The sequence below is a fragment of the Rhea pennata genome, chromosome 1 (assembly GCF_028389875.1).
Source record: "Rhea pennata isolate bPtePen1 chromosome 1, bPtePen1.pri, whole genome shotgun sequence".
Classification (NCBI taxonomy): domain Eukaryota; kingdom Metazoa; phylum Chordata; class Aves; order Rheiformes; family Rheidae; genus Rhea; species Rhea pennata.
The window spans coordinates 178,788,443-178,932,621 of NC_084663.1; the positions used below are offsets into that span (position 1 = coordinate 178,788,443).

The following is a 144,179-nucleotide window of genomic DNA, read 5'->3' on the forward strand; positions in this document are numbered from 1 at the left end:
AATGATAACAAAAGGAAGCTAACTGCTGTCTTTCTCCCCACAGGGAAAACTAACCAAGAATACATTAATTAGATAATGCAGCTATTTGGAAGGCATACCCTACATTAATGCCTAAAACCGTAGGTGCTTTTTTTTAAAGAGAACTCTGGCATTTATTAGAACTCATGGGTCAAAAAAATGCAAATACCAACAAACAAGTAAAGCAATACTTATTATATTTTTTTTTTTACCAAAGACCAAGGTACATTGATTGAAATAAATCAAACACGGCTGTATTTAGTACCTAAAAACATTCTAAATACCCTCTTTAAAACATCACTGAACGCTTGAGAGGTGCTACAACTTTTTGATCTTCGGTGTAAAGTGCCTTTTTTAAACTCTCAGAAGACTTACTTCATGTAAGTGAACAGAACATTTACTTTCCTGTGGGAGAAATTAAAGTGTTTATACATAATTTACACAATGCATTTTGGAATCTACATCTTTTTGTCTTTTCTCAGAAGAATCTTCATTGCTGGATAGAATATGTTTAATTAAAATAACAATAATAATAGCCTAACCTGAAACATAATAATAAACACAGTAATATGTAGCAACTTGAAACATAATAATACTAAGACATATAAGGGATGAACTTTTAAAAAGAGTAAGCCTTAATTTGATAAATAAGTACAGTTAATCAACTAAAAGAAGCAAGATATTTTTAGTTTCATTTATACTCAAAAAATATGACTAGATTGCCTTTTATTATAGCACTTGTTCCCATTGGGCCTGCCCTTATATAACTATATCTGTGTCTATGTAGCTTACAGCTGGAGTCTCTTCTCCAAATAACAAAAGAGATGACACCTTTAGATTTTCAGAATGGGAAATATGCTGTACAAAGGAACAACCAAAATAGCTAGGCATATTTGCTATAGGCTCTGGCAACTGCTATACAGAAGAAAAATGCAAAGGAAACCTAGATACAAAGCTTATTTTGATTTCAGAAGTGCAAATTCAAAAGAGAACCAGCTAAGGGGAGTAGCATGTGAGTTTCCTCTCTGATAATTTATCAACATATTGTCCAGATTATATATCCAATGCTACCTTATCTAGACTCCCCAGGCTTCCTTCCAGACTGACTACCACCTGCTTCTTTAGTGATATTTCTTTTTTTTTGGCCTTTTGTCTTTGCTCTATCTAGTTTTGTGTTCTTTCCACTCCTTCCTGAATGTCTCCATAGTCCGCTGTGACCATCTACAACCTCAAACTTGATTTTGATTGCCACTTTCATGCTCTTAGGACAATCCTATACATTGAAGCCTTGGATCATGCATTGTTCTCTCTTTGGTGGCAGTCATCCAATAGTTGAGAATTCAAGCACAGGAAAAGTAGAGCTATGCATCCTGTCAACAGTAGAATTACTTAACAGAGAGAACTGCATATTCTAGTTATTACCTACTATATGCTAAAGTGATGGACCTGGTAATTGTTGCGCTAACTAGTGTGAATGTTTCTTGTAGGCAAGATGTGAAGACAATTAGTCTTCTCAGTATGGCCATGAAAATCTGTCATGCTGAAGTCATTCCCATCTCTTTGCTAAAGTACCTTGCAGCAGTAATCAACTGTTAATAAAATCAAACTCAGAATACCTTCCCAGTCATATTATGATTTTCTTTCTTATGACTGAAAACCATTCTGAATATTTTTATGAAGCTATGTATGACTGGAGAAGAAATAAAGCAAATGAACCAGTAGGACGAGTTCTGCTGGCCCTAAACCAGCAATATCAAACATATGAGCCCCTGAAGATTTCTTAAAATCTATACACCAGACTCGTTTATTCTTACAGAGGTCTATCTCTAGCTACCACGGTGATCAGCATTCAATCTGTGGCTTGTGTATCAGGAAATTACTCCTGTCTGAATAGAAGCAACAGAGAGCATCGATGTCAGTAATGAGCTCTTGTGTTCTGGACTTCACAGCGATTATCTTTGTTCTTTTGCTTTCCTCTGCTTCAGAGAAGACAATAGCTCTTACAGTCCCTGGGACAAAAGAGGAAGAGATCTAGGAAAAGAAAGGTGCATAATGTGGACAAAAAAAATAGCAAAATGAGCAGCTTTCCTCCTTTCATTTCTTCACCCTCAGAACATTCTCCTATTTTTTATCTCTGGTTAAGCCTCATTTTGTAGCTGTCATGTAGGATCCTGTACTATGTAGCTGTTTTCAGTATCTCTGTGTGTGTCGCCTCTAAGAGAAGTATCTGTCTCAGCTGAAGAATACATGGTATTTCACATAATAATTTCAGAATATTACTCAGATTTATAAAAAATTAACTTAGGTTCCATTTTTGATTCAGCCACAGAATAAAAGGGAAGTCAATGTCTTAAACATTCCTTTCCAAACCCCCCTCCCCACCTCCCAAACAAACAAAACAAAACAAAACAAAATAAACAAACGAGAAAACCTCTACGTGATTTTGCCATTAAAATTACTGCCAAGTGCTGGCTTATCAAAGATCAGACTGGCATATTCCTGTCTTCAGTAATGTAGACCGATATCCACGCATTAAAATACCAAAAGAAAAACAGATAGATGAGACAAGCAGATCTGAATCCAAATCATAACTCTAAATTTTATGTCTAAGATTTTGTTGAGTTAGCATTGAGTCTTGGTCCCACCTCTTGTTAAAGATTCTCCACAAAAAGCTGTTTGAAAGGGGAAGAAGAAAAAAAGGACAAAAAAAAAGATTAAGCAATGTTATAGAACAAATAGAAAAAAAGGTATGAGTGAATGGAAAGAGATGAACAGACAGAATACAGAATGGAATTAATTATAGTCAAAACTGATAAATTTGAGAGGTGATATTGCTTATCATGTGATACATCTCGTATTTCTAGTGTGAAATCTGGAAAAAAAAAAACTTTCTTGTATGTGATTACATCTAGAAAGCTTTCTCTTACCTTACTGTGCAAGTTAAAAAACTAAGATGCACCTAATTCCTGTGGTGCCTGCTGGCTACGCTGAGACTATATTTCATATAGTGAGGCTCCAAAGATCACCCTCTGACAGATAAATGTGAGGAGCTGCCAAAAGGTCCAAGCTCTCATTTGTTATCTTTTGTTCAGCGAAGATGATGTGCATTACAATATCAGGCACATATTTGAAGTGGAAAAGCTCAACACTGCCTCTCAGATGGCCAAAAATAATAATAAAAAAAAAAAAGGATATTTTTATCACTATGGGTACCTAGAAGGAAAGAGGGAAACCATGATTAATTTTAGGGTAGATGACCCTACAAAAGGTTAGTAAGTCAGGAAATAAAAAGTTCCCATTCTTTGTGCTCCACTTGCTGCTGTAAGATGTACTTGACTCAGCACCACAACCCATTACTGCTAACATAACTAAAGAGGAGCAGAAACGTATTATAAAGGGAGGATATTGAAATTGAAATTACACAGATAACTTAATCTAAAAGTCAACTATTTAGCTTTAGGCCAGACACATCTCCTTCAAAGAATTGCATATGCCCTTTAGTACTTGATATGACTGAAAGCCCTTGAGAAATACCTATTTTTTCCCCCCTTAGCTGAGGTCCCAATGAATTCTCTGTCTTCTCCTACTTGATATTCTAGGCCTAACACTACAAATAGCATCAGATTCTTGTTCTGCTGTGCCACACCGTAACTGGAGATTATTTTACCTAAAAGAAGATGTCTTAAGCATCTCTTCAGATAAACAGAAACACTAATGCAGGTATAACTGATTATAGTTTTTCCTTGCCTTAAAATAGAAATGAAGCATGTAGGGAAGTCTTTTGTTTGTGGAGAAAACTCTGTTAGCACTAGAACCTAAAGGATAGAGGTTAGATTTCATAGCCATGCATTCAGATCTGACCCGGTTGAATCTGAAATAGTCTCCACAAAATCTGGTGATGTTTCCATAGTTTAGGCAGGATCTATAGCATATGAGCAGAATGAATTCTCATTTGTGCCATCTGTTACTTTTCATAGATTAATATATGAATCCAATACAAATGCAGAATTCACTTATATAAATTCAATCCAGTAAATAATTTCTAAGCAATTCCTTTCTTTAGCAGTTCATCACAGGTCTCTCCATTTGAAATATTATCATTTTGAATTTTGCATTTATTCAGAAATGGAAAATACTAGTTTCTGAGCTTCATCATTCCTTAAGGCAGATAAGATCAAATCCAGCACTACAGATGGTACAACAGTAAAACTTCCCTCTAAGTTTAAGTATGAAATTTCATTCTAATTTTTATTTCTAAGTAAGTGACTCTTTCATAATTTTTAGGAAAACACAGTGGACACAAGGGGGAGCCAAAGACCCTTGTAACAAACTATTTATTAATTATAGTATTTTTTTCCCTGAAAATTCATTTTCAAAGAAACAAGTGAGAATAAACTACAAACCTAGGGTCTGAAGCAAGTGGTTAACATAATTAGAAGTTGAACTTAGCTATTACTGGGAATGATTTAATTGTAAGGGAGTTCATGCATATTAATCACAGAGGTTAAATGTATTTTTATATCGTTTTTTAAATGGCACACTCAACTTTACTATGTCTGCTTTTCTTTAAAATACATAGACAAATCAAAATATAAATTCCCAGCGCTTTCTAGAAAAAAAAGAAGTATTGATACATACTGTTCTTAAACAGTTTGCGAGATAAATTATTCTTTATTCCTACTTTACTGGATTTTTGACTGAATATTTTGTTGCTTGGATTTTTGTTTCATTTTATGTTAACTGTAACAATGATGTGTGGAAGAAAAGTGAAATAGTCTAGATTACACACAGTATTAGTCTTTATGGATACTAATACGTTTTTTAAACTAGGAGTATTGTGAGAAGGAAATTAAAACTCCTTCTAAAGTGAAATGATTAATCTTTAAGTGGATTGATAAGGGCTACCATTGCAGAACAGGGAAAGCATATTTTATATCATCTTGACCTATAATTTCAGTGTCCTGGGTCATATTAAACTGTTCTTCATGTTCCCTGAATCTTGAGAATACTTCTTCTCTCTTATTTTCCTGACTGTGCACTTGAAAGATCAGACAACTGATAACATTTCAAAGTTGTCATCATCAGCTAGCTTCACCCACATACACGTTCCTTCATAAAACAAATGAAAGAGACTTGGGAAATTAGGGTCACACTCCCATTCATGCTAATGGCTCCAGAATTTAGTTGCAAAAGAGTCTGAGCCTTCAAAATTAACCACACTGGAACAAGCACGGATGAATTACATATCTGAATTATTCATATTTTCCTTTTATTTTTGTAACAGAAATGTTCAGATCATATACAAACTTATACAAAAAGATTTTTCCAAGAGGTGAGGTCTTCCTTGGGCTACAGTGCCAAATAACACTTTTGCTATTGGAGGCTCACCATACTGTTGTTGGAAAGAGAGGTAAGAAGATCTTAAAACACACAGAAGCAGACTCACTTCATTAGTGGACATTATTCTCACTTATATGAGTAACAATGATTAATTGATAGAATATTAATATGTAGCCCATTTTAAAAATATCTACTTGAAATTATGTGTGTATTTAACTATACAGAAATATTGACACTTGCATAGACTCAGTGTAAAACTACCTGTGAATGAAATATTTACTGCTCTAGTTCTAAAAAAAAAAAAAAAAAAAAAAAAGTAAAACAGTAAGAAATCAACAGAAAAAAAAAAAGACAGTATCCCTAGGGCAGGCAGTATGACAGAACAGAATAGGGAATATTTCCTTCCCCATAACTGCCATTACACGCTTGCACAGTGATGAATGAAGTTGTCTATCTTAGCCGCATAAGAAAAAATCAAGTATAAGCAAAAAAAAAAAAACAAAAACAAAAACAAAAACAAAACTTCAAAACCATTACAAAAATTCTTGTTGTTTGCCACTGCTTCTCTGCTTTTCTGTTAACATTCCAATTTCCCTATCATCAGCTTTCTGATCTTAAAAAATCCTGCAGAGCAATCTTTAAGAGATTTTTTTTCTTAATCTTAAAGGTTATTCTATTCAAATAATAGTCCTACCTCAGGACAGTAATGTAAAACCAACAGTAAGAGTGATAGAGGAAACTGGAAATTTATATTTCTCCCCTTATGTTCCTGATCTGTTTGTTTTTAATTTTTATCTCTTGAAAATGGAACTCACTGACTGATACAGCTTATGTTAAGATCTGGCAATAGTTCTAAGCACAAAAGAGAATATGCTGAAATGCAAGTTTAAACAGCCTGAGCTGGAGCATTTCAATTTCAGGGTTGCACACTGCCAGTTGTTTTCAAATCCCTTCTTTTTAGGGGGAGCAAAACACAAAAGCTGAGTTTTTGGAGGAACAGAAACATACATAAAATATTATGGCAGATTGCTGGAGTGAAAATAGGTATGACTTCCCAGCCAGATTCAAAGTCAAACTGCCACAGAATTTTGAAATGAATCATACAAGCCAAGAGCTGCATTAAATACAGGAGCATAAAATAGTTCAAATGCTATAGTTCAATGATGTTACCTCCAGTTCCCACTTCAGCCCTGTAAGTGATGAAGATGACAACATATTACTATAAATTTGCTTAATCTGGCTGTGCTTTACAAAATAAAAAGAAAATCAACAAAAATAATAAATGACTTTCAGTCAACTTAATTGACAAAACAAATAATTATCAAAGAATCATGTTAAAAATAGTTTTGACCAGGGCTGCATCAAAGGAAAAGAAAGCTGGAAATACGTGGATGAAATCTAGATTGCTTTTGTCCACATATTTCATCCATCTCTTTTCATATAACATAGAGTAAATCTCATGATGTCTTTACTTTTGATCATGAATGATCTTCAGTATACTTCTAGAGTTGAGATGTCTATCAAAAATAGTTTTGGAATTGCTAAGGCTGAATGTGCAACGATCCTGGTAGAACTCCCCTTTTTGGGTGCTTACAAAGCTGTTGTTCTCACTGAACCTATTGCTCACTCTATTCTTATTTATGCACCATCTATAGCCGGCAGTAGGAAAGCCCTCCTTTTTTAAAGTTACTATTAATCAAACATTCTCACCAAACTGGTGGTCTCCAGGACTGCTGTGTGCCTAAGTATTCCTACTGAAAATAACTAATTTTATATTATGCTGTCCTTGGGATTTAAAAATGGACTTTCATTTCAATCATTATTTTTTTAATGAATTTATAAGTAGCTTTTGAAAGATATAATAATAAAAATAAAATTAAATAAAAATATCTCATTGTAAAAATCAAAATAACATTTTTTAAAAAAAACCACTGAAATTTAATGGAAAGTAAGTATTTCAAAATGAAAATAAAAAAAATAGTGATATGCTTCAACTAAAAATGAAAATATTTATCTGGGAAATGTTAAAAAGATACTTTCTCATTTGAAACAGGTTACTGCTCCAGATGCAGTATGCTACAGAATTTACAAAATATTTCAATTAATCCAAAGATATAATATTTCTATGAGATATTGCAGAGATATTTTGTCATCAATTTTATTCAATTCTAGTTTGAATTTTAGAATATTTATTTGTTTATTTTCATCTTCGATAAAAAATATTTTTTTTCTGAAAAAAAAATATACATTTGAATTTGCTTGCTGGATAATTTTGCTTGAATTAAAACCAAATAAAATTGGGTAATAACTCAGAATTCTATTCACTGGCTGCAATGAAGTAACAGCTGTTTATAAGCCTTTGAGACACTACTAGCACAACCCTCTTAAACTCTTCATCGACAAAATAGTTACAAAACTGTTAGATTTTTAGATCCATGTCCAAAATTACAGAGGAATATGCATATAAAGTCTAAGTCAACAGATATTAGAAATGCTTGAAGCACTACATACAATAAAGGGCTGTAGCTTAAGAATAGCTGTCTTCATGTGATACAGGTGCTATTGGCAGCTGTGGAACTATGAGAATGCCAGCTCTGAAGGTAAATCTGTTCCAGTTTCTCAGCGTAATGATTTAATATTCAGGTTTTATAATTCTAATGCTTTCAAATATTCTCCCTAAAAGTCCTCATCAGCACTGCTGCTCCTTCTTGCCCCCTGCAGGTATTCAGCTGTGTTATGCTTTGCTGAATTGTCCGGTTGTTTTCTCTAACACTGTGGAGGAGAAAATAAATTAAAAAGAAAAAGAAGTGGGCAAAAGGGAGAAAAAAGCTTGAGGAAAGTACAAACAAAGGAAATGGACTTCATTCCTAGAAGCCTTAAAATTCAACATGTCTTGCAAAGCCTTTCCTACAGAACAAGATAAATTAGTGAATAATCTTTAGTTCCTGTTACACACAGTGTTTCCTCTCCTCAGAAAAGGACAGAATATGAAGACCCTCGGATCTGAATACACAGATGCGTCTGTATTCACAGGTGCAAAATTAGATGTAGAAACCTCAACTCAAACATTGACCAACTAGCCTTATCATTTAAACCTATAAACACATTCATTTGAAACAATGTGCATGTCAGTAGTCCTTGTAGCCTTGGAGGACCCTAACTTTTAAATTATTCATCATAAGTGTGCTGGGGAAAATATATTAAAATAGTCTTTCTCAACTGAAACATAGTCAGCAGGAATGATTTGACATGTTTCCTGCCTGCCCGGTCCCATTTTAGTTGGGTAAAAGAGCTTTCTATTTATATTCTAAGTTCTTCATCTCTTTATGTCTTATGGTTGTTAATATATTCTAAAAATCATCTTTCCTTTTTATGTCTTTTAAAAATTGTTACTTTTATTTTCAATTAAAATTCTCATTATTTATACTGCAAGATAACAAATAAAAGTAAATTATAGAATTATAGAATCACAGAATGATTGAGCTTGGAAGAGACCTCTGGAGATCATATAACCAACCCCCCCACTCAAGCAACATCACCCAGAGCAGGTTGCCATATACAGCTATGTACATGGCTTGCGAATATCTTCAAGGATGGAGACATCACAACTTCTTTGGGTAACTGGACTCTCCAGGACAAGAGAGACATGGAGCTACTGGAGAGAGTCCAGCGTAGGGCTACAAAGATGATCAGAGGGCTGGAGCACCTGCCCTGTGAGGAACGGCTGCGAGAGCTGGGCCTCTTCAGCCTGGGGAAGAGAAGCCTGAGGGGGGATCTGATCAATGTGTACAAGTACCTGAAGGGAGGGTGTCAAGGGGACGGGGACAAACTCTTTTCAGTGGTGCCATGCGACAGGACAAGAGGCAATGGGCAGAAACTGAAGCACAGGAAGTTCTGCCTGAGCGTGAGGGGGAATTTCTTGCCTGTGAGAGTGATGGAGCACTGGCACAGGTTGCCCAGAGAGGTTGTGGAGTCTCCTTCTCTGGAGATTTTCAAAGCCTGCCTGGATGCAACTCTATCTAACATGCTGTAGGTGACCCTGCTGAGCAGTGGGGTTGGATTAGATGATCTCCAGAGGTCCCTTCCAACCTTACCGATTCTGTGATTCTGTGTAACTTGTTCTAATTCTTTGTTCCCCTCACATTAAAAAAAACCTTTTTGTTATGTTCAGATGGAATTGCCTGTGTTTCAGTGTGTGCCCATTGCTTCTCAGCCTTTCACTGGGGAGGAAAGAAAAGAGTCTGGCCTCATCCTTCCTTCAGATATTTAAACACATTAATAAGATTCCCCCATCAGTCTTCTCCAGGTTAAATAGTCCCAGCTCTCTCAGCCTTTCCTCATATATGACATTCTCTAGTCCTTTAATCATCGTTGTGGCCCTTCGCTGGACTCACTCCAGTAGCTCCATCCATATATCTCTCTTCTACTGGGTAGCCGAGAACTGGACACAGCACTCCAGGTGTGGCCTCACCAGGTATGAGTAGGTGGGAAGGATCACTTCCCTCAGCCTGCTAGCAACACTCTGCCTACAGCCCAGGATATCTCTGGCCTTCTTGGCAACAAGGGCACATTGCTGTCTCATGGTCATCTTGTTGTTCACTATGACCTCCAGGACCCTCTCTGCAGAGCTGCTTTCTAACAGGTGTGCCCAGCCTGTACTGACGCATGAAGTTATTCCTCCTCAGGTGCAGGACTTTGAATTTTGTTGAACTTCATGAGGTTCTTCTCTGTCCTTTTCTCCATCCTGTCAAAATCCCTTGGAATGGCAGCAGAACCATCTGGTATATCAGCCACTCTTTCCACTTTCATATTATCTGTGAACTTGCTCTCCCATCATCCCATCATCACACTGATGAATAAGTTGAACAGGACTGGACCCATTATTGACTTCGATGTACACCTCTGCTTATTGGACTTCAGCTGGACTTTGTGCTTTGTGTGCACTTGTGCTTTGCTGAAGTCAAAGTGAACAACATTCACTGTTCTTCCCTCATCCACATCTCATCATAGAAGGCTCTCAGATTGATCAAGCAAAATCCTCTCATCATCCATGAGTCATCAGACTCATGCTGACTACTCCCTATCACCCTCATGTGCTTGGAATTTATATCTAGGATGAGCTATTTTATCATCTTTCCAGGGATGGGTGTGAGGCTGACCTCAGGTAGTTCCCTGTGTCCTCCTTCTTGCCCTTTCTTCCAGTCCTAAGGCACCTCTCCTGATCACGATGACATTTCAGACAGCTTGAGAGAGGCCTTTGCTTAAGGGGATCCCTACATTGATCCTCCTCCACCAAGGGAAAGTCTTCCTTTCTACAGACTTTCCCATTGGTCCCTAGGGCCTGTGATACCTGAAGGCCAGTCTTATCAGGAAAGACTGAGGCAAAGAAGGCATTCAGTATCTCTGCCCTTTCTGTATCCTTTGTCACCAGAGCTATGCTCCATTCATCAGTAAGCCCACATTTGCCACAGTCCTTCTATTTATAGAATCCCTTCTTGTTGTCCTTGACATCCCTTGCCAGAATGAACTCCAAATGGGCTTTGGCCTTCCTAGTCCTATCCCTGCACTTCCTAGTTTAAAGCCTTTCTTAACAGGTTGGCCAGCCTGTTGGCAGAGATCCTTGTACTCCCATCTCTTCCAAGCAGATGCTAATCTTCAAACAGGGTCCAATGGTCATAGAAATGTAAAATCCTGTTGCTGACACCAGCTGTGCTGCCTACTGTTGACTCACAATATCTGTCCACTTCTCACATCCTTTTCCCTCACTGGCAGAAGAAAAACAACCGGACCTCCAAACCCCTGACCATCACTCCCAGAGCTCTGTAGTCACATTACCCAAGTTGCTCTTGGCAGAATTACTGGCATCCACCTGGCTGAAGTGGGTAACAGTCAAAGGGAAAGGAAAATTTCAACAGTCTCTCCACAACATCCCTGATCTAGGGCCCCAGATACTCCCTGCAGCCTGAGGACTGCACAGCTAGATCCTCCATTGGAAGCTCTGCCTGGGTCGAAGCTGCTGACATGGCAGGGACAGCAACTCCAACAGTTACTGGGAAATGTGACCTGTAGCATGTCACAATCATAACTGAGAATATATATGCTGCTCTGAATAGAGATGAGGACCCCTTCTTTACATTCTTCTGCACAAGCTGCTGTAAACTGCCGCATCTGTTTGCTGCCTCTGTTAGCGCTGTTCTAATGCTAACTTACTATCTCTGTCCCATCTGTCAATATTAATTTCTTTTCTAAATAAATCTATTTTAAACATTCAAAAACTTCTCTTACTTAAGTTTTTCCATTTGACCAGAAGCACGAGAGTTCCAAAGCAAATTATTACTACTGCAGAATCACACAGAATACTGGTAAGAATTGGTCTTTTAAAATAATGTTTGAAAAATAATTTGCCGGATTCGTCTACCCTTACTGCAGACATTGAAAGTTAGAGCTTTCCATTCTCCTTTCACTTTCTGATAATGAACAGAAACCTCCTCTAGAACATGGTTTATGTCTTCAGAAGTAGAGCTAATATGTCAAGATCATCTGAAACTCTGTTTGGAAAAGTCTTGCCATTTGATTAGAGAGGGATCCTTACAAGACCATCTCAGTTAAGGTGTCTAAATTTATGTGGGTGCATATATGACCAATGAACCTCACGTAGTATGGCACATCCAGTATTAAGTATATATTCAGTACATTCAAGAAAGTACAGAAAGATCTTCAGTCTTCAGTAATAAAATTTAAGCATATTCCAGAATAAATAGTTGATATCGTATGAAATATGGTTATTATATTGACATGAAAGGACATTCTTTTTTTCTTATGAAATAGTGTTTCAAATATTTTGTTTGGATAATTAAATAGTAACAAATTGATCATATGTTCAATCAGTGCTGAGCACTTAGTCATATGATACATTTCCTCCACACATTTGCTGTTCTCATTTGTAACTACCCACTCTGTGAGGTAGGAGTTCACAATGCAGTCTAATAAAAGAGTCTTTACAACATTTAGTTGTAAAAGTTACTTTCATGTAATACAGCATTCACAACCTGACTTCGAGGATTCTGTCTTACAGCAACTGCATGGCAGCCTTGGAAGAGAAAATTAGCCATAAATTGTATGACTCTGAATCTTTTGTCAAATAGACTGATATTCGATCCAGTTGAAAAAGAATACTTGACTAGATGCATGTGTGATTTATGTGTGATGTTTGTGCGAGCTGCATGCAAAAGCTATTTTCTTGCGGTGGGATTGGTCATAGACAGTAAAAGGGTACATCCTCATCTCAATTAAATGAGTGAAAAATCTAGAGAAATTTCATGCATTCTGTATTCATGTAATAGTAACTTCCAACTCTCTACATTTTAAATTGACTCACATTCATAATGTCTTGCCTTTTAGAAATAATAGACAAGTCTTCATATAAAGTAATGACATTTACCAGAATACAGGAAAAATGTACTCATTATTGCTTCTAGAAAATAAATTTCATTTTATGCATTTCTTGTAGAAAAGCATTGGGAGTTAAGTGGACTAGTGAATCACTAGCATCTCTTTTTTATTGCTTAAATATATTCATATTATCATTTATTTGGAAGAAAAAATAATTACAAAACAATAATAAAGAGCTTTATATTGAGAGATATCATAGTTCTGTTTTTTTTTTTTTTTTTTTTTAATTTTGCCAATATGATAATGCTAGATGGGATTTTATTCAAAGGTGCATAAGGAAGTTAAGCATTTAATTGCCATTAAAATTCAGTAATAAATTCTCATTTGCTGTTGGCAGATTAGCTGCTATTGTGTGTATGTGCGTGTGTGTGTATAAATATGTATATACATATGTGTCTGTGTCCTTCAATTTCTATGTTTTTGTAATAAAATTGGAGATGGGATGAATAATAGAGAATATTTTATCAAATATTTCATTATCATCCTCAGCTGAAAAGAAATAATAATATACCTCTGCTGTGGTGAGGGATATCTTCAATAGAATATTCTAACATTGTTTTACAACTTCCATTTTTGGTAGTATTTCTCTTTATGATTGATTAGAGATTAGGATACTCTGTTGCATTCACTCTGTCTTATGTGTCTGTGTTAATTGATCTGATTTTTCAATCTAACCTTTTTTACTCATGTTCTGTTTTTCCCCTAGTGATTATTTATTTTCTTGTTGCTCTGTTTTAGGGCTTTTTTATTAAATTATGTCCTGGTATCTCTATAGTGTCATAGAATCTTATTTCAGTGAACTTTGTGATATTCATCCATTTCTAAAAAATACATCCTTTTTAACAGTACATCAGAAGAGATGACTATCAGAATAGTGCTACGCATGCATTAAAAGAACACAGAATTCCAGAACAGCTAGATCTCAAGAATGCACAAACATTTGGCTAATACAGTAAATGTCCTAGGACGCATTTATGCTCAAGAATCATCTAGTGTGATAGTTAGCCTAATGTAATTCACCTTTGTTTTCTATTGTTATGTTAATTCATTAATATCTATTAACAGATAGAATACTTTTATTAGTATGCTAACAACTTATTCATGATTCATAAGCAAAATATAACAAAAGTCAGTGATATTAAGTAATAATATGAAGCTAAAAGAATATTTAGCTATTTTACAGTCTACCTAGAATTAAGATAGGTTCCACACCAGATGGTTCTATGAACAGATGGAAAAATGAGACAGGCTACAAAAAACAGTTTTCTTTCATTTCTTAACATGGAGGAATTTGGAGTCATGGTAAGGATTGTCCTTACTCATCATTATTAATATCTTCCCAATTATATTTAGCAGTGGGAGGGATTGTGAGATTCACTTCCCTAAATGATTTGCAGATATTGGAATGGAACTTAAGTTCCTGTCTCTTGATTAATTTCCAATGAACTGTAGACATACACTTGACTATAAACTAGAGCAATCTTGGCCTTTTCCAATGTCCAGAGTCGCTGCTTGTCTGGGTCTAAAGAAGAGTAATAGAGAATGAGAAGATCTCAGTTTTTTTGTCCAACTTACCAACTGAAAGGCTATAACAGTACTTCTAAAGCACTGTTATAAAGAAAAACAAAACACTGGAATTTATTAGCTTACTGAAGTTCCTTTTCTTCCTAATGGCTTTTTTAATATATTTTTCAGAATAGAAGTTTCTAACGTCACAAAATTAAAACTCAGTTCATATCAGGGATAGAAAATGCTGATTAGGAGAAGCTGGAGGTTATTGAGATGATACTACCTCATATGGATTTGTTCCTTCATTGTTTAAAAATCTAAAAAGCATGACAAAGATTAGAATATGCCTTTTCTCATCTGAAGCTGAGTAAGTAATTGATCTTCTGTGATATGGCCCTTATCCAAGTCACTGTGTCAGAGCACAAGCACCTCCATCCCCTTTCTCTCGGCCCCAGCTGACCACAAATAATTAACACCACCCAGTGCTGGCCAGGAGGAATTAAATAATACTGATTTCAACTGGTGAGGCCAGAAACAGGCAAGAGATTAGCAAAAGGGGTATATTTCACCTTATATTTACCTCAAAAGGTTTATCTCCACACCAAATATCATATAACCATGAGTCAGACTCCATGCCCATGAATATCACTGCAGCCTAGAACCTATTGTACTCTCCTGCATGGCAGCAGGCTGCATGGCGGTGAATCTTCCCTTGAGTTGGGAACCCTTCAAGGTTAGTCTCTGGGACTAAGTGGTGTGAGCATGCAGATAACTCCAAGATTTTAGTAACTTTTTTTCTTCAGTACTTCCTAACGGACTTCAGAGAACCTATAATTCTCGGCACATGATACACACTGTTTTTCCCCATTAGTACTTGCTAAAGAATGAACACCAACAAACTCCACAGTGCTTTGGTGAAAGATCTCAGAGTTCAAAATTCTGGAGTTCAGGCTTTCTCAGAGGACCACTAGAAAAAGAACTCATGTGTTGAATGTACATTTTTTATAATAATACAAAGTATTGTTGATTTTCCTAGAGTGAGTCCAATTCTTCCTCAATCTTTCTTTAAAAAAAAAAAAGGTAATACAGCTGGTATGTGATGTAACACATAGTCATGAGTGAAAGTGAGTAAGTCTTCAAATGCTAAATTAGGCAAATATTTTGTATACTGTTGTAGGGTTTTGATTTGTTTTGTTTTCTTTTAATTTTCCAGTGCCTAGAAGTTAAGTTAAACTGAAAAAGTAAATTGCATTGCTTATTTGTCCAGGACGAAATGGGAACACAGGTGGTAGAGGAGCCGACGAGGAAGGGTATCCTGCTGGATCTTATCCTAACCAACAAAGAAGGACTGGCTGGAGATGTGAAGACTGGAGGCAGCCTTGGCTGCAGTGACCACAAGATGGTAGAGTTCAGGATCATGCAGGAAAGAAGTAAGGCAACAAGCAGGATTGCAACGCTGCGCTTTAGGAGAACGGACTTTGGCCTCTTCAGAGACCTAATTGGTGGAGTGTCATGGGTTAAGGTCCTTAGAGATAAGGGAGGTCCAGGAGACCTGGCTAGTATTCAAACATCACTTCTTCCAAGCTCAAGAGCAGTGCATCACAAGGAGAAAGAAGTCCAGCAAAAGGAGCAAGAGACCTGCATGAGTGAGCGAGGAGATGCTGGCAAAACTCCAACAGAAGAAAGTACACAGAATGTGGAAGAGGGGACAGGCTACTTGGGAGAATTATAAGAATGCAGCCAGAGTATGTAGAGATGCAATGAGAAAGGCTAAGGCCCAGCTGGAGTTGGGTCTTGCAAGGGACATTAAGGACGTTAAGGAAGGACTTCTTCAAATACATCAGCAGCAAGAGGAGGACTAGGGAAAATGTGGGCCCACTTCTGAATGGGGCGGGGGCCCTGATGACAATGGATACTGAATTCAGAATTACTGAATGCCTTCTTTGCTTCAGTCTTCACTGCTAAGGGCAGCCCTCATGAATCCTGCAGCCTGGATGTGAGGAAGAAAGTCCAGAGAAGGGAAGCCTTTCCTTTGGTTGAGGAGGATAGGATTAGAGACCTTCTGGGCAGGCTAGACATCCACAAATCCATGGGCCCAGATGGGATGCACCCACAGGTACGGAGGGAGCTGGCGCATGTTGTTGCCAGGCTGCTCTCCATCATCTTTGAAAGGTCCTGGAGAGCTGGAGAGGTGCCTGAGGACTGGAAGAAAGCCAATGTCACTCCAGTCTTCAAGAAGGGCAAGAAGGAGGACTCAGGCAACTACAGACCCATCAGCCTCACCTCCATCCCTGGAAAGGTGATGGAACAGCTCATTCTGGATGTCATCTCCAGGCATATGGAGGAGAAGAAGGTGATGAGGAGTAGCCAGCATGGATTCACCAAGGGGAAATCCTGCTTGACCAACCTGATAGCCTTCTGTGATGGAATGAGTGGCTGGGTAGATGAGGGGAGAGCAGTGGACGTTGTGTACCTTGACTTCAGCCAAGCTTTTGACACTGTCTCCCATAACATATAATTTTATCTTGAAACAGTATAATTTAAGGTAAGGAATAGGGAAGAAAAGATTGGATTTAGATTTTCTATGAATGTCACGTGACTTAGATTGAATAATAATGTTTACAAAGCCAGTAGGTATCCTTAAACCATTCCTGATCCTCTCCCATTCTGGCATATTAAAACAGGCTTTCATCTTCCCAAAAGCTAATTATTAAGAGAAGTAAAAATATTCCGTATCATAATGAAGAAATCAAAAGATGCTTGTATGACTAATTTATTTACTTTTAACATCTTCCATCTGAACTTCCAATGTCCAGAACAAACTTACATGTTGCTGCATATGATTTTTTTTTGAGATCTTTGTGTCTTATGTTCCCAAGAATAGCGCCTTGTTTTGAAAGGCACAAGCATCACTGTTTTTAATGCTGTGGGAAAAAGAGTTAAAAGGCCAAGGAACCTTTTACAAGCTATCCTTACAATAAATAAATAAATAAATAAAATCTCTAATATATCGTACACAGAACTCTGTATGGAGATTTTATGAATCTGTGGTTACAGAGTTTAGTTACAGAATTTGCTTTTAAATTTACCTCTTGCCACAGAGCTGTGATCCAGCATGCTCACATGCAAAAGATAGTTTGAAACACTCACATAAAATTTTAAAATCTGATGTAAATATGAAAGTATGATAGTAGAGAAAATGTAGAGATATCTCTCTGATCATGGAGTTATTTGGACAAAAAGAAGTCACAGAAACATGAGCAGTCTAATACAGGCTAATGTATTACTCAATTTGAAAACTGACTTGAAAAGTGAAGTTATGGGAAGTTCATAAAACTAAATTAATCTTATATTTTAAAAATGGATTAGCCAAGATTAGAGTACTGACTCTCTTTCACTTTCTCATCTATGTCAATAAAATCCTGTAATTCCAAAACGTATCTGGAGATACTGCAGAATTTAAATAGTGGGGTTTTTTTTTTTGTTTGTTTTTGTTTGAACAAGGCAATTGAAAAAAAAATCACCCCAGCAGGTAAGCATAGGACACTACAGCTTCACAAGCCAGCACTAACAAAGTGCTCTTTATTCCAGTGGACAGGATAAGTCTGACTGCCCTGGTTGAAATGTGCCAGAACTGCTCAGCTCTTAGTGACTCTGTGTTAGATATATTAGCATCCTGTGATGCAACCACCAAACTGGCTCAGCATGAGCCACGAGAGCTGACAAATCTTGATTGCTTTGATATGCAGCCATGTAAATGCTGCTAAATTGGCTGTGGACACCAGTTGGTCCAGTGGTCCACGGCTCTGTACCTTTCCACATTGACTTCTCAGGTCAGTGAAGGCTCAAGGACTTTAATGCTCTATAGGCAAGTCCACGTCAACAACTTTCCTCCGTTATACCTTCACTGTATTTCATTAGCGAAAATTGTCATCTGTTCTGTACTTTATTCAAGTCCTCAATCACACTTACTGTTACTCAAGGTAATTGGCACTTGATTCTCCATGGTCACTTTGAGCATTGTTGCAATCTCTTACTGTTTAAATACTGCCAAAACATTCCTAATGATAACAAGAGTGTTACTCATATTATGGCTAATTCAAAATGAATCACCTAAAATAATGAAGGATCACTAAATAAGTTATAAACCTGAAAAATGTTTTATAGAGAACTCTACATTTTGGAGGAGCTTGAAGTTATTATGAGCATCTCTAATTTATATAGGTAAGTCCATAAATCTTTAGAGAAAATAAATGTTGTGTAACAAGTTGTCAAATGCTATCTATACGTTGTGCTAATGGATAACACTTAGAAAAACAAGTATGTAAAAAAATCCCAAGAGCAATGATAGAATTTTTAGTTCATTGTACTATTAACAGGTTAATATTTTTTTTCACCTGACTAATTAAATCTCCTACTGTGCAGATTTGTTTAAACTTACTGTTTATGTTTATATTGATATCTTTAGCCTCTAGTATGTGTAACTGCAACCATAAAACAGAATTGCCAAAGTGATGATATAAGATTTGTTGATTGTGCTATAGAACAAGCAGGCTCTGGCTGATAGGAGCAATCACTGCAGTCTGATTATTGGGTGGTGTCCCAGCCCTAGTATTGCTTGCTGTGAGATAATATTTTACTATAAGGATGAATTATATTCACACAGTGCAGTGATAATATGCAGAGGACCATGTCTGCTGATACTCATTTAACAACATGCATTTGCTGATGCTTATATTGTTGCCAGTTTACCCATTACAGGAAGAAATATTCAACCAGAACGTTATAAAAATCTTGGAGCTTTTTCAAAGACTGTCAGAAAATACTGATCTAAACAATAAATATGAGCTGAAAATGACTCATTTGCAGAATAAGCATAGTATTTTATTCAGTGTAGCATGCTGCAGTACTATATTGAAAATGTAGCACTGGCTTTGTGCTGAATTCTAATTGGTTGCTTGAATTCTTTATTAATCTAGAATTATGGGAAAATGTAGTGAGCTAAGCTAAACTGACACTTTTTGCAATTGCAAGCATCTCTGAGTTTGTTCTGAAAGTACTGTAGATTGTCTCTACATCACTGCCTTGATCACTTCCAGTGTCCATGCCAATTTCCAAGGGAAATAAATAGCCATGTCATCCACAGGTCATTAGGCAGGTAATTAGAAAAATGAAGAAGATTGTATTCAATCCAATTCTAAACACTGTAATTTAGAAGTATCAGGTCTGGTTATACTATGCTTTTCTGCAGTTCAGTAAATGCTTCAAAATTTCATATTATTTCTGCTTCTATATCTCTTTCTGCTTCTGATTCAAAGTTTTCTTAGTGTTTGATTGTTAATATTCCTCAAGTGTCAAAAACGAGTCAGAGAAAGAAGGTGGAAATTAGAGAAAAGAGAGAAAAGGTAGGAGATGTAACAATTCTGAACCAAAATAAAGCCTACTTAGGTCTTCAAAACGTAAACTCACTTATTGTAATCAGAGTTTTATCTTTGGTCTAAATGAAGGTGAATGAGAATTTTCTTCGACTCTTATTACTCTAGAAATAATCGAGCATGTTTGTGCTTGATTGTTAAGTCCAGAGTTTTTTTTTAACTTCCATATGCAGCAGTAAGAACACTAAGCGAAAATTCTTAGACAGCACATAAAGTAAGAGCTGCTGTCTTCAGTTACCTAATGGATGATTACTGAGAAGTCACACACTGCTCAGAGTTGCACAGAGAAAAGAGAAGAGACACTTGAGGGAAGTGGAAGAAATAAGCACAATGTAAAGTAAAAATTTTCACAACGATGGTCAGACAAGGAAATATGTTGCCAAGAGAGTTTGAAAAACTCTGTCCTTGGAGATATTCAAAATTCAGTTAGACATGATTCTGGTAACTTAGTATAATCTAAAAGTTGGCCCTGTTTTGAGAGTCCGATGACCACCAGAGATTGTTTCTGATCTAAATTATTCTAGGATTCCAACTTCATTTAATTGATCTAACTATTTCACACCACCTGAAGAAATGGCTGAACTTATATAACAACATAAACACTACAACACATTAAAAAAGGTAGTTGAGTCATCATTAAAGTGAAAATTACTACAAGATATACTAGGTGAATGACAACAATTATTTGTTCTCTTAAATATGGGTAGCACTGGGCAACTATCTTGAACTTCAGTATTAGGCACACAGGGAAGAGGCACTAAAGTACCTATATATGTATAGTATACCCTATATAGCAAATGGCTGGGAGGGGACACTATACCTCTGAAGGTGACCAGATTCCATCCACTAAAGTATAAGCACTTGTCATGCACACAAAATCTCCCTTCTGAAATTAGGTACTCTGGCCAATGAATTACCCAGAAAATTCAAGTTCTTAAGGAAAACTTCTTCAGTTAGTGCAAACTGAGTGTCTAAGTTACCCTGGTTATGTTCCCTTCTATGAATAACACTGATTTCATAATACCATCTATTTGATTTCAGTGATTTTAACTCTTGAGAAACTGAAAGACAAGAAAACATCTAGCAGACAGCTTTTGCTCTCTCCACATCAATTAATAAGGTAGTAAAGAGTTTGTTATAATATTGTTAAACAGCATTTTGTCCCAAATCTGTTAGAATAGATATTTCAAGTTGGCTGTTTAATTCTCAGAGATCTTTGCTAAATTCTTTATTTTTTCACATTTGAACTGAGCTAGCAGACTTTGTGGCCTTTATCTGTTCTGTGTTCCAAATGTGTTCTGTGTTCTGTTCTATGTTTCAGAAGATAGTAATCTAACAATGCAAGAAAAAGGTTTTCAGATGTATATCTAAGAAATATCACTTCACTTATTTGGAGAATAATGGAGGAATGTTTGCTCTCTGTACACAAGAGCAAGTTCATATGCATGGAGCTTCACCCTGGAACAGATAGCAAGCTAGTAAAGAGCTTATGGATAACTGTCAGAGGACAGAGCATCTTGGGTGATGTCAAACTGGCATCACAGTGCACCTGCTGATAAAGAAACAGATGAAAACTTCTTTGGAAAAGTAAAAAAAGCTTTACTATTGCAAGTCCTGGTACTGTCAGAAAGGACACAAAACACCCCATAATCTACAATAAAAGAAATATGGCAGAGAGCAAGCAATTCTGATTTCTGGAGCATGTTTATAACAATTTCTTGATAGAGATAACTGACCAGCTGACCAGAGGAGATATTATTCTGGACTTTTCACCTGCAGATAAGGAAGAACTGGTCAAAAATGTAAAGGCATATGGCAACTCTGACAGCAGCAGTGGCCATAGAATTGTGGACTTAAGATCCTGAGAGAAATTAAGAAGATGAAGAGCAGGATTACAACTGTGGACTTCAAAAGAGCAGATTTTTTCTTGTTCGGGAATCTAGTTGGTGGGAACATATGGAAGACTGCTCTGTAAGGCAAAGGGACCCAGGAGAGCTAGTTGTTCTTCAAAGTCAACTACCTCAAAGCACAAAAGTCCATTTCCAATGTGCAGAAAATGCAGTTGTCATGGCAGAAGGCCAGCATGGCTGAACAGTGAACACCTGACAGAGATCAAATGCAAAAATGAGGTGCATAGAGGTGGAAGTGGGGACAGGCTGTGTGGGAGGAATATAGACATGTTGTCCAAGCTTTCAGGGTTGGAATTAGTAAAGTCAGAAGCTGAAACTAGGAAAGGGTGAGCAAGTAGAATTTCTGTACATGTACAGGAAGCAAACAGAAGGCAGAGGAAAATGTGGTCCCATTGCTCAGTAGACCAAGGGATCTACAAATAACATGGAAAAGACCACATTAGTTAGTTAGACCTACATTTGTCTTGGTTTTACTGATAAGGTCTGCTCTCAAGCTTACCAGGCCCCTGAGCCTGATAGTAGAGTCTGTGGGAATTAATTAAACTACTACCCACAGTAGAGGGAGCCTAAGTTAGAAGCCACTTAAATAGGGCGTATACAAATCAATGAGATGACATGGGGTGCATCTAAGGGTACTAAAGTACTAGTGGTATCTTTGACAATAGGACTAATACTGTTTAATATCCTTATTAATGGCCTAGATTATGAAACAGAATGCACCAGCACCAAGTCTGTGGACAGTATCAAGTTGTGGGTGAGTGGTTAATATCCTACAGGGAAAAGCTGTTTTTCAGTGAAACCTTAACAGAAGATAATAAATGAGGTGACTAGGCCTTTGTGAAGGTCAGCAAAAGCAAAAACAAAAGCAAAATCTAGAATAGAATCCCATGCAACAGTACAGCCCATAGGCTCGGTGGTTATAAAGCAGCTTTGCAGAAAATAACCTGGCGTCCTGGTGGACAAAAAATTGAATATGAATCAGCATATGTCCTTACAGCAAAGAAAGACAACTACATACTAGCCAGTATGTTGAAGGATGCAATTTTCCCCCTCTATTGTGATGCATCCGATTTGGGTTCTCCAATAGCAGAATCATTCCAGCAGAAGGCTACCAAGATGACACATGAGGCTTGAGGAGAAGCTGACAGAACTCAGTTTGTTCAGTCTTTAGGAGAGAAGACTAAGGGGAGATCTTATTGCTGTATACTACTTCATCCAATCAAAGAATTGAATGAATTGAAACAATGAACAAGTTGCAACAAGAGAAGAGAGTTTGAAAATCCAATTTCCAGATAAGCTCCTCTTCCCCCTGCAATGCCCTTGCATTTCATTGCATAGTCAAACACTGGAACAGTTTGACAATAGACGTTATAGAGTCTATGAACCACTGTGTTATCAAATTAAGCTCTCTACAATCCGCAGGTAAGTCCATGAACTTTAGTAGATCACAGCGTAAAAAAGTTGAACTTAGTTGATACTAACACACAAAAAGGAAACCACTAGAATAGACAGCTCTCTCTCAGCTGAGTTGGCTCAGCAGGACTATTAAAAAAGTTGTAATATCTTCTGTCACAAAGGGTTTTTGACAAGACATATAGAAGTCAAAGCATAAGATCTGTAACACTAGCAGGAAATCCTACTTAGAGGAGAATTACTCATTATGGGGAAATTACATTTTAAGAACTACTGCGTGCTGCCACATAGAATATTATGCATTTCTATGTTAGCAGGGATGCTAGATTGCCAGCTTAGTCCTAAATATGCCCCTGTAGAAAGAGTAGGAAGCATATAAAAATTGATTACTGCTACACAGCTACACTACCACTACACAAGCTTTGATGCTGTTGAAACCCACAGCTTAGACATTTGGTCTGGTTTGTTAGAGCACAACTGTGAGATAACTTTACTGGAGAAACTGTTTTTTCAGCCATTAGAGTGTATATAAGTTAAAGGTACGCAAAATAAGAAAAGATTCTTTACCTAAAAAAAAAAGGGGGGGGGAAATCTTTGCGTTCATAACACCTATCAGCTTGAGGACTCAAGTGAAAAATAGCAGGAGGAAATGGTTTAAAATCATAACACAGAAACAGTAATCTGGAAAAAGACAACTCTGCACAACTGAGGATAAGGCATTCCAAGAAGCAATAGAGGCTGACACCTTCCTACCTGGCTGATGACAGGTTGACAGGAGCCCGCAATAGGAAGAGTGAGTATATTAATATTTAGCCTAGCAGCAACATTTGTCCTACTTAAATAACTTGGTTTATTAGCCAATCAGTAATTGCCATGTACTCTTAAATTCCGTACATGTACAGAAAGACTTGCAGAGTCTTTCTGCATATGGAAAACATTGTGTAAACAAAAGCGACTCTGCAAAGGGAGATTCACAGTATCATGTGTCAGGTGAAATAAGCTTGAGTACTTTATTCTGGATCTTATTAAGTTCAATAAAGCTTATTAAGCTAAGTAAATCTAACAGCCTGGAAAACTACTCCCCAGATCTGAAAATGAGACCTGCAGTCACAACCATTCTGTTTAAAAGAATAGAACAAAAGAAAAACAGCTTCTCCTCTTGCTTCAGATCTGCATTTCCCTTCCTGTGAATCAGATAGTTTGTTCACCCTTAGACCAAAGTGCAAATCAACATGTTAATTCTATGAAGAAAAAACAGGTTTCAACTCAAATGTGGATTCCAATCCAAGCTAACATCACAGCATAGACATAACCACAACTTAAGAGATCTCCATGCTCTTTACTGGTAGTCTCCGTAGTCTCCAGCTCTCTTGCTATGCCACTGCTGTGCTGTCTTAGACAAATTCCATGGCTACTTTACTTTGTGCGACCTTAAGAAATGTGATAAAATGCCAATCATCAGCATTATTCCCACTGCAGACAGATTTTGAACTGTCTCTTCAGGACCATGTGGAGCCATTTTCACAACATAGAGAAAATCCCTCTTTCAGTCTACTTGGTAATTTGTTTCCTTTACACTCAGAAAGAGACTTTGCATTGCTGCTTGGCTACCTGACTCCTGCACTGATTTTAGCCCCATAGGTCACTGTAATGTGACTTAACGAAATCCTCTGTAAAATTAAACAGGATGCAAAACCCAGTGTTTTTGTCCTATCAGTAATACAGAAAGAAAGAATACACATAGCAACTAAAATGCAGAAGTTATTTGAGAAAAAAAAAAAAAAAAAGGAAATGATATTTATATTTAAAAAATATTTTTAAATGCTTGATCTCACTTTATAAAGAAAGAAATGCTCTCTCAAGTTAGCTATTCAAATCTTATATTGCAATTATTTATGCTAGTATGTTCTTGTATTAATTTTACTTAAGTTAAGGTTACCTTCTGCTACAGTTTTTGTAACAAATAGGATAAAGATAGCCTTATATTCCTATAAAAATCTTTGTCATTTTAGGCACTGTCTCCTAAAGCAGTAGAAGAATCTGTTTCCCTGAGATCACCTGGAATGGTTTTCTGAGAAAGCATTCAGACTCCTCCTGAGGCCTGAACACGCTTATGTAGTGCTGTGCTAAAACAACACTCTTCACAATTAGTTTCTAAAATACTGTGGGGACTAGCCTTTTAAAATCAAGAATCTTGTATCAAAACCCTCATGTGTCTGGCTCTGTAATCTGAAGGGAGAAATACTATACCTCCTCTCAACTTTAGAACCAGGAATAACATCATTACAACGGGTTTCTTTGTTTTTCTCATCTACTAATGTGACAATGTCATGAAATTGATAGCATGCAGGTAATGTATTAGTGTAATACAAGAAACAGAACAACAAAATTTCACTGCCCTCTGAGTTCAGTGATGGCTTTGTCAAGAAATAATGGATCCAGGAACCTATCTTAATTAAAAGTCTTATGAAATTTCCTAGTGCCAGTCTACTGCAAAAACAGTAAATCAGCTTTCTGGCATTATTTCTAGTATAATGGGCTGGATTTATTATTCAGTACTTCGACCAGGCTGTGGGCTTGCCAACTCAAAGCTACATTTCACAGTCAAGCTCAGATTAGTCCGTATAAGGAGAAGGAAATTTAATAAAATGTGACAAAAATTCAGTATGATTTGACTTTAAAATATTACTCTTTTTTTATTTTATTTTCCTCTCTCCTCTTAAGGAAGAGAAAGTGATACTCTAAGATTTAGGGGACAAAATCTATTACCTGTGTAATACAATGATTGCTAACAAGAGATTTTTGATTGAACAATCTTTTTTTTCAAATATATAGAAGAAATTGCCCCATAAATGTTGGCTTTACACAAAGTGTTTCTTCAAGCTTAGTCAGAAGAGGCCTAGCTTCCACTAAATGTGAGAGTCTGACCCTGGGAGCAGTGTATGCAATCTCTGTCCCTGCTTCCTATCCCTGTCTTCAGCACTGCTGTATAGGCTATCTGGTCTTCATATGAAGGCATGAAGACCAAACTTTTATTCCTCATCTCCTAGCACAGGCGTCTAAAGAAAGATGAGGCATGATTAGATTGTGAAATATGCTCCTAATTCTACAAATCTCCAGAGACAAGCTGGCACAGGAGGATGGCATCACTCAGTGTAGGTTTAGGATTGCAGCAATTTTTTTTTCTCTATTGTATTTAGGAAAGAATTACGGTACACAACTCTTTCCCTACAGAGCTGCCGTCGAGAGAAAGTAGTGCAGCACAAAATTTTCATTGCAAGGAGAGCAAGGGGTAAGGAGGTTGCGTTTCTTTTCAAACCTAGCTGCTCTCCTATATTTCAGACAGTCTCAGGGGATGGAGGATTTCTGTCAGACTTACAGTTGTTCCTTTGTACTGCCCTATAGGCCACCATGCCAATCAGCATCTTCACCAAACTGCATGCTAAATCTTCACCCCTATATCAAAGTCTGGAAGTAGGAAACTTAGCAGGAACTAGATCTCCAGCTGTTCCCCGGAATGACTGCCCCAGGGACTATTCTTCTTTGCCTGTTACAAGGCTTCACTGTGGGCTCTATTAAGGAGCATAAAGATGTGGGAGTGAAGATTTAACCTTTAACATATAATCACAAGTTTAAAGTACAGTTTCACCTCAGGCATATAATAACAAGCCTTTTGCTTGTGACAGACATGCTACTACTCAATTCAGAAACCTCAAATTCAGTTCATTAATCATGACCTTGTTTTTACATTTTATTCTGATTGCTTAGTGAAAGCACAATTTTTTCGTTAGACATGAAATTTGTTCAGATAGGAATGTTTATGTGTTCTGACAGGAAGTTCTGCAAGGAGCCTAACATAACACTTGTGTTTTAGCATGAAAAATAAGTTAGAGTTCTAGCTGTTGGATATATGTTCAGATCTGGAACTAGGAAAAAAAGAAAATATCTGATATTTTTCAATCAAGTAGAATATTTTGTTACCTATAACAAATGCATACAGCTCTTTATTTCATACTTATCTTCTGAAGAAATCTGTATACCAGTATCATTATGTATGGCTCATACATCTCACGTCAGTTCGTGTTTTACATCAGCTCTTGCTTACCTCTGAATATAGCCATGTTTCAGTAACTACACTATCTATGACAATATCATATGAGAAGTAATAAAAGAATTCTGCATATTAAAAAGCTAAAATTCTACTTATGTTGTCATTATATTCATAGAGAAAGAAGCTAGATTTTGACAGTAATGTTTCTTTTTAATAAAATCTACTTTTAATATTTATGAAAATTTAAGGAAGGCAGAATCAGAAGAGATTTGATATTAAATCACATTGACAGTGAAAAGAAAATATAAAATCCCATAAATTGGGATTTCTTTGGACTGTAAATTGCAAAATCTCAAATTGAAATCTAAATATTGGCTCTGCATCTAATTAGCAGAAGCTTCCTAGTTCAGCATAAAAGTTTCCAAAGCATCCATGGCTATTCTCTGCAGAATCAGTCCAGTCAAAGCTGCTCAGTTCTTGGACAACACTGAACAGTGTTCGGCATGTTCAGATCTCTAATCTTTCTCTCTTTCTGTTGACTATCCAGGAAGCTTTATGTGTTTTTGCTATAGTTAAATGATGTGAATTGTTATGTGTTGTAAATAGATTTCAGATTTTGGGTGTAAGATTCTGGCACATTCAAAATCAATTAAAAACATGCACTAATTCCACTACAGCATAATTGTCAATCCTTGTCCTTCTTACAAAGAAAATACTTGCTAAGATACATATTTACCAATGATATTTAAAAAATAAGTACCCCCCCAACAAAATCAACAGCCAAGCAGACAAAAATCAAAGAATATAATTTTATGTTTATTTATCTGTTATGTTATTTTCATTGCTTGCACAAATTTTGGTGATTGCTCTTTAAGAGTTGCTGAATTTTTATAGCTTATACTAAAACAAAAAATCAGCAGCTCTGATTCCATTAAAACTTTTGCACAGTATGAAGATGAAGCATCAAGATAGAAAATATGCAAAAAATGTTTAAATCATCTACCGAATTTCTGTCCTTTATTGCTTTTCAATGTTATCAATATACACAAGACAACTCCAGTTTATAAAATTAAAGTAACTTGCAGTTCAGATCCTATATCAGTCAAGGTTGACTGTTTCAGATCATTTAATATAGGAACATTATATTTGTTCTAATAAAACTGGCTTTGGAACTGGCTACGGTATCTGTTCCAGACTGGGATTCTTTCATTGCAGCTCCTGAGTAGACCTAAAACTGTACAACCAGTATTATAATACCGTGATGAATCATTGACTAGGATGACAGAACTCTGGATCAGTTATAGTCATGAATTTGATTAAAGCTAGTTGGAAAATATCAATGCAAGCCCAATGCAAACCCATACACGTCTTGAATTTTGGATCTCCCAGCCTATACAGCTGTGAGATTTGGAATTTGCACAAGCACTGGTTTCATAATGGTCTGCATTTGTCACAATATGACTGGTCTTTTACCAATACTCTGATTTTCTTTGGCTATCTACTGCTGTTATTTAACAGATTACAACTTCTCACTCTCAGGAGTGTTGCTTAGCAGTGATCATTCAGATCAAGTTAATATCACTAAGGCACTACTGCCTGTATCATAGTGATAGGAGGCTACAGAACTTTTTAATCTCTACATTGCTCCCATTTCTCTGCTTGTAAAACAAGAATGCCAGTTATTATTTTCATTTATTGCGGTGGCAGAAAAACTGACCAGTTCTGGAAGAACAACAACATGGTACAACAATGCTTCATTGAAAGACAAAATAAAGAATGCAAAATATGCATTTTTATATAAAATCAAGAGACGAGAAAAAGTAAACTTGAAAATAGAGAATGGTGAAGATAATCAGTTACATCAATATGAGTATGTGGTGGATATTAGAAACAACACTCATGAGAGATAAGATATGACAACTATAAGCATCTCCTAGCTTAACTTTTAGGCACCTATTTCAGGGAGTGGAATTTACAGACTATAGATATGCCATATGAGAAGATAAATGAACGTCCGAGAAAGACATTTTAAAAATCCAGCACTCTGCTCATAAGCAATGTCCAAATCATGGAGGAGTACACAATAAACCAATACATGTGTTGGAAATTCCACCTAAATTCCAAAGCTTAAGGAGAACTTACTGCAGCCCTGAATAAGATATAATTTGAGATATAAATGTATGGTCACATTTTAACAAAATAATATACATAGAAGAGGGTGAAAAGCTGTTTAAGAAAATATAATCAGTGGAGGCTGTAATGGTGTCAACCTATTATGCAGAAACCTAATAATTTGAGAAGTAATTACAGAATGGTTGACATTGGGAGGGACTTCTGCGGATGATCTAGTCCAGCTCCTCCGCTCAGGCAGGGTCAGCTAGAGCAGGTTGCCCAGGACTATACCCAGTCAGTCTGTCAGTATATGCAAGGATGGAGACTTCACAGTATCTCTTTATATGGGTATCTCTGTACTGGTGCACAAGGTTGTTCCTCTCCAAGTGCAAGACTGCATTTCCCTTAGTTGAACTTCATGCCGCTTCTCTTTGCCCATCTCTGGATCCAGTATTGACCGCTGAGCTACACTGCTACCAGCTGGCCTACAGCTGGACTTGGTGCCACTTGTCACAGCCCTCTGAGCTGCACAGTTTAGCCAGTTTTCAGTCCACCTCACTGGCTACTCATCTAGCCCATATATCATCAGATTGCTTGTGAGGATGTTATTGGAGACAGTGTTGAAAGCCTTCCTGAAGCAAAGCTGAATAAAATTCACTGTTCTCCCCTCATCCACTGAGCCAGTCATCTCAACATAGGAGGCTCTCAGTTGGTCAAGTATGATTTTCTCATCATAAATCCATGATCATCTTCCTGTCCTGGAAATGATATCCAGGATTTGTTGCTCCTTCGTTGTAATCAAGGTGATGCTGACCTCAGGTAGTTCCCTGGGTCCTCCTTATTGACCTCTTGGAAGACTGGAGTGACATTTGCTTTCTTCCAGTGTTCAGGAACCTCTCCTGATTGTCATGACCTTTCAAAGATGCTTAAGAGTAGCCTTGCAATGACCTCAGTCATTTAAGTCCCTCAGCACTGTTGTGATGTAGCCCATTAAAACCCATCGACCTGTGTCTGTCCGTTCACTTAAGTAACCCCTAACCTGATCCTCCTCCATCAAAGGAAAGCCTCCCTTTCTACAGATTTTCCGCTGGTCTCTGGGGCCTGGGATTCCTGAAGGCCAGTCTTACCAGGAAAGAGTGAGGTAAAGAAGATATTCAGTATCTCTGCCCTTTCTGTGTCCTTTGTCACCAGGGCCCCTACCGCATTCAGCACGAGCCCTACTTTTCCCTCAGTCTTCCTTTTGCTATTGATGTACATGTTGTACTGATGTGTATGCTGCTTCTTTTGGTACTGAAGAAGTCCTTGTCTTCCTTCACACCCCTTGCCAGTTTGCACTCCAGATGGGTTTCGGCCTTCCTAGCCTCATTCCTTCATACTCAGGCAACATTTCTATATTCCTACACTTGTCTCTGCATCCACCTTCAGTGTACTTCCTTTTTATATTTGAGTTTTGACAGAAGCTCCTTGTTCATCCATGCAGGTCTCCTGCCCACTTTGCTCAACTTCCTACTCATTGGAACAGACTGCTCTTCAGCTTGGAGAAGGTGATCTTTAAATATCAATCAGATCCTTGAATATCAATCAGCCAGAGTGAGGACAATCTGTAATCAATGTCCTTCATAATTTCAAATGGTGCAAATTCTTGTCTTTTAAAACTCTGTAAAGCTTCTTAAAAAACTTAAAAAGCAATGCAATACTGTCTTGTATCCCAAACTATAAAGCTGCTATAAAGCGAACAATGCAAGTTTCACAGGGCCATGACAGAATGTTCGTGGTGCAGCAATGAAGGAGGATTTTTATAGGCTGGTGATTAAGTCTTCAATTGTGAGTTCTGAATCATGATTTTCCTTTCAGTGCTTATTTTCTGCAACATTTTAATGTAAAAAGCATATTTTTGTTTTAGGAACTGAGGTCTCTTGTCAGTCAGAGAGATGCTTCACCATAGAGTAGACTGGCCTGTACAAACCTTTTTGCTTTCTATTCTCTTGAATCCTCTATTCTCATATATATTCTCATATATATTCTCGCACAATGGAGTGGTTAGAAGAGGGGACAGGAAAATATTTCCCTTGTTTGTTCCCTCCTTCTCTTATCTTTAACCTTTGATACAATATTTTCTATGGAAATAGAAGGTATGGAATGGAATCCCTTGTGTCTGAGGAAGCATAAAACCCAAGTCTCTATTTACTAGGTGAAGAGAGTAGCATCAGTAACCCTTAAAATTATATCTCACTTTGGATACAGACTTGAATTGCTGAGGGGAGACTACAAGGAGGAGAGATAGTGAGCATCTAGATCTCATCCTAGCTTGATTTGAAGGTGGTTTTTGAAAGTATTTTGATTTTCTTCCATTAACACATCATGCAAACTATAGCCATTTCAGTATTATTGTGTAAACTACTTAGTTGTGTTTTTCCTGAACTTGATTCAAGATTCTGCTTTATGAAAGTTTGCATTCAAACTATTAATTTTCTCTCATTAGTGTTTTATATTATGCTGTAGATACATAATACCGAATAATATACTGAAGTATATTATAGTGAAGTATAAATTTGCTTTATAAGCCAGGTAGAAATTCCCTTTTTTCTTTCAGAAAATGGTAGTTGCAAAGAATAACTTTTTATGTCCATATTCTGCAAGTAGAAAAAGATAATAAATGTTTCATGGAGGAAAAAAGGTCAGCTTGACCAATCCACTTTTGGTTTTGTTATATTTTAAGGGATGTAAATGTGGAGAATGCTTTTAGGGAAAGTGTTTTGTAATGTTATGTTTTTATATCAAGACTTTATAGCTTGACTCTTTGCACCAGCTTTATGCTTGGATAGTACATCGGGGTTAGCGATGCCTGATGGTAGTAGAAATTGAGAATTAAGCCTTGAAAATGCATTAGTTCTTTATTGTAAATATTTTAAAAGCTCAACTATGTGTTTAAGAGCTTTCCTATACTGATACATTTGATAATTGCAGCTGCTCTAAAAGAATATAGTAAGAATCTTGGCCCCAACATAGCCCAAATCTATCAATATTTGTGGCAAAATAAAAGTAATTGCATAATATGGATAATATATATAATAACATTGCATAATATGTTCCTGTGAATGCACCTGCATTTGTTGGAAAAATACATACATCTGTACATCTACATGTCAAACATAAGTGTGCACAGACTGCCTAGAAAAAGAAATAAGAGTAACAAGGCTAGTTCCCTCCTGCAGATCTGAGAACAACCCAGTCCTGGAATCTTTCTTGACAGCTGACTGGCTGAAACTCTCTAGCTCTGGCTTGTTCTGTCTTCTAGCCTCATTGTGATAGGCCTGTACAAGAAAAAAGAAAGAGAAGGAGAGAGAAAAAGAAAAAGAGAAAGAGAAAGAAACAGAAAAAGAAAAAGAGAGAGAGAAAGAGAAAGAGAGAAAGAAAGAGAAAGAGAAAGAGAAGAAAGAGAAAGAGAAAGAGAAAGAGAAAGAGAAAGAGAAAGAGAAAGAAGAAAAAGAAGAAGAAAAAGAGAAAGAAAAAGAAGAAGAAAAAGAAGAAAAAGAAAAAGAAGAAGAAAAAGAAGAAGAAAAAGAAAAATAAAGAAAAGAAAAAGAAAAAGAAAAAGAAAAAGAAAAAGAAAAAGAAAAAGAAAAAGAAAAAGAAAAAGAAAAAGAAAAAGAAAAAGAAAAAGAAAAAGAGAAAGAGAAAGAGAAAAAGAAAAAAAGAAAAGGAAAAGGAAAAGGAAAAGGAAAAGGAAAAGGAAAAGGAAAAGGAAAAGGAAAAGGAAAAGGAAGAGGAAGAGGAAGAGGAAGAGGAAAAGAGAGGGGAGGAGAGAGGAGGGGAGTGAAAAAAAAATCCCTCATACCAAAGCCTAGGATATGTAATATGTTCCTTAAGCTTCATAATACAAAAGCACCACCATGCTGGGCTGTAATACAGTCTTCACATTATTCCAGGCACTTTGAATTGAGGAAGGCACAGAGGAAGGAAAAGAAGCCTTCTGTAAATAATGATGATGTTTTAGAGTCTCAGGGGCATTATGTGATGCCAGAGACGACCCAGGGAAAAGTGGTACATCATATGGGACTAGTCAGACTGTCCTTGGTGGGCACACCCCTAGGCAGAATGGGTGAAACTCGCTGTGCATCTCCCGGCTGGAGATGGGGGGTGACTCCCTGGTCAGACACATTTAGCAGTGTAGATACAGTCATTTTCCTACCCATGCTCTCTCTGCCAGAAGACATTCTGAACTTCACACAATTTCTAGTTGAAAGCAAATCAATTTCTATTCACAAAAATGTTTAGCCTTGAGGATACAGGCTACATTTTAAAATGAAAAAAGCTGTTGAAGGTGTTGTGACTAACATTAGAGAGAGTATAATTTTAACAGCAGTTTGTTTTTGATATTAATTCTCTCCATAAAGAAGACTAGAGACTATATTGTATGCAGCCTTTGTTGCCCTTAAACTATTTATTATGGAAAACACTCAACTGCAACCAAATTAGGTGATGATAAAAATCGCTATTAGGTAGCTGATTTACTGGATACATAACGTATATATATGCTTTAAAGGTAAGGTATATTGAATGAGTTTTACAATCAAATCTTTTTTTCCAAATGTGATTCGATTTTCCTGCCTTTGCTTTCCTTTACTCTTTCTCTTAGTTCAGGATATTTTTATGAACACTTTGATCTCTTTTTCTATGAACACTAATCTCTCTTAGGCACAGAGCAGGATAATTTTTTATTTTTTTTTTTGTCATAGTATTTGTATCATGATTCAGAGGTTCCTGACTGATTAATTTAAAGACTTACTGCTCTGTAGGCAAATCACAGTTCTTCAGAAAGTAAATCTTGCCAGCCTTGTGATAGAAATACAGTAAAATATAGAAATAACTTGATATATTCCATTTAGTAAATTTCATTCAGGTTCTAAGTCTCTTACAAGAAACTTGAACTCTGCTTTCCTTAGAAGATATTAACAGGAATTATATTTAATATATCTGCTTATGTGCTTAATTAACAAAAAATATATATCATGATGGTGAATAAATAATCCAATATACTTTATTTAGAGGTGCTTTGTCATCCAAAACATCAAGCCTTACTCTTATGTGTTTCTAGATATCTTAATTTAAAAATTTGATAACTAAACTTCAAATAGCCACATTAATTTGCTTTCTATACTATTGAATTTTATATTTAACTAGTATATTTCACAGCAGTGCATATCCACAGTTATAACTTCTTATACAGGAAAAGGGAAACTGTTCGACAATTTGCAACTTGATTCCTAGTTTTGGAGTGATATGTTAAAAATTAGCTTTCATTTAAATATTAGTATTTTAAACCAAGTATTTCTCACAGTTCAATAGTTCAAAAAGGATGATAGGAAGTCTGCAGTAAGGAAGACTTGCCTTTGGTGAAGGAGGATTGGGTTAGGGATCACTTAAACAAACAGGACATACACAGGTCCATGGGCCCATATGAGATACACTCGCACATGCTCAACCTCTATAGGTAACTATTCCAGTATTTGAGCACCCCCACAGTAAAAAAAAAAAAAAAAAAAAAAAAAAAAAAAAAAATCAACTAAACAAAAAATACTTACTGTTTAATCACAATTTCCGTTGTTCTGAATGCTTTTATTCTCTCTCATCCTACTGCTATAGGGTTAGAAAAAGATGTTTTCCAGAAGTTGGTCCCAGCATATATTTAATCATGCAAAATAGCAACATATAAGGGGAACAAATGGTGGATTTTGTTGGTCTCAGATTAAACATAAACTGTTATTATATTCAAGGTTTAACTTTGATGAATCAATATTTTCTAGAGAAAAAAAGCACATTTAATTAGAAGATTAATGACAGAATCTAATCGATATTCAACAGATCCCTCTTTGACACTTGAAGAAGAGAGTCTTTGAATGGCCAAGCACGACTGATGAAAAGCCCCTAAAACATTTACATTGCTTGTGTCTTTTTAAGTGAGTTTTATGACACCAAAAACTGCACAGGGAAAATGAAACTGCCAGCAACTCACTTAGATTCAAACTGTTAGCACATTTTAGTCACATACGTTGGGTTTTCAAAATTGTTTTTCACCAACACGCTGGCAATTCTTGCCATATACCTCTTTCAATCAAAATGGATCCTGAATCATAATGCATAAAAATGTATTTATGCTAATTTGTTTAAGAAAGTCTCTCCTTAATACCGGAAATAAGACTATCAAGGAAAGTGCTTGGCCCTACTGCTTGCTCTTCCTTGATTTTAACTTGAATAGGGAGTAGTAAGGCTTCTTTCATGACTTAATGAATGTAATCAAACATATTAGATTGGCATCTAACTATGCTGCTGATCTACTGCCTATAAGCACTATGTTTCAATTCCGATCTAACAATTATCTTCTAAAAATTGCTTTATTTTTTATGCATTAGCAATTTTTTATTGACAGTCTATTACTGACCTGGTCAATGTATGAACTATAACTTTACTATGGACTGGAGCAGTTCTTCTCCTCTCCACTTATCTGTTATCCTTTGCATGCTACCAGTGACCCTAGGTGTCTCTTTTCTTCCATCAGCTGTAATATTGGAAGCTGGAATATTGGAATATTCACAGAACACAGAATTTCCTTACCAGGCTGGCAGGGTCATAATCCTCAGTTTCTTCTAACATCCTACTTGAGACCCTTTCCAAATATGCCTGTCTAAGCCACATCTACGATTTTATGATTTTTTTTTCATTTGTATGATTTCTTTTTGCCAGAATTATTCCCTTCCTGCACGTTTAATTTAGAATTATCTGACAGAAACAAATACAGCTTGTTGCTTTAGATATGACATGGCATGAGAAAGTGTATTAACCTCAGTACACTGACTTCTCATTTTACAGAAAGAAGGGCTTGAATACTGATGAGTATAAAGCATTGGTTTTAATTGAAGATACTTTTTTTTCAAGAAGAAATGCTCAGACTAATTTGCAGATTGTTGTTTTTTGAGAGTGGAAAAAAAAGAGTTGTGAGGTATGACTATTGAAAGGTGTGCTAGAATTTAAATAAAGATAATGTTTTGAAATATTGTAGTGGCAACTATTTTCATTTAGAATGTTGGTTGCATCTCTTAGATCCAAGAGGCATTAACTGCATTTAAGAGCTGGTAAAATGCTGAATTCCTTCCTGATATCTCATGGCTCACCAGTCCAATGGCCCTCTGACAACAGGTTTCATAGCACTGGTAAAAAGAGACCAATATGAATGAAATCATTCCTAATGCAATTTTACTGTGCCATCTGAATAAGCTGGCACAAATCTGAAAACTGGTTTTGATTTCATAAAATATGGAACTCTATGCAACAGCATAAATTAAAAGATCCACACACAAAGAATATTAAGAGGAAGAAGAGGAAAGGAGGAAAAAAATAGTATTTTCCAACATTAACTACCAAATGTATTTATCTACAAATATGAATACTTCATGATATAAATGAATGGTCAATCTTTTTTTTTTTTTTTTTTTTTTTTTGTTTAAAAGAATGAACCACATATGGAAAGTGTTTCATAGTAGTTTACTGAATAACAAGTTTGTTTGTTTGTTTTATTCAACTGGTTTATGAAAATAAGTTGGAATTAAGTGCCAATCATTAACAAATAATCAGGTAATCATTATTTTAAAATGAATTAAGAACATGATCTACATAACCTTTCTTTTTTTCTTGACCTAAGTCAGTTTCAGGAAAATAAATATTTAATTCATGTTATGTGGTAAGATTTTTAGGATATATTTTAGTTTATGCTAGTTTATAAGGAATTATCAAATTTGCTGTGCAATAATTTGAATTTATAGAAGTATACTACTAGATATTGTTGTTCTTTACTCCTCCTAAAACTCCAGGATTATTTAAAAAAATGTACAAGTTCCAGTAGTGTTGCTTATGAGCCAAGGAATATAACTTTGATGGCTAAGCGGTTTTGAAATTTCAGTGACAAGTCACATGATTTAATCAATTTAGACAGAAAACTTGAAATCATGCACTCAATAATCTCTATTCAGTGCTTAAAAGATCCTGATCTAAAACTCTTCACAGTTTAGGAGGATATCCATGAGCTTTTGTTAGATCCTTGACGAACAGAAGGAAACTTGTATGAAGCAGAACTCTTACTTCACTGTCAGTATTACAGCATTAAATTCTACTCATATTATAAAACTTTCAATGTTTTGAGGGGTCTTCTGTAGAAGCTGTACAATCAAAACCTATAACATGAAGGAGAGTCTTCCTTCATTTGTTAAGCTGTGCATTTGGTAAGTGGTTTTTTTGTTGTTGCTGCTGCTGGTGGTGGGTTTTTATGTTAAATACCTAGAATGAAATCATGGATTTCTAAAATTAATGGAAAAATGTGTATCAACTATAATGGGCCCAAGATGCCACTAGATTAAATCACTTTGGATTCTCTAACAGCAATCACAGTAGTTTGAATGTGTTGGCAATACTATTGAAAAACCTCTTTTGCAGGTTTTACACTCACCACATCATTGTACTTCAAGTGGGCTTAGTCTCTTAACAGTAATCAAAAGAGCAGGAGGCTATATTTTCAGTGCCACAGGTGGAGATCAGCAGAAGCCTCTAATTAAGACATGCTACTTCCAGCAAGCAAATTCCTGTATTTTCTGAGGATGTGTCTGCATCCTTCTGCAGCTGTTCAAAATTAATTATATAAACTTCCTAAACTTAGTGCAGCAATAATACACATTTTCATCACTGAAGTACGAAGACAAATGAACAGTTACCTTCAGAAAATTTATTTAATCAAATAATCAATCTGAAAACTCTCATAAATTGTAATGATAAGTTTGATAATATAAATCAGATGCTACTTCAAGTATGATGGACTCTAAAGGCAGAAGAATTCTGAACTAATCGAGAAAGTCAAAAGCACCATGAAAAAAGTAATCATGACACCATTATGAATCCACCTATTACATAGCAAAGGTTAAAAATACATCTGATCAGCACTATTCTTCTTAAATTTGAAGAAACATATAGAAAAGAAGTAAATAGGCAATTATTATCATATTCTGTGATCTCTGTAGAAAAAAAAGTGCTCAGGAGATTCTGAAAGAAGTATAAAGTATGTGTTTCATTTAATCTCCCTTCTGCCTATTTATAAAAGTAATCTTCAAGACTCAGGATTGCTGTAATTTATTTTGTACAGAAAAAGATAGTTTTCTTTTAAAATGTCTTTTAAAATTCAGAGGGGAATGAGCTAATCAATCACTTTTAACTTGGAGTATTTTAAATTATTTAATGGGAGTAAAAAGCCCTTAAAAAAAAATGTTACGTATTTTCTCCTTATCCATAATTCTCATTGTGACTAGGATCTCAATTTTTTTCCTTATAAGCCCTCACAGGAATAAAACTAAATAAAGTAATGTTTCTGCAATATAAAATAGAGATAGAGGCAAGCTTATATGTTTTACAATATTTAAAGAAAATAAAGTCAAGTAACTTACTTCATCTGTGAAAAAAATAAAAGCAGAGTTGTTTTTTTTTCTCTGTATTAACTTGAATTTGACACAGCACATAACTATTTTTCCTCACTAAATGACAAACAATTAATACAAATAACTAGGTTAGACTAGCTCTTTGGAAAAATTATTACATTGCAAGATTCAATGCATTCAACACAAACCAGACCTTGATATGGAAGTATCCAACAGCTACTTATTTGCAACCTTCTAACATGATCAGCTTCAACAAGCATTCAGTTAATTTTCTGTTAGAAGAATATATAATGTACTGGCCTCCTAAACACTGTTTTGTGGAAACTGAATTGTCTCAGTTGTCATAGCTTAGGGAAAAACTAGTTAGCCTGGAGAAGTATGTTTTGTTTTTTTCAGAAAATTTGTATCTTTGTGATCTGATATTTAGTGCCAGTATCACAAGTACAACCAGGGGAGGAAAGTCAACTAACTTAAGAATGAAAGAACTTACTTGCACTTGCATTAACTGAGATTTAAATATTTTTGTATGAAGTCAAAATTGGAACATATTCTGACAAAAAAGGAGGAAGAAAACAGTGGCATGAAATCTAGAGTATGTCCATTATGGGAGATAAACTGATATTTGGCAAGGATCTCCAAGAAGATGGCATTAGGAAGATCTTGCTGAAGTCAGAGAAGATAAAAATGCAGAAGCAGATCTCTGATTAGCTATTATCCTTGGGGTTCATTCTCTAGTAATAACTTGTTCAACTTTTCTATGTTAATGTATCAAACATTTATATTTTAAAATATTTAGAAAATCTGTATTGTTTAAAAGCTAGAATGAATCACTATTAGTAATGGTGACACATTATTAGTAATGGTAACACAGCAAAACTAGAACCTTAAAGAGCCTAGTAATCTTCAGTCTAGTTCAGGAACTTCTAAAATACATGGTACTGTCTGAATCTAAAAGAAAAGGACATTGAGTCATGGAAAAAGTAAAGATGAGATTCATCTCAATCAAAGGATAGCCATTTAAAATTTTACTCTCTATTCTAAGCAGTTATCTTAACTCTCTCTGTTGTCAAAAAGGAAATATAAGCATCTCCACACTGTGATTTTGTCCTTGCTATCTGATAAAGAACGGAACTATCTTTGGAGGAACCTGTACCTTACCACTGACTAAGCAACTACTGTAGATAAGATGCATAATATCAAATGAAATGAGTATCATACTCAGTTACTTTCTGATTTAGGGAAGTCAGTGAGCAGCTTAAAAAGGAAAAGAACACACTTATGTGGTTTAGCAGACAATATGTAGTGGACCATACCTTTCATATCCAGTAATGTTCATGCATTGGAATCCTGATTACTTCACAGAATTAGATCATTCTTGAAATGTCACAAATTTGAAATGATTTATGTGAAATGACATTAGTAAGTGATGATTAAATCTGTCTGCACTGAAGTCAGTGGTAAAGCTCCCATTGACATCAGATTAACAAGAATTACTGGATGTTCCCATATATCTGAAATAATTATAGGTGTATCTAGTGGGGGTGTATGTGGATGTAGCTGGATATATATATATATATATATATACACACACATTAAAAAAAAAAGAAAATCCACAAGTTTTAGAGACTCAAATGAAAACAAACTAAATCTCATTACAAGCTCCATAATATTTAGTTAGGTGCTTGTTGTTAATATTACTCATTTTACTTTCCCCTATATTTTTTAATCCGTCCAAGAGAAGCAGAAGTGCTAAAATATGATAAGAAAAGCTTTTTTCACTACTTTCAAGTTAGCTGGCACCAGGAGAATAACCTGTTCTCATATGCTTTCCAGATCCAATTTTTGCAGACCTCAGGGATTTAGAGAGCTCATAACTCAGGGAGGTTCCTTGTGTGTATACGAATTTAAACTAAGCTTCTGAACATTTTAAAATTTTGCCCATTACTAACTCCTGCTTATTTTTCTGCATCCTTCTTATATGTGCAAACAAGCAAGTATTGTTCTGTCCTTTGTCTAAATGAAATAATGTTGTTAAAATATCAATGTCTGTATCAATTAGAAGCTCAGTAATGTAAGTGATAGATACTGAGAAAAGTTTTAGTAGAGCATTTAATGTTGAATTTATAGAGAGAAAAAAAGAAAATTGCTTGTAAATCCAAGTAAGCACAAACTAGTATAGTATGCTAAATTAGCAGAGCACGAATGATGATTTCTTTCAAAATAAGCACAGTTTACAAATAAACTGTAGTCACAGCCTTTATCAACCTTTATTGTTCAGTAGGATATATAAAATACACAGTTCATAAACCATTTTTAAAAAGCACCGAATAGATTGCTTGAAATCTGTAGAAGGTCATGGCAGGAAGCTCACTACCATGCTGTCTTTTCAAACTTGTGAACTGCTGTCCATGCATGTTCATGGCCAAAAATGGGTCTTGCTGGCAGTGGCTCTTGAAGGTAGAAGTGCAATTATAGATTTTATAAAATGAGAGCTGGAACCTCAGTAATTACAATCTGACTTAAGTCAGTTCTCTGTCAAACTGTTTTGTTACGGGCAATGACATATAATGGTTGGGAATGCCCTGCATAAACCTCTTCCAGTCATGTCTGACTGACAGCAGTGTTTAGTAAGGAAGTGATCACAGATTTGTTCAGGACCCCAAATATTAGTATTTGGTTAGGTTAAATTAGATTAAAAAATCAAGTTTTTCTTACAAAATTGACAAAAGAAAGACATCTTCTCTTTAGACTTTATGTCTCAAGTCCAAAATTCTTCAGTTGAATGGCAATTTTGGATCTATCCTGGAATACAAATGTGAGAGCACATTTTACTCCATGAGATTGATTCAAAAGATGGACCTCAGTCTTAGATCCTTATATTTTTATATGCATAGTCTACTAATTATAAGTTATAATTTTAGTATATTATTTTTTAGTTCTCTCTTGTGCCACTCTTTAAGAGATATTTTTATTAACTTCCATACATAAAATATTTAGATATTTAATAACTAGATGTTGATAGATTTGGTTGCTTATTTTATTAAATAAATGTCAAAGAAATTTTTGCTTTCTCAAAATAAATGAAAAGCATGAAATCTTTCAAAGCGAGTACCTCTCCTTCATCCATAAATCTTTACTAAACACCTCCATCTCTTAGTGCACTGGCTAGATAACACATCTTGAAAAATTCTTTTGCTCAGTAGTTTTAATTTATGATCATTTTGAAAATTATACCAAAATGTAAATTCTATTTTTTCAGTGTCTACTGTATTTGAATAGGTCTTTAAATTTCCAAAAGTATATGAAACTTCTGAAAATGTTTGATAGCATTTATCTTTATGAATTGTAAGTGGTTATTATAAACTTCAGATTAGTTTGTTAGGAAAACAATCATCATGTAGGATTATCTTCTACCACAGAATATGTGCAAATTTTTTTTCATGGAAATTTAGAGGAAAATTCTTGTTAAAGTAGTGGGAGCAAAAAGCTTAGGAATTGGTTCATATCCTTAACTTTAAGGACATTACTGAGATTCCTAAGTGCCGTTGGCTTCCTAAATATTCAGCACAGATGGACAGGTACTCTAGAAGACAATGAAACATAAATAAGATCTAAGTCCATCTCAGAATGAACTTTCTCTTCATTGATAGCTTAAGTAAGGCAGGATACTCTTTTTTTCTAATGATGGAACTATTTATGAAGGCTTGGTATAAATTGCATAGTTTCGGATAGCAGGATGGAATCAAAATATATTTGTTGGTTACTAATATAATCATGTATTTGAATATTATTTTAATTAACTGAGGAATTCATTAAATTTCTGACTAGCCTCAGGCCACTTAGCAACCTCAGAAAAGTAAGAACCACTTTTCCAAAGGTAATTAAGAAGAAATAATGCTTATTCAATGGCCACAAAATTTTAAAACTATTTTTTCATTGAAAAGTCTACTTTGAACTGTCCAAAATTGTAAGTTTTTCTGTACTTACGTGAAAGAATATTTTGGCTTGTTGCATTGGGCAGAAACAGGTGGGTTTTGGTCGCAGGGGCTGCAGGCTGCCCGGCGCGGGCGGCCCGGAGCCGCCCTGTGCGGGTCACGGCCGGTTCCATCCGGCTCTGCAGCGGGCAGGAGCAGCCACCGCGCCCCAAACTGCACCACGCTGCTGCCGCTCCGAGGGGTGCCGGGGAGGGCGGAGGGTGCCGCGAGGGGCCGGAGATGCACGGGGAGGCACCGGAGGGGATGAGTGAGGGGACATGTGAGAACACACAAAAGGGGACATGAAAGGACATTTGATGGGACACACAAAAAGTGATATGAAAGGAAAGACAGGAGTAGACAGGAAAAAGGACAATTTTTAAAGCAGACATAGGCAGAGATACCAAAAGTCTCCCATGGCCCATGGAAAAAATCGAGCCAGAGCAGAGATATCCCCCAAAAGGACTGCAGCCTCTGCACACCCAGACTGGAGCACAGGAAACAACCCACAAACAGTGGAGGAAAAGGGTGAAAAAACAAGGAAGGAGTGGCAGGAAAATAAAACATTATTCCCCCTCACCCCCAACCTCCTGCACCACTGGCTCCCCCACTAAAGGGACAGTATTTAACCTGCAGCAAAAACAGACAAAGTTGAAGCTAGGAAGGGGGATGAGAGGTGTTGGATTGAAATTCAGCCTTGGGAGAAGAAGTATTTTTCTAAGTATTTGTTTAACTGTTGGTCTTGTTTTTTCTCAATACCCAAACCAAAATAAAAAGCTTAGATTAACTGAAAATAAATTAAATTGAGTGAAATTGCCTGAGTTGAGATTGCTTTGCCCACAGCATGGAGAATAAACCATTTTGGTCTTTACTAACTTGGAAACAGTGCAAGGAAGCAGAATAACTCCAAATGTAGAGGGAGAAGAGTCAGCAGAAGGTTCAGTCAGGACTGTCTCTGTCCTCCCTCAATGTGATAGATAGATAAGGTAATAGGAAGAAACTGAATCCATAGAAAGGATATCCATTTTAAACTGGCAATTGCCATCTGACATCCTTCATCTCCTTACTGCTCTGCATATCTTATGGATTTTTGTTATTTCTGCACGAGAAGGCAGCCTTCCTCTCAAAACTGGCTGTCCCAGTCTAAGCCAGTTGCACTGTATGCCAGCTCTCTCCATCGCTTCACCATGCTGAATGTGACTGGTGACATCTATTCTGCTATGTCAGATCTCAGAAAGGTATGGGGCAGCTGAAGAGCCAATGTACTCCACAGTATTTTTTTCCATCCAGGGAACTGGGAAAATTAGGGTGAGCTAAGCTGGCTCATTGGATGGATACAGTTACATGGCTTCACTTATTCCACTGATCCCTGACAGTGGACTGCGCCCTGCTAATTGGTTAGGGAATGATGGTAGAACAGTTGCCAAAGAGGCAGAGAGATGATGACGATGAGATAGTTATCCTGAAGCTAACTCCAAAAAGGGTAAGAATTGCTTCTCTAAAAGCATATGAGGCACTGCCTCACACAGCACAAAATGATACGGACAGACCATTATTAAATTTAGCCTTTCATTCCATGCTTTTCTAGACTATGAACTTTTAGTAATATTGAGAATAAAATTATTGATGTTCAGTATTTAATATACTTAATTCTCTTCCATAGAGAACCTAAAAATGTTCACTTTTCTCAAATGAATTTTGTTAGGATAAATTTATTAATATATATGAGATGCTCAGATTCTACAGAGATGGGAAACATATAAATAATTTGTTGGAGGAACTGTGTTTGTTTTACTTCTCTTTGATAGAACAATTGTAAAGATCATGGCTGTACTTCTAATCTCACTTAGATGTTTGTAAATCAGGCCTGTTTTCACAGCTATTGAGTTACTGATATAAGTGAAGATCAGAATTAGATGTTATCAGATAAATACTCAGCTATTATAAGCTGTTGTGGATCAGTTCCATGCCTGAGACACAAATGTGACATAACAGTTTATACCAAATTAAAATCTGCCCTTATTAATCTTTTATTCCTAGATCATAGACGGTGAAAACTGCTGTTGACACTCTTACTTTTCCATACACATGGCGTATGTCATGTAATGGGAAGAAGCTGTTCCACCACACTCTCCACCTGTTATATGTCAACACTGTGGTTTCATACACCATGGGGGACAAACAGATTTCTTTTTCATTATAAGATAACGTGAGATACATGACTAAGGTAATAAGTGTTGATCCAAAGTCATTTGAACTCAGCAGGAGTATTGAATTGATTTCGGATGAGTTTTTGCATCATACCATAATGTGACAAATCTAAGAACTGACTCTGCACACAGTTTGAAGAGCTAGTAACATGCAGAATATTTTTTATCCTGAAGGGAGATAGTTTATTATGTATGTGATGACAGCAAGGACTGACAGTAGCTTTGATGGAATCTTGGAATTGGCATCAACTTAATATGAAAAGAAAATGATTGCTTTCTGTAATCTCCCCTTAGAATAGAACTTCTGTATTGATTACTTTCTTGTTGCTTAATAACAAACTCAGCACTTAGATGGGAAAAGTATATTCCATTGATTTTAGATTAGTATCACCACATTATATTTTGAATTTTCTTGTTCTATAACATCATGAGCAATCACTTGTAAAAAATATAATTTGCATTGACTGTGGTCCTTATAGATAGACAATTACATTCTGTGACATTATGTTTTTTCTGGTTGTCTTGTTGGCTTTAAAAAACACTGAGATGGTACTTCAGAAAACAGAAAATAACGTACATCAAACATAAATAAGTGAACAAACAGCAATCTGCCAATGGGAAAGAAAGCTAATATACTTAGAATGTTAGCAATATTGCTGTCCAATTACACTAAGTGCTTAATGTTCCAGTCTCTATCTGTGGTAAATATACTGATATTTTTGTTTGGTTTGTATTGTGCTGCTTTTAATCTTTAATAATATACCTATTAACATACTTCAATATATTACATAGTCTAAACAATAATAGGTTTATGTTTATTAAAATGGAATGTCTTAAGCATGAGAAACTTTTTTCAGTATTCAGAATACTAAAAAATCTAAAGTTCATTGCATTCACAATGTTTTTTAACCATTATTTTCCTTTAAATATCTGTCTGGCCATAATTTTAATATCTAGGGACCCTCCTTTTCTCTATCTCATTCCTTGACTGCTTTCTGCACAATATGCACACAGGTTCACATCCTTCAGAATGGATTATAGCCCAAGATAGCAAATACAACTAGAAATCAAGCAAACAAAACTTTTTTTCAATCAGAGGAGGAAACAGAATCCACATTTGTGTGTACAGCATTGCACAAAGAGTGTGTTGCAATCACTAGACAACTTCATTAAAGTAAAGCTCTTTTTTTCAACTGTTTTGAGAGAGAGAGAGAGACTTTTCCAGATCTATGAAAGAAAGGATGCAACTGTTAATGGATCAGGATTTTATAACTTCTTTGCATGGAAATGATTTGTTAAAGCTTGGACGTATCTCCAGAATGAAATTTTGTCTATACTCAGCCTTTCCATATTGGCTCGTATCTTAAGACTTATTTCATATTTTACTTCCAAAGCATGCTGATTTGTTCTGGATCCAACTTTGTTATTTTGTGCTTTCTATTTAATCTATAGGGAGCTTAAATGCTCAAGGTGTGGTTCTGGATTTCACACTGCATGTCAATTGTTAGATACTGCCTCATCAGACTTCTAGTGGCTCAAGACTTTCATGTGATTTAGTTTTCTGTCTTTAGCTGGTTTTCTTAAGTACCCTGAGCCTTCCTGATGATTTTTAATCATACAGTTCAAAATTACCAATACTAACAAATAAATTATTTATTTTATTAGTTGAATGTTGCCTCTGCTATATCTTGTGAGGTTCTGCACATCAGTACATTAAGCAACAGCGCTCCAAGAAATATTTTACCTTCTATACATCGAATTTGGTGTGTAGTGCCATTTTAGAAGTGAAAGCTTCTAAACCCTTCTAACCCAGAAATCCATTTATCTCCTTTAAGTTCTGGATCATACCTGTCAGACTCATGTAGGTGTCTCAGATGTCTTAGAGAATCTTTAGTTGTGTTAGATACAGATATTTAGGCAATTGAATCAAGTTCCTCATGGCTGGTCAGCTGAATCACTTCATGCTTCACCATATTGACTTGTAGTTTTGTTTTGTTTTGGTTTGTTTGTTTGTTTTTCACCTGTACAAACATGTAGTGACATTTGAGGTACCTTTTAGTATCAGAGACACCTGCATAAATCTACATGAAACTTGCATGTGAAGTGGCTGGAAGCTGGGTGGAATATAACAGGGCATCTCAAATGAATTGGATGTCTGTATCTAGGCAAATGAATTAAGTTCCTAGAACTTGACTAAGTATAATGAGAACCTAGATGCCTACCTCACATATAGACATCTGGTATATAGATATTTGAATCTGAATCTAAATCCCACTTCAGTCACAAAACTAAATGATTAACTCATGTTGTTATGAGACTTTGTGTTTTCCAAAGCCTAAATTTTACAGAATTATTCTAAAACAGAACAATCATTAAAAAGAAAGAGCTGATGTAAGACAATTGTGAAAGCTGAACTAAAGAAAGGCTTCAACAAACACATACCATGCCCAGGTACGAAATTAGCCTCCTTTCTTCCCACTGAAAGAATTTGACATCTGCTGAGGGGTCATGAGTTTTGGAAGTCAGTATGCCTAGCAACAGACATTTCATAGGAAAACTGTTTTAATAGGAATAATCCATCACTCCTACAAGCAGTGATATTCAAGGCAGCAGCCACCTCACCAGTTAACACAGATAATAAACATATAAAAACAAAATTGCTTGCTTGTGGACCACACCAAAAGAATCATCTTTCACAGAATAAGATAGAGAAAGATGTGGTTTGGCAGTAACTATGAAGTCAAAGGAAGTAGGTGAAAAATGATTAAAAAGGAGATGAAATATATGACAGCATCATTAGGCAGAGAAAATACCTGATGAAATGAAGAGATAAACACAGACCTCAAAAAAGGCTTTAGATAGCAGGAAAGTACAATAGCACAAGCTTAAAATTGTACACATCTGAAAGAGCGAACATTTGTGTAAGGAAGGCTCGTATATAAGCTGTCAGTTCCTACAAAGATTTTTCAATTGCCTTTTAGAAAGATAAATCATGAAAACAGACACATTCAGCTATATTTAATAACACTATGCAAAGTCAACACTTCAGTACTTGCTAATCTTGTCCCTTCTGTCAGCAGGAAAACAAAAAGAGGGTGAAAATCACGGAAAATCCTCTCAGTCGAGAAATCTAGCTATTTTAGCAAGTGTCTTAACTCAGAAAGTTTTATTACTAAATGTAGAGCTGAGACAAGTATGCTGCTCAAAAAACAACAAAAAAACAGGATTTAATGATCTTTTGAATTTATAAAGGGCAAAAGGCCTTTTCAAGTTGTTTCTAAGAACAAGTTAGAAAGAAGCCATTTGGGAACAATAGAGACTTGTAAGCAATATGTGGCTGTTAGATGTCTGTTTTTCACTGTTGCTTCCATTCACAAAGAAGTATGCCTTCAGGCATCTGAATGCTTTGCAGTAATTATTCCCAAACGTTTGATATTTATGAAAAATGCAATTTACTGTAGAGGATACTTCACTTAACTTCACTACAAAGGCATGTCGCAATAGTACATTCTAACATTGCTATAATTATTGGCCTATCACTGATTTGTTTTTTTTTTCATAGACAAGTCTCTTTATAAAACTTGCTCCAGGCTGAAATTTTGCATTAAGACTGAAATGGGAAAATTTCTCCACATCTAAAAGAGCCAAAGTCATTTGGAAATCCAAGGATCAGATCAGTGTTGCCTTTTTGAATGGAAAAACTAGATCTAATCCATGTCTTTTAATGACACCTCTTTAACATGCCAGCTCTTAAACAATGACCAACAGTAATAGGCAAAGTGCTGGTGTAGCTACTTCAGAAACACCACAGAAAATGGTTTTCATCAAAATAAAACAAGTATTACCAGGAAGAGAAAGCTGATGAGGCCTTCTATAGACAGCTGGAGGTAACCTCACAATCACAGGCCCTGGTTCTCATGGGGGACTTCAACCACCCTGACATCTGCTGGAAGGACAACATAGCAAGGCACAAACAGTCCAGGAGGCTCTTGCAATGCATTGATGATAACTTCCTGTCAAAAATGGTGGAGGAGACTACAAGGAAGGGTGTCCTGCTGGACCTTGTCCTTACCAACAGAGAGGGACTGGTTAGAGATGTGAAGGTTGGGGGCAGCCTTGGCTGTAGTGACCATGAGATGGTGGAGTTCAGGATTCTGCAGGAAAAAAGCAAGGAAATAAGCAGGATTGCAACCCTGCAAATCAGGAGAACGGACTTTGGGAATATGAAGGCATATTTGGTAATTGGAGGAATCCCGTGGGTTAAGGCCCTAGAAGGAAGGGGAGTTAAGGCCCAAGAAAGAAGGGGGGGATCCAGGAGAGCTGGCTAGTATTCAAACATCACTTCCTCCAAGCTCAAGAGTGGTGCATCCCTATGAGTAAGAAGTTCAACACAAGGGGCAGGAGACCTGCATGGGTGAGCGAGGAGATACTGGCAAAACTCCAACAGAAGAAGAAAGTACACAGAATGTGGAAGAGGGGACAGGCTACTTGGGAGAATTATAGGAATGCAGCCAGAGTATGTAGAGATGCAATGAGGAAGGCTAAGGCCCAGCTGGAGTTGAGTCTTGCAAGGGATGTTAAGGACGTTAAGGAAGGACTTCTTCAAATACATCAGCAGCAAGAGGAGGACTAGGGAAAATGTGGGCCCAATACTGGATGGGGCAGGGGCCCTGGTGACAAGGGATACCGAGAAGGCAGAATTACTGAATGCCTTCTTTGCTTCAGTCTTCACTGCTAAGGGCAGCCCTCATGAATCCTGCAGCCTGGACGTGAGGGAGAAAGTCCAGAGAAGGGAAGACTTTCCTTTGGTGGAGGAGGATAGGATTAGAGACCTTCTGGGCAGGCTAGACATCCACAAATCCATGGGCCCGGATGGGATGCACCCACGGGTACAGAGGGAGCTGGCAGATGTTGTTGCCAGGCTGCTCTCCATCATCTCTGAAAGGTCCTGGAGACCTGGAGAGGTGCCTGAGGCCTGGAAGAAAGCCAATGTCACTCCAGTCTTCAAGAAGAGCAAGAAGGAGGACCCAGGCAACTACAGGCCAGTCAGCCTCACCCTGGAAAGGTGATGGAACAGCTCCTGCTGGATGTCATCTCCAGGCATATGGAGGAGAAGAAGGTGATCAGGCATAGCCAACATGGATTCACCAAGGGGAAATCCTGCTTGACCAATCTGATAGGCTTCTAGGATGGAATGAGTGGCTGGGTAGATGAGGGGAGAGCAGTGGATGTTGTGTACCTTGACTTCAGCCAGGCTTTTGACACTGTCTCCCATAGCATCCTCCTAGATGAGCTCAGGAAGGGTGGGTTAGAGAAGTGGACAGTGAGGTGGATTGAGAACTGGCTGAAAGGCAGAGCTCAGAGGCTTGTCATCAGTGGCGTGGAGTCTAGCTGGAGGCCTGTGGCTAGTGGCATCCCCCAGGGCTCAGTACTGGGTCCCATCCTGTTCAACTTTTTCATTTTGCCTCAACAAGTTTGCTAATGATCCCAAGCTGGGAGGAGAGGCTGACACACCTGAGGGCTGTGCTGCCATTCAGAGAGACCTGGACAGGCTGGAGAGCTGGGCAGAGAGGAACCTCCTGAGGTTCAACAAGGGCAAGTGCAGGGTCCCGCACCTAGGTAGAAATAAGCCCTAGGCACCAGTACAAGCTGGGGGCTGACCTTCTGGAGAGCAGCTCTGCAGAGAAGGACCTGGTTGTGCTGGTGGATGACAGATTGACCCTGAGCCAGCAATGTGCCCTTGTGGCCAAGAAGGCCAATGGTCTCCTGGGGTGCATTGGGAAGAGTGTTGCCAGCAGGTGGAGGGAGGTGATGCTGCCCCTCTACTCAGCCCTGGCGAGGCCTCATCTCGAGTCCTGTGTCCAGTTCTGAGCTCCCCAGTCCAAGAGAGACATGGAGCTACTGGAGAGAGTCCAGCGTAGGGCTACAAAGTTGATCAGAGGGCTGGAGCATCTGCGCTATGAGTAACAGCTGTGAGAGCTGGGCCTGTTCACCTGGGGAAGAGAAGACTGAGGGGGGATCTGATCAATGTGTACAAGTACCTGAAGGGAGGGCGTCAAGGGGATGGGGACAAACTCTTTTTAGTTGTCCCATGTGACAGGACAAGAGGCAATGGGCAGAAATTGAAGCACGGGAAGTTCTGCCTGAGCATGAGGGGGAATTTCTTCCCTGTGAGAGTGACGGAGCCCTGGCACAGGTTGCCCAGAGAGGTTGTAGAGTCTCCTTCTCTGGAGATCTTCAAGGCCCGCCTTGATGCAACCCTGTCTAACATGCTCTAGGTGACCCTGCTGAGCGGGGAGGTTGGACTAGATGATCTCCAGAGGTCCCTTCCAGCCTTACTGATTCTATGATTCTATGATTCTATGATTCTTGCTCATATCTAAATCTACTTATAATTCTCCCAAGTTGCCTGTCCCTTCTTCCAAATTCTGTGTACTTTCTTCTTCTGTCTGAATTTGGCCAAGAGCTCCTTACTCACCCGTGCAGCTCTCCTGCCCCTTTTGTTGCACTTCTTACTCATAGGGATGCACCACTCTTGAGCTTCGAGGAAGTTATGCTTGAATACTAGCCAGCTCTCCTGGACCCCCCTTCCTGGACCTCCCTTCCTTCTAGGGCATTAACACATTTCCACTCTTCTACGTTTTCCCTTAATAATTTGGAAGTCTGTAGGTGTCGGAGCAGAACATTTCAATAGCCAGATATATTTTTTTTCCAAATAGGAGATGAATGGAAATTGGTCCCCTTTTCTCACCTTTCTCTTCTTGTCCCTTCCCTCAAAAAACAGCTTTTGTTAATTTTATTTTCAAAAGAACTGAGATGTGTTAAAAATGTTTGAGTAACTGCATGTATGATATGTATGAAGCACTCTTCTGTTTTTCTTGAAATTCATTGCTGACTGCTTTGAAATTCTAATGATGAATATAGTGTGCACTCCTGTTAACAAACATACCACATAGTCTCTTCAGCTAAGGTTTATGAATAATAAACTGTCCTTTCAATAAAGGTACTTTTTAACCACTTGATTAATTGACAGTTTGTGCATTTCCCTCTAAATACTTAATTTGTTGAATAGGAGAATGATCTGACATTTTAGACTTCAGAGTCACAAGTAACTAAAAGATTTACAAAAGATGTGTTTTGAGTTGATCTTATGAATTTAATTATAGGCAGGATCACCATTCTGAAGTCACTGTTGCATTTTATATCAGTGCCAAAGAAAGTAGTCTCACTGCTTAGTCCTTAATCAATCTTGAAAACAGATGTCTCACAGGATCAGATAATAGTAACTCTCTCCACTTCCATTAACTCCAAACATGAAAGACTTATCTGTCCTACAGTAATTTGTAAGTACACATTTCCTCAGTGGGAGGTGAACATTTTTGTCCCTTCGAAAAGAAATGTTTGATGCAACTGCATTTTAAAGTAGTTCCTAAGGGTGATGTCAGCTGGTTCTAGACATCAACTGTAAATGTCTGTATCTGGGATAGTCATTGAGAACTGGGCGTATTGAGGAGCAGTTCTGATAAGATTAAAAAGGAATAGATCATATCCCCAAAACTGTGGGTTTTTTCCCCTCCATTAAGAACATAGAGAGTTTAGTTGACTAGCTCAGATTACTAACATTAGTAACATCTACAGCTGTTCAGATAGATCTCAGATTTAATAACTGTTGCAATACTGGGAATAGCTATCTATGTTGTGGATAAATCATGCCAGAGTTGTGAAAAGATCCCAGTTGACCTAGGCAAGCCAGCTGAGATACTACACAGATTACTGGACCAACTGTACTGTAACAGAAGTACAAACCATCTGTTTTTCGCCCAGAGGTTATATAGTTGCTTGCATGCTGTGCTGAGCTCTTGCCAGTGATCTCAAGCTGTCTCAGCTATTTTTTGCAGTGCACACACTAGCACTGGTTTAGATGACATAAAGTGGGAACAGAACCTCAAACCCAAACTGTCTCCATACATTTTCCCAGCATGCCATCTTTCTTGAAACCAAATGGGCCATGTGTGAGTCTGACCCTAAGCCCAGTTTGCTCTGTTTGGAAACCATATCATTACTTCTGTTTTCTAAATTCTGCCAGCCTCCAATCAGCATACATAACAGAGAGCTTACCTTATTGAGATTACATTAGTAGAATGAATAAACTCATGCTGAACTCAGTGCTGTTGAGACTTTGCTACTTCTGGCACCTATGCTGGTTCTGGTGTCTCTTCAGTCCACTGCAGGCTATGCTACAAATCAAATCAGAGGAATTATAGATGCTAGTAAGTCACAAAATGAAGTGTGAAATCACTCTCCAAAATCTAGGTGGAAAGCATACGAAATACCATATTTAATTCTCACTTGAATCTAATACTTGTTTGTCATATTTGCAGATTACATAAAATCATCTTGTTGCATAGAATGATCAGTTAGTTTACTGAATAAGGAGATGTGTACCCGCCGTTCATCAGCTTTTGATGATACACCAGATATGTTTTATACTGACGTGTTTATTTAATATGTATTTTTCCTTCCTTCTTACTTTTCAGCTGATATGCTTTGACTGATTAAAGCGAGATGGGTTTCTTCAACTGTTTTTCAGTGCATTTTGGTTTCTCTCAATCAAAACACAAGAGATGCTTTATTTACCACAAAAATTAACAAATATTCACAGAAGTGATAGACTACTAATGGAAAAACCCTTTCTCTTAGTAAGTTATGCATTTTGAAATTTAGATTAACTATATTCATAATTCATAAAGAAAAATCTAACATTTCTATGCTTTTCTATTATGAGTAATGGGTTGAAATTTTTCTGATTTTTTTTTAATTTTATTTTCCTTTTAATGTCTTTGTAAATTGAAGACTATATGATAGGCTATCTCCAAAAGATGGGCAAAATTCCAATTTATTCTTTAAAATCTTAATATACTACCAAAATTGAAACAAATATGAACAAAGATGATGCTTCCTCCTAAAGAGGGAAAAGAAATAAATGGAAGGATTGATTTTCAGATTGCTTAATTAAGATCTAAGAAGGAAAAAAGTCAGCAAGGCTAATGATGATTGAGCCTAAACTCAAAACTTGCTTATCCAACTTCTAACTTAATAGTTGAATATATTGAAAAACTATATTAGTTTTTTTTCTTTTTGTAAGAATAATTGGCTGCACAAAAAGTAAAGTATTTTGCAAGAAGGGTAATCAAGCAGGAAAAGAGAGTAAGCTAACAAGAAAGGAGGGTAAGCAAAAAGGAATAGGTTTAAAAAGAATGCTTAGAAATAGGAAAACTATCATCAAAACCTCCTAAAAATAGCATCTTTTAGGAACATTGGTACTTCCATGAATGAATTATTTGAATTAAAAGAGAAGTTGAAATTAAAATGTCATGAACAGTTTTCCTATGACCTTTTTAGTAGTTCACCAATTAATTACTACATCTTAGTGTCTAGTGATCAGAGTAAGGATGCAAGAGTTTTAGAGATATAGCATAAACAGGATTTGGTGGGATGATGTGGACTGTCTTGAATTTTTTGCTTTTAGGACCAACACAGTCCACTGCAGAGGCTTTTGTGATAATGGTACAGTGTAAAGCTTTGTAAGACTTGACTGAAGATAGTGGCTCTGTAGAACTTGCTAAGGACATTAAGAAAGCTGCCAAATCCAGCAGACATTCCTCTAACCATCCTATAACAAGTTTCACACGGTCCCCCAGAACCCCCTCAAGTATCCCTTAATACTCATTTTGTTTCTCCCTTGTTACCAGTTACAAAGCTTAGATTTACCCTCAAGGCTATGCCTGAGCAGTTTCTTTAATGGCCAACAGTCAGTGGCTGAAGAGTTCTGGTCTTTGTGCTTGTCTCTGCTATCATCTACTCATTAATGTTTGTGTATCTGTGTTTAATTTATTACGTTCCTTGTTTCTTGTTATTTCTTTTGTACTAAATAGTCTTAAACTGGATAACTTAAGGAATCAAGTGCTCTCACACTGCACATACACTTACAGAACTAATATTTCCAAAATACATCTTCTGGAGTGTGCAAGTGCATCAGTCCTCTATGCATGGGTGCAACATGGCAGTAATATATTTCCTGCTTGTGCTCCCCTGATTTAGGACATTCCTAAAATCTGAGGTAAAGTTACCATATTTATCAGATACATACTAAGAATTACAGTCACTCATCTCTAAGGCTGTGTGTACTGCAGAAGAAAAAGAACATGAAGGTATGACTGAAGAGAGTACCCATGTAAATAACAATTGTTGAGAGAATCTGACTGCAAAAGCAGCTTAAACAAACAGCAGGTTCCAGACTTAGCCTGACATGACAGGGTTTTTTTTGTATTCCCACTGAAAAAAATCCTTTTTGAATGACAGTGTGTAGCGTGTGTTTATATACATATATAAAATTATGTCTTCTCCTATTGGCATTGTATCATCCAAAAACTATGGTATTGTGTAGGATCTCCAGAACAGTTTCTTCAAAAATTTGCTATTGACAACAAGCAAATGAGTCCAGCTCTTTGCACTTTTTCCCACTTTTTTTTTGACTAAGAATATAAGTTTTTTGAAAGAAATCTTACCTTCTACTGTATTTTTACAAAGTCTGCACAGAAGAACCTCAGTCTTGGATAAACTTCTAAGTGTGCACTACAAATAATAACACTAGTAATCACTACAAATAATAACACTAGTAATATTAATTAACTATTACTTCTTAAAAAAAAAGTCACCTAGAAATTCCACTTCAATACAGTGCTAGTCAGGTTTAGAAAGTCTGTGGTAGAATTACCATCATTCTACAGAACACAGCAGTATGTTAGGCAGCCCTATAGACCAGAAATGAATATTTCATGTTAATATTAGTGTACATCTTGAGTTTACTTCCATATTTCCACAATTGCTTGTTATCACTTTAAATAAGTGTATCAAAATGTTAATAGAAGTAAGATTAGGAAGGTTGAAAATTCACAACCCTCTGCACCTCTCTCACATGCTCTCTCTCTCTCTCTCTCTCTCTCTCTTTTTTTTTTTCCATTTCCTAATCTTTACTAGTACAATCTAGCAGAAATTGAATAAAATTCATAGGAGAAAAGTTTTACCACTCCATGAAGAAATTAAGGAAACTTCTAAAGTTTTTATTTTGTGCACTGGAAAAATAGAATAAAGTTTAATAGTAATTCACAATGAGATAGCACCAAAGCAGTATATCCTGTGACTCAGATTTAAGACTTGCTTATCATGTGGGTGGCCTGGCCCACATCTACTTTGTTCTAAGTTAGACAACTGATCCTGAAGTTTTCTTTTCCCATGACCATAAATGTCATAACCTCTATCACACAGTTATTCTTTCAGTCTTTGTTCCTATAAATATTTAATAGATTACATAAAATGAAATAGTTCCAGCAGGAATGGTAAATTCACACTACAGTAGCATACATCTGAAAGCTTTTTTATATGATGCAGAAGAAAGATTTTGAACCCATTTTTCCTGTATTTAAAGGGAATTTTCTGACACTTTCGCTACTTAGTTATTAAGGAGAGGGCTCTGCTGCATCTAGCCTCTAATATGTCTACATCGACAATGGCATCTTTGAAGTCTGCACATTCCTGCCCAGAAGGTATTCTGTCAGCATACAGTATTTCATCAGAAAACTCCCAGTCAGCTCTCATGTTTAGAGAGCATTACCTGTCTGCCACTTGTTCTTGACTGAGTCTGATACAATCACCAAGAAGAGAATTTAGTAGGCAATGCAAGTATGTAGGATCACTGTAAATGTATTTTTTTTTTTTTTTTACTTTCTTATTTTTGCGTGGTCCTGATTTATAGGATGTAGTATAAATGTAGAAAATGGTGAATAAAGCCAAGGACACTACCAACTGACCTTTAAACTCATCCAGATGCTTTTCTCACTCGCCAAGCCAACTCTTTGGAATACAATGTTTCATGTTACCTTCTGTCTGTTCTTGTTTATATATTTTTAAAAACTTCTTGCACAAGGAACAACTATACACCTTCAGCCTGAAAGACTTTCTTTTTGACAACCAAAAAAGAATACAAAGACTCTACAAGGGTGCATTATGTCTTGCCTCTCCTTCAATTATACAACTAAAGAATGATACTGAATAAACAAATGTAACTGTAAGGAGTTGCATAAGCTACTTCTCTGTGTCTTAAAATGCAAATATAGGTTAAATCCCTCTCAAAATTGTCCTTTTATTGTGAAATATTTGATTATTTGGCTTACTTCCATGATATGAATGGCCTTTGCCTAGATAATTTGTTTATAGCATCCTTTAAGTTGAAGTAATGACAGATTGATTAATACTTTAATATATTTAAAGAGATAAATGTAGTGCTTTGATGTATTAACTGAATATTTAGCAGACAAATGATTCATAATTAAAAAGCAAACATAATTACTCACTTAGCATCATTTTCTCTTTTTCTTTAATAGTAGTTGCATGCATTTTCCTTAGGGTTTTGTTTATTTTGTTTTACAGTAGCAGCTACATATAAATAGTCATCACCATTGTGGTATCTTGAAGTTTGTAATAGGTATTTGAACTGCTGAGCATATAGAAGATGCTGCAAACTAATCAAGGCATTTTATTCTATTAGGCATGAAAAAACGAAGGTGATATCTACAGATTCTAGGACAGATTACTTATTTCTTCAGTCTATTCTCCTACACAAATTAAAAAATTCTAACAGTCACAGCAATCCACAAAGCATAGTTATAAAAGCTGAATGCAAGTATTGTGTTCTTTTCACAGTCAGTCGTCATGGTGTCAATAAATATTATGAAATAAATATTAATATAAATAAATATTAAATATATTTATATAAATATAAATAAATATTAATATAAATATTAATTTTTAAACTTAAGGCATTTACAGCACAGTGTAAGCAAGATAAAATATTTGGTGCCACTAGACTTTGAACTTCATCTTCTAGAGCATATTTTGTGCCTTCTGTCACTAAAGCTATTTGGTTTACCTTTATGCATGTCCAGTTGTTTAAGTAGATGTCTGTATTAAAAATGTCTTCACTAAGAAATGAATATGCCTATTCCATTGGCTACTCCATGCTGTGTAATAGTAGTTGCCTGGAGGTCTTTGAGGACTGTAGGCATAACTAACTAACTAAATAAATAAATAAAATAAAATAAAAAATAAAATGTTCCTTCAGATGTAGAGCTTTTTCCCAAAGCAGGCAGTCTAGTGTTCAGCTGATGCATTTGTCCAGATTTATAGTTATTCAGGTCACATCCAGAAAGTAGATACATTAAGGTAGCTATAAAACATCTGCCCTGGTAAATGGGATTCAAACTGAAATGATGGCTACAGACACATTAGTACCAAATAAAGTGTCCACATTGTATACATTGTTACAGATCTACCCTAGAACAACAGATGCTACTTACACCCCACGTTTTAGTGACAATGCTACCCAGAAAACAGAATAACCTTGAGGGAAGGATATTTGAACTTGTGTGTTGTAGGAAAAACTGGCATGCATTCCTTACAATTTTCTGAGATTATATATATTTTTATGACTAAAAAAGGTCTATTTTTTGATAGTCACAGTGTATGCAACATATGCCTACATTTTACTGTAGTTACTATTAACATCATTAATATTACCCAATTTGGATTTAAGTCCACATGCACTGCACTGAAAATTTACTCCATAGAAATCTATCTGCCTCTTTGTAGCCCTGAAAAGTCTTTCTAACTGTTACTAATGGTTTTCAATAACATTTAAATCCCATCCTTTACAACAAAAGCATAGGCTGTCTCCAAGACTGCAAAAATCCAAATGGACTGGAAAATGAAATAGGTGAAAATGCATTGTATCCCTCACTTTCAAGCTTCTCTGTCCAGTTATATCCTCTTAGTTTTGAAATAAGGATAATCTAAAGTCTTGAGGCAAAGTTTGGGAATCTGACACACCAGGGGAAGAAAAAAAAAAAAAAAAAAAAAAAAAAAAAAAAAAAACCACTATCAAGGTTTTCTATTTTATAACTGAAGGCTTGAGCATCACATTTTCCATAACTGACATCTATTCTATTTAAAGGAGAATGTCTATGGTGCTAAAGCAGATAAAGCAATAAATGGCGTTTGTGGAACTAAGCGCTTAATCAACTACAAAAATTATTTACTTCAAATATACTCCTACATCACAAACATTATTGCTATCAAGAGGACAGTTTCAGACATCAAAATCTTACAGAAAATGCAATCTTTCTTCTTTTTGTGAGGGATTAGAAATGTGATGTGTTTCTGTCACTGTCTTCATGAAACTTTCCAGTGATACTGGCATTGGAAATGTGGCTCACTTTGGATAAATGAGAAGCTATATAGTCCATAAACAACAGTAATAGTTACTTTCTGGTATCAGGAGAGGAAAAGGTGTCCTGTAGCAGTGCTATACTCAGTGAACAGGACACTGTGATGGAATAGGGAAAATATTTGTTGCTTGCATTTGAACTCCTATGAGACTCAGTGCTTAGCTAGAAATATAGTTTCATTTGTTTGTTTGTTTGTTTGCTACTCTCCTACTACTTGTCCTTTTGTCCTTCCTGTCTCTCTGAGCTCTTAGCCATTACTTGCCTTACTGTACAATGCCTAAAACCACTGTATTGTATATCTCTGAGAAATATATTCTAAGTATGTTAATATTTATAGAAGTGAAATAATCTAACTGGATCAGAGTAGAACCCCTTTATATAGAAAATATTCTAAAGCTTAAATCTCATGTTTGCAGAAAAAAAGCTGTAGGAGGACAGGAACCTGTTTGCATACCTTGGATAAAACTCAATGGGATCTTTTTTTTCATAAAAAAGATACACCACATGTATTGCTTTCTGAAATGTTTGCTTGCAGTTCTAGTTACCTTAAAATAGGAATTCCTAGTCAGCAGGCTTTCAACACATTTACTCTAGACCTTATTTCTAAAATAACCGTTGATGAAAGCTAATAAAATATTCTTTAACTTATGTCATTATTCTCTATACACTATGCGTGACATCCTTATGAGCCTTCAGTCTGTGACATCTTAGTTTCTCCTTAAATCAGACAAATTTTCAGTGCATCCAGCCTTTGCTACAAAATATGAAAGGGAGTCTTAAGAGAAGATACCTACGATGGAAGCAACTTGTTACATTTAATTAAGCTCAAGCATTCCTGCTGCAGCATTATACTTTTAAATGGAATACATCTTTTCACAGCCTTAACTTAGGACAGCAATTCAGGAATCCTGCAGCCAGGACATGAGGGAATGTCCAGAGAAGGGAAGACTTTCCTTTGGTGGAGGAGGATAGGATTAGAGACCTTCTGGGCAGGCGAGACATCCACAAATCCATGAGCCCGGATGGGATGCACCCACAGTTACAGAGGGAGCTGGCGCATGTTGTTACTAAGCCACTCTCCATCATTTTTGAAAGGTCCTGGAGAACTGGAGAGGTGCCTGAGGACTGGAAGAAAGCCAGTGTCACTCCAGTCTTCAAGAAGGGCAAGAAGGAGGACCCAGGAGACTACAGGCCAGTCAGCCTCACCTCCATCCCTGGAAAGGTGATGGAACAGCTCCTGCTGGAGGTCGTGTCCAGGCAAATGGAGGAAAAGAAGGTGACCAGGCGTAGCCAGCATGGATTCACCAAGGGGAAATCCTGCTTGACCAATCTGATAGGCTTCTAGGATGGAATGAGTGGCTGGGTAGATGAGTGGAGAGCAGTGGACGTTGTGTACCTTGACTTCAGCAAGGCTTTTGACACTGTCTCCCATAACATCCTCCTAGAGAAGCTCAGGAAGGGTGGGTTAGAGGAGTGGACAGTGAGGTGGATTGAGAACTGGCTGAAAGGCAGAGCTCAGAGGCTTGTCATCAAAGGTGTAGAGTCCAGTTGGAGGCCTGTGGCTAGTGGCATCCCCCAGGGCTCAGTCCTGGGTCCCGTCCTGTTCAACTTTTTCATCAAAGACCTGGATGAGGGGTCAGAGTGCTGCCTCAGCAAGTTTGCTAATGATCCCAAGCTGGGAGGAGAGGCTGACACACCTGAGGGCTGTGCTGCCATTCAGAGAGACCTGGACAGGCTGGAGAGCTGGGCAGAGAGGAACCTCCTGAGATTCAACAAGGGCAAGTGCAGAGTCCCGCACCTAGGAAGGAATAAGCCCATGCAGCAGTACAAGCTGGGGACTGACCTTGTGGAGAGCAGCTCTGCAGAGAAAGACCTGCGAGTGCTGGTGGACAACAAGTTGACCCTGAGCCAGGAATGTGCCCTTGTGGCCAAGAAGGCCAATGGTCTCCTGGGGTGCATTGAGAAGAGTATTGCCAGCAGGTGGAGGGAGGTGATGCTGCCCCTGTATTCAGCCCTGGTGAGGCCTCATCTGGAGTCCTGTGTCCAGTTCTGGGCTCCCCAGTCCAAGAGAGACATGGAGCTGCTGGAGAGAGTCCAGCGTAGGGCTACAAAGATGATCAGAGGATTGCAGCACCTGCCCTATGAGGAATGGCTGTGAAATTTGGCCTGTTTAGCCTGGGGAAGAGAAGACTGAGGGGGGATCGGATCAATGTGTATGAGTACCTGAAGGGAGGGTGTCAAGGGGATGGGGACAAACTCTTTTCAGTTGTCCCGTGTGACAGCACAAGAGGCAATGGGCAGAAATTGAAGCACAGGAAGTTCCACCTGAACGTGAGGGGGAGTTTCCTCACTGTGAGAGTGATGGAGCACTGGCACAGGTTGCCCAGAGAGGTTGTGGAGTCTCCTTCTCTGGAGATATTCAAAGCCTGCCTGGATGCAACCCCATCTAACATGCTCTAAGTGACCCTGCTTGAGCAGAGGGTATTGGACTAGATGATCTCCAGAGGACCCTTCCAACATCACCGATTCTATGATTCTATGATTCTATACAAGGCATTAAGCACTGCAGGAATGTCTCACCCTACACTCTCAACCAATAAATATCAGTTAAAAGTCTACATGAATATTTCACAAATTGTGTATGCAAAAAGAGGTCATAAGGGTAAAAGAAATGGAAATCGGTAGAACTGGCAAACAAAAGTACTTACTGAATTACCTAATTAAACGGGCAGGCAACTCACAAGTGACTTAGAGTCTGTACACTGACATGACACAAAAGAAAACTTATAATTTCCATCAGAGATTTAAATGAAATGATCAGAAACACCTGTTCTGAAACCTTGTTGCCTAAAGATCTGGCTAGTTTTGAAGCTAGTACTAAACGTATTAATAGAGAGGAAAGACAAAGACAGTACCTCTGGTTTGAATTTCTTGAAAAGGTGTGTTTAATCTTCCTGCCTTGCCTTCCTGCCTGCCTTCATTGGTCAAGAAGCTTATCTAATCCTAACTAAAATCAGAGGAGTTTTTAACTTGAATTCATTCTTCAAAGGCTTCTTACACACTGTACCATTATACCCACATTTCAGAATAAAAGAGACACAAGCTAATACCTGAACCAGATGTCAAATGAAACAGAAAGGTTTGAGCCTACACTGTTAATTCAGTCTACATAGGATATTTATTTTGGATAGATCTAGTCAGCATTTTTCCATAATGGAGACCAAAATAAAGCTACAATTCAGTCAGATAGATGTTCAACAGAAGAGTTTAAGTTAACTCTTGACCTTCTTTTATTTAACAGTAGAGACACTGCCCTGAGATCTACCCAAGCATTTCAGAAATAATAATTCTGTAATAATAATTATTTTTAGTATTCAAGCTAGCTCTACCTAGGAAAAAACACATTTTGGAAGATACTTTGCTTAAGAGGCTTCTTCCAACAGACAACAGGAAAAAGGCTGTATCAAGTTCGAGTTCTTTCATTGTATATGGTCCTACATGCAACATGTCCAAGAAGGGTTTTCTCCCACAGATACTTCCACAGACTGCCATAGCCTCACACATAGCTTCTGACACCCCAAATTTTACTCCATCAATACACTGCTTTGATGAACTGTGTTGCAGCTGTTACTTCAGACACTTTGAATTAAGAACAGCTATGCAGTGTGGACATGGCCTCCTCAAAAGTGCTAGTTCTAAGCAGTGTGAATATGAGCCATTCTGTACCCCATGGCCTTATATAAAGGGAGTTGCTCTGTGAGCAACTTAAGGTATTCTGAAGTGTAAATAGTTGTGTAAGGTATTCTGAAATGTAAATAGCTGTGTAAAATAGATCTTTTAACTAGTGCCATAGCAGAGACAAACACCTTTTCACATCCCAAGCCATTCACCACCCAGGAGCAGGTCAGATCTTTATATCAGCATTGCTAGATCTTTACACTAGTGAGGAAAGCACTGGTTGGAATGGTAAGACAGTTTGGGGGATTTATCTAAATAAATGCTTTCACTGCATATTTCTTCTGAGCTAGTTGCCCTCACAACCCTTTAGAGTCATTAGAAATACGCAGTTCAATTAATCTGAAGAGATCTACTGTAGTATTTGATGAATCACTTCCTAGAAGAGTTTTTTTTCTCCACTGAGTATAAACAGATCCCATGTAGACTAACTTAGCTGTTAGCTGAGAAAATACTAACTTATATAATGAAAATAGAATATACCCAGGCCATGCTGTAGAATGTTCAAGGCATTGTATTATACTACAGGCCAAGTTTGAAAGATTACATTTTACTATTCATAGTGAATATTCAACTTCAGATAACATTTCTGATACTCAAGTACCTTTTGGACTAGAAGATTCTTCATTGCTAACCATTGTATTTCTTAATTAAATGGAGATGGCAATACTTGCTATTATTATTAAAGTGAGCCAAGATACACAGTTTCAGTTATTTTTAACTTTGCTGACCTTCATTCTTTGGACTGACATTTTTCCATGCCAAGTATTTACCTTAGGCTGGATTTTTGGAAAATTTGTACCAAAGGGGATCTGAGGAGAGGAGAAAATCTAATGTTTCAAAAATCTCCTACCACTATTTCATTGGAAAGTTCTCAGCCAAAAGCTGGCATATAGAAAAAAAACAGGGCTGAGACACACAGCCCAGAAAGAGAAATTAGAATTGAATAGGGTCTGGGAGCCCAGGAGACAAGAGAAATAAATGTTGCTTGATTTTTATGACTTCCTGAAATGTGCTTTCTGATGTTTTCCATTTTTTAAGTTTTTTTTTTTTCTTTTTGTAGTGGACTTTCTGAAAATGGATGCAGAGATCAAATTGTTAGTTAGATTTGTTATTTTATGTAGTTATACTTCTGATAAAATGTTTTCCTATATCAACAGCACAGAGGACACATGACTGAGCACTAATTTAGATGTTTATATACCTAAATCAATGGATAAACTTAAGCCAGAGTAGCTGAACCTGGAGTGTCAATGATTGCTATGAAAAGAGTAACCTGCAGTTGGTTTATTGCTGGCAAATTGCTGTAAGTAAAAAGATTCAATTTTACCATAGTGTTAGTAGAGTAAGTGTTAATATGCTGGTATTTATTGTAACTTAAAATATCAGGGAAGCTGCCCTGAAAAGGCTTTTAAACTCAGGAAAGGTAAAAGCAACTGTGAATTATGCTTTTAATTTACCAAGATATTGTTCCAGGATAATTTTCCATGGATCATGAACTTATGTTAAGTTATGTTCCAGAGACTGTGAAATCTATTTAGATTAATTACTAGACCTCAGCAAGCTTAAGGAACACAAAAGAATCTTCATCTGATAAAATAAAGTGGCTAATGTGGTTTCATAAAACTACAATACAGTGCTCACTATCAAAGTTGGAGAATAGAGATTGGATTTCAGCAAATGAAGCTATAATACTTCCTCAGCTTAGCATCATTATTCAAAGATATCTTCAGAAGGATTTTCAGTCTGTGATAATGCTTCATTGTAGGAAATGACTAGATAGTAGTATTTAGGTCTCTTATGTATGAGATGGCAACAAAATCCAAAAATCAAATCTCATTTTTATCAGAACTAGTACTAAAATTACAATCTTTCATATTTTTATTATAATTCATTCTTACAGCTGGACACATTCACTACCAATTCAGTATTAGAACTACATCTACTTTGAAATTAATGAGCCATAATGATGCTCAGACCTTACAAGGTTAATTTAAGCTTGTCCTACCCTGTGTTTTCCTGGAGTTTTACATTATACAAATTGCAGGTGATGATGTGAAGCTGAAGGAAAACCACAAGTCATGAAGCCAGGTCACAGTCATGGAACAGAAATTAGAATAGCTGATGATTAGAAGAAATGTCCCTACCTCATCTTTCTCAGCAATTCAAGCAACTTTTCTTCCTTCTATTGCAAGCTTTTCCAGAATGTCTGCTTTTGTGTCTTCTATGAGATTATTGGAAATATAAGCTCCTTTAGAGTTAAAAAGAAAAATATATATGTATATATCTGGGTTAAGATTTCCCCAAAAGAAGGGGAAAAAAAAAAGAGAGAGAGAGAAAAAAAAGAAAGAAAAAGAGAAAAGAAGAAACTTGACAGTTTCTTAAACTCTGAATTGGATTTCCACTGGCTAAAGGGAGTGCCCTAATGTACTTTCTTCTCCGTATAGATGATTCATTACGTAACCAAATTTCATTTGAAAACAGGTATTGTAAAAGTATTTTTCTGTCGTTCTGCATTAGAATTAACTTTGCAGACAAGAGACTCATGGGGGAAAAATAATAAAAACAAGCAAGCCAAAAAAGACATAAATCTCAAGGAGTAACAAGTCAAGTAAAAATCCTTTGATTTTACTAGAACTTCTTCTACTTGTACCAGTAAAGAACTGACCTATTTCCAGTGGATTTGTCTTATATTTCACAACACATTGCAGTTCTATTTACCACTTCCTTTGTATGTTTCATACCAGAAACATAGTATTTTTACAGGAATTTGAAAGACTCTTTCTCACAGTGTTTAACCACATAGTATAATGCAGTGTCATATGTATTGTGTATATATAAAATTCATAGATATAGATATAAATTCAATATGTAGAGCAACATGTTAAATATAAAATATTATTATAAGGTGCTTCCTGAATTTCTTTCATGTCTGCAAAGGAAAGTGAAGAAAAGCTGACATTTTTTAAGCTAACAAGCCATTTAGAGAGTTTGTCTCTATCTGTCTTCATTAAACATTACTTAACATTGTTACTTTTAAATCATATTCATTTGCATGTAAAGTGTTACAGTGACAGGGATAGTGTTGGTGAGCCTTTTTTGCACTGTTTATCAGTATTTCTCTACCCCCATCTGCTCCTTATACAACCTTATCTCCCTGTGCTTCCTACAGCCTCTAAGCAACATCCTTATCTTTTAGCCTATGCTTTGAACTCTGATTTGACAGCTGATATCTCAAGTCCTAGCTGCACACCATTTTCAACAGTAATGCATGTCCTATGATCAGTTCTAGGAGATTTATGCCAGTGCAGGCCTAAAATCCCTAAGGCCCTTTCTTCTGCATTACAGACACATAATTCCTTTCCTTCATTGGCATGGAACAAATGGCTGCCCCTGCTGTGCTCCTTGAATTCCCCAGGCCAGTGTAGGAGATGAGAGCAGATTTCAGAGTATTCAGAGTGTGCACTGCTACTGCTGGATGTGGAGACAAGTAGGATTGGTCAAGCTCTGTTTCTCTGTGTGACAGATGAAATCTTCTTGTGTATCTCTCCCTCACTATCAGTATATTTAAATAACAATTTTATAAGTGAAGCTCATGCAACCAAACTAGACAGAGGTAAGAATGAGATAGATGGAATTGCCATGTGCAAGTTGTAAGCTATATCATGACTATAGCTCTTATATACATACCTTGGAAGTATTTCTTAACCTTTGGGATGGCCTGTTTCAAACTCAGAGTCTATACCTCCATTACCTCTCCTGTTTCTTTTTGTTTGTTTGTTTTCTTTTTGCAGCACGGCATTCAGTTCACTACACACCAGAGCATATCCTACATAACCCACAACTGGTGTCTGTCGTGGGAGAGGGTAACTCTGTTTTGCATAGATCAACTAATTTCCCAGTACAAACCAGGATGCACTCATCGGACATGCTCTAAAATCAAAATCCCTTTTCCCCCTCTGGCTGCTCTTTTCAGCCTAGAAATTCATGACAGTGATGCCAGGGAGTAGATGTGTATTATTTTTTATTAATCATTTAAGCATAAGGCTAGATGCAATAGTGTCTCTTTTTCTTTCTTTCTCCCATTGGAGTTTCTTGGCTGAGCTGTGTTACATGCTGTAGTCCTGCAAAGGTTTCTATAGCTGCTCAGCATTCAGGAGAGAGAAGAGACAGAACCATAAGAGGGATCTATAGAAATGGGAGAAGAGCTCTGCCACGTAGCCTCTTTGCACAGTCATTGCCATAAAGCTGGAGCTTCTGCTGTGTTATACATTCGTCTGACCTGTAAGAACCACTCAGTGCATATTTAATATCCATGCCCAGAATATTCTATGTAATGCAGTCAGTACTCTAACAATAAGTACAATTTGGAGCTAATTTTATTTTATATTCCATGAGTCCGCAAACTATTTATTTTTTCCCTGTTAAGGTAGGAGGAGCTCTTGAAAGTGATTTCCTAAATGCCTGGCAACTCTGTAACACATTAGCAAACACATTGCTAAATGCTTCCTCCTTCTTTTTTAAACAGTAGTTGTTTTGTCATTCTTATTCACTGAGGGATTGTACAGGCACACCCTTCTATGTCATCTTATTTCATAATAAGAACACATTGTTTCCATGTCCTTAAGGTTTCAAGGGTATAGTCAAAAGGCATTCATTCAGAGTACCAATTTCTCCTTTGATATCGTGCTTGGTATGCTTTATGCACACAGAAGCTTTTCTTACATAGCCCCCTGTGCAAAACATTTAACTGTTTTTTGTTGTTCTAGCTTTCATGCAGGCAGCTGTTTTTCATTTAAAAGATATCACACCAACATAAAATTCATTTTTGCCAAAAGACATTATATTTCCTATAAGCAATTATGGAAGCAATAAAACTAAAGACAAAGAGCTGTGAGTGCTTGGAAAAATTCATGTGCCAGGAAAATTTTCCTTTTCAGAAAAAAAAAATCCACTAGCAAATTTCAGCGAAGCTTAATTAAAATCAAAAGGGGTATAAGTCTATATATAAAGTAAGCATAGACTGATACAATCACAGAATCAGTAAGGTTGGAAGGCTCCTCTGGAGATCATCTAGTCCAACCTCTCTGCTCAGCAGGGTCACCTAGAGCATGTTAGACAGGGTTGCATCCAGGCAGCCTTGAAGATCTCCAGAGAAGGAGACTCCACAATCTCTCTGGGCAACCTGTGCCAGTGCTCCGTCACTCTCACAGGGAAGAAATTCCCCCTCACGCTCAGGCAGAACTGCCTGTGCTTCAGTTTCTGCCCATTGCCTCTTGTGCTGTCACATGGGACAACTGAAAAGAGTTTGTCCCCATCCCCTTGACACCTTCCCTTCAGGTACTCATACACATTGATAAGATCCCCCCTCAGTCTTCTCTTCCCCAGGCTGAAGAGCCCCAGCTCTCGCAGCTGTTCCTCATAGGGCAGATGCTGCAATCCTCTGATCATCTTTGTAGCCCTACGCTGGACTCTCTCCAGCAGCTCCATGTCTCTCTTGGACTGGGGAGCCCAGAACTGGACACAGGACTCCAGATGAGGCCTCACCAGGGCTGAATACAGGGGCAGCATCACCTCCCTCAGCCTGCTGGCAACTGTCCTGCCAATGTACTCCAGGAGACCACTGGCCTTCTTGGCCACAAGGGCTCGTTGCTGGCTCATGGTTAACTTGTTGTCCACCAGCACTCGCAGGTCTTTCTCTGCAGAGCTGCTCTCCAGAAGGTCAGCCCCCAGCTTGTACTGGTGCCTAGGGCTTATTTCTACCTAGGTGCGGGACCCTGCACTTGCCCTTGTTGAACCTCAGGAGGTTCCTCTCTGCCCAACTCTCCAGCCTCACCAGGTCTCTCTGAATGGCAGCACAGCCCTCAGGTATGTCAGCCTCTCCTCCCAGCTTGGGATCATCAGCAAACTTGCTGAGGAGGCACTCTACCCCTCATCCAGGTCTTTGATGAAAAAGTTGAACAGGACGGGACCCAGGACTGAGCCCTGGGGGATGCCACTAGCCACAGGCCTCCAACTGGACTCTACACCTTTGATGACGAGCCTCTGAGCTCTGCCTTTCAGCCAGTTCTCAATCCACCTCACTGTCCACTCCTCTAACCCACCCTTCCTGAGCTTCTCTAGGAGGATGTTATGGGAGACAGTGTCAAAAGCCTTGCTGAAGTCAAGGTACACAACGTCCACTGCTCTCCACTCATCTACCCAGCCACTCATTCCATCCTAGAAGGCTATCAGATTGGTCAAGCAGGATTTCCCCTTGGTGAATCCATGCTGGCTACGCCTGGTCACCTTCTTTTCCTCCATTTGCCTGGACACGACCTCCAGCAGGAGCTGTTCCATCACCTTTCCAGGGATGGAGGTGAGGCTGACTGGCCTGTAGTCTCCTGGGTCCTCCTTCTTGCCCTTCTTGAAGACTGGAGTGACACTGGCTTTCTTCCAGTCCTCAGGCACCTCTCCAGTTCTCCAGGACCTTTCAAAATGATGGAGAGTGGCTTAGTAACAACATGCGCCAGCTCCCTCTGTACCTGTGGGTGCATCCCATCCGGGCCCATGGATTTGTGGATGTCTAGCCTGCCGAGAAGGTCTCTAATCCTATCCTCCTCCACCAAAGGAAAGTCTTCCCTTCTCTGGACATTCCCTCATTTCCTGGCTGCAGGATTCATGAGGGCTGCCCTTAGCAGTGAAGACTGAAGCAAAGAAGGCATTCAGTAATTCTTCCTTCTCTGTATCCCTTGTCACCAGGGCCCCTGCCCCATTCAGTAGTGGGCCACATTTTCCCTAGTCCTCCTCTTCTTGTTGATGTATTTGAAGAATATGTTTGTAGTAAACCACTTACGGTCTATGTAGAGGCAAGGATGAGATTCAGACATAGAATCATAGAATGGTAAGGTTGGAAGGGACCTCTGGAGATCATCTAGTCCAAACCTCAGCATAGCCCCTGCGGGGAGTGAACCCACAACCTTGGCATTAGCAGGACCACGCTCTAACCTACTTAGCTAAACCTAGCTCCATGAAATAAGAATGCTTATTCCATTGACAGCATCACCTCTGCAACAAAAGTGAATCTTTATTCCAACATAGAAGTGTACCCTTGTTATAAGGTTATGATATTGTTTATCTTCTACAATATAGAACTCATTTCCCATGTTTAAATGACAACATAAGAAGCATACCCAAAAAAATGGCTTATCAGGAGAATATGTTGCAGAGTGCCTATAACAGTGCATGAAACTCCTGGAATGTCCCTCCTGCTGCAGATCTCAATTACTAAATTAATACTTGTCCAAATTCTGATCTCACACATATCTTTTGTCATTCCAGGAGAATCAAAGACCAAATATTATTTTACAGTATATTTTCAGAGGTATAAATGAAAAAAGAAATAACCAGGTATGCTCATTGACTTCATCTGAAACCTTAGATCTGTTCTTGTACCATTCTGCACTTTACACAAGCATTTCTGCCTGCTAGTAACTTACCTCATTTCTCACAGGTATAGATGATGAGCTAGGTCTGAGTTCATGAAGAACGAAACTTTCATAAATGCCTCCAAAGACAGATTTCACTAACCATGCTTCTGAAATTCTCTAGAAATGTTCCAGCCTCACATACTGGTTTAGACTCAAAAAACCAGTCTCCATTTATTCCCTCTTTCTCAGTCCCAGAGTCCTTGCAATTTTCATTGTTTTTCTTGTTGACTCTAATTGAAGATTGACTCTGAATCTGGATCTACTCACTTGTCTTCATTGTGTGTCAGTCTGTTTATGGTAAGAAGCAGGGTCCGGAACATTGCAGTATGCACAATACCTTATGAAATATGATATCAAACTGATAATACATTCAATTACGTGCTTATTTAATACCTCAAGTTTTCTCTCTTCTGTTGAGATTGGCATGGAGAAGAGAGAATAAAAACAGAACTCCTAACCATGGAATATTTTAATTTTTTTTACAGCATTGGAGCTTCAGAATTTTACTGAAATCTATTTAATGATTAATGTGTTGTAGTAAAAAAAAACCTTTCCTCTTTCCAATACTTACCTTTAAATTGTCATAATAAATAATCATCACAGTCTCTTAACTTTTATTTTTCACTTTTTACAGTAATTGAACTGCACCAAACAATAAATCACTGTATTCAATCAGCTTTATGACATTGGACTCTTCTCCCACAAGCAGATCCATTAACCAGGAAATCATGATTTTATATCATATTGCTTTTTTCATCTGAAATATTATCAGTCTTATACCTGGTCAAAAAAAAGGAAAACGTTTACAGTAGTATGACTGTATAGTTTGAAGACCTTATCACAGAACAGAGCACAAATAAGAATAAAGCAGAGAATATCTTTTTCCATATATGCTCTTTCTATCCACTCTTGAACTTGTTACATTTCAGAAGTAAAATAACTTGGCTTCATAACTAACTATTTGAAAAATAGATTTAAAATCAAATAGTAGAACAAATGCTATGCCTATTACACCAGTAAATATCAGGAACAAAATTAGTGATTTCCTTAATCACTAAGATTAAGCAATCACAGCTCAGGTATACTGCCCATATCATTTTCTGGTCACAATTCTTTCATCTGATATCACTTACGCACAAAAACAACTGAGAATGAATTCATCATCAGATGACTACAGCATTATGTCCCTTCTACACTCTCATAGAAAAAATAGAAAATTATCAAAAAGCACACTGCATGTATATTTTCTAACACATACTTAAAAGTAAGTTAGATTCAGACAATATGGGGCATACTGTCTCCATAGAATGAGAGAGTAATAACCAGGTTTTTAATGATTTTTCCTTCACTACATTGAATTTGCAAAAGAAAATATGAATTCTAAATTTAATACCTTTTTTAAAAAAACCCAAGCTCCTGATTTAGTAATAAATGCTCATGGCTCACACAATAAAAATTAGTATACCAGGCAACATGTGCAGGAGAATGGGGCTAGTAGCTTCATTAAATAAAGATATGCATAGCTGCAAAGTTTTTTGTCCTTCTCTTCCTGCTTTCACCAACTGCAGCAAAATTGGCTTTAATCTGATATACCCTCTTGTACAGCAGTAGCTTCAATGTAAGTGATGGAAATAAATAGCTACAAAAAGAACAATTTCACTTCTCTGAGTTGATGAACTCTGACGAAAAGGCCGAATAAAGTCCTCAGAACTCGTAAGCTGACGGGAGACAGCCCTATAAACTCACTCTGCATTAAAAGTTTGATTGTGCTCATTAGGACTTGCACAAAAACATTATCTAAACAAATTTGCAAACAATGCACCAGAAACTGATTGAAAATTCAAAGCTAGTGTCACCATGGGAGCTTTAAGAGCTACTGAAATGAAAGAAAATGTTAGCATTAGAGCTCCAGATTCTCATCTTTTTGAGTTGGTTTCTACACGGTAAGGCCATCTGTGAGTGTACCTTTAAGAAAAAACCTGAGCGTTGCATGACAGAATGAGATGTATGAGGGGTTGGGGCAGAAGAACTCACTGAACACAGAACTAAACACCATATGTAGTGGTCAGAGAGAACGTCTTTTGAAGTCAGTTGTTAGGAGAAAAAGTCACAATCTAGGTTTCTTAAAAATACAGACAAACTTTCTTCCTCTTCTTAGTAGGCTGTATTGTGGTATAAAGAGCCACAAAAACAGAGAAGCAAATAGAGAAAAAATGTTGTGGACAAAACATGTGAATAAAATATGTGGACATGTAGAGAAAAAAATATTGTGGCAGTATGGACTGTGTGGAAAGCAAAGGCTTGTTTCCCTATAAGGAAAGCGAAGCAGGAGCACATCTTGCTCTGCTCCAGAGAACTTTCTCAGACTGAGGATTTAAACTCAAGCTTGGCAAGGAAAGTATTTAAGGAAAATGCAAGACTTTGGGTCTCCTGAAAGGAAAAACTCTTTCTAAATCAAAGAAAAACTGCCTTGTCAGCATAGCTTGGAGAGGGGAAAATACATTTTTCTGGAGGAAGCTCTTGTTTCTGCTTTTACTGACTGAAAGGAGCCTTGCAGACATGGAACAGAAAAAAAAAAGCTACTCATAAACCACCAACTTAGTGAAGGTTGCCATGTTTATCTGGGAATTGGCAAGGAGGAGATCTCTATAGTCTGATAACTATACTATTGTAACCTGAAGCTGATATCTGTAAGAATGTGTTATAACTTTTACCTCTCAGCAGCTTATCCTAAAGTTTGGAGATTGATATTATAGCCTATGAAAGGTTTTCATGTCCACACTGCAAAAGAGAAAACAGAGTGCTGCTTTTTTGACTTACTTTAATCAAAAACAGGCTGGTTATTCTTTTTATTAAAGTGGATGTTAAAAGTGAGACATGCCATATCTTTTGAGTGGCAGCCAAACCTAAACATTCATAAACCAGAAAATTCAAAACAAACAAACAAAATCCAAAACAAGACTAAGTGATTTTCCTTAATATCTACATAATAGTATGATTTTTTGTTATTCTAGCAACTATAAAGGTACCTTTAGTAACTATAATCATGATCTGGTGGTTCAAGTGCAACATTAAAAATGAGATTCAGCTCTAGATTCCAACACTTAACTGAACACCTCATAAAGTTAGAGGACGTCATAGGCTCAGTTCAGTTGCCATACTAGAGATGTCCACCACCATTTGGGACACACTAGGCTACGAGCTACTGTAGAGACCAATGTAGGGCTACAAAGATGATCAGAGGATTGCAGCATCTGCCCTATGAGGAACGGCTGCGAGAACTGGGCCTATTCAGCCTGGGGAAGAGAAGACTGAGGGGGGATCTTATCAATGTGTACAAGTACCTGAAGGAAAGATGTCAAGGGGACAGGGACAAACTCTTTTCAGTTGTCATGTCCATGTGACAGGACATGAGGCAATGGGCAGAAAGTGAACCACAGGAAGTTCCGCCTGAATGTGAGGGGGAATTCCTTCACTTCTAGAGTGACGGAGCACTGGCACAGGTTGCCCAGCCCAGAGAGGTTGTGGAGTCTCCTTCTCTGGAGGTATTCAAGGCCCACCTGGATGCAACCCTGTCTAATGTGCTCTAGGCAATCTTGCTGAGCAGGGGGGGTGGACTAGATGATCTCTAGATGTCCCTTCCAACCTTACTGATTCTATGATTCTATGATTCTATGACTACATATGTTTTCCTGGCTTCCAGTTGATATTCTATATGGACACAGCTCTGCTGTACGTCCTGCATCAGATCTCTCCACCTAAGTAAATAATACCAATATGTTATGGCATTCCAGAGAACACCAGCCACATATTCTTAGCAATGGACTATAGCTCCAAATCTGTCCATTCAGTGGAACCTAGAGGTTTATTCAACTTATCATAGTCACCTACATGTGGTCAACTGATTAACTTTCTGGAGTCCATAGACTATATTGACTACATTTCAGTTAATTTGCCTAAGTGTATGTATCTTCTGACATCTGAGAGCTTCTAAGCTCTGAGATCACTTATTGCACAGGAGGCAGGGAATATCCATGCCCTTGTGGATGGTTAGTTGGAAACTGGGAGAGAGAAGACCTTTCTAAAAGGATGTAATGCTTAAATATTAGCAACTGAATCACTACACATATTTTTTGTGTATCACATAAAACATCTAGCTGACATATGGATTTCTATAGTGTAGCTACCTGAAGATAGTTGTCTGAAACTAGATCTGAGTCTCACCTCACTGTGACAAATCACAGGAGCTGCCAACCCAAAGGCAGTCTCAGGTGTTGCTCTAAACATGTATTCTGAGCAATGTCAAAATTCTACCTGTGCATGAGCTAATATCCCCAGATACTACATCTATATACATTAGGTAGTGCTAGTTACAAAGACACAGTGCAACTCTGGGAGAAGAAAATGTGCTTATAGAATAAGATATCCAAAACTATCAGAAGAAGAAAGAGATTTGGATACTTCATCTGAAGTGGGGCAGCTCAGTGCTAGACAGTCTTTCTAGAACTATTGCATTGATAGGGCAAAGGAAACCTTTTGTGGTAATTCAATTACTCAAAGTTTTTAGTGAGATATCATAAAATATTTTCCCTATATCATAAGCTGTTATGCAGACTTTAAACTGTCTAAATGCTGACTCTAGTGCACTGTACAATTTTTCTATCCTTTTTTCTAGTTGTTTAGCACTCTAGCAATTGAAAGAATAAATAACCAAAGAATACAAGAGTTAGAATACAAAAGTAAAATTGTTGACATTTTATTTCATGGCAAGTAGGTATTTATTTTGCAAACGAAGAATTTGTAAAAATAATAATGAGAGGAAAAGCCAAATAGTAGCCCCATAGTTCCACTAATGAAAGAAAACTTCCATAGTGTATTTTTAGACTATTCAGAAGGAACTGTCCCAAAGGACAGCTCACTGAAAACTAGACTTGATTGTATTTGTGACCATGATACCTAAATCTAAATTTCTGCATGTGATCAAAGGGTGAGATTCAGATGCCTCAATACAGGCATCAGCTGCAATTTTAAATGTCTGTCTTATGGCATCTGGTAAGGCCTCAGCCTGTGCTCCAGAAGATCACAGGAACACAGGCAGCTGACAAGCAGTACTTATCAGAAGTGCTACTTATGCCTAAACATAGGTGTCTACTACTATTTTAGATCTCCTCAAGTATCTAAGACATCCACTTCAGCTGGCAGATATAGCATAGGTTCTGCAGATGACTCATGGCCTTCTGATGCAATATCTAGAAGCTGGGCAAGATACAATATGGTATCTCAAATGTCCTTGTTTAAGCAAATGAATCCCATCCATCATAGCTCAACCATTGTCAAGGCTCCAAAGGGAATACATTGACTAGCTTTCCACTGAGTGTGAAAAGAGCTTTAACTTCCAGCTACCACAAACAATTTCATTCTGGAAACAATTTTTGATGACCTAGGGTAACTTCAGTGGCCTCAAAATAATCACCTAGTGTCATTTTAGGTACTGTGGTACACCTCTAGCCTAAGTGTAGATCCATAAGGATGTAGATCTTCCACAAGTCCTTTGCCATATCTTCCAGCCCAATGAAGGGCAGCAAAATGGCATTAGTCATCTATGTTTAGATAATTGAATTCAATCTTTAATCTCTGTCCGAATCTCACCTTCTGTCTAGACATCATATCCAGGTGCTTCTTGCAGGTAGTCTGCAAGCTCTCTGGGGAGAAACCAAAGAAATGTAGGGCAGGCAGGTATCCATGGCCACTTTGAGACCACTCTTTTAGTTAAGTCTGGGCATAGTAACTGACATCATAATATTTTGGTTCAAAAACTTATGGTATAGTCTGTTACACAGAGAAGAACTATCACATCTGATATAATTCATAGAGAGTATATCTGGAAAGTCTCTATTGCAGGACAGTCCACTTCAAAATCCAACTTAAAAACTTTAGCATCAGAATTTATAGGACATGCTATCTTTAAATGGGATTTTTTTTTTAACTTAAAATTCAGCTGGAATGGAAGGTCTTGTGATCTGACTAAAGGTTCAATTTTCATCTGTGCAGAAGAAAGTTATTTTTAATAGAAAGCTTTCATTGTTTATCTTTTCCATGGTATTGATTTCTTTTAGTCTCTCTACTGTGAATCCAGTCCAGTGACTAAGTCATAACTATAGCATACGTAATGAAAAAGAGCAAGTATAACCAGTAAGCTGGGCAAAGAGCCACCTATCTTTCAAATGTTCTATCTCAACTTTTTTTCAGTCTTCATAGGTTATTCTGGATCATGAAGTTAAAGGAGCATAAAAAACGTCTCAAATTGGCCTCTTCTGTAATTTCTGTTCTTACCAGGAACAGTACTTTTCAAAGGAAAAGAGCTACAATGAAACTCTCAGGAACAAAAGACTGTGCAGGCTAAAGTTCTACTCGTCATTTTAAGAGAGTAGTGAGCCCACAGCAAGTTCAGGCACTTCGAAAGCTACAAAGCCTTCTCAGGCTTCTTAAAGATTCAGTCCTAAGAAAAATTTTTAAAACAGCAAAAGTGGAAACTTCTTTGTATTTTGTCAATTTGATTTACTTTTATTCTAAAAAGATCTTTTTGTATAAAAACAATATTTTTAAACAAAAAGTCTTTTAATTCTGTTAAGACTGTTCTCAAAATAACTGATGTATGCTTATGTATGCTTTCTAGCTGAGGATGACATTGTTAAGAAAAACTTTAGAGATTCATGGCTAAATATACCTCCATTTCAGTTCTGATGAACTTGTAATAAACTACTTTTATCTAAAATTATCTGTTCCTCATCAGTCTGCCGAGGAATTTTAATTGAAACATAATGCACTTGGCCACTGTAGCCAATCAGAAACCATCTGATTGTAACCCAAAATTAGCACCCTTGGACAAATGCCATTAAACCACACAAAATCTATCATATGATATGGGGACAGTGTTCTCTTTCTAGAGGAATAAATTCTACAGAGCATGGCTGTTCTTCATTCACTTTAATAACACAGACAGTGTTCTTATACTCCAAAAAGAAGGGTACAGTGTTCATCATTGCTAAGAGACATTAAAGTAAGGCATTTACTTCTATGCTTCTTTAAAAAATGATTAATATTTTATACAGTTTTAACACATATGTGGGCAACATTCTCTGTAATCCAATAGAACAAAATAATTTTGTATTTGTAACATAAAGAGACTAGAAGAGAGATTAAAGTTATTAATCCTTTATGCAAAGTTTAGATATAGCTTGTCAATTACACGGGTTTTTTTAAGTAGTATTAATAAAGATCTTTGAGAACCAAGAAAATTTAAAAAACTGATGTCAGTCATTAAAATAAAAGAAAATTTAAAAATGAAAATTAATTGCCATAGTAAAAGTCTGGCAACTAATTAAGTGTTACTATGGGAACGTCAGCAGCTCTTTTTGGGCAGAGCATCTACAAGTTTCAAGAAGATTTTGTAAACAAGAAGGACATTTTCAGATGCTAGCTGAGCTCATTTATTTTCACACACTGTGCTGTTTTTGTCTTCATGAACAAACATATTTCATCATGAAGAACAGTATAACAAAATTTTCATGAGTGCAATGGTCTATAACAGAAAGTTCTAGCTCCTTCAGGACTGTGGCACTTGTGCTGTTGAAATGGAGGCCAATATTTTAAAATAATCTTACAATGAAATAATTTAACTGATTCATCTTTATTTCTATTTTTTAAGGAAAGGATCATAATAGGATGATTAATGGTTAGTTATTCTATTTATTTTATATTCTTATACATATACATACTTTTAAAAAAACTTTTTTATCATACATTTGTATAGTTCTTGCTTCATTTATTAAAATATAGTGGTATTTAAACATATGTACGGGAATATTTCAGACCCTATTGCTGAATAAAACAGAGTATGCATTCTGGAGTACTATTGACTGATGAAAAAAGTTATGAGAGAATTAACCACACAGTAGAGTTTTCATAAAGAATTTGACAGATAAAGATGTTCTGCATACTTTAGAAGAAACAGCATATCCCTAACACAAGGAGTTCTGTGGTGAAGGATGAAGCTGAAAGTTGTCAAAAACAGAGTAGATAAAAGGGAGTAAGAAAAAAGCAGTAAGTAGTACCCCTCCATACTCATAGGTTTTTATGGGTAACACTCAGAGAAATAAAGGTATTGTCAGATGCAAAAGAGTATTGTTTGAACAATTGTGTATGAGCAAGAGCAATGTAAGTGAATCATTTCCTCATTCCTGCACCACAGTTTTTGGAATTTTCACTAGAGATTATTGTGGTAAAACACAATACTAACTATATCAAATAATCTATTGGATAATCAATTGTTTTTAATGAAGTTGCATTATGGGAAGAAATTGTCATTGATATGCCAAGTGAATTTTGTTTGCTTCTTTCTAGTCATGAAATGATAGCTGTAAAAAACACTGTATTTCAACATTAGCTAAAGAAAGAATTTTTGGAGTCAGAGAACTCAAAACTTGTATTCATTAAAATTTTCCATTTCACTGAATTGTTTAGCAGTTATCTGAATCTATAAGAAGTCTGACTAATCACAGATCAGAGGACTTTTGTAAATAAAGTATGGATACCTAAACATTTTGAATGATGATTCATCTATCTGTTGTTTATGATTGATGTTGTCGTTGTTCTAAGGATCAGTTCCAAAATTTTCAAGGGAGAATAATGAATTATTCAATGTTAACAAGAAAACATGAATCATTGTTCGTTTATGCTCTACACTCCCACTGACTGTATAATATGACAATAAATGTTCTGTATTTGTTATTTTTAAATGTATTTATGTATTTTAATTCTTTTAGGGTGCATTTTTGCTTGCTTTACATGTGCATAAAATTGCCATTTGACCTGTAAGTCTTATTCTATCTTCTTCTTGATTACAGCAATTTGGAAATTTTACTGCAGCAATTTAGAATTTTGAGGCCATTATAGCACAATACAACATTCAATTTAGACAGCTTGCTTTTATTGTTGTATGAAGCCAGTTATCTTTTTATTCCCTAAGAGAGATTCATAGGAAGATAGACAAACTATCAAATATAATTAAGATAAATGGTTTTGCAACATGCAATGCACAAAATACAGATCTTTCTATTAAACAACCCACCAAGAAGTTAAACAAATAATTTGATCAAAATATGAACCAGGGATATTCCCCTCTCTGTCTCTCTCTGTGTCTGTCTCTCTACCCTTCTCTTGGTCTATTTATGCAGAGCTGACAAGCACATTATTATTATTAATATTATTATTATTATTTTAGTTTAGTCTGCCCCATTACTTTGCCTGAAGCTTTAGAGAGTTTAAGAAGTGCATAGGCCTTTTGCTAAGTTTATTTCCAATAGTGAATTTCACCCAATTCACCCAATTTTCACCTGGCAAAATAAATATGAAAACTAAATCCTAAGGCTAGTAGATACAATTTGACTGATTTCAATGAAACGCTAATGCTCTGTATGTAAACACTAAAAGTAAATAATGATGATATTGAAATTGTTTGTACCATCACTGAATTTGAAACCTAGAATATTAATATGGCTTGAACCTTAATTCTGACAATTTAATTTGATATTTGTGTTGAGAGTTCTTAATCATTTGCAAAGTTTAAGTAATGTCATGCAAAACCTCCAGATGGTACTTACATTTTTGTGTCTGCCAAAAATCACACTAGCCTCTTAACAACATAAAATATATCTGTGGCTACAGAAGTGCTGCTATGTCCTGTTTCCTACAAAAACATTTTCTAGAGATAACAACTGTTGCTCACTTTTGAAAAAGTACACTTTTAGTCTTTAAAATTACTATGCCTTTTACTATCTTCTCTGAAGTCACTATGGAAAAGGAAGAAGAAAAGGAAATGCTTTTTCCACTGTGATGGCCAGAAAAAAAAAAAAAAAAAAAAAAAAAAAAAAAAAAAGAAAGAAAGAAAGAAAGAAAGAAAGAAAGAAAGAAATTAAAAAACCTTCATCAACTAGTCTGCTTCTGCAGAGTTACAATAAATGAAAACTTCGATGCTCTGCCTAAAACCATCTGCCCTATTTGTTCTGTGCAAAATAAGGGAATCCCTGTGAACTAGTAATATCCTTATTACTATGTTTCATTTCTGCTACCCATGAAAGAACCTTAAATGTGCATAAGATGCTATTAAGTGGTTTTCTTTTTTTCTTTTTTTTTTTCCTGAGTCTCTGCTGCTCATTGGAGATTTTGCTCCTTTTTTGACAGCAGTCCAATTCTTTTGAGTTAAAGTTAGCCAAAGACTTCCATTTGACTGAAAAAAGATTGGAGTGAATAGTCTGCTGGCTAGGTTACGTCTTTACTGCAGAGTTGGCTTCTGTTATATAAATTCTTGAGTTAATTCTTCTCAAGTTTTCATAAGTCAGCTGAGGTCAGACACCCTGCATAACAAGACTATTACAGTCTACCAACAACAGTATACACAGCTGTATTCTGCAACTATGGACAAAAAATATTGGCATTAGTAGCACAGAGTATTCACCTCACCCTTCCATAACTATGTGGGTAATTATAACACACCTCAGTTGCCACCCAGACATTGAGAAAGGCCTGCTAAACTAAGTTTTAAACACAATTCAGCCAAGAAAAGCATTTGTCTAACCTATACTAGTACTGCAATGTACAAAAGACCTCCACAGCTGAAACCCTGAGAAGTATTTATTTGTATTTGATATGTTTGAGATAGGCAGTGTAGATGCGTGGCATTTTTCTTTAAAGCTTTATGATCACAGCACAAAGATGGTAGATTAAGACTCAGGTCCCTGCTTGGCTTTGTCTGGAAAAGAACCTGGAACTCCAGCATCCCTGGGGAAGGAGCTCAGTCGGCTCTAGCTATTGTCAATTATAATTCTGCTAGGCTTCTCTTTATGGTAAAACTATATATAGATACCTCACTTCTAGTTGGTACTTGGTTGGTAGTTCACCATCCCTAAAGCTTACTTCAGAAATTCAGTAAATCAGGAATCTCCTTCCATTTATACATAGCACGGCATGGAGGGTGTCTAAGTATGGAAAACGAATATAGAATCACAGAATGGTTAAGGTTGGAAGGGACCTCTGGAGATCATCTAGTCCAACTCCACTGCTCAAGAAGGGTCACCTAGAGCATGTTAGACAGGATCACATTCAGGTAGGTTTTGAATATCTCCAGAGAAGGAACTTCCCTGAGCAACCTGTTCCAGTGCTCACTCACTCTCACAGTAAAGACATTCTTTCTTATATTCAGGCGGAACTTTCTGTGGTTCAATTTCTGCTCTTTGCCTCATGTCCTGTCATTTGGCATGACTGAAAAGAGTCTGGCTCCATCCTCTTAATAACCTACCTTAAGATATTTGTCGACATTGATAAGATCCCCCCTCAGTCTTCTCTTCCCCTGGCTGAACAGGCCCAGTGCTCACAGCTGTTCCTCATAGGGTAGATGTTCCAGCCCTCTGATCATCCTCGTAGCCCTACGCTGGACTCTCTCCAGTAGCTCCACGTCTCTCTTGTACTGAGGAGCTCAGAACTGGACACAGCACTTGAGATGAGGCCTCACCAGGGCTGAGTAGAGGGACAGGATCACCTCCCTTGACCTGCTGGCAACACTCTTCATACACCCAGCAAAGGCTTTATTTGTAGAATGCTATACATTTCTGTAGAGGAAGTCAGACTGTATTCCCATAATGGTCCAGTCTCATTTTAGAAACAATTAAACCAGTGTTCTGTAGAAAGACTTGCAATTCTTTTATATATATATATATATTTTTTTTATTTTTTATGACATTCTCAGTAAACATAAATCTAAAGATACAAAAAGAGAAGAGATAGAAAATACAGAACATGGAAAAGTATGATAACAGGTCATATACACTGAAGAGAGAAAAAAGAAACCTTTAAAGATTGTTTTTCTCAAACCTGGTATAGAGATAAGTGATAATCTAAAAGTTATCTACATATAGTTTCTGATTCTAGGAAAGGAGATCAAAACAGTCTCAAAGATAAGATATTCTGCACATTATTGTGAAAGAAGAAAACAGGATGAAGATTCTTCCTCGATTTTTCCTGTTTTTTTCTCCTTCACAAAAGTGACATGCATTTTGATTCTTCAGATGATGTCTGATATAGATCACACTTAAGAGTTTCCTGTTGGTTCTAATTCTTTGTTTCAAGTCAATGATACATCAATAAATGCTTCAGTGAATGAGTTCTTTCTGCTGCCATCAATCAAGGAATTTAATAGTCCCATTTCCTGCAAACGTTTTATCTCTTTATCATTTGATGTTGCCTTGGAGGCAAAAATAAAAAATATATATTTTTTTATAGTATCAGGTAAAATTGAAAATAAAAAGTGCTAACCATTATGTAAATAGAGTAAGAAACTACACTGATTTTGTTCTGTTTGCTTTAGTCCTTAGCATAGCTTTACCATCAACTCTGAAATCTTATTCCTTAAAACTATTTTACAAAGGAAACTATGCATTCAGAAAACTGCTAGCTATCCATTATGCTTAATAGTTTCAGGATTAGTAAAGGAAAGAAGCAAACAATAAAGTTTGACAACAAGAACACAAACATACAATGCAGTTTATCATAGGTGTTAGAAGACTTGGAAAGAAAGTAGCTAATAGTAATTTGTTCACTTTCTGTAATGTATTAAAAAGTAAGTGTCCTCTCCAGAAAATAAGCCTTTGAAATTATACTTTATCATTTTGGTATTTTGATTACATTTTTCTTTTTATCTCTACTTCAAATAGATATATAACATTGATAATTCTGTATATATATGCTATATATGCGATGTAGAGTCAAGAAGTACTTCAAAGTTACTACGTACTGGCTCATTCCATTACATGCATTGACAGTATGGCAGAGATGGGATAACCTAAACTCCCAGAGTCGGGCGTTCTAAATGGCTACATGGTGCACATCTGGAGCTGGCCATGGTGAGTCTATTTCTATTTTGGTTCCTAAAATCTTCTACAGTCAGTTTTCAATGCTGTTCCTCATGCTGAGTATCATCTGACAGCATAAATAGTTATAATCACACTATTTCCAGGGTGATATGCCTGCGAATTTTGTACTCTAGTCTTTGGTATTCTGGTATTGTGGTACTGTTTTCTTAGAAGTATGACTACTTTGCAGCTACACCAGTTTACAAAACAGAAATGCAGGTCAGGGAGCAAGCAAGATATTACAAACCTCTGTGCCAAAGTTTGTATATCTCAGGAGAACTCTCTGTGACCTAGGGAAAAGTAGTGGAGCTGACATATTTATCTCAATAGATAAATAAAAGTCCAACTTGATTCCTAACTCTGTCCAGAAGTTAGTGAATTCCTAAGTAGGCAGAAAGATCCATATTTGTGGGTTTTTATTTGGGGGAAGAAAACAAGTGGTGGGGGAAAGAAAAGAAAAAAATCCTACTGCAGTACTATCAGATCCCCCTACTTGAAAGATTACAGTTTGGAGTAACCCTGAAGACATTAAATTAGGTATATATACCAAATACTACAGCTTGTTCTGGGTCTGTCAATAACTTATTATACAACTCTAAAACACTGGAGTCAGCAGAGCAGATATATTGGGAGGAAAAAAAAAAGTATTTAGAATGATCTGGCCTAAACTGAATTATTGATAGCTTTATTGCTAACTGCTCTGTTTTATTATGATGTCCTTCACAATTTTGAAGCTAGCCATCATCTCAGCTCCAAGACATATGAATCTGTCTGAAAATATCTCCTTTCATTTTAAATAAAAATACTAAGATTCTTCTACTATTTGCAGACATATCTGAGGATGGAAATCAAATGCATCCTAGAGGCCCATTCCACAAAGGAAAGGAGAATAAATCCTAGATATTCTAAAGGTGAAATCTTACTTATTTTAAGCTAACATGATGATTGACCCTGACTTATTTATTTAATTTACGTCAGGATGTGAAGCATTTTAAATTTAAGTTTGAAATGGATGAAACATCAAAAGGCAAATGTATTTTTGATAGTGCTGAGCCTTCTCTAGCTTCTTTCAATGCCACTGGATCTCATAAATCTCTTGACAAACTGTAGTCATTCTTCGTAATCCTCATCTCTGACAGCTTAAAGTGAGAAAAACATATGATCCTGATCTACTTTTCTGATATTTAGTTAGATAGTTCTGCCACTGGCCATCTAACTAGATCAGCATTGAGATTCTACCACTCTACATAATCCACAAGGACAAAAAACATTTTTTCATCGATTATCATTTTAATCTTAACTAAAGAACACATTTTTCAAACAAATTTAGTTTCCTTTTTTGTATTTATGCACTTAGTATTTCACCCTTAGTATTTCATAAACCTGACTTGGTATTTAATTAAAGTTCATTCTTAAAATAAAAAAGCCCTAGATCTTCTCTCAAGTGCTGCTATTTGGCAGAGAACTACAGTGTTCTTATCTCCGATATCTGAAATTTCAAAACATATTTGGTTAGGAAATATAAGATCTCTTATGTTTCTGTGTCATATTGAAGTTCTTCCTTCTAAGATACTAGAATTCAAAATCTATTTAAAATTATTTTTGAGTTTAAGCAAGCATAGAGACTTTCTATCCCAAATAATGAATTTGCACAAGCTATAGAGGGAGAAAGTAGAGATAGAAGTTTTATAGCAATAGTAATTTTAATAACTCAAATGCACCACAAATACTATAAAATGTACTAATGGATTAAAAACAACTCTAGCATAAAATAAAATAATAAATATTCCACAAATACAAAATGAATTGAAAAAGTGAAGCATGAAGACTTTCTAAAGGACCTTGGGATAATAATAGATTTGTGTTTAAAACTGCCCAGACAGGTCAGAAGCACAAAATCAACAGAATTTTTGTATCTATAGCTATAATGACAGAATACAATACTAAAGGAATATAATTCTGCCATTGCACAGTAAGTCTCACACAGATTTTTGTAACTTTTGTCATTCAATTATTTTAAAGATGTAGCACTTGAACAAGTCTAGAGGGATGCAGTATTTAATAAGGTGAGCTATCACTGAGCTATGCTTAAAAAAAAAAAGAAACAAACCAAAAAAGAACCCTGTATCTTCAACCTTAGAGAGGCAAAGATTTCAAATATAAGTTAAATATTATTTTAAATTACATCAGCCTCAGCCAATAATATAAGCATAATATAGACAAAGAAAGGAGCCATATAGAAACTAAACAACTTAAGATGCATGAGGCCAAAAAACAGAAAGGTGGAAGGAGATTTCACCTTCCAGATAATCATGCAATATGAAATTACTGGAATAATGAAGCTGCCAATGAAACAACGACTGTACTATGTCATTGAAAAGAGAAAATAAGAACATAAAATGCTCAAATTTATCTTTAAAATCAAACTATCCTTTCTTTTTAACTGATTCTTCTGATTCTGGAAGCCAGTATATAAATTTGGTAGGTAAGAAATCAGCTCCAGGTAGCTAAATTAAGGAAAAAAAATACAAACAATGACTTGAATCAACTTTTATGTCTTACCTTATCTATATTAACTTGGAGTCTATTTCTTTATATTGTTAAAAATATGCAATACCTGCTTCACAAAGCACTATAATGTAGAGATATCTGCTATAGCTCTGAACAACTTAATGTGGGTAATAGAATAGACTGTGCGCATGAAATTGAGAAAATTAGCCTCTGCTGTTCATCTAGACTTAAATATCTGTGTTAGCTCATGTAAAATCTGTTTGGATGCCTCTGAAATACATGACAGTTTGTAATGAAAAACTATGCTTGTGTTCTGCTGGAATCGCAACTGTAAAATGTATAATGTGTATTACAGCAGATCCACAAGATGCAGGGTATATTTGGAGCCCATTGTGCTGCATGGTGTACCTATAGAGAAGAAAAATTTTACTCTGAAACAGACACATTCCACATTCAGAAGGCAAAGGATTCAAGGTAATAAACAATCTCTATTTGAATGGGTTCAGCTAACAACATATGCAAAACAAAATATGAGGGAGTGAAAGCAAATGAGGATGCCTTGGAGAACCAGCAGAATGCATTTAACCACAGAACAGACATACATTTGCTTATAAAGCAATAGCTGAACCTCTTGGAACTGAAAAAAATAAAATAGGTTTATTCCTGATGTCATTCTGTTAGGTCAGTTCATAGAATGACACACGTAATACAGATGATCCTATGAGGTTTTTTTGTGATCCATGGCAGTGAAGGAATTGACAACCAGGGCCACATACTGCCTGTGGCTGCGAATGTCAGTGGAGATTGTACACATTCAACGATTTTCATATGTACATCTGAGTTCAGTATTTGGCCTTAAAGGAAAAGATGTTGCCACAGCTGCACTGCAAGACAATATATTTAATTTTGGATTAATAAATCACAGAACCACAGAATCAGTAAGGTTGGAAGGGACCTCTGGAGATGATCTAGTCCAACACCACTGCTCAAGCAGAGTCGCCTAGAGCAACTTAAACAGCAACGCATACAGGCAGATTTTGAATATCTCCAGAGAAGGAGACTCCACAACCTCTCTGGGCAACCTGTGCCAGGGCTCCGTCACTATCAGAGTTAGAAAGTTCCTCCTTATATCTAGGCAGAACGTCCTATGTCTTAGTTTGTACCCACTGTCTCCGATCCTTTCACATCTGACAACTGAAAAGACTTTGGCCCCATCTCCCTTCAGGTGCTTATACACATTGATAAGCTCCCCCCTCAGTCTCCTCTTCCCCAGGCTAAACAGGCCCAGCTCTCGCAGCCGTTCCTCATAGGGCAGGTGCTCCAGCCCTCTGATCATCTTTGTAGCCCTACGCTGGACTCTCTCCAGTAGCTCCATGTCTCTCTTGGACTGGGGAGCCCAGCACTGGACACAGGACTCGAGATGAGGCCTCACCAGGGCTGAGTAGAGGGGCAGCATCACCCCCCTCCACCTGCTGGCAACAGTCCTCCCAATGCACCCCAGAAGACCATTGGCCTTCTTGGCCACAAGGGCACATTCCTGGCTCATGGTTAACTTGTTGTCCACTAGCTCTCCCAGGTCCTTCTCTGCAGAGCTGCTCTCCAGAAGGTCAGCCCCCAGCTTGTACTGGTGCCCAGGGTTATTTCTCCCTAGGTGTGGGACTCTGCACTTGCCCTTGTTGAACCTCAGGAGGTTCCTCTCTGCCCAGCTCTCCAGCCTCACCAGGTCTCTCTGAATGGCAGCACAGCCCTCAGGTGTGTCCACCTCTCCTCCCAGCTTGGGATCATCAGCAAACTTGCTGAGGAGGCACTCTGACCCCTCATCCAGGTCACTGATGAAAAAGTTGAACAGGATGAGACCCAGGACTGAGCCCTGGGGGACACCACTAGCCACAGGCCTCCAACTGGACTCCACGCCACTGATGACGACCTTCTGAGCTCTGCCTTTCAGCCAGTTCTCAATCCACCTCACTGTCCACTCCTCTAACCCACCCTTCCTGAGCTCATCTAGGAGGATGTTATGGGAGACAGTGTCAAAAGCCTTGCTGAAGTCAAGGTACACAACGTCCACTGCTCTCCACTCATCTACCCAGCCACTCATTCCATCCTAGAAGGCTATCAGATTGGTCAAGCAGGATTTCCCCTTGGTGAATCCATGCTGGCTACTCCTGATCACCTTCTTCTCCTCCATATGCCTGGAGATGACATCCAGCAGGAGCTGTTCCATCACCTTTCCAGGGATGGAGGTGAGGCTGACTGGCCTGTAGTTGCCTGGGTCCTCCTTCTTGCTCTTCTTGAAGACTGGAGTGACATTGGCTTTCTTCCAGTCCTCAGGCACCTCTCAAGTTCTCCAGGACCTTTCAAAGATGATGGAGAGTGGCCTGGAAGAACAACACAACCAGACACAAACAATTCAGGAGGCTCCTGCAATGCATTGATAACTTCTTGACACAAGTAGTGGAGGAGTCTATGAGAAAGTGTGTCCTACTGGATCTTGTCCTAACCAACAGAGAGAGCGTGGTTAGAGATGTGAAGGCTGGGGGTAGCCTTAGCTCCAGGTTGGGGGCAGCCTTGGCTGCAGTGACACCGAGATGGTGGAGTTCAGGATTCTAAAGGAAAAAAGGGAATAAGCAGGGTTGCAACACTGCACATCAGGAGAGCGGACTTTCTCTTCTTCAGAGAACTGCTTGGAGGAATCTCATGGATTAAGGCCCTAAATGGAAGGGGGTCCATGAGAGCTGGCTAGTATTCAAACATTACTTCCTCCAAGCTCAAGAGCAATGCATCCTAAGGAGAAAGAAGTCCACCAAAGGGGGCAGGAGACCTGCATGGGTGAGCAAGGAGATGCTAGCAAAACTCCAACAGAAGAAGAAAGTACACAAAATGTGGAAAAGGGGACAGGCTACTGGGGAGAATTATAAGAATTCTGTCAGAGTATGTAGAGATGCCGTGAGGAAGGCTAAGGCCAAGTTGAAATTGAGTCTTGCAAGGGATGTTAAGGACAACAGGAAGGGCTTCTTCAAATACATCAGTAGCAAGAAGAAGACTGGGGAAAATGTGGGCCAACTACTGAATGGGGCAGGGGCCTTGGTGACAAAGGATACTGAGAAGGCAGAATTACTGAATGCCTTCTTTGCTTCAGTCTTCACTGCTGAGGGCAGCCCTCAGGAATCCTGCAGCCTGGACGTGAGGGAGAAAGTCCAGAGAAGGGAAGGCTTTCCTTTGGTTGAGGAGGATAGGATTAGAGACCTTCTGGGCAGGCGAGACATCCACAAATCCATGGGCCCGGATGGGATGCACCCACGGGTACAGAGGGAGCTGGCGCATGTTGTTGCCAGGCTGCTCTCCATCATCTTTGAAAGGTCCTGGAGACCTGGAGAGGTGCCTGAGGACTGGAAGAAAGCCAATGTCACTCCAGTCTTCAAGAAGGGCAAGAAGGAGGACCCAGGCAACTACAGGCCAGTCAGCCTCACCTCCATCCCTGGAAAGGTGATGGAACAGCTCCTGCTGGATGTCATCTCCAGGCATATGGAGGAAAGGAAGGTGATCAGGAGTAGCCAGCATGGATTCACCAAGGGGAAATCCTGCTTGACCAATCTGATAGCCTTCTAGGATGGAATGAGTGGCTGGGTAGATGAGTGGAGAGCAGTGGACGTTGTGTACCTTGACTTCAGCAAGGCTTTTGACACTGTCTCCCATAACATCCTCCTAGAGAAGCTCAGGAAGGGTGGGTTAGAGGAGTGGACAGTGAGGTGGATTGAGAACTGGCTGAAAGGCAGAGCTCAGAGGGTCGTCATCAGTGGCGTGGAGTCCAGTTGGAGGCCTGTGGCTAGTGGAGTCCCCCAGGGCTCAGTCCTGGGTCCCATCCTGTTCAACTTTTTCATCAGTGACCTGGATGAGGGGACAGAGTGCCTCCTCAGCAAGTTTGCTGATGATCCCAAGCTGGGAGGAGTGGCTGACACACCTGAGGGCTGTGCTGCCATTCAGAGAGACCTGGACAGGCTGGAGAGCTGGGCGGAGAGGAACCTCCTGAGGTTCAAGAAGGACAAATGCAGAGTCCTGTACCTAGGGAGAAATAAGTCTATGCACCAGTACTAGCCTGGGGCTGACCTTCTGGAGAGCAGCTCTGCAGAGAAAGACCTGCGAGTGCTGGTGGACAACAAGTTAACCATGAGCCAGGAATGTGCCCTTGTGGCCAAGAAGGCCAATGGTCTCCTGGGGTGCATTGGGAGGACTGTTGCCAGCAGGTGGAGGGGGGTGATGCTGCCCCTCTACTCAGCCCTGGTGAGGCCTCATCTCGAGTCCTGTGTCCAGTGCTGGGCTCCCCAGTCCAAGAGAGACATGGAGCTACTGGAGAGAGTCCAGCGTAGGGCTACAAAGATGATCAGAGGGCTGGAGCACCTGCCCTATGAGGAATGGCTGCTGGGCCTGTTTAGCCTGGGGAAGAGAAGCCTGAGGGGGGATCTGATCAATGTGTACAAGTACCTGAAGGGAGGGCGTCAGGGGGACGGGGACAAACTCTTTTTAGTTGTCCCATGTGCCAGAACAAGAGGCAATGGGCAGAAACTGAAGCACAGGAAGTTCCGCCTGACCGTGAGGGGGAATTTCTTCCCTGTGAGAGTGACGGAGCACTGGCACAGGTTGCCCGGACAGGTTGTGGAGTCTCCTTCTCTGGAGATATTCAAAGCCTGGCTGGATGCAACTCTGTCTAACATGCTGTTGGCGACTCTGCTTGAGCAGTGGTGTTGGACTAGATGATCTCCAGAGCTCCCTTCCAACCTTACTGATTCTATGAGCCCAGCAGATATCAAGGTGGTTTAAGTCTCCCTTAAGAACCAGGGCCTGTGAGTGTGAGGCTGCTTCCAGCTGTCTGTAGAAGGCCTCACTGTTCCTCTTCCTGGTCAGGTGGCCTGTAGTAGACACCCACAACAGTGTCCTCCATGTTAGCCTGTGCTTTGATCTTCACCCAAATGTGAAAGAAAAGAAAGGTTAATGGATATATCAAATTAAGATTAAATAATTAAAAATAAAGTTAAGCAGCAATTAGCTCTTCTCTACAATGAGGCAAAAATGAGTAGGAAATTTTAGAGATCAAATGAAAAAAGCGGGCTAAAATTTTTCTTCACCAGTTGTAAGGAGCTATGCTCAATAGCCACTGTGTCAGACTGACTTTCAGTCACTATTTCAGACACTAGTTCCTGAGTGCTGAGTTTCCATTACTGTGAGTGGAGGCTAGGAAAACAATCCATTGTCAGTGAAATCATAAAAAGCTAGCTTCTCAATATTCCTCTCTGGTTTCCTGTTTCTATTTCTCCTTTTCTTTTCTTTAAGTTGTAAAAGAGGTATTAAATTCTGCCTGCTCTGACCTTCTATGATATTTAGTTGAAAAGAAAAAAAGAAAAAAAAAAAACTTTTCTGGGGAAGAGGGAACCGGTTCCTCATTTCTCCGATATTTCTCAAAAACACATATGATATTAGGACTTGCTATCATTTTTTAAGTCCTTTGAGTACCCATGAGCTTACTCCAGACGCCCTAGAACTCAAGAGCAACGGCATGTGGCTCAAGCCTGAGAATCTTGATCTGTGTAACATTATCTTTAAATCCTATAATCTCATCCTATAAAACTCCCACTGGTTACTCTGAGCATTCTACTTCAATCAAATACAAGGATCCCACCAGATCTCAGCCAGAATTTATGTTATTTTGTAAAATAAAATTGCAATACAAACACTGCTGCAAGATCAGGTTTGCTGCAGCATAGGGAGCTTGTCCTTTCTGCTATGTTTCGTATTGTGCGTACATAATCAAACATAAAGAATGCAGCTCATTCATGAGAATTACTCTACCTAGCATCAGGAAGATAACACTACATCTTCCGAGTTCACTCAGATGCAGTTTTCCACAATACATTCTAATGTGTAATTTATTGCTACCTATCTTTGAAATTGCTGAGAAGGTCCACTAAATTTAGTCTTGTTTATGAAAACTGTTCCCTCAGTTGTTTGAGAAATTCTCTGGCTGACACAACTGTTTCAGGAATAAAGTGTACCCTTTCCTAGTGCTCTATGGCTTTTTGAAAGGCACTCTTACGTATTAAAGTAAGGCTCTTAGAGCTTTTGAAACTATAAAGTTTTTATTCTTCCCTTGGCATTATATTGAAGCGGCTCCATGCTATTTGGCTGATGCTATGTTTCTCAGAAAGATACCGCCAGGCATAAATTTAACCTTTGTAATATCCAAACAACTGAGAATTTTCTAAATAACAATAGCTGTAACTACTTCTCTGTTTCTTGTGTCAGGATGGGTTTGGGTGTTTGTTTGTTTTGTTTTGTAGATAGGCCCTTTTTAAGTTCATTAACCTCTTCTGGGAAATATTCTCTTTTTATTGTTGTTTGTTGACAATGAGAAATAAAAATACCTTTTAATCCTGATATTTTTTACAAATTTATCTAAATATGGCCTACCATCCTAAAAGTTCCTTCAGCAAAAATAAATTCTCTAAGAGACAAGGAGCTTGGTCACCATGACACAAATAGACTTATTATTCACTCTAAAGTCATTCAGTAAACCCCAAAGAAACAATATCTAAGTATTTCATTTGTGGTTATTTATAGCTCTGTGCAGCTTTTCTTTTTTTCTTTTTTTTTTTTTTTTTTTTCCTTCAAAGCCATCTTCCCTCTCCCATTCCAAATCTTTTTGAACCCAGAGGCATTTCTGTTTTGTTGGCAGTGCAATTTTATTATAATACTCTTTAAAAGTCCATGGAAAATGATTCACTGTTCCAAGGCCATTGAATCATCAGCCTTATATTGACAGGCAGTTTTCCTCATCTTGTTGACTTCTAAGGTTTTAACAGTTTACAATTTTAAATATTTCTTTGCATTCCAAAATTTAATAACATTTCTTGCAAAATCAATTAAAGCTGCTAATTATCAACAATATATTTATTTACTGAATCACATAATAAATATAAGCATTTATAAATAATGAAAAATTATTAAAGTCACAATAAATTTTACTGCCTGAGTGATAAATGTGCTATTCTAAAAGGAAGGCATATTTCGTCTTCATGATGCTGACTAATTTAAATATTTTAATTTTCTGAATGTTGGTCATTCAGTTCTTAGACACTGCTGTTAAATTCAGTTGCATATCATGGGTATATGGCTGTGTGTTTGTATGAGAAAGAGTAACAGAGAGACAGAAAAGGCAAAAAAAGTAATGCTGAAAGATTGCAAAGACAGGCACTCAAAATGCAGGAAATGACAGAATTCAAGTGGTTTATGTTTCTGGCAATGTTCAACACTTCTACAAAACAGACTTTAGATTATCAGGTTGTAAAATGAGAAGCACACAGTTAACACCCACTTATGAAAAATCTCCTTGAAGTGATTAGCAAGCATTACACAAGGGCTTTGTGGCCAAGAACAAGTAAGAATCTAGTTTGGCAGGGCAGCTGTCAAATGCCATAAGACCACATTCTTTCCCTGCTATTTTCTGCCTTGTTCACTATGTGATATCTGCAAGAAATGAAGCAGAGATCCTACAGAACTTCTTAAGATAGAACTATGATTCACAATCAGTAGAGATTTATCGTTTGTGCTCCAAAGGTGTCTTATAAGTGTAAAACAAATAACAATGTAAATACAGTCTGTCTCACTAGAGGCTGAAACCTTGACAGGCAATTCTATTCTATTTGTCTGTCTGTCTGTCTATCTATCTGTCTATTTATCTCTCTGTGTAATATTACATTGGTAGCACTGTTAGCAACAATAAAGGCTGGACCCCATAAAGCCAGAATACAGCTCTCCAGAAGAGATCCTGCAAGAGAGCAAGTTGAACGTGAGTTGGCAAAGAAGTCCAAATGCTTAATAAACTGTATTATTGGAAGCACAGCCAGTAGGTCGTGGGAAGTTATTATTGTCTTCTGCTCAGTCCTTACGACAGAATGTCTAGTGCACTGTGTCTAGTTTTGGACTCCCTGGGAGAAGACATTGACTGACTGCAGTGAGCTAAGTGAAAAGATTAGGAGGCTGGAGCGATGACGTATGAAGAAAGGCTGAGAGAAATGGATTTGTGCAGTCTAAGGAAGAGAAGGCCAAGGGAACGATCTTATTGCTGTCTTTGATTACTTGTTAGAGGGGTATAGAAAGGACAAAGCTAGATGCTTTTTGGAGGTGCTCAGTGAAAGATCAAGAGACAATAGATGCAAGTAGCAAGAATTCCAATGAGGTAATAAAAAATTTTTTTTACTCACAATGAGGTTCATTAAACAGCAAAGAAGGTTGCATGGGGCAGTTGTGGAATCTCCACTCTTGGGGATATTCAGATCTTGACTGAACAGAGTCCTGAGCAACCTGCTCTAAGCTGGCTCCCCTTTGAGGTGGGAGATGTGGGAGATGATCTCCAAAGATCTTTTCTGGTCTAAATTACCGTAACATTTTCTCACTCCAATAGTAATGTTTGACTTTCTAACCTAAAGTATGTTTTAACTCTATGCAGGTGGTGTTAAGGGGTGTTTAGCTACCAGTCCAGAACATTCTGTTGACTAATCTTTCTTCCTTTCCCTGGGAAAAAGGACAAGCATATGTAGTGCTATGTCAGTGGATGCTGTGCTGAAGAAGAGACATCTGTTTCAAACATTATAGATAAACCTCCAATACCTACAACCCTATGAGGTAACCAGTTCTTCAGTAATGATGTTCAAAGTAGTCCCTGTTGGCTGAAATAGATGTAAAGGAAGGGGGAAAAAAAGTAGTTCTGAAGGAGAAACCAGGTAGCAGAAGCAAAAAAAAAAAAAAAAAAAAAAAAAAAAAAAAAAAAAAAAAATCTCAGGAAGAACCTAAATCATGATCATGGCTGTGAATTCCCCAGAAGAAATAATTATTTCCTTTCAACCCAGAGTGACATTCTAATATATCTCTGAAGAATAAGGTAAGGATATCGTGGGCCTTTTTCTATAGATTTCCATACACTGACTTCTTTTTAGCATTCAAACATTTTTCCACTGGTTTACAGTACTAATTCTCATATTCCCCACCAAAAAATGCTATTTTGAACACTGATTCCATACCTGCATTTAAAATAGAAAGTAAACGATGGAGATTTTTTTTCTGCAGAGATATTAATTTGGTTTAAAAGTTAAAAGGGTTTTCCCTTTTAGCACTGGACATTAGTGCTAATTTAAGTGGTGATCAAATTAGAAACCCTCTCAAGTGAGTGTCGATATTGTTATACTCACCTGATCTGAATCTCTTTCATTTTTTTGTTCTTGGGAGGTTTTTCTGTTGTTGTTTTTTGAAACTTTAACCCAGTTTACTTTCTTCTGACAGTTCACTAACCAGCTGAATGAGTACACGCAGCAGGGATGCAGAGGAAGAGCAGAATTGTTTGTTTGTTTTCTGTGGCAGAGGTTCCTTACGCTGGCATACACTGAGCAATAGACTGCAGGGTCAGAGAAGATCCAACAAAAGGCATCGAGGTTTAGTAAAGCATCTAAGATCAGAGAAAGCGTATGAGGAATCTAACAACTGGCATTTCTTTTCAGCAAAGTGACTCATTCTCCATTTATCAGAGAAAGCACAACTCCAGTGGCAATAAATGCAGGCATCTCCAGTAGTGGATCTCCTTTCTGCAGAAAGGAAGATGACACCTTCCTGAGAGAAGCTTGCTGATTTAGGGAAAGTCTGAAGGGACAAGCATGAAGATAAACAGCATGAAAAGGAGTATACAGTACCAGTAGTGGCCAAGGCAGAGAAAGAGATTTGGAGCAGAGATCTGATCCAAAACCTACGCATATAGACAGAAAGAGATTCTCCCGTAGAGTCAGTAAGACTGTGTGCAGTTTGCTGCAGCCCAGGGAGGCACTGACTGAGACTCTTGCTAGACGGGAAGCTAGATGGGAGACAAACATGCATCCTAGGACACTGAAACCAGAGGCAGGAAGGAGTAATCTGCCACTCCCAGGAGAAGTTTGTTTTGTTTAGGAGGCTACTTAGGCCCAGTATACCATTTTGCATTCTGGTGAAACACACCTTTAGAGTTTTTGCAGTCTTTGACATGCACATTTCAGCAATGGGAGAAGAGAGTAGCAGTTTCACCTCAAAGAACTAGCTTGTTCAAGGTCCTGCTACAATTTATTCAGAGAGAGAAATTAAAAAAAAAAAAAAAAAGAAAGAAAGAAAAAAAAAGGGAAAGAAAGATTCACACAGTCTTTCTCCCCCTTCAGAGTATGCTTACCATACACGATTTGAGAGAATTGATTAAAGGGATATTATGCCCAGAAACTTTTCATAGTACTTGTTTAATCTCACAGTAATCTCTTTATTGCAGGTCACTTTGCAATATAGCTAATTATCTCTAGAAAGAGACTATTTTCAGTAGCTTGTTTTAATCAATAGATAACTATCCAAGCTTTTACTCTTCCTTAAAAAAAAAATTCCTCAAAATTAAAAAAAAAAAGTATTTCCTCTGAAAATACATACCTGAATTTAAAAAAAGAAAAGAAAAAAAAAAGTGCTGAGAAAATGGGATGCCCACGGAGGGGGGAGAAAGAAAGAAAGAAAGAAAAAGAAAAAGAAAAAGAAAAAGAAAAGAAAAGAAAAGAAAAGAAAAGAAAAGAAAAGAAAAGAAAAGAAAAGAAAAGAAAAAGAACAAAGAAGAGAAAAATCTTTTCTGATTTTATGTTATAGGTTTGATAAAAGATTTTCAGCCAGCCTTATTGACAACTGATGATGACTACTATCCCTGTATATTTTCAGAGAATATATATAAAAAAAAAAAAAAAAAAAAAAAAAAAGAAAAGAAAAAAAAGAAGATATCATCTGCAGTTAGATGAATTTTCAGGGAGACACATAGGGATTATAGGTTTTTTCCTAGAGATACATGGTAAATATCAGAGTTCTAAATTTCAGTCTGTGCTTTGTCAATCTTTGCTATACTCAAAAAGTAATATTACACATTTTTAGACCTTCATGGCATTCATATTAAACATATTAAACTCTGCTTTTAAACATACTATTGGCACAATTTTCTGTGAAAGAAAACAATGCTTATCAAAACCAGGCTGTGATATAGAATAAGAGGTAATGGACTTTTAAACTGCAGCAAAAAATAATTCAGTGTGGATATTAGAAAACCCTTTATAATAGTAAAAAAGTAGTGAAGTTGTGAAATAGAGTGTCTCTAAAAGTCTTTAAAAATTATCCTTCTTAGTTTTTAAGACCAAATTACACACACTTTTGTCATGAGTGATGCTTCTTTCTATGGAAGATTTGCTTTAAGTACAACAGTGAGAGGTAGGGAGCAAGCTATCTATTAAGCAGTATGAGAGATCAGGATGCAGGCATAAACTGTAGTCTTATTAGCATAAACTTTTGTGCTTTAGCCTTGAAAGTCTGTTAATAAAATGCTTATAACAATTATCATGTGTAGTACAGGGACATGTTTTAAATGTTTCTTTGTTAGTTACTATGGGTTGTAAGAAATAATACTTTGTGTATGTATATTGCTATAATATGAAACTGAATAAATTGCTACAGTTTACAACTAATCATATGTCTGGTAAAATTATAAATCAGGACTTACAATTAGATGACTAAAGGTATGAACATATGTATTCAGCTAAATTAAAAAAGAAAAGAAGAAGAAGAGAAAAAGATGATTAGATTTGCCCAAACAGCAGTAAATAGCAGAAAAGACCTGATGATTTACTCTCACTCAAGGACAGAAAGATCATCTAAACAAGGGAAGTGATGATTGATAAGGTAATCAGCAGGGTAATTATGCCCAAATTGCTTATATATTCTGTTAAAGAAACCTTTGGTTTGTCAGACTGCTATAGTTTCATTTCAAAAGTGCTGCTGCATCAAAACTACTACTTTGGCTAAGAAGAGGTTCAGTTCTTCAGCTCACTACCTGGTCTTCTTTTACCAAGTAGCATAGAAGTATCCTTGAGATACTTTTATGTATCCATGTTCATTTTTTCTGTGATTGCATATATTTTATAGAGAGGAAAAGAATTTGGTTACTAAGGCAGGGATGGAGAAAGATGACAGCCTCATGGAAGTAATCTGCCTGTTCTCCCAGAAGGATGTAAACAGTTTTTACATTGCAAGACGTGTGTGTGATTTCTAAAATAGTAATTCATTTACTCTTCTCTCAAAAATGGATCTACTATAGCAGGAAAAGTATAAGAAAAAAATTTAGGGGAAAGTATATCAATCTTATCTTCAGCCAACAAGGAGTATTATAAACTAACAAAGGGCAGATAGGATTTGTCCAACATTACTACCAGCTAAAAAGGAAGGTATTGATTTGTGTTTGTATTTTTTACATCAACAATAAAAAGTCTGCAGTACTTTCACACATCATAGGATAAGGCTTAAGAGTGTCAAAAGCAATACACAAACTTCAAAAGGTTTTTAGATTTGATTTGTGCAAGCTATGAACACTTTGAATGTTTATTTAAAAGAATTCTCTGCCTCATCCATCTTCCGTAAAATCAATAGAACTTTTCTTCTGTTACTGACCTTCTAATAACTTCTTCTCAACAGATCAGCTTTCATTCTCACCCCTGCTGCTCTAAGAGATCAGACTATATTTTGAGAGATCTCCCACATAACCTTTTTCTTTCCACAGCTACTGCTATCACATAGAGTGGTTAAGGTTGGAAGGGAAATCTGTCCATCTAGTCCAACCTCCCCGCTCAGCAGGGTCACCTACAGCATGTTAGATAGAGTAGCATCCAGACAGGCCTTGAAGATCTTCAGAGAAGGAGACTCCAAAATCTCTCTGGGCAACCTGTGCCAGGGCTCTGTCACTCTCACAGTGAGGAAACTCCCCCTCACGTTCAGGTGGAACTTCCTGTGCTTCAATTTCTGCCCATTGCCTCTTGTCCTGTCACACGGGACAACTGAAAAGAGCTGGCCCCCGTCCCCTTGACGCCCTCCCTTCAGGTACTTGTACACATTGATAAGATCCCCCCTCAGGCTTCTCTTCCCCAGGCTAAACAGGCCCAGCTCTCACAGCCGTTCCTCATAGGGCAGGTGCTCCAGCCCTCTGATCATCTTTGTAGCCCTATGCTGGATTCTCTCCAGTAGCTCCATGTCTCTCTTGGACTGGGGAGCCCAGCACTGGACACAGGACTCGAGATGAGGCCTCACCAGGGCTGAGTAGAGGGGCAGCATCACCTCCCTCCACCTGCTGGCAACAGTCCTCCCAATGCACCCCAGGAGACCATTGGCCTTCTTGGTCACAAGGGCACATTCCTGGCTCATGGTTAACTTGTTGTCCACCAGCTCTCCCAGGTCCTTCTCTGCAGAGCTGCTCTCCAGAAGGTCAGCTGCCAGCTGGTACTGGTGCCCAGGGTTATTTCTCCCTAGGTGCGGGACTCTGCACTTGCCCTTGTTGAACCTCAGGAGGTTCCTCTCTGCCCAGCTCTCCAGCCTCACCAGGTCTCTCTGAATGGCAGCACAGCCCTCAGGTGTGTCAGCCACTCCTCCCAGCTTGGGATCATCAGCAAACTTGCTGAGGAGGCACTCTACCCCTCATCCAGGTCATTGATGAAGAAGTTGAACACGATGGGACCCAGGACTGAGCCCTGGGGGACACCACTAGCCACAGGACTCCAGCTAGACTCCGCACCACTGATGACGACCCTCTGAGCTCTGCCTTTCAGCCAGTTCTCAATCCACCTCACTGTCCACTCCTCTAACCCACCCTTCCTGAGCTTCTCTAGGAGGATGTTATGGGAGACAGTGTCAAAAGCCTTGCTGAAGTCAAGGTACACAACGTCCACTGCTCTCCCCACATCTACCCAGCCACTCATTCCATCCTAGAAGCCTATCAGATTGGTCAAGCAGGATTTCCCCTTGGTGAATCCATGCTGGCTACTCCTGATCACCTTCTTCTCCTCCATATGCCTGGAGATGACATCCAGCAGGAGCTGTTCCATCACCTTTCCAGGGATGGAGGTGAGGCTGACTGGCCTATAGTTGCCTGGGTCCTCCTTCTTGAAGACTGGAGTGACATTAACTTTCTTCCAGTCCTCAGGCACCTCTCTAGTTCTCTACGACCTTTCAAAAATGCGGGAGGTTATATTTGAGGTCTTTAGGCATTCTGGAATTTGCCTTATTTGGTCAAGTAAAACATAAAAATAATATGAATTTGAGGTTGATGGACTACAAAAGCATTGGTACAGGAATTTGTTTTGATATACTTTTAGAAGATCAAGAGATAGCTTAAGTATGTATATATGTGAACTGATTAAAAATCAGCCTACTAACCTTGCTTATCATTAGAATTCAGATGAGTAAGACAATGTCAGCCTTTGTCAGCCTTCTAAAATATATTCAGCATAGAACTTCTATTATCTTGCTAGAAAAGAAATCCTTGGATTATTCCCAGTAAACTCCCACATGCCCCTAACATGATCAAAGGTTTTTATGTTGAAATAATACAGAAAGTATATCTCAAATTTTATATTTTGCTGAAAAGTATTCAACTGCCACTGCACACTGAAATATATGTTATGGCCTTGAGTAAGAAAGCTATTAACTAATTTTATGGAATTCATCGATATATTCTATATTGTAGAAGGTGAAAGAAGCTGTCTTCAAAGAAACTGCAATTTAGAGATTAATATTTGAAAGTATGAGATAGCTATTCTCAAACCCACTAACACAAAAGAACTGAATCCTACCCTATCTGCCTATTGAGCTGAATTATTCTCTAAGCTTGGGGTACAATTCAATTGCCCATGGTATCCTAATGTTATTTCAGGCATTATGAGGTGCCCTACCTGGTTTCTAGTGGCCACTCCAGAAAGTTAAGGGTTTTCTGTAAGTATTGTGTCATATTTGGTAGCACATGTAGATGTCTGTCTCATAAGCTCACCATGCTCTGTCTCATACGATCCTAGTCACCTACATTAAGATAACTGAACCCTAACCTCTCTCTTCTGGACTGGCAGTTAGAAATCAGTCAGATTCCCTAAGACATCCCAGATAGCAGTAGATGATTATGATTATGTTTGGTCAACTGAACTGAACTCCTTTATGTCTTCTTGTTTTTATTTGTTTTTCCTCTCAAGAAACTGCAGCACTGCTCTTATGGGTTTCACAGGCTAATACCATAATTAACCACATCTCTGATATAACAACTGAATGTGATGACTCAGTCTGTAGGTGGAAATCTAAAACACATATGTGCACGTATGTGTGTACGTATTCCTATGCATGTAGGAAAGGAAACAAAAGCAGCAAATTGAACTTGTTTACAATCTATCCTGGTTATTTACTTCAACAAACATTTACCCTACTCTCCATAAAGAAATGTTATGATTAGTATCTATAGAGTTTGAGGAAGTCAAACACAGGTAGACACGTTTTCTCCTAATTGAGAAAACAGCTAACAACAAATTATCCCCTCGTTATAATCTTAATTTCTCACCCTGAATGCATACAGGCATATACATACATTTTCTTATTTATGTTGCGTCACAGAATACATGGAGATTAGACTGAAGACAGACGTCCTTACTTGTTTAAAAGATTCCAAGCCAGACATTCACCCAGTGTGAATGTGAACATGTATTAAAGATAACCCTTTGCAATCTGTGGGGCATAGTGTACTCCAGTATATTCTGCATGATCAGAAGTTCTAGATGCTTCAGATCAAGAATACTTTTTCCATTTCTCTGCCTTTCTGAAAAGATGTCTGGCAAGAAACATTTCAATCTTCCAATTTTCATAAAGTGAATTAGTCCTGTGTTTGATGCCTCACTTAAAAGCACTGGGATATGCCACAATTCCTTGAGTCTATGCTGGGATTATGGCTGCCAAGTAAGAACTACCAAAAAGAAAAAAGAATTTAGAAAACTCTGCTTGATTAATTTTGATAAAATAAGTGTATTATAACAACAAAAATAGTAATATTAATTCAAAACAGGTATTTTGATGTCTCTTTTAATATTTCTGGAATAAACAAGCCATCTTATAAAGTTATGATATTAGATTTCTAACACATTTAAAAAGAGGGAATTATTATTCCCTCCATTTTACAGATCTGTAGACTGCAGCAAAGATTGGTGCAGTGACTTGCCTAGTACAGGGTCTGCTCTCTCACTATTACTGCTCTAATCCATTTTGAAGGATTGGCAAATTTCTATGTCGGAGTTGCCTGCAGCTGTTACACGTGAAAATTGTTCACTAATAGAGTTTTTACCAGCCTAAGACAGCCAAAGTGCTCCCTCCATCAGAGCTGTAGAAGCAATTTGGTAGGTAACTCTTCACGACTGTGACAGTCATGGGTAAATCCCATGTGGGAGTTGTGTTTTCCTTGATTCCTGCAGCAGTACAAATAAAAGTAGTCAAAAGAAGGTAAGAAAACATTAGCAATGGTTCAGAAAGTATCTTGCAGTGCCCCTCATTATTGGATGTGTTACTAGCAAGCCCATTAAATTCCCATTGTAAAACTCAAAGTCTAAACACATCAGAGGAAATCCGCTTAAATCTAAAATGTGTACTCTTCTAGCATGGCTGTTTGGTACTGTCTCTGAATGCTAACTTGGTATTGTAATGCTCTCCCATTTCGTTATAGCACCAGAACTGAGTCCTAAGCATTATACACTTTAAAACAACCATATTTATTAGACTACATGCTGTAGTAGACTACATCATGTGCTGACTAATATGCAGTATGTTGTCTTCTAGTATAAGTTTAAGAATTCAGAAAATAACTATAGTGTTTCTGTTGTGATATTAATACAGGAGAGCTAGTAATATTTGCTAACATGAGCAAAGATGAAATAACTTGAAAATAATGGAAATTATGCCCTCCAATCCAAAATTCAAGATACAAACTCATTTTACAGCTTGCATACAGGTTTCTCTCTTACATTCTGATTTTTTTTAACCTTTGAATAAAAATTAAGTTTTTATTCTTCAACAATAAAAGGACAACTATTCTCTTGGATTTCTGGTCCCAAATGGGGAAAGTTTTCCTAAAGACATGTGTGATTCATCCAGTAGCTACTTTTGACATTTCGGTGAAACAGAACTCATATCTCCGTCCTTTTTTTAGCCCCTGGACCACAAAACCCTGCCTTTTTGTAATTTGTGTCTAAACAGGGCTTCCTTAATGATACTTTAATAACCATGAAAGTTTTCAGTATCAGTCCTTTCAAATAAGCATTTAACAGAATTTTTGAAGCATTAATAATAACAACAACAAACACTATTATAGGTGGTCGGTTTCAAAGAGGAAATATCAAAGAGGACAACAAAACCAAAAGAATACCTATTTGTCAAAATAGACATTCATATGCACAAACAGGTATTTGCTGTAAAAATAATAATTTTGTACAAGTGTCTTGCCTGCAGACAACCAATAGGTGACACTGACATGATATGCACAATTTCTCATTTTTGTGATGTTTTTCTTTCTTCCTGCACATTATCGACCATAAGTGCTGAATAATATTTTCATCCACATAAGTTCTTCATCTGTTTTAACTCAATGACATTAATAGTTGCAAATGCTAGGTTAAATACAACTGGATTTCAACATTCATTCCAGAAATCATACCTAACCTGAGCCAGAATCAAAGTTTAAGTTCTCATTTTATAAGTTATTAATGATTTGACTGGTTAAAAAATAAGAAAATGAAAAGAGGGACACATTCTGATCTCATTTATATTGGCTTAAATGTGGAGAAACCACAAAATATCACAAATAAATTTTGCTAGAGAAAGCTGTATATTCTTGACCTCCAAACTCTATTATGCAACTCATTACGTCTGGGAATGAAGCCAAACGGGCACTAAAAAAGACTAAACTTCAAAATGCAGCAACGCATCTTCTCACTAACACATAGGTCTCTGAATACATTGTCTCTTGCTCTGCCATGTTCACTGCCTTCCCACTGAATACAGAATCCAATTTATACCTTATCTTAATATTCAAAGCCTTGCACAGAAAAGAACCAAGCTTTTTTCTTCACAAATCATGACCTCCCTTGACAGCTGTTGCAGTCCAATGAAACTATAAAGTGTTTTTTTTTTCTTTTCTTTTTTTTTTCTTTTTTTTTCCCAAGAAGGGAAGACTTGCAAGCAGAAGAGATGATAAAACTTTTTGCAAGAGCTGCACTGAGATTAGGGAACTCCCTTTTACAAGTGATATAAATGAGTTCAGGTCTCACAACTTAACAGGTTTAAATGCAAAATCCATTTCTTCCACATTCTCTAAATAGTTCCCTCACACAATGTTGTTTGCTGAACTAGCTTAGTTTTCTTATTGTTGTACTGGGAGATTAAAGGATATACAAGTATCCAGACAGACCCTCAGATCAGACATGCATCTCTTTTTTCTCATCCCATCCATACTCTTGGGTATTCTCAGCACAAGGATAGAAAAGCTTTGTGTTGCTTTTCCCCTGTTCTCCTCTTTCCAGTTTGAGATTACCTAGACATATCCATGCTAACCTGTTTATTTAGCTATCTCTGCACATGGTAGTCCCAAATCCATAAATCACATGGGTCCTGGTGGACTCAGGATGGCTGGAGACAAGTCTTCTACAGTTTGCAGTCAGTATGGCTCAGCTGACATTAAATGGTTCCTGATACTATAAAGCAGGATCTATTGGCTTTGGTGCAGAACTCCATAAATACTGCTTCTAGGTCTATGCTGTTTGGCTTACATGTCACTGTACCAAGTAGATCCACTAGATTGAGTGCTTGCTAATTCACTGATCCCTATCCTATATTCCCTGTTGGGGACTCGTTGTTGACTGTCATGTGCAAATAGTTATGGACTCCTAAAACAGTATCTCAAAATTCAGTGTTTCTTCATGACTGTATACCAAGAGACAGATCTTTTGCTGGTAAATCTGTCTTGGCATCACTGCCTGATTGCAACATCAGAAGAGATATCCAAAGTTTGCACTTTTTTATAGGAAAAAAAAAAAAGAAAGAGATTTTCTTTCTGATAGGCTCTGAAAATTTGTGGCTTGGACTCGTAAGAGTTGAACTTTTCATGTACTTCTTTCCAGTACTTTTATAACATTGTTATTATCAATGACCAAACTTCACTGCTAGTAGTATAACTCAATTTCTTTTTTACCTTGATAAACAATTCAATTGGGGCACAAGAACACAATAATACTCCTTGATTTTCTGTCTCAACCCAATGAAGTCAAATCAGTAAACTGAAAAAGTGAATTAGTTTATTTTACCAAAGCAAATTACTAAAAGCAAAAAACGTTCATTTCAAATATTTTTTCCATAATTTTTTTTCTCAAAGGAGAAATACAATTTGTTGTATGATTATACATTTGCCACTGATGTCCACATATCCTGTCTAGGTGAAACCTTTTTTTTATATACTTCACTGTTTATAAAAAAAAATGAATCTTTTAAATGAATTTGAGTTTGGTACCTGGCAATTAGAATGTTGCATATTATGTATAGTTCTTAGGGATGAATTTTTGTACCAATCAAGTAGGAAAATAGCCTTAAAGACCAAATATATGAATACACTTTATGACAATTCCTTGATAACTCCATGGCTTTGGCAGATACTGAAATACAATAATTCTAAAATCTATGCAACTATATTCGTTCTAAATCATTTCTAAACCTAGCACATACAGACACATTATTACTAAATCTAACAGAATGCAGTCCAAAATATCAACAGTCTTCTTCATAGAGAATACCTACCAAAATGGATAAGGTCAAAACTGCAGATTTACATTATCAATGTGATTATTTAGAATAGGAAAGACAACAAAATATTATCTGGTTCCTCAAAACTAAGCCAACATATCAAATAATATGTTAACTTATAAACATTATGCCAGTAAAAAATGTAAAGTGTGAGTTTTTTTGTATCTGTTTTTTTATTTACTTGTTTTGTTCTTGTGAGGGAATAGAAAGGTACATGAATTCTGTTCTCAGAAGCACTTTTATGTATAGATATACAGTATCTTATAGAAAAAGGCAAATTGACAGTGTAGAAGGAATGCATGATAGGCATTTAAACTGGAATACTTTTGTTAAATATAATTTTTTGTATTCTATACTGGCAAAGGGGATAAATAAAGATATTCTATCCATTCACTGAAACCTATCTCCCTGCTGTTGCTAAACAGTCAGTCCATGGAAAAATACAAAGAGATACCATATCTCTTCACTTAATTCCTTCCAGCCCTACAATCCTTTTGCTCTCACTGCCATGTCCTCTTATGGCTGACATTGTTTTCCATATAGCTTACTTAAATCCCTAGGAACTAGAAAAAAACAAAATCAAGTAATGCAACTTATACATTGGCTGCTGCCATTACAACATTACCCCTCAATGTGCTTTACATTCCTTTCTCCTATTCCAGGTCTTCCTTATCTGTTCTGTAAACTCTTCTAGGTAGAGATCATCAACTAATGTATGCTATGCAGTGCTTATCTCAATTTAGTTCTGTTCTTCTTCAGCCGTTGGGCAATGCTATAAGAAATATGTTCAATAATAACAACAGTAATTGCTGATCATCATAGCTCATTTTCTCAACAGATATCACACTGGGAGAACTTTAATGGTCTGTGATATTTTCTAGACTTGACAAAATGATCTAATAATCCCTTTTGTCCTTAACCTTTATGAATGTATGAACACAATTATCTCTGTTCTAACTTTAGTTGCTTGAAATAGCTTTAACACAACAGCTATAGAGATTAGGTAAAGATATAGAATGAAATTGATTACTGTGTGCAAAGAACTTGGTTTGAAAAACATGTTATGCAGTAATGACAGTCAAATTTCTGTTTAAAGGAAACAAAAAATTATCAGTGGCAATACACCATGTCTATTTACATTCTGATCTAATTTATATGAAGGGAGTTGTTAGAGTAGAATTCTCCACTGTGTGAAAAGGCATTTATATACCATCTTCAAATCCTTATTGAAACCATTAGTTAAGAGTTAAAACAGTGTGAGAGGTCTACATACCTTTTAGCTGAAATGGACATAATCTCAACTTCATTGTTAGGTTTATTCCAGCATTAGCCTTAAAAAGAGTATACTTGTATGTTTACCTAAAATAAGTCATTGATTGTAGCAGAAGCAGAAATACAGACTTACTTTGCATCTAAATAGTCGATGACAAAGCTGAGACAACTTCCTACCTTAATTGCAACAAATGACTATGTTAATGGAATAATCACAATGCAAAAATACAACTGAAGATCAACAAACAGTATCTTCATTTAACATGAAGGGAGAGCAATCAGAACCATTATAGACTTGTAATGGTAATCTGACAGTGGTCTGCAAGTATTCAGCATTGACTTTAAAAGAAAGACTAACTATAGAAACAAAAATAATATAAGATTAAAAATGGATGTGACATGTTTAGTTTATGACAGACTAATGTTATCAGTTATCAGAAGAATTACAATTTTTTAGGCAACAGAAATGCAGTGGGGTTAATCTACCTCTACTTAGTAAAGTATTTCATATGGTGCTACCTGAAGATCTATAAACTAATCTGGGGATAAGGATTGGTACAAAAACTGAAATACACCCAAACGCTTGAAGAACCCATGGGCAGTGCCAAAACAGAAAGCATAACTGTACAGAGAGGTTACCAGTGGAGTTTCTCAATGATAGCTTTTAGGATTAATCTTATTCAGTGAGATTATTCATTTATTTGACATGAGAAATATATCTGTTCAAATGAAATTTACTAATGATTCCAAGATAAGAGATCACTGTTAATACAGAAGAGGAATAACTGTAAAAGAAACAGGAAGAACTCTCATATTGCAAGTCCATTTGCTTAAATAAAAAGCTTTGCTCTGGGTCTCAGATCTCTTCTCCATAAATTCAGGCATATCACTCAAGCTGAATGCAGTTTCAGGCCAGAGTTTAGCTGCCCACACATAGAAATCCTGTACACTAGAGACTGGCAGATACAATCCAGGCCTTGCTGCAAAACCAAGTATTTAGAAATGCCAGCTGGAAGTCAGGTGAAATACAGTAATTCAAATGGCATCTGACACCAACATGTAGGGCAACTAAATCCCATGCCAGATTTCTTACTATGAGAAACCCATGCTTCACCTAACTCACATACAGACCCTTCCATTTAGATAAACTTGAGTTTAGATATCTGCAATATGGAATTGAATCTTGCTCTTCGGGCTTGATTCAACTGCCCACATACAAGCATCTGGGGTCATTTGAGATGCCAGAATCAAGGTGCCACTGTATTAGTTTACTATGGGCCTTAAGTCCTATCTGCCAGCTCCACATGATGTCTCAGATAACCAGGAGCATCACAAATGGCACAGAAGTCCTTTGTGTGGACAAATGAATCAAGTCCTTTGACTGTACCTTCCTACTCCCAGATGTGCATGACGCCAGTAGTATCAAAGAGGGATTTTCAAATACTTTTGCTTTTATGAGCTGGCAGTATACAAAAATAATCTCATGCTATGTATCTTACTTTTCTTGACTTTGTGGAATCTTGTTATCTTCAACAACATGTAAAAGATGTATAAGTGAAAATTAAGTCTAAGTTCTCCATGTGCATATTTTCCACAAAAAGCTTGTTTTGTTTTCCCTTTGCAGAAATTTTCAGGAATTTATTTGATTAGTACCTAAACATCAATAAATAAACAACAGAAATCTAAAGGATAGCTTGAAATATGTGTTTCTTTCTAAGTTTAAGAGACAGATCATCACTTAGGAAACTAATAATGATACCTGAAATAGATTCACAGCAATCAGCAAAAACCTTCAGGCTTTCCTTTGAAGAAACTTTTCTATAGCATTCCTGCTTCCAGATTTGCCAGTCCTCAGTGGAATTACACAGTGACCTGCTCACATATATGGACTACACAAATAACTACCCGATATACAGACTGCTTGCTGAAACATCACAGAAAAAGTGCTGGGAACCATAGAGTGCACTAAAGTGAATGTTTTAGTACAGACTCAGATTGTACTTTTGAACTGTCACAGTCATCCCCAAGATTGCAGTTTGGTTTGTACCGAGGAATGGAGTTCTTGAACTGTGTGCCTTTTGGATAAAACTGAAATGTAAGAGGTACTCTAGAAGTATTCCTAATGCACTCCAGCTCTAAGTGGCAATTCAGTCAACGGTGTATGACAAAGTCCTTGCAAGAGGTATATGATAACTTTATCAAAACTTTCATCTCCACCTAAAAGTAACACCACTGTCAAAAATTGTCCTCAGTTTTGCATGAAAAATTCCACTGCATCCTGTCCATGATGGACAATAGAGTATATGTTCAATTTTGGCTAACTTGTCTTATAGCTTCATCCCACATCCTTAGTTATTCTGAATTAATACATTGATTATTGAAAAGTCAGTTCAGTAGTAGCAATTTCTGTTAGCATGCGAAAAAAAATGCATCTTTAAACTTGCTTTCTGTACTGACATATTTTCTTACTATTTCTTAATTTTGTAAAAACATATTTTCATCAGAAAAGAGTCTTGCTCTTGCTGCTACATGTCTGGTAATTTGAAGTCAAGAGGCTTAGGTTCTTTCCTATTTTTCACTCTTTGATTTTGACTTTGACTGTTGCATTACAAGGCACCACCACACTTTATTTCTCACATTCCTTACCTCTCAGGAATTAATATAGAAAATATATTTCTAGTAGTATCAGTTAAAAATTGATTGTTTTCAATTCATAAACAGTATTTATTGCTAGCAGAAATTTATAAATCAACCCTGCACAGTATAAATTTGGACTGATAGAGCCAGTATGATGTAAATAAGACTATTTTTTGTCTTTTTTTTTTTTTTTTTTTTTTTTTTTTTAAAGAGATCAGAATAAGGAGCAAGAGAGATGATCTTATAAAGATTCCTGGCTGTCTGATACTATTGCCTGTGATTAATATTGGCTTTGTCTACCAAAGGGATCTTCAACAATCAGCAAGTCATTTATTTCACAGGTCAAGATTCAGAGTAATGGCTATTCCTGGATAATTCATAATTTTGTTTAAATTAGTTAATAAAACAAATGCTACCTAAAAATTCTTTATGATCACTTAAAGTCTCTCTATAAGGCAGTTTCCATGCAGCTAAGGAATCCTTTCCCATATTGGTGTCTAGCCATTCACAGGATGATTTCTTTCGAAGCATCTCAGAACAATTGTCTGTAACCAGGTGTATAAGGCTCTTTATTTATCCTAACATTTGAAAATATAATTCATAAAAAAGTTTGAGGCTTATGTAATTAATAAAGGAGATGAAAAGATATAAAAACAGAATAAAAAAGGCTAGTAATTTTGCATAGGTTATGTGAATTTCAAATGAAAGGACCGCAACCAGGCAAAATTTCAAATTGTCATTGCAAGTCCTTTTTTTCTTCAAAACTGCAGCCTGTTCTCACATGATGGAAAGAAAATGATTTTATTTGCTTTCCTTTTACAGATTATTCAAGAGATCAGCAGAAAAGAAAGTTACTTGGAGCCATAGCAGGATTGGCAAACCTCTTTCCTAAATTTATTTTACCTTGGGAAACACTAGGAAAGTACAACCTGTTAGGGGACTGTGTGGACCAGTGTCTTCCTTAGGACCCAATTCCAGGAGCCACCAGGGGTCTCGCCGGCCAACCTCTGACTCACTGCCCTAGAGATGGGAGAAAGGCAGGCTGAGGGGATGGGGGGGGCAGCCAAAGTCATCCCTGCTGTTGGGCACCTCTGCAGGGACAGGCTGATACTGGGATAGCCAGTTAGCTGCCCATGAATCAGAGGTGGAGTTAGCGTGGCCCATGGCCAGGGAAGGACAGGACTGTGGTAGAGCTGGAGATCGACTATGGTGTTGCTGGGACAGGGAACTGATCGCCCTGGGCTTAGCCAAAATGTCGTCCTGGGCCTGGATAGAGGTCCCTGGGAGGTGGGCATGACTAGTAAAGCTTGTTAGTGCTCTCAGGGCCCTGACACAACCAATATAATGTTCAGAAGTGAGCAATTCTACTCTGCTTAAGCAACTCAGTGACGTTTCTGATGTGGGAATTCAGCTACAGCTGATAGCCATGAGCAAAGGCTTCTCTTGGTCCCATTTAACAGGCTGGAGTATTGAAGTTCTTGCAAATCATCTCTTCCTTGCTATACTTGAAGACTGCAGGAAGAAGAAACTGTGTGGAAAAAAGCAGGTGTGTGTTATAAGAGACAAAGAAATGTAGGAGTTCAAAAGATCAGTATTCAATGTATCAGCTCTTAGTATGAAGCTGTATTTGAAAATGGATGCCATAGTTCCTTTATGTACCCATTTCTGGTGAGATTAAGCTCCAGATTCAGGAACCAACTTTTAGGTGAGTACGATGCAGTTGCCTAAATCTGAGCTAGACAATGAGCATCTAGTTAACACACCCAGTGGACTCTGGGGGCACAATTCAGTTCCCTAGTCATGGGGCTATACGAAAGGCTTGGAGCATATAAGTCCACAGGGTTATGACAGACAGATGTGGTACAGGATGTTTATAAAGACTTCTGTCTCTTTAGATGGGTATTAACATCTAAAAAGAATCATTTCAGGCATTTCAAGTAACACAAACCATCCAAACAAACAGAGCTGGCTGTGTTGCCTGTTCCCCTCATGCAAGTTCTGGAAAGGCTCAAGGAATTATTTCTACATCCCACACTCCCTTACATACTGCGAGGAGTAACAGCACTGCTCTACTACTTCAAGTCACAGTCTGTATCTAAATTTATCTGTGTTATTGTACCTGAAGGAACTTAATTTTATGCTTTGGTTTTCAACATGGATCGCTTACATATTTGGGGCTTTTATTATTTCCCAGACAGCTGAATAAACTAATTAAAGTGTATAGAAATAATATACAATCTGTGGCTGATGACTGGCAATCAATAAGGTGTAGTGTAAATACACTATCATTTAATTTGTTAAAAAAGATATTAATAAATGAGAAAAAAAAATCTATTTATGAGAGTCAACCTGACATTTATGAGAATACATGCAGTTAAGGCCGTAACCTGATGTCAAGACATTTTGGTTCCTGATGTTTTATTTATAAGATTGGTATCCTACAACATATATCAAGTTGATCAGAACTGTCTTTAATCCTTTAATCGTGTATGTCTTGAAAAAGCATTTAACTCAGACATTCTAATTTTATAGGGGGCCCAAGCAGGAGGATTGAGGGTTTATGTTTAGATTCTTTATCCTGGAGCAGTACAGCAGTAAACTGCTTACATAGTATTGTCCTAGGAGTTTTACATTACAGTTGGACAAAAATGAAAAATTTTTATTGCAATTTTTAAGTTGCTAATAACATATTGTTTTCTGTGATATTCACAGCCATGTTCCTAGACACCAGTTAGTCTTATACTCAAAACTGCAGAGGACTGGGATTTGATTCTCTTGCACTTTACGCTGCTCTAGATCAAAAGCTGGAGTTACACCAGACTCACCCCATGAAAGAATGTTTTGCTTCCTATGTAGTATAAACATTTTCACTAGAACAAAGAATATCATTCTCTGATCATAGATGTTATCAAAAGGAGCAAGGATTTTTTTTTTTTCTTCCTTTTAGGAAAGAAGCCACACAGTATCATGTAGTGGACGGTGCTTGCACTGTGTGTGCTCTGTTCCTTACCTGGCAGAACATTCCATTGTACAAGGCGAATGAAATCCGACCCGAACAATCATACATAAATTAACTTTCCTCTACCTTTTCTACTTTGAAGCCATGGCTACTTCTATAGCTTTGAGATGAATCATACATTTACAACGAGACTGCAGCTTCAAAGGAAAAATTCTTCCCTAAACCTGCAGAGGTCCCAACAGACAACCTAGTTATCTGAACTCCTTTTGGGATTCAGAGTTTCATCCCTAAACGCGGAATTTCAAAGTAACAGGGAAAAGCCAATATGAGGCATACTTTGGTGTTCTTTCACGCCCATTCCTCTGAACTGTAAAAAGCTGAGAGACATGCAATACTAGTGTTGTGACTCATTGTTCAAAGTGCTGTCATTATTCTCATTTTCAGTGTTCACAATATGTATAAATGGAAGCATTTAGTAAAAGTTCATGAAAAATCTGCCAGTAATTGTCTTTTACTAAATATCCTAAATACCAGTTAATTGTTTTTCTTCCATATGCCTTTGAAACATAAGCTAATCAACTTTCAGAGATCCTCTAGTCAATACAGTTATAGGACTCTAATAAGCAAATCAGATCATCCTAACATAGGCATCTAAGCCAGAATTCAGTTGCCCACACACATATATTCAGCATACACAGACATCCACAGAAGGCTGACAGACATGGCACTCAATACAAGCAAAGCCTACAAGAGACTTGCACCTTTCTTAAATATCTGGTGAGATACTCTACAAGGCAACTCAGGATACTCTAAAAGGTAACTTTTGCTTCTATTTATGCAACTGAATCCTGCCACCCATATCTCAGTTAGTTATATAGGCTCCCTTTTTGGAGCAAAATACAGCAAGGCAGCAGTATATTCCATTAGAAAATAAGTATCTATGAGAAGTGGAATGAATCATCCTTTGTGTATGTTTCTTTCTTTCCATCAAAAATAATAGGAAACAAGATGGATAAAGCTATATTAGTTAAATTCCACTTTTTGCATTTTACAAGAGAAATTGATAGACTGATTTCAAGGGCATATATCAACCCTCAGTGATTAAATATTTATTTTTGATGTTTTTAACTTCACAGAGGTGATGTGTTTCTTGTCTGTCAAAGATATGACATAAAATGAAATTTCTTCTTGTCTTCATGACTGTTACATGAATTTCCTGTTTTGGCACTTAAAAGTTCCTCTGATAAATGTTGCTAATTGTTTTTCATGTCCTTGGCAATAAATAAACAAATAAATACATAAAAGTAATAAAATATCATGCAGTCTTCAGGAGCAGAGCCCATGCTCTCTTCCGTGTTTTGTAGAACCTTAAATATAGCTTATCATACTATAAATATATTTTTATATATATATAATAATGCAACTAATAGAACATTGAATTAAACTTTTATAATCCCTTCAACTCCCCATGACCTGTGCCACTGTGTAGATGTGTGAACATAGGACCTAGCACAGGGGAGGCAATGGAATATGCAGCGTAGAGGGAGATGGATGGCAAAAGTGCCCCTTCTAAATGCTTTGATGTTTCCGTTGGTTTAAATTAATTACAAAACTCACTAACTTCAGTACACAACTGGAGATATTCCAGGAACTTCAGTAGAGTTAATTTGTTAAGAAAAAGTCTCTAAAACAAATACAACATCTAAATAACATCAAGAATATTAGCTACCATTTTTACTGCCTACTTCAATATAAATAATTAGTAAAAGCAGGGTTGCATCTCATTCTGCTTTCAGTCAGATTAGCTTTTTCTGCAGTGCAAAATCCTGAATTCACTTTTAAAAGTACCATATAACATTGTGAAATGTGCTGACATCAGCAAATAGTGAAAAATCCAGAAAGTTTCATGAATTTTTCAGTTCAAGCTCTTAATGGGGCAATCTCTATGTCTGTGTATGAATTGCAAGGTCAAGTTACAGTCTTCTAAATGGCAGTAGAGGGTAACAAAACTGAAGCACTTTGCAACTTCCTTTTTCCTTCCTTCAGCAGTCAGATCAGCATTCTATCTCTGGAAGTGGTCACTACCAAGTATCCAGAGAAAAGGAAAGGCATATTATGATTCTCCTCCTATATATGCTTCCAGTCAGTTGCGACTAAGGCTTTCTTGAACCATAAGTGATATTTTCTCTGGTTTCTTTTTTCATGATTTTTTTTTCTAATCATATTTTGAAATGATGGAAACTTGTAGTCTCCTCAGAGTCTACAGCAAAAAGTCCAGTGATTTTACTATACACTAATGGTTTAACGTTATAGCTGGCAGAATCACCTCCCTTAAGCCCTGGCAAAGCAGCTGCTTCTCATTCAGCAACAAGAGAGACAGGTTTAGAATCACCTTGAGCTGCACCAAAAGCAACTGGAAAGCAAAACTAATTCAAGCCAATGCAGCCTCCACATTTCACAGCCAGCCTGAGCAGAACTGCAACACTTCATAGCCTAGCCTCTATCTAATCCCACTGCTCTCGCAGATTCCACAGAACAAAAGAGGGCAGAATAAAGTCCTAGTGCTTGTTTGCCAGATTTTGCCTGCCTCCATAGCAAGAAATATTAGATGCCCTTAAGAGAATTCAGTAATGAGCTTCTTGTCTTCCTCAAAATGACCTTATATCCCTTGAAGTCAAGTAAGTTTTAGTACTTCTCACAATAAGGAGAAGTTCTTTACCAGAATTATTTTAGCCTAAATTTTATGATATAGTAAAATGATAACCCTACTCTCCGTTATGAATTCATGTTTTCATGAACTCTTCACAGCCACGTTGCCACAGCCATGATTCATGTAATCACAGCCACTATCCCTAGAAATGTACCACAAATTATTGAACGTACAGATTGTTTTGGGGACTTTCTGACAGGAAAAAAAAAGACAGAATACCAACTAGTACGAATTATCAGCGTAGTAAGTGTTAAGACGAAAAGTATAGTAGATTTTTAAGCATCATTTGACTGAAAAAATATACTTAAAAATTTAGAGATAAACTTGAACGATGTGGAGAATTCTGGAATTTGAGAAAATCTATTTTGAATGTAATAAGCATGAATCTTTTACAACAAGTTTAGTAGTTTATGCTTTATTACCAAAAGACTATTGAGGCTCTAATTTTGAACAACCTGCAATATGCTAAATTATGGCCACCTATGTTTATTCTGGAAAAGTAACTTGATCATTAATATTACCCTTCACTTTCTGGGACACTACTGGCTATTAACTGCCATTTAAAAGATCTTATCTTTTGCCAGAGAGTCCCCATCAACGCCTCACAATGATAAACATTTTTCCCTTGTACTGTGGAAAGTGTTCTTCTTCTTTTTTTTTTTAAAAAAAAAATCATTTGGAGATCTCCCAAGAGAATCATGGGAAACTAGCTATGGAAAACAGACAAATAATCTTAGTCTTGAAAAGTGAGGTAGAGGAAGAGAAACTCAGACCTGCCATAACTGATGAAAACAGCCACAGTCACAACATACAGAGAAGATGATAAAAAAATGATATCCTAGCAAATGTTCACCACCACTCAACAAAAGCAAAGGGTATAGCACAGTACAGTTCTTCTCAATAACAAATAGAGGAAGTATGTCTTAAACACCATAATATATGTAATATAAAGTACACTGCATAATATATCACAGGTGCATATATATGCGACCAGTAAGATATCAAAGCAGTCAAACCTACTGTCCTGATAACCACCATGATCTGTAAAGTATTCAAACTTTATACTGGTTTATATAAATGTCTGTAGAAATTACGGGTTTCTTTAAGGCACATTTTCAGAGGTAGTTTAGTATTTCTTTCTGAGCTGAATTACATTATACTGCTGCATAGTGGACCAGGCAGACAGCAAACAGCTCAAACCATGAAAATGTGTTTGAGATCCATATTGCCATTGTTCTATTCATGCATTATTACTTATTGCAGTGATGAAAGGAGATATAAGGTTACATTAGGTTCAGAATGATGCAGTTCTCCAAGAACAGTTTCAATCCTCCTTCTTATGATGGTAGTGGGGTTTTTGTGTGCTGAAATTGTGAGCTTTTTATGAAGCAGGAAAATTAAAAGAGAAAGAAAACATATTAAAACAGGAGCCAAGTATTAGAAACCTGCACATTAATAGGCAAGATAGATGAAGCAATTTCTCTAAGTAATCAGTTCTAAAAGGAGTAGACATATTGTGAAATAAAGGGTAACTAGAAAGTATGTTTACCTCAGAGGGATGATAGCAGGAAAGTTAACTACAATTAGTGAAACAAAAACTGTAGAGAATAGGCAGGATGTCAGTTAAGCTAGGTTACAAAGTAATTGACAGAAGTATGTTCAAAAACAGAGATAAATGAATTTTCTGAAATAAGATGCTGAATCATTTCCTGTGAGTTCTCCTCCAAATAAACATTTATTGTTTCTATGCACATACACTTTTAAAGTCTATCTCTAACTTATTAATGAGCAAGTTTTTCAGAGAAATACCCAACTTTTTAGCTATGTAGATATAGAGGGTCTAACCTTAAAGCTCCTTCAGAATGGGAAGAGGGAGGAAGAAGTACACTGGAGCAATCACATACATGCATATTTTTTTTGCAGTTTTAGTGAACAAGAGGGAGGTTCCACTATAGAGGGAGAAGAAGGAAGAGAATGTCTTCAAATCACAAAAAATGGAGTACAGAAATGCTGACAGTCAAATACTGCCAGAAGATCTGAATAAATACAACCCAGAGTTTCTAAATATAAGGCCATTCCAAAGTCATGGCAGTTATTGATATTGGCCTAAAAATAAGGTCTAGTTAAATCCAACAGCATCAGTATTATTGTAATTAAATTTACCTTTCTAACAAACTTTTGTGCTACGAAGTATAACAGGAGGCTTTGGTTCATAGGTTTCCCTGCCTCCTCATCCTGATTCTACTCACAGTTCTGCTGCTCTTTTCTGCTCTCCTGACACAGCAGGTGTGCACTTACCTATCCTGGATAGTGGCAGCATTACCTCGTGAAGCTTGGCTTTACTTACACGTAGACTCTCACAGAGGCAGGCAAGATGGTATCTCTTGGCCTTTTGTCCTACCTGCAACACTGGTTTTAAGTGTCCTTAAACTTCTAAGTAATATGCTAGTTCCTAATTGAAGCATGTGAATTCATTGTAGTTACTTTAACTGATACAGATGATAGTTGGGCAGCTAATGAATCAGTTGTCTAAAGTCTGCAGTTCACCTCTGAAAAAAAGGTAAAGTAAGAATCCATTTGTATCCTTAACTTAGAAAAATATTTGAATCAGGAGATGTGCACTGTCAAAGATTCAGATGTAGTCAACAGGTATTTGTCCACAATAAGCAAGAAAAATCTGAGCGAAAAAAAAAAAAAAAAAGTTCACATATTTACATCTGTATCTCCAAGGATCTAACCACACACAGTAAAAAAAAGTACAAAAATGACAAAGAATACCCAACACAGCAATGAGCCTCAGGGCAGTCTGAAACAGCTGTAGGCTTTCATTATAACAAAGCTTGCTCAGTATGGCTTTACTAGCACAGGTGGTACTGTACATTACTCTTCCCAGAAAAATATTATTGTATCACTTTATATTCATTATTCAGAATTACAGCATTCTTGTTGAAAGCAAAAAGTCAAGATGAGGTTCATTACTTGAACTGGGAGGGTTTATGCTGTTACCTGGAAAACAATTAATAGCAATCTGATGCAACGTGCTACATTTGCAAAAGAAAGAACAAAATCAGTGAGGCAAAGAAGTAAGCCATATGTTCAGTTATCACAGAATCATAGAATCAGTGAGGTTGGAAGGGACCTCTGGAGATCATCTAGTCCAACCTCCTGCTGAGACAACTCAGCAGGGTCATCTCGAGCATGTTAGATAGAGTTGCATCCAGGCAGGCCTTGAGTATCTTCAGAGGAGACTGCACAACCTCTCTGGGTAACCTGTGCCAGCGCTCTGTCACTCTCACAATGAAGATATAACCCCCTCATGGTTATCTATCACCCCCAATGTGTATTAGGAGAAGGTTGCTGATCATCTGACAGAGCACTTGATGAATATATATATATATATATATGTATACACACACACACACACACGTACACACACACATATAAATACATATACACATCAATTTAAAGCTATGAATTTTATATCTAATGATCACTCACAACCATTCTGAGAAATTATTTTTTTTATTATTTCTTATTTCTTGCATGGAAAAATGTAAGTCCTTCTCCCCAACTCATGAACATCACCAATAAAGAAAGGAAAATCGATTTGCAGAAAATAAAATTTTCCCTTAAAGCTCAAAAGTTCTGCTAAGCTGAAGAGAATGGCATTTATAAGTAGATATGTCAAAAATTGCACTGCAATTGACAAAAAAATATGTAAATGAAATACGTGATAATGTTTGATTTTTCAGTGCTGACCCTTGAAACAAGCAGCAACTGAAGAAAGCCCAGTTAAAGGTTTCTTCATGATTTCTCAACTGTTTCCTGTTTACAGCAGAATTTCAAATATAATTATAAAAACATTTCTGAATTTGTCAAATCTGAGGAGTTTGAATTTGCCATAGCTGTTCGATTTCAGCAGGAAAAAGTGGTAGCTTTTCTTTTTTCTTTTTTTTTCTTTCCAATATCATTCTATCATTCACTTTTCTCTGCAAAAATACTTGAGGGTTTTCTTCCTGTTTTGTAGAAATAAGAGAATTGTAAATAAATCTCTTAAGATTTTTGATGGACACAGAATGTCTCCTCAATGATCTCATGACTTCACATAATGATCTATTAGAAATTTGATCACATTACCGGTAAACATTTATTCTGGTAGCATATAAAAAATCCTTAGTAGAATTTATGATTTTGAAGCTGAAAATGCTAATGAACAGTGGCCACAAATTTCAAGTATGCTTTTCTTTCAATAGGTTCTTACAAAGGCCACAAATTTAACAGAAGAAAGTTCAGCTTTAATTTTGCTGTATTTATAATTAATCTGTCTATACACTGGTTGTCTTTTACATACTTGCTGGCTTTTTTCACATAAACAGAAGTTATGTATAAAGCTTGTAACCTTCTAACTCCTTCTCTCTCTGTAACTCCTGCTGCAAATCCCTTTCCCATTGGGCTCAGTGGCCTGTGCTCCGAGGGTCCAAAGCTCAGCTCTGATGTAGCCCAGCAGCATAACCTTGGCTCAGACTTCTGAAAAAAATTGATCAGCACGCTATGAGAGAGAGTGCTGAAAGATAGGAAAGGAAAAATTACAGACATAGGTAGCACTGCTGAGACAAAAACATTACTAGCTCAAGGATTCCAAGTGAAAAGCACCAGCATGGAATGATGAAATCTGCTGCGACCACCCCCAAAATAAAAAATAATAATAAAAAAAGAATCTTCTTAATGAGTTGCGAATCATTGGGTCTTAGGGTCAAGCCACCAGTATCACCAGTGCTGACAGGGCTGGTGGGACCTGGCAACTCAGCAGCGCTGAGAGCCCAGGGAGCTGTGGAGGCTCCCCTGCCCCTCCTGCCCGATGCCTGCATGGCCAGCAAAGACTCTTGAGGTGCCCTAGGAGTACTGCAGAGCACACTGATGCCTAGCCTCTGTGATCAGGAAATCCTAGCTATGCTTTGTGGGCGCTAACACATAATTACTTTTTACTTTTTAAGTTGTGTATATCCCACTTGCAGACTCCTTCCATCAGGCTAAAGATGCCTAAATACACTGATTCAAAACAGAAGCAGTAGCAGGTTCTAGCGAAAAGCTACCTTTCCGCCCCCACTGCCCCCTACATCTTCCCATGAGCTCTGCATTAAGAAATCAGTAAATTAAAATAAAAATAGGCATGGGTGGTAGCAAAGATTTGAGAGGTTTGCATTGCCATAAAGCAGATTTTCTCTGCTGCTGTTTTCTTCATAAAATCTGGGGGCATTTTTTACTTACATTTCCAGAGGAAAGAGAAAAATAAGAGACCTATGAAAGGTTAATATGACCTACCTTGTCAGAGAAAGACTGTTGCGCAGTAAGCAAAGAACACAGTTTTAAATTCCTGAGAGTTTTCTCCCCATCTATGATGTCCCCAAGGGTTTCTAAAAGCTACTGGCTTAGCAGAAAAGTTGGCAGCTAAAAGCTGCCTGAACATTAGTTTTCTTTCTACAACCAGGTGAGTGTATGGGGCAGAAACACCAGCATTTCATTCACAGCTGCTGCCCGGCGCGGGCGGCCCGGAGCCGCCCTGTGCGGGTCACGGCCGGTTCCATCCGGCTCCGCAGCGGGCGGGAGCAGCCACCGCGCCCCAAACTGCACCACGCTGCTGCCGCTCCGAGGGGTGTCGGGGAGGGCGGAGGGTGCCGCGAGGGGCCAGAGATGCACGGGGAGGCACCGGAGGGGATGAGTGAGGGGACATGTGAGAACACACAAAAGGGGACATGCGAGTGAGCAGAGGTGTAAAGAGCCGCGGTTGGAGAAATGGAGGAGGCAAAGAGAGGGGGGCGCAGCAGGAAGCACCTGATCCCTGACCACATGGGGCAGAGGAACCGAATAAGATGCAAGAAACAGTGAAAAAAAAAGGAGAAGAAGAAGAAGAAGAAAGAATAAAAAGCAAGCAATGGCAGAAATAAACCTGTCATGGCCTCACCGAGAGGATGAGGAGGGCCTGAAAGTAAAATGAGGTGAAAATGTCCATGTGCTGTGCTGAAGTTGAGCCTGAGGGTGTTTTCCCAACATTTTGTCTTTTTTGTTCCTCAGTACCCAAATCAATAATTCCTAAAGTTTATATTAATTGCAAAATAAATCAATAAAAGTGAAATTTCCTGGATGTAGACTGTTTTGGCCGCTGCAGTGAGTTCTAAAGAAAAAAGTTACAAAGAAAAGTTGTAAAGAAGTGTTTTTTGAGATTCTAAACAAAACTGTTCAGACAGGTTCTTTACCTTTTCACATTTATGTTCCATGAATGGTTGAGATCAAGTAGCTCAAACAGCCCATAAAAGTAAAGTTTCACGTAGATGCATGTCAATGAATTTTGATAGGATTGCAATATTTGTAGTTCATGCCCAGTCCATTAGTTACAGTCCTGAAAACACGCAAAGTGAGCTACTGTGCCATAACGTCTGAGATAGCAATACTGTACTCCTTTGCCTAAAGGAGGAGGAATGGTGCAGACATACCTCTGACCTAACTTCAGTAGGCAGTGAAGCCATGTAGCAAAGACTGAGGCAGGAGGAAAGAGCACCAACTATTGTCAGGGGAAGGTTACCATTCCCCCTTTCCTATGCACTCATGTTAATGAAATCTTGCTTGGAGGATGGGAGGATGGGGAAAGCCTGGAGGCTTTCAGCTGCCTTCCCCTCCCAGTTCTTACCTCTTGTCTATTGCTTAACATGGAAGGAGTTGGGACTCTTTACATAATTAATCCATAAATTAAGTTTATAGAGCTGAAATATTGCAGCAGTTAACTGAAGTCAATGTCCTAACACAATTTGCTAAAAAATATTCTGTAAGGGCCCTGAGACCTAACAGCCAAACCATTAAGAAGAGGGAGAATGTGCTCAAGGCTCTTGCACTTGCTTCTTATATTTACAGCACATCTGAGGGCAAATACAAGGTTTACCTCTGAGTTCCTTTTCGTATGCTGATCATTGGATCATCGGGAGCATATAGAACCCTATTTCCTTTGCACAGCATAAAAGATGAAGAGCAGAGATCAGAAATTACCTTACAACTTTTTTTTTTTTTAACCTATTCCTGGAAATTAAGTTATTTGACACACAGGAATTCAGAATTCTTAGCCTAGTCTCTTGTAAAACAATCAAAATTTGCACTGTATTAGCTAGTCTGGTTTTAAAATTAGACCAAATTGTATGTCTGATTATATTTTATAACTTTAAAACTCTTCAGACAAAGAACTATTGCATTAGTGAACACAAAACAAGAACATTTTGTAACATGTTCATGATGCATATGGACAAAGAGAAAAGTTATTGTTCAAAAAAGTTAATAACTGCAAACTTTGTTCTAATCACTACTGAATTTATGTAGGAAGAACTCAATTATTGCTCTGATAACCACCTTGAGACTATCCAGGTTGCAGAACTATCCACGCTGTTGATACTGTATCTGCAGAGCTTGTAGACTGGAGGAACAATGTGTTCTAAAGAAGGTAATTTCTTGCCTGTACTTAGGGGCTAGGATTCTGAATTAGATATAGGTCAAAATTCATCTGAGTTTGGAAACTAGTGACTACAATAGATGTAATATTGGCAAGCGGAAGCAGTTGGGCAAGCAAGGAGCCTTATGGAGGCAAAATACTGGTAATATATTGAGGTGTTGGTAATCTGCTGAGCAGCATTTTTTTTCTCTGTCCAGTTTTCTAGGCTCTAAGTAAGTTTGAAAACATTCTGTCAGCTTTTTCCATCTTTAAACACTGTGTTACAGCACTTTCCCAGAAGGTCTAGTTTTGGAGTAGGCAGAAGAAGAAATTGAAGTTGGGTCGCTCGTTTCCCTAATGCATGACTCTTGGTACCCAGTCATTTTGGTACACTGGCTGCACCACCACAACCTTTACCCTAAATTTTAGAGAGAGGTAATCACACCTACATTTTATGGTCTCAAGTGATATACATGGCTTGTACATGTATGTGTACTGCCAGTCCATGAAGTTCTGTTGAGACTTTGGACCTTGCTCTTGCACAGATAAAAGTTCATACAGAATACTGCCTTTGACACTGCTTGACAGACCTTATGTGAGTTTCTGTGTATGTTTTGCATATCAGTCCTTTAATTGCATCCCACACATTTCTCTGCTTTGGGTAAAACAGTCTCTTCTCAGACGGCTCATAGTGCATAGAAAACTACTGTATTTATGAAAAGACAGCAATCAATTGATACATTCTTCTAAATAGAATTCTTCCTTGATTATGAGTTCACATAATGATGTGGTGAAACCATGTAAACCTAAGAGTATGTTTGATATTGTGCAGGTTCATGACCTAACAAGGAATAGCAATAGATATACTTGCAAATAACCAAAGTAATTTTTTTTTTTTTTTTTTTTTTTTTTGTGAGCAGCAAGGTTTGAAGTTTTTTTCTTGTTTATTATCTAGATCATTGGCACACTGAATTGGTGTATATGTAATTTAAAGATTGAACATGATGGATCGCATGCCAGTTACTGCCATTTAGTCATTCATAGAAACAGTGCCATTGTCATTTCAGTTCATTTCACTTTACTACCAAGGTTAAACTGAATGTCATTCAGCCTTCTAAATAATCTGAAAATATTTTGTGTTCATTTATTTCAATTCAGTTGTGAAAATCGAGTTAATCAGAAAATAATGACAGATGACATTTTTATCACAAGATTCTGGAATAGAATTAATTTTTATAAGAATTATTGAACAAAATAGGAAGATGTATAGGGCAGTATAATTCTGTGACAAGCTCACTTCTGATTTCAGAAGTCAGTCTTAGCCAGTGCACTTTCAACCTGCAATAAGTAACAGCCTACATGGATTAGCCAAGATCAAATCATGTCAAACTAATTTATTTCTTCCTGTAAGGTTTGTGCAACAGACCTTACAGATGAAAAGGAAGCAATATATTAGAAGTTAAGTATTTTGCTTCAGTAAAGCTTTTGGCGTTGTTTCTCGTGATAGCATTACATGCAAGCTAAAGAAAATTGTCTAAATTCATGTATGATAAGATGATTGAAAAACTAATTGGAAATCCACAGTCACAATATTTATTAATGGTTCACTGTCAAAATGGGGGGGATTTATCAAATGAGATTCTTTAAGATTCTGTTCCAAGTCTGATGCTATTCAATATTTGATTTAATGACCTTGAACAGTAAATAGGCCTATTACTTCTGTAGATAATACCAGGTTAGGATAAAGTACAAGTACATTGGAGGATAGGAATAGAATTCAAACAGGTTTTGAAATATTAAAGAAATAGACTGTGGAATATGATGAAATTCTTTATGATACTGTAGGTTATGTGAAACATACTATGCATAGATGTAGGAGAGAGAACAACTCACTATGCAGCAGTTTTGCAGAACTGGAGATAAGGATACAGGATCACAGAATCAGTAGGGTTGGAAGGGACCTCTGGACATCATCTAGTCCAACCTCCTAAAGATTTCCTGGTGCTGGTTCCACTGGGACTTGAACCCAGAACCTTCAGCATGTAAAGCAGATGTGATAACCACTACACTATCCCTCTACCCCATGATCATTTATCAGTCTCATTGGAAAAAAAAATAGTGGCAAGATAATGAAACACTGGAGTAACGTGTGGAGAGATTTTGGAGGCACTGTTATAAAAGTTTTGAAGAACAAACCAGACAACATCCAATAACCTCACTATTGTTGATATTTCCTTAGACCAGAAAGATAGCCTTTGGTCCTTTCCAGTTCTGTGGTTCTGTGGCTATGATTCTGTAAGTCTGTGATTCACAACTATGCTCCTTTGAATCTCTGTATCTCTACCTTATTCTATTTGCATGATATAGTTGATGTCGTGAGAACAGCTGTGATTGACGTTAGCTTGGAATCTTGTCTTGGAGCCAGAAAAACTGTTGTCTGGAAAAAGTACATTGTTTTTTAAAGTAACACTGGTTGCATACAGAAGCAAATACCAACCAGAGGAAAAGAAAAGCTTAGAGATTCATTATTATGAATTTTAAGAACTACCAACATGGAAGACCATGAAGATACGATATCTTACTATTAATAATACTGTAAAACCAATGCTATATGATCTGAATATACATATATGCATGTTAAAAATGCTTCCTTTAAAGAGAGTCTATCTGTGATATCTTAATAATACTGTAAAACCAATGCTATATGATCTGAATATACATACATGCATGTTAAAAAATACTTCCTTTAAAGAGAATTGGACTGTGATTTTATCAGCTCATTTTAAAATTTATAGCTTATTTTTTAGATTTTTAATTAATGTTTGGCCTTGCCAAATCACTGATAACTTCATCTTTAAGAAGCTGAAGATCTGGTTCTTGTATCGGAACAAATTTTATAGCTTCTGAAGTTTGCTGTTGTTGCATCTTTTTCATTTGGGATGACTTTGGAGGCCTGTGGCTAGTGCAGTTTCCCCCAGGGCTCAGTCCTGGGTCCCATCCTGTTCAACTTCTTCATCAATGACCTGGATGAGGGGACAGAGTGCCTCCTCAGCAAGTTTGCTGATGATCCCAAGCTGGGAGGAGTGGCTGACACACCTGAGGGCTGTGCTGCCATTCAGAGAGACTTGGTGAGGCTGGAGAGTTGAGCAGAGAGGAACCTCCTGAGGTTCAACAAGGGCAAGTGCAGGGTCCCGCCCCTAGGAAGGAATAAGCCCATGCAGCAGTACAAGCTAGGGGCTGACCTTCTGGAGAGCAGTTCTGCAGAGAAAGACCTGGGAGTGCTGGTAGACAACAAGTTGACCATGAGCCAGCAATGTGCCCTTGTGGCCAAGAAAGCCAGTGGTATCCTGGGGTGCATTGGGAAGACTGCTGCCAGCAGGAGGAGGGAGGTGATGCTGCCCCTCTCCTCAGCCCTGGGGAGGCCTCATCTTGAGTCCTGTGTCCAGTTCTGGGCTCCCCACTACAAGAGAGACATGGAGCTACTGGAGAGAGTCCAGCGTAAGGCTACAAAGATGATCAGAGGGCTGGAGCACCTGCCCTATGAGGAACGGTTGCGAGAGCTGGGCCTGTTTAGCCTGAAGAAGACTGCGGGGGGATCGGATCAATGTGTATAAGTACCTGAAGGGAGGGTGTCATGAGGATGGGATCAGGCTCTTTTTAGTGATACCATGCAACAGGACAGGAGCCAACAGGCACAAACTGAAATGCAGGAAGTTCCACCTGAATATGAGGAAGAACTTCTTAACTCTGAGAGTGACGGAGCACTGGAACAGGTTGCCCAGAAAGGTTATGGAGTCTCCTTTTCTTGAGATACTCAAAGCCCGCCTGGATGCAACCCTGTCTAACATGCTCTAGCAGTGGGGTTGGACTAGATGATCTCCAGAGTTCCCTTCCAACTTCAACCATTCCATGATTTGATAACTTACAAATATTGCCCATGTAAGTGAAAAATACGTATTTGCAGTCATTGTAAATGTTTATTCCCATCAAATCATATTTTTCTCTAAGAAGTCATAGAGCAAATCACTCTTTAATATGCTGCAATTCCATTGTGGCACAATTTCCCAGCTTACTGATCCAAATCTACAAATGTTGTAAACACAATTCCTTCAAGTTATAAATTGCAATAAGCAACTTAGAGAAGATAATGCCAAGTAAAATCAATAGTATTTTTGAAACAAAACCATTATTTTGAAAATTACTGTAGTATGCAATTGAGAGAGGTATTTTAAGTTTACTGCTAATGTTCAGAGGTCACTTCCTGTAATATTTTATAGTATGGATTATAGTTTGTTGTTTCCAACATTTTAATAACTTCTAAAGTTAACACCCTTTTCTCAAAGTAATGGAATTGTGCACAATACAAGCCTAATGAATAGGATTCATTACAAGATTGAGGTATGTCTCTTCAGGTGTCTGCACATAAGCTATCTTCATATGATCTAGCTGAATGACCTCTAGCAGTAAAGATCTAGTCAGTATAGTCAATGGGAGTCCACAGACTTACTCAATTCCGACAGAAATAGACTCCTTGTGCTTAATTCTGTTGTCTAAATATACATGTCTGATGCTGGCTGAGATGCAGCCTACATCCGCAAGGGCTGGCAGATATGACATAGAACCAAAGGGACAACTCTTTCCATCTTGGAGCACCACCTGGAGATCTGATGGATGTTCATATGACATCTCACATGACACTGGACATCTGTTTTAAGGCAAATGAATACCATTTGTAGCAGTCATCTAAAATACAGTCAGCACTTGGCACTGACTGTGGGCCTGATAAAGTTATCTCTTCATATGCCGTTTGAGATGCACTACATATATACCACTTGGAAGGACATGAGTTTCCTTGTTTATCATCTATGATATCTTTGATACCTTAGGATATCACACATGGCACTAAGTCTTTGGATTTAGGCAAACAAATTGAGCTTTATAATGGGGGTTTATTCACTAGCTCATATAAAGATACTTCCATATAGCCTGCTACATTTCAGCATCTAAATCTCAAACTGAATTCCATCAAAGGTACTATTTTCAAAATAAAGCATGCTGCCTCGGCTTTTGGGAAACTGTAGTGAAATGAGTGATGTTGTATGAAGGTAGTATTACCTGATGAAGTTAGATGTAATACTTTCTGTTGGTGAAACTGAAAATGAAACACCTAGACATCTAATGTGTTAATGGTTTTATCCCAGAAACAAAATGTCATTTTAACTTTCGCTCTCTTTCAGTTGCAATCATTTCATTCCAGAAAGGGGTAACAACAATGCTGAGTAAAAGAGAGTGTAGGGAGTAAACCTGAGCACTGAGCCCTGATCATCACACTAAAGAACCGGTATATGCTTCCTGTCTTTCTTTTGGACCACTCCAAGTGGTTTTCTTAAAGACCAAAGCTTAGCACAATGCAATAGATAACACATTCCTGGAATTCATTCCACTAGACAGGAAGAATATGTCCTTACTCGATTTGGCTTTTTCCATTCTACACAGTCCTGTAGCACTGTCCAACCAACTTTTGCACCCTCAGACACCCTAACAAGCAGCTTTTGCCAGACACCTAATTGTGTAACACATCTCCGTATTTTCAAACTATAAACAAAAGCATACTTCTGAGCTGCAGTACACTCTCACATAATTTCATACATATTTGAGCTGAGAAAATACATACCAAAAATTACTGTCATAGGGACATAGGGCACAACATGGTACTGTAAACCCAGAGTCAAAGGCTGTTGTGGTGACACCAGTCTGCTATAGAAGAAGCAATTCTCAAATCACTATAGAAATTAGACTTTCTGCACACTTTGGCCTTGAGGCTGGAGATTGTTTCCCCAATCTGATGAATTAATCAATTTAGATGTAAAATGTCTTTCAAAAACCTTCCATATCTTCCATGGAAACATCTACATTCTCTAGGCTGTTAAATTTCTGCTAGTGAAATTCCCTGATTTTGTGGCATTGTGCTAAACATCTGCACAATTTCCAACATATTATACAAACCGGCCAAAGACCATCCAGCAAGGTGCTCCAGTCTAGATGTTGCTCTAAGTACCTTATCTGTGGTGTGTGATTTGGAATTCTTTTTTTCCAAAGCACAGGTTGATCTTTTGTCAAAAAACAGAAAAGAAAAAAAGAAGAAAGGAAAAAAACACGGCCTAGAATGTTACCTGAACACAGTATGTACAAACCTAGCTTCCAGCTCTTTGTGGTATGGAGAAAATCCCCTTTAATGCTTCTTCTATTCAAGAGTGGCTCAACCACTGGGCTGTTTTATCTGCCATACTCCAGTTATTTGTGGTAGTGTGCTTTCACTTTCATCATTAAAAAATACCACATCAGACTGAATATTCATTACAGCAAAGAGAAAATGAGTTGGTAACTTGATGGATAGCATATTCATGTCAAAGATTAAGATTATATTCTAATAACTACTGTAACAAACTCAGGCTATCTAAATCTAAAATAATTTTACTAGTTAGGATACGGAGGTGGACAGAAAAAGAAACAGGATACATTTACATAGAGTGAAAAGCCTGATCTGACTTTCATTCCTTACTCCATGAGAGCTTGTAATTCTGAATTCTGTGGAAAGAGAAGTTTCCAGTTCCAAATTGGAGTCTGAAGACCTGACTGTAACAGAACTTGTTTTCGATATCCCGTTAATACCTTGCTTTGACTAATTTAAATGTTCTACCCAGTCTACTATTTATTTTTTGATGCCATTCCAGAGGCCAGTAAAATATCTATAGGTCAGATACTGAACCCAAGCAGATATGCACATAAGAGGTCACTATTAAAACAAAGATAAACTTTGTTTCCCTAAGCTGATTTCATTCTATACTCATGAGGCTATCTTCTGAAAAATGACTCAAACCAGGGGTGTGTGAAGAGGAGAAAAAAAATTGAAAAAGTTGTAGGAAGGCAAATAAAAGTCTTTTTGCTTGAATAGTATAGCATTCTGGATTCACTAAAAGAGTGCACTGCCTTTTGTTTAAGCGGGAGAAGAACTAATGACTCTCTGGGCACATTACAAGATGTCTTGTTCCACTAGCATCTCTTGGCAGCAAGAGATTGATTTTAGAACACAGCATACAAAATGCTGACCATGAATATTCATTTGACTTTATAAATCAGCTGCTTGACTGTATTTGCGTCTGAGTTCACATGTCACAAATAGTTTAATAAATAAACTTACTCTAAAGAATTTCATTGCAACAGTGAATTGTGGTTGAAAACTACAGGAACATTTGCAGAAAATGAATTTCAGATCTGTAATCTTAATTATTTAAAGCAGGAAATTGATCAGAAACTGTCATATGTCTCATATACTGAAGGAAAGCTCACTGAATTGTGAATACTAAATATTTGTCAATAAAATACTCTTAAGAAGCTGATTGGTCAAAAGAAATATTTTACAATAAATAAAGTTTAAGACATTTTAAAATCTGTTTCTAGGCAATCTACAAATCGAAAGAGGGGGGGATTACCGGCTATTTGACTAGTATTTGTTCATTTGTTCACTGAGAAAAAGCCAACTGGGATTTTAGAGAACTAATACTTTATAAGGTGGCAGGGCTGAGAGATCTCTGTCCTTTATTTGCTTATGAATTAAGTTTTTACACAGTGGCCAAATCACTGCAAATATATCTGTGTGTGTGTGTGTGTGTATGTATACATGTATGTATGTATATAACCAAATATTAAGGTTTTATGTACTTTGACGCCTAAACATTTAAGTGTGTATGGTACCATGAGATGAATTGAACATGCAGCTGTAGCAAATATTTGTATTTGGCATAAACTTATGCCAAAGGAATGATATAGATTGATAAAACAAAATATGTCTTACCTGCATGTTCCCCATTGTTTTGGAAGTCTTTGAGTGGGAGCTGCAGGGAAATACTTTTACCCTTTTTAAGTTGAAGTCTTTTATTTAAACTGTGCATTTCTTAAATAATTCCATGAAACTAAATTCATCAGAAAAACTAGTATCCAATACTATTCTATAACTTTATAACATTTAAGGCTATTAAATAAAGTCTTATCCAAATACTTTAACTTGTATATCAAGACTCAACTTTCTTAGTCCTTCAGAAGAGTGAAAGCATGGAACAGATAGGATGACACAGCTTTAGCTATAAATTTGAGTCCCAAGTATTTTAATAAAGCCTTAATTTCCTGTAAGACAGTTGTTGTATTGTAATTAAAAATTATTCAAGCAAGAAGGAAAAGAAAAAAATCTCAAAGAAAGGAAATTAGCTGAAACTGTATTTTACTACATTGATAAATTGAGCATGAAGAGCTATTGTTTTAATTAGTGTATAGAAAAATAGAAATTAGTCCAGAAGACAGGATCAAGTAGACACTTGCAGAGATAATGTTTTTTCTGCTTCCTTCAGGCTCAAGTACTGTGTTAAGTGAAAGAAGCTAAGATTTCTACCTGCTTAACTAAAGACTGTAAAAATCTATTGAAGTAATGATTTACATTGTTTCCAGGACAGTAATCATATCTATGCTTTCCCAGGAAAAGGGAGAAACAGATTCACAACAAAATCTGATAAGAGAAAGTTACCGTGGAGACATAAAATAAAAGAAAAAGTAATTATTGCTCATGGGGAAGAACCCAAATCTGTGCTGTTCACTGAAATAAAGCTCATCTAAGAGTTTTATAGGAGTCCTTCTTTCAACAATCCCAATAGGATCAATTCTAAAGTACAAGTGAGGAAGCAGATGTCTAATTAATACTCTTCAGTTTTCCTAGGAGGAAAAAACTTACTGGACATTACAGTACAAAACATAATTTATCCCATTATGTGTACTAAGGGTAATTTATCTGCATTTTTTTGGGGGGGGAGGTGTCAAGGGGTAGAAAGGCAAGGTGTGGTTGCTGTTTCTGCTATTCTATCAGGGAAAAAAGGCAAAGAATTGATTTAATCAACCTAGAGTCCCGCTTTCTTAAGAATCCTGAATTGAGTTCCTGTACATATTAATCAAGTATAAATTGGAAAAGGTACTGGTGCAGTATTGTTTTCAGAGAATGCCCCAATTATATATAACTTAATCAGCCTGTTGAAAAGGTTAAGAGAACTTCTGAGATTAAACTTAGTATTTCTTTTTGGAAGTACAATCTACTTGTGACTCATATATCTTTGTACTATCCTCCAAAATGTAATCCTCCTCTATCAGCTCACATTTAAACCCAAACTCAAGTGCAAATATGAATAAGAAATTTTATAGCTATGAAAAGCAATCTAATTACCTCTAAAGTGGGATAGGGGAGCCAACATTAATTGCTGGTTGTGGGTCTCTACGCTAACCAGGGGACTGCTAATTGTCAGTAATTAATTAGTTCTCAGACTTAATTTTGTAAAAGCTTGCAAACAGTGATTGGAGCTGTTTTCTGTATTTTAGAGGAGGTGAAGTTCTTTGTCTTAGAAGTTTGCCTTTCTGTAAAATCAGGGAGGTTTTTTTCTGTTATTTTTTGACCTTTCTGAGAATCAATGACCTAAACCTTATCAATCACATCACCACATTTTTCCCAGAACCCAGCAGGTACCATCTGTTCATTTCCAGATCTCTTCTCATCTGTAATCAATATATATTATGCATGCATCTATACTCTGTGCCTCTAAATACATACAATAATATTTATTGTCCTGGCAACTTTTCATCCATTTACATAATTATCATCAATAAAATGCCAACTTAGGTTTTGCAGAATTCCAACAAGCTTAATCTTTACCCTCATAGATATTCAGTAGAACATCTATATGAAATTGATGTGACAAGGTTGATTGAATTGGCCCTAATATCCAGGTAACATCTAGTTTTGAAGTTCTTTTAAATTAAATAAATCATATGATCTCTAAGTTTGTTCAGTACTTACCTTAGAAAAACACTGCAAAGAAAGCTTTTTACCAAGGTAGAAGCAAGTTAAATTGGAGTGATGCTAAAAGCAGAAGGGACAACAAAACTTGTTTAATTTATAACATTTCCCAGTACTGAAATTCCTCTGACACTTAGCTGCCTCAATCCATTCCTCTGTGTTTGCAATCACTTTTTCTTTTTTCTTTTTTCTTTTCTTTTTTTTTAATTTTGCTCTTCTCATCCTGAGATAGAAATCATCATTAACTGTCACCTTCAGGCACTCTTTGATCAAACCTCTTATTCTGGAGACAAAGTTCAAATGGCAGAATGGAAACTGAATTGAATTTTTAAAGTGACACCTATTTACTTCAGACCAGAAGCAGCCACAGGGTTATCCATAGTTAACCCAGTTATATCAGAACACCATCTGTGGAATTTTTCAGTACTGTGTCTGAAAAATATAAAGGGAGGTAGATCACAGATCTTTTTGGTTTCATAAATGTTTTGACAAATTATGACCTTGTCTGCTTGTCCATTTCTTCCCAATGGAAAACTCATAGCATGTCAGTTTACAGGCTGTCATGATTCCCTCCCTTGTTGTTTACTTTTAAGTTTCCTTAACATTATAATGTGGATAACATCACTTAAGTGAATTAGTTTTTCATGTCTTCTATTAAGCCTTTATCCTACAGAATTTCCATTAGACTTTCCAGCCTTGAGCTTATATATGTCAATTTATCCAGTCATTTATCCTATCTGATCCTGTTCCCTAATTCTATCATCTATGGATTGCAACTGTTGCCTAAATGATCTCAAAAATGTTTGTTGAGAACAAAAGATGACAGTCAATCTCACACAGTCAACAATCAAATTGTTCCAGCTAATCAATGACCCCGGTATAACTGCCATACCAGACTCTCTTCTTAAGTTTGGATGAAGCTGACAGTACTGCCAGAGCATCTCTGTGCTAAACTGCTTTTATTCTAACAGGAGTAGGCTCAAACAATACACAAAAAAACAGGAGTTTAGTCAAACCCATTATGGAAGTGAGGTTCTTTTATGCGATCTGAGTCTGAGTTTTAACTTGGCAACTGTTTACATGTAAATTGGTTCTTTTTGATTATCTATTCTGTTCCCTGTCTGTATGTAGAGTTCTATCTACTTGTATTAGTAACTAAGTACAGAGCTAACAGAAGGAAAAGTAGAAGGTAGATTATATTTGTTTCTATGCATTATGAGTAAGAAGTATATAATACTGTCCAAACACTGTGTGGTGGCAGAGGTGTTACTGAGGATATAGTGGGATTAATTTGATGTGAAAATATATAATCCTGATCATTACTTAATATAAACAGGGAAGGACAGTTCAGTGATTGAAGTGCTAAGTAACTAAGGATCAGAGGCTTATATTCTCTTCTTCGTACCAATCAGGCCCTTTTAGTAAGCTCTTCGTAGACAAGGACATGTGAGAGTATTTTTTTGAAAATCTCCTCAGGCATTTATCTGCATTTTTGTATATTTAAATATCTTTAGGAGTCTGATCTTATGTGGTGTATTTAGGGCTTTCAGAAAGCCAACTCCATAACTGGAAAGACTAGCTACATAAGCCTGGCAATTATCAGAACTGCACACAGTGACATTGGTATCACAGCTGTGATACATGTTGGTAGTTTCACATCATGCTGTGTGGTTCTAATCTTGCATGTTTGCTTGGACTAAGCTTTGACATTTTGGTGGAGTACTATGTAGAAATATCTATTTCCTTTGTGTGAAATAGTCATAATAAAACTTGTATTCATAAGGCTATTTCAATGATAAGAAGGGACTTTGTGGATAAAATATATTTAATGTAACAGGAACTATATAATAAATATTTAAGTACATGTCTCTGTAGGCAAATAAAGGCTGTAAAAGGTGAATACAACTTTGATTTGTGTGTCATTAGCTGCATAAGCATGATTCTGCTGTGTCCATTCAGTTAAGACATTGACTGCCTCTGAACAAAATTACATAATATAATAGCATACCCCGTGTGCTTTGTATGTGCTGAAGAAATACCCCATCTCTCCAGAACCAAGAGTTTGCTGATAGGCTAAGTAAAGTCTTAGCAATCTAATCAAGGACTTATTGTTAGTCAAATTTCAATGATAATAACATTTTTTAGTCAAAATTATGTATTGTAACTGTCATCAATAGTGTGGTTAAAATTATTATATACAGACTTCCAGATATCTCCCATTTTCGTAAGATATTCTATTCAGATACCCCCAATGGGTCCTAAGGCTGAGGTGTTCTACCTTCCTCAAAAAGGAGAGGTGTTTGGGCAAATTGTCAGTATCCAAAGCTCTTCATGGGGAGCATGAGGTTGATGCTGGGGATTTCTTCCACCTTACTCTTGGGTCTGCTTGGAGTATTTTCATAGGTTTTCTAACACTATCTCCTTATTTATTCTTCCTTCATTGGTTTTTGATTTCACATTATGTCACGTTTACAGCATGTGATACAATTTACATATGTTGAGTACTTACTCTTTGCTTTCTTTGTTGTCTGTAGAAGCAGTTGTACCCAGCTGTCAAGGTTGCACTCCAGCGGTGGCCACTAATTGACCACTGCTGACAAGTTTACAGACTTGCACCTCTGATATCATCCTGTGCTTGCACTTTTGAGGCTTTTGCCATATTCTCATTCCTGCACTGTTCTATGCTGCATTTGTATTCTAGGTTCACAGGTTCATAAATAGTTCATACTGCACAGAATAGCTACTGGTAATGGCCATCTATTAGCAACAGGAGTATGTGAAAACTGTTGTACCAACAGGCATTATGCCATGCAGTTGCACAAAGTTAATTGCACTTGCTCAAACAAGTTAGGTAATAGTCACATGATAGTTAGACAGTTGCTACCACAACTAAATAAACTAAAACAAAGTTCCAGACTAGCCAATGTAAAATAAGACAAAAATTTAGCAAATCCTAATTCTGAGTTTTTGTGGCATTAAAAGAAAACTGTGGCCTTTTACTAGCAATTGTGAAATGTGTACTTCTAGAGATACAGGCTTACAGTGAACAGAATGTAACATAAAGAAGGCTTAACTTCACCAGACTGAATTTAGATCATGGCACTCCAAAAAGATACTTTAATTATACAATTACTTTAAAATACCTTAGATAATAGTATCATCCTAAAAATACATATAATTCATTTCTAAGCTTAAAATCACTTCCAGTTCTCAATTCTTTTCTGGAATCAATGGGCAAAACTCCACTGAAGTCAATGGATCTGTTCTACTATACACCCCAGGTTGAGTAAAATCCCTCTTTGGTATTTAGGATCAAGAAGAGTTATCAAGGTACTTGCCAGTGTTCCAAAGTATTACTCCAGAGCCTTAAATTACTACCACTGCCTTAATCTCAGAATGTATTATCTCAGTAGCACCTAAGCCTCCAGCTGCCATTCTAGAGATAGACTATTTTCTGCCCATTATAGTGACAAGTTTTTTTTAGAAAAATGTTTTGGGTTTAGTTTTGCCATTTTAAAATATATTATTTACACTTTTATGACCTCCTCTTAACCTTGCCTCTCCCAAATGCTCTTAATGAATTCCTTAGTATGTCCATACTAATGTGTCAATTTTTAATGGAATTTCACTACATAGAATTGGGTTCTGTGGCCTTCTATATGGACTTACAAAACCCCACAAAACAGATTTTTGTATTATTAAGTACTCGGTAGAGTATGCCATGGTCTTTTGTGTTCTTCATTCAAGTAGAAGTGCTAAAGATAAGTTTAGATCATATTAACCGATGATTTTTACAGTAGATGGCATAAATTATACCCTGATCCAATCTTACTTGCAATTTTTACTCTACAGACAGATTTAGAGATGTTCACTCATTGTATGTCATAATATTCATTTCTGTGTGACCTACAATTAGCAAATACCATTCTGAACATAGTGCAATTAAAGAAATGGACAGGTGGCTTTTATCAATACAGACTTTCTCTGTTTTGAGTCTGCAAGAATTCAGGTGACCAAAATAGCTTGCCTTTTTCTCCCATAACTGTTATCAGTCATTTTGTAAATGACAAGAGGGAGGCTAATGCACACACAGCAAAGCTAAAACTTTTCAGTTCAGCGAAGATGTACTCAGCTTCTCAATTCAGCTTCTAACACAGACACCTAATAGTGCTTGCTTTAGTTACAACCCCTCTTCCCCCCCCCCACACACACAGACCAAACGAGAGCAGGACAGCATGATTACCTTTTTTTTTTTCTTTTTTTTTTTGTCAGCAGAAAGATTGTATTCATCTACATTCAGTTATCAAAATATTCACTTGCTATTATAATGTATTTTCCTACAAATCATTATTTTTCTGGTATCCTAGGAAGTATAGTAAAATAATTTGTTACACCTGTGCCTCTACTACACCACTCTTTCTGTGCCTTAGTTGTATGAGAGAAATTCCCAAGTAGTAAAGTATGTGTTCCATGTAGTACTAGCTGTCCTAAGAGTATTGAGTAACTGGTGCAGTTGCACTATAAATCAATGTAGGCTGGATATCCTCCTTATTATTAGTATTCTTAAATTGTTCTTTAAATTACTGCTCAACAGTTACAACCCAAGCCTATTATATTTTTTTTTTTAATTTTTTTTTCCTTACAAACATTCAATCCCGGCATCTCCCTAAATAAAAATCTGGGATGATCTTGGTGTAAAAATCAGCTGTAGCACTAAGCAGTACATCTATCTTCATTTATCAGCTCCAGAAGTGATTAAATTCTTTGAAGCAGTTTTACCACTGCATTTACAAGTTCGTTTGCAATCAGATGCTGGGCTGAATGGGGAAAACAAAGGAGGGGATACATAATCTTCCAAATCAATTCACAGAAGGATGGCATGCTGTTCATGTCCACAGGCACTTACTACAATCATAGTGCTCTACCAGAAGAGCTCACTACGTCAGTTGGAGCGTTTCTTTCTATTTATTTTCCCCTTATGTTTGATTCTTTTGTCATTTCTATAACTACTTAATTTCAGCTCAAGCATGTCTTATTAGCATGCAATAGGGAGTACCAATTTTTACATTTCTTATCCTACGTCAAATTATGTCAGTCCCATTGCTTTTGCAGTCTGTTCTAGTTAAGGGACCGGTGTAAGTAACAGAGAAGTAGCTGTGAATACAGATCTTTTCACTAGGCTGAGGCGTTAGAATCTTTTCCATTTGCTGTTGTAGATGAGCTTCTGTCATCAGCCCAAATGAATTGCCTGAGGATAATGGGGGAGAAAGAACTTGCTTACAGGAAACTTTATGCTTGTCTTCATGTTGTTTTTTATCACTTCCATGCTGATTTGGGTATCAGGGGCATGTGGGTAAGAAATACATACAAATAGGCTGTGATATACTCTGTGAATACACAGAGGCATGAAGTATTTTCTAAGCACTCTAGAGCCATCTCTAATGAAGACACATTTTGGATAAAAATCACTCATAGAGCAATTTTTTTTTTGAGTGCAGTAGAGCTCCACCAAGTGTGAAATTGGCTATTGGCCAGCCACTGCAGCCTGTTCTCTTGTATGGAAAAATAAAGTTATCAAATCTGGGCCAAATGCTGAAATACTCTGCAGTCAATTTCTACATAGCCGTTGTACAGGCAAAATCATCACTTTTCTGGTTTCCTGTGTAAGAAATCCAGATGGATGTTGGGACTTGACCCATTGCTACTAACACTGTGGTATCTCTAGGAACATTCAATGAAGGACAAAAGAAATGGAGATGTCAGGTGTGTCACTTTGGATTACAGAGGATTAGGATGATTTGTTCTAAACAGAAGTGCAAAGCAATACATAAAGGCATACCTTGATGAGATTTTAACAATCTAAATAAATCTGTAATGTTGAAAACTGATAGACCTATTTTCTAAACTTATTACATGTTATTTCATAGTTGATGCATCTTTACTATATCTGGGAAAGGGTCGTGCTGCTCTATTCTTCAATGCATTGGGTAGTCAAATAAAATAACATAGAGTACCCTGTGACCTCTATATAGTTGAAATACGTATGCATTCATTGAGACTATAAAAAAGAAACTTTTCTGTTTTTTCTCTCAGCTACTGACATCTTGTAGGATTGCCTTTGCAAAGGCACTGCGGACATGCAGGAAACTAAGAATCATTAGTGTCATCAAGAGAAAAAATGCATCAGCCCATTTGTGTTTTGTACATTTGTACTTTCATGCAAGGCCTTTGGGTTACAGCTATGCTTGAAAAATAGTGAAAGTGACTCTTAAGAATATACTTACCTTCAAAGACCATTTCAGTGTTCATGACTGAAAGAATGGCTGGATCTAAATAGTAATAGATGACTCAGAAGTTTGATTTCAGCAAATACTATATTAAAAAATCTTCCTATTTAAAATATCTTAAGCAAACAAGAAATGCGAGCATCTCCATAGGGAGCCCTAAATATCCTAAGTTCCTCTAAAGGAAGACCTGAGAAATTTTGTTATGTTCTGGGCATACCTGTTAATGTTCCTGATCTCCTTGAAGCCGGGTAAGCTTTGATATACTTTCTCAGTGACTTACCAAGATTAAAGTGAATATTGGTTACCTAGATTCATTCTCATATTAAACACTACAGAGCATGCTGTATTATATCCACCTTGGCTAGTCACTGTGATATAATTACACATAGAATAATTAAATTCAATAAAAAACAAGAGCAAACTATTTATTAGCACCACATTTCTTTTCTTCTGAGTTGGCCAGTAGCTGTAATGTTAAATTGTAATTTACTATTTGATGATACTATTAACAGAAAAAAAATAATGCTACAATTGCTTATACATTGTAAATCATTTGTGCTTTGTACCAACTGAAGGTCTGCATTCTTTCAATTAGAATTTCGTATAATTAAATGGTTTATATACAAGATTTTTCCATTGTTGTATTGCATTGAAGCATTCAAAATAATTGGATAATCTCTATTTCAGTTTAATAATTAGACTGACAAGATAATGAAATTAATTTTCTGGCTATCAGGAACCAAATTTGCTCTTAAGGAAAGAAACTTACTAATTATTTCTTACAGCAGGTCTGTCTTTATGTAACTTCAAGAATTAAATTTCACAGAATAAAAGGATATCTCTTAAGGATTTTTTTAGAGACAATAAAAGCTCACTTTCTCAGAAATTTTATAGTGGTGTAAAAATGGATTAGACAAAATTATATTAAAGAATATACTTTTTTTTTTTCCAGCTACAGGGCCTATGTGAACCTTTTACTTCATTTATGAGAAGCTGCATATTCCCAAGACAAAAACAAGTCCACACTGGTGATTTCATTGGTCTTCATGCTCAGTTCTCTTATTAAAGGGACATATTCTCATTTTAGCCTATGATGGATGGGAAAGTGCCATACAGCGGACTAACTACAAATGAGTTCTTACCAGGTATATGGCAACATTTTTTTTTGATTGGGATACTATTATAATTAGAAGTCTTCTGAATGTGGATATTTATTTGTTTGTTTATTTCTCCCACTTCTATATCCTTTCTATGTATTACTTATTACTTTTGTATCTTAAAAGTTCTGGACTACTTATTTTGTAGTACAATTAGAAAAGTCTTTATAACAGTTCCTTTACCTGGAAAGTGGATATAGCAATTTCAGAAGCTTTTGTAGCTCCGGAATGTGTATTGTGTGCCCTGCAGCACAAGGAATGCGATTTGTAGTACCTAGCTTTAGACATCTGTTGGAGGTTAAGATGCACTGTATTTTTTTAGAAGTGGAGCATGTCTATGAACCATGTCCATCCCAGATAAATTTCCAATTGACTAAGGCTAATTCATTAGACTGGTATCATGCTATAGAACTTTTCTTTATTATGTTATTGCTTCAAATCTAATCAGGAAAAAAGTCATTTTTGGACCACTTTTGGAAAAATATATTAACTCCAGAGAACACATTGATACTTAAAATTTTAATAGACTGTAACAGCTACAAAGAAACTTTAATGAAAAACTTCTACACAGTGTGAGTAAGCCAGATTCCAAGTGGAGTAATTTCTTTTTCCAGGGTAAGCTCTTTCAGAACATTTTGTTGAGTAAGGTGAGTAGGACTCTGTAACATGTGTTTGCTGAACAGTAATAATCCTTCAGTTTTCTTATTTGTCAGCATAACACCTGCTCCTACAGCTAAAATTTAATTTACAAATTAATGAATATGCATGATGGTGTAGAAAAAAGTAGCTAATATAGTTATTCATTGCATATGTCTCTATGCTGCAGAATTGCAGTGCATCCTCTTGGATTTCTACAAGAAAATGTCTTTATAGAAGTAAAAGTTTTCAATACGTTCTTGAGTCTAAAGTAGCAGTATAACTAGCTCAAGAGCATTCTCAAACAGAGCTTGTCAGCATCCCTTGTTTTGTTTCAAAAACACTCTTAAGCTGTCATTGGATCAATTAGTAGAATATGTTATAAAATAGCTTACATTGTCATTTAAATTCTGCATCTTTCTGTTAAGCTAAAAACACCATACAGAGATATAGCTTAGGTTATGCACACTTCATGTTTTCCACTGCCAGAATAACATTAACGAGCTTGAGTTGCGTTTCAGGCCAGCTGAAGCTCATTGAAACTGGTGTGTATCAAAGATTCCTGTCAGAATAAAACAAAAAATCAAATCAAATATATGATAGAGTAGAATATATACAACATGAATGACCAAGGAAAAGCTATTTGCTAAGCTGATTAAAGAATTGACTGTAAGATTAAAGAGATTCCTTCCCTATAATGAGAAGTGGGAAAAAATGCACTGTGCTATTAAAGTTCTTATGTTTTGTAACAGAGAAGCAGCAAAAAATCCACCCCAAAAACAGATACAAAGCAGTCAGGCAGGCGTAAATGGGAACACATAAAGCAGAATTCTGAAAAAAGGATGAGAGAAATTTTTCAATGAGTACAAGCTGAAAGAAATCTGGAATGGAGAGAAATGATAACAATCCCTTTTTGTTTCCAATTAAATTCCAGGAAATAGAACTTCATGTATTCTACCTTTTATTTTCCCTTTACATTTAATTTTCCAGATTTTTTTTTTTTTTTTTGATAAACACAGTAAAAGAGAATTAGCTTACATCATCAGTTCCTTACGGTATAAAAACTATGCCACCAGATCCTTTACAGCCTACAGGCCCCAAAAGGTAAATGGTCAAAGAGTAATTTTAATAATAATATCCTGCCTTAGCAACAAATACTGTATAGATGAGGGAAAAGCAGTGAACGTTGTGTACCTTGACTTCAGCAAGGCTTTTGACACTGTCTCCCATAACATCCTCCTAGAGAAGCTCAGGAAGGGTGGGTTAGAGGAGTGTGCAGTGAGGTGGATTGAGAACTGGCTGAAAGGCAGAGCTCAGAGGGTCGTCATCAGTGGCGTGGAGTCCAGTTGGAGGCCTGTGGCTAGTGGCGTCCCCCAGGGCTCAGTCCTGGGTCCCATCCTGTTCAACTTCTTCATCAGTGACCTGGATGAGGGCACAGAGTGCCTCCTCAGCAAGTTTGCTGATGATCCCAAGCTGGGAGGAGTGGCTGACACACCTGAGGGCTGTGCTGCCATTCAGAGAGACCTGATGAGGCTGGAGAGCTGGGCAGAGAGGAACCTCCTGAGGTTCAACAAGGGCAAGTGCAAGGTCCTGCACCTAGGAAGGAATAAGCCCATGCACCAGTACAAGCTGACCTTGTGGAGAGCAGCTCTGCAGAGAAAGACCTGGGAGTACTGGTGGACAACAAGTTAACCATGAGCCAGCAATGTTCCCCTGTGGCCAAGAAAGCCAGTGGTATCCTGGGGTGCCTTAGGAAGAGTGTTGCCAGCAAGTGGAGGGAGGTGATCCTGCCCCTCTCCTCAGCACTGGTGAGGCCTCATCTCGAGTCCTGTGTCCAGTTCTGGGCTCCCCACTACAAGAGAGACATGGAGCTACTGGAGAGAGTCCAGCGTAAGGCTACAAAGATGATCGGAGGGCTGGAGCACCTGCCCTATGAGAAACAACTGCGAGAGCTGGGCCTGTTTAGCCTGGGGAAGAGAAGACTGAGGGGGGATCTTATCAATGTGTACAAGTACCTGAAGGGAGGGTGTCAAGGGGACGGGGACAAACTCTTTTCAGTTGTCCCATGTGACAGCACAAGAGGCAATGGGCAGAAACTGAAGCACAGGAAGTTCCGCCTGACCGTGAGGGGGAATTTCTTCCCTGTGAGAGTGACGGAGCACTGGCACAGGTTGCTCAGAGAGGTTGTGGAATCTCCTTCTCTGGAGATCTTCAAGGCCCGCCTGTATGCAGCCCTGTCTAACATGCTCTAGGTGACCATGCTGAACAGTGGGGTTGGACTAGATGATCTCCAGAGGTCCCTTCCATCCTTACCGGTTATATGTTTCTATGATTCTTCATGAACAATGTCCTGGTTTCTCTAGCCATTTATAATCATGAAACTGTGTCCAGTGTATTCTTACACATGGATGAAAGGCAGAAAGGATGAGATAGATAACATTGAACTCAATGTAAGAAATAGAAATCACATTTTCTGACATCGGCAGCATATATTCCCAGATACACTTAGATCCTAAGATCCAAGAATGTGCTTCTACTTTCCCTATGAAGGAAAAGAAGAAGTTTTGTCTTACAAGAGGGATGTGACTCAAAAATAAATGATTTGCATAGAAAGAAATATAATCTCAAATTTTTTAAAAAATTATCATGTAAATTAATTTCTTGTTGTATTGAACTATCAGGAACATTGTGATTATGTTTTTGTAACCAAAATAACTTTTCCCTTGCTATTTCTTTCAAGACATTCTCTTTTTTTTTTTCTTGTTAATATTTCGTTAGTGGGAAAATTTACTGTATCTTTTCCATTATTACTTCCTGTCTCTAGGAGAACATATATTCTAGGAAATTAATCCTTAAGATGTAAGTTGTCCATACCTGCTTGCAAAAATTGATGTTTTGATTTACTGTGGTTTGAGAAGGAAATACAAAGTTAATCAGTTTTTATTTCAAAGGAAGAGCAGCTTGCTCCAGCAGTTGTTTTACAAAGTCAGTGTATCACACACAGCCTTTCTATATCAAGGACATTTGCATTCATGTTCTTAACAGGGCTGAGTCTCCTGCTTCTTTCTGTCCATCTCATCCCTGAAAATTTTTAACCAATAAAGGAATTTGTGAGATGTGCTGCATCTCATAACCAGCTATACCTTGACTTTTCTGAAAAGAGGGAATTCTAGAGTGTACTGAGATATGTCTTCTTCCTTCCTGAAATATCACATAATTGCCATGTAGTTCCTGGAATTCTGGAGGAATAGGAATTTGAAAGTGGCAGCATAGCTGAGTTTAGTTTCTTTGGGGCTGTTTGAGTAGATTACACTGAAGGGAGGTGCAAACTTAAGTGAATAATATTTGAGTGAATTACACTGAATGGAGATAGAAATTTAAGTGAATGATATTGTTTAGACTTACGCAGAAAATTGGAAGTTTAGCAGATTATCTTTAAGGCGGTGTGGTTGGATATGACCAGTGAAAGGGGAAGCAAACCCACTGAAAGAAGTTGATTCAAGGTGGATTAATA

The 144,179-nt window shown here is 37.3% G+C and overlaps 1 non-coding gene across 1 annotated transcript; it reads right to left on the reverse strand.

The window, feature by feature from the left end:
• Positions 1-124,698: 124,698 nt before the first annotated feature.
• TRNAV-UAC (transfer RNA valine (anticodon UAC)) lies at positions 124,699-124,768 on the reverse strand. The gene has a single exon. It is a non-coding gene; the product is annotated as a tRNA-Val (tRNA).
• Between the last annotated feature and the right edge of the window lie 19,411 nt (positions 124,769-144,179).